The sequence below is a fragment of the Aquarana catesbeiana genome, linkage group LG12, assembly GCF_042186555.1.
Source record: "Aquarana catesbeiana isolate 2022-GZ linkage group LG12, ASM4218655v1, whole genome shotgun sequence".
Lineage (NCBI taxonomy): Eukaryota > Metazoa > Chordata > Amphibia > Anura > Ranidae > Aquarana > Aquarana catesbeiana.
In genome coordinates, this window is record NC_133335.1 from 28,865,036 (window position 1) to 28,986,931 (window position 121,896).

The 121,896-nt window shown below is 43.3% G+C and overlaps 1 protein-coding gene across 3 annotated transcripts; it reads left to right on the forward strand.

The window, feature by feature from the left end:
* The first annotated feature begins 50,771 nt into the window (after positions 1 to 50,771).
* Positions 50,772 to 121,583, forward strand: RBBP8NL (RBBP8 N-terminal like). Of its 3 annotated transcripts, none has more exons than XM_073607504.1 (14): positions 50,772 to 51,008; positions 77,017 to 77,133; positions 94,806 to 94,848; positions 99,498 to 99,593; positions 101,407 to 101,519; positions 105,866 to 105,938; positions 106,097 to 106,266; positions 108,120 to 108,247; positions 108,572 to 108,729; positions 109,539 to 110,340; positions 112,545 to 112,632; positions 114,324 to 114,406; positions 117,570 to 117,669; positions 120,436 to 121,583. In XM_073607504.1, the coding sequence occupies exons 2-14, from the start codon at positions 77,067 to 77,069 to the stop codon at positions 120,549 to 120,551; spliced, it is 2,037 nt and encodes a 678-aa protein (XP_073463605.1). In that variant the 5' UTR covers positions 50,772 to 51,008; positions 77,017 to 77,066; the 3' UTR covers positions 120,552 to 121,583. The 3 variants fall into 3 exon arrangements, with proteins under 3 accessions (XP_073463605.1, XP_073463606.1, XP_073463607.1); XM_073607505.1 differs by having other exon boundaries at positions 50,772 to 50,949; XM_073607506.1 differs by having other exon boundaries at positions 50,773 to 51,008; positions 108,120 to 108,202.
* The last annotated feature ends 313 nt before the right edge of the window (positions 121,584 to 121,896 follow it).

Genomic DNA, 121,896 nt, shown 5'->3' on the forward strand with positions numbered 1-121,896 from the left:
GGCCAGGACACCCTTAGGCAGATACAATTGTAATTGCCAGCCTCCGAGACAAATTATTAGGCAGATAAAGGTTAAGGGCCTTCCAGATGGATATGGCCACTGTATTTGTAGAACTGCTGTCTCCTTTGGCAACTGAACTTGCAACAGTCAATAGAGATCCTTACACGTAACTCACAGTAACTCGGTATTGATCATCTCTTACATCTACAGTGTCCCACTGTAGATATTCACTCACTGAGCCCCCAGTCTCTCACTAGACTTCAAGATCCCAGACGTCACTGGATCCTCTGAGCTCTTCCATAGCTAACCCGCTGTATACTCCTCGAGTGTCACCCCCCGCTAACCTGCTGGGTCCCTGGCTTGACACTTGCTGAAGCTTTCCCACTTCTTCACCATCCCCGGTTAGTGAAAAAGGCTGCTCTGGTACTTCTTTCAGGCTTCCAAAAACTGTCATCTGATAACAGGAGGCATGGTCCCTTAGTGGCAACTGCTTCCCTTTTACCTCTGGCCATAGGCGTGCGCAGGGGGTGTGCCGGGTGTGCCTGGGCACACCCTAATCACCCTGCGCAGATTCCCCCTGCTGATATTTCACCAAAACCCTCCCAATAGGGGTCCTAAAAAAAATTGTAAAAAAAAAAAAATGATAGAAATAAAAAACGACTGACACTGTCCACTAACACCAATCAATGTTTTAATACATTTGGGGTGTACACCCTAATGCAATAGGCTGCGCACACCTATGCACTCTAAGGTCCCTAACACACATTCATACATACTAGGGACAATTTAGACAGGATCCAACTAACCTACCAGCAGGACTTTGGAGTGTGGGAGGAAACCCGCGCAGGCACAGGGAGAACATGCAAACTCCAGGCAGGTAGTGTCATGGTTGGGATTCGAACCAGCGACCCTTCTTACTGCTAGGTGAGAGTGCTACCTATATATATATATATATATATATATGTATGTATATATATATATATATATATATATATATATATATATATATATATATATATATATATATATATATATATATATATATATATATATATATATATTAATTTATGCAGCTATAGATGCTATACTGTAATGGAGGTGATCAGCGACTTATAGTGTGACTGTGATATGGTGGCGGCCAATCTGGCGCTAACAGACACTGGGTGGGAGGGTCACTAACTGACACTGATGTCGCTAGTGAAACTAATACAGTGATCAGTGTCAATACTGTATACTGACACTGGACTAATGACACTGACTGGGAAGGGGTTAACATCTATGAGCAATCAAGGGGTTAACTGTGTGCCGAACAATGTGTAATGTGTGCTGCTTTTCCTTCTGATCTGGCTGATTATTTACCACTCTGAGCTATGAAGATGCAGTTAAACATATGGAGGCTTGGTGATTACCTGAAGTCATACTGAAGGGAGTTTCAAAGGATAGGGGCAGCAAAGGAGGCGTCCAGTAGGTATAACTAAGAAACATTATTAGGAGTGGGGTACAGAATAGGGAATATACCCATACATAGCAGGTAAAATAAGTATTGAACACGTCACCATTTTTCTAGGTAAATATTAGGGGTGAGCCAAACACCCCCCGGTTCGGTTCGCACCAGAACATGCAAACAGACAAAAAATTTGTGCGAACATGTGAACACCGTTAAAGTCTATGGGAAACGAACGTGAAAAATCAAAAGTGTTTATTGTAAAGGCCTATATTCAAGTCATTGCCATAAAAAGTGTTTGGGGACCCGGGTCCTGCCCCAGGGACTATGTATCAATGCAAAAAAAAAAAGTTTAAAAAGGCTGTTTTTTTTAGGAGCAGTGATTTTAATAATGCTTAAAATGAAATATTAAATATCATGACTGGGGGTCCCCTTAATCTGCCTGTAAAGTAGCGCCTCTTTCCCATGTTTATAACAGTATCGCAGCAAAATTACATTCCTAAAGGAAAAAATGTCATTCAAAATTGCTTGTGGCTGTAATGTATTGTTGGATCCCGGCAATATACATAAAAAATCTTTGAAAAAAACAGCATGTGTTCCCCCCCCCGTCCATTATCAGGCCCTTCGGGTCTGGTATGGGTATTAAGGGAAACTCCACACCAAAATAAAAAAAATGGCGTGGGGGTCCCCCCAAAATCGATACCAGACCCTTATCCGAGCATGCAACCTGGCAGGCCACAGAAAAAGGGGGGGGGGCAAGAGAGCCCCCCCTCCAGAACCGTACCAGGCCACATGTCCTCAACATGGGGGTTCCCCCCAAAGCACATTACCCCCATGTTGATGGGGACAAGGGCCTCATCCTCACAACCCTTGCTCGGTGGTTGTGGGTGTCTGGGGGTGGGGGGCTTATTGGAATCTGGAACCTCCCCTTAACAAGGGGGCCCCCAGATCTGGCCCCCCTATGTGAATGCGTATGGGGTGTCCTGCGATGTCCATCCATCTTTAATCACGGCTCCGACGGTCCCGAGAAAACAAAAGGAAAAACTTTGCATTACATGACGTCAGAAGGGGACACGTTACGTCACCGGGTGGCCCCGCCCTTGGCTATACAACAGTTGTCACCGCGAAAAGGCTGCAGTCGGCGGGAAGCATCCCATGGAGGTGGGGTTTTTCAGGGTTTTTTTTTTCTGTACCGTTGGCGCCGTGATTAAAAATGGATAGACATCGCGGGACACTTTTTTTTTTCTTTTGATATAGGAATTGTCAAAAACTGTCTGCTGTCGTTTTTACTTTTTTGACACTTTTTTGGTGAATGGGTAGGGGTACAATGTACCCCATACCCATTCACATAGGTGGGGGGCAGAATCTGGGAACCCCCTTGTTAAAGGGGGCTTCCAGATTCTGATAAGCCCCCCACCTGCAGAACCCCACAACCACCAGGCAAGGGTTGTATATAGACTGTATATATATATCAAATACACTGCCTGCACTGACTTGAATATAGAGTCTACACTGAATATCTAGTCTATGCTAAATGCAGAGTATATACACATATATACTAGACTGTATATATATATATCAAATACACTGCCACTATCTAACCTGCCTGCCTAATCTAGCTCAAACTATCTCCGTCCACACACTATACATGACCGCTATGTAAGCAGCCTTATATAGTGTGGGGCGTGAACCTAGTCTCCCTGAGCCATGATTGGCCAAAAGCACCCTGTCTTTGGCCAATTATGGCTCTCTCAGCAGAGCGCCCTGTGATTGGGCAAAGCAAGCAGGTCAGGTGCCAATTATACAGCAATGCACTGCGATCTCGCAGTGCATTATTGGGCACTCTGCGGCACTCAAATTTCCCGCAAACACCCCATATGTTCGGTTCACCTTGGATCAAACGAACACTCGATGTTCGAATCGACTCAAACCGCGGGCTCATCCCTAGTAAATATACAGTATCTCACAAAAGTGAGTACACACCTCACATTTTTGTAAATATTTTATTATATCTTTTCATGTGACAAGAAATTACACTCTGTTACAATGTAAAGTAGTGAGTGTACAGCTTGTATAACAGTGTAAATTTGATGTTCCCTCAAAATAACTCAGCACACCAATTAATGTCTAAAACGCTGGCAACAAAAGTGAGTACACCCCTGAGTGAAAATGTTCAAATTGGGCCCAATTAGCCATTTTCCCTCCCCGGTGTCATGTGACTCATTAATGTTACAAGGTCTCAGGTGGGAATGAGGAGCAGGTGTGTTAAATTTGGTGTTATTGCTCTCATACTGGTCACTGGAAGTTCAACATGGCACCTCATGGCAAAGAACTCTGTGAAGATCTGAAAAAAAGAATTGTCTCTATACAAAGAGCACGGTAGCCAAGACCATGCAGCGGTTTAACAGGACAGGTTCCACTCAGAACAGGCCTTGTCATGGTCGACCAAAGAAGTAGGGTGCACATGCTCAGCGTCATATCCAGAGGTTGTCTTTGGGAAATAGATGTTTTAGTGCTGCCAGCATTGCTGCAGAGGTTGAAGGGGTGGGGGGGGGTGAGCCTGTCAGTGCTCAGACCATACGCCACACACTGCATTAAATTGGTCTGCATGGCTGTCGTCCCAGAAGGAAGCCTCTTCTAAAGATGATGCACAAGAAAGCCCGTAAACAGTTTGCTGAAGACAAGCAAACTAAGGACATGGATTACTGGAACCATGTCCTGTGGTCTGATGAGACCAAGATAAACTTATTTGGTTCAGATGGTGTCAAGCGTGTGTGGCGGCAACCAGGTGAGGAGTTCAAAGTCAAGTGTGTCTTGCCTACAGTCAAGCATGGTGGTGGGAGTGTCATGGTCTGGGGCTGCTGGCACTGGGGAGCTACAGTTTATTGAGGGAGATACAGTTTATCGAACCATGAATGCCAGCATGAACTGACATACTTAAGCAGAGCATGATCCCCTCCCTTTGGAGACTGGGCCACAGGGCAGTATTCCAACACGATAATGACCCCCAAACACACCTCCAAGACGACCACTGCCTTGCTAAAGAAGCTGAGGGTAAAGGTATTGGACTGGCCAAGCATGTCTCCAGACCTAAACCCTATTGAGCATCTGTGGGGCATCCTTAAACGGAGGGTGGAGGAACGCAAGGTCTCTAACATCCACCAGCTCTGTGATGTCGTCATGGAGGAGTGGAAGAGGACTCCAGTGGCAACCTGTGAAGGTCTGATGAACTCCATGCCCAAGAGGGTTAAGGCAGTGCTGGAAAATAATGGCGGCCACACAAAATATTGACACTTTTGGGCCCAATTTGGCATTTTCACTTAGGGGTGTACTCACTTTTGTTGCCAGCGGTTTAGACAATAATGGTGTCCTGAGTTATTTTGAGGGGACAGCAAATTTACACTGTTATACAAGCTGTACACTCACTACTTTACATTGTAGCAAAGTGTCATTTCTTCAGTGTTGTCACATGAAAAGTTATAATAAAATATTTACAAAAATTACTTTTGTGAGATACTGTATTTCTATTGATAGGAAATTTTCACCACATGTCGGTAACAACCCATGCAATCCATACATACAAAGAAACCAAAACAAATAAGTTCAGAAATGAAGTTATGTGTAATAAGATAGAATGACACAGGGAAAAAGTATTGAACGCGCTAACTGAAACTTAATTAATACTTTGTACAAAATCCTTTGTTGGTAATGACATCTTCAAGATGCAGGCTCCTGTATGGAGAACTTAGCCGCATGCATTGCTCAGGTGTGATTTTGGCCCATTCTTCCACACAAAGTCTTCAAATCTTGAAGGTTCCGTGGGCCTCTTCTATGAACTCTGATCTTTAGTTCATTCCATAGATTTTCTATTGGATTCACGTCAGGTGATTGGCTGGGTGCTGGGCCATTCTAGCAGCTTTATTTTCTTTATTTGAAACCAGTTGAGAGTTTCCTTTGCTTTGTGTTTGGGATCATTGTCTTGCCGAAATATCCAACCTCATTTCATTTTCATCATCCTGGTAGATGGCAACAGATTTTCACCAAGAATGTGTTGGTACATTTTTTCAGTCATCCTTCCTTCAACGACATGAAGTTTGCCAGTACCGTATGCTAAAAAACAGCCCCACACCATGATGTTCCCACCTCCAAACTTCACTGTTGGTAGGGGGGTGTTTTTGGGGTGATGTGCAGTACCATTTGACCTCCAAACATGGTGTGTAGTATGACATTCAAACAGTTCAGTTTTGGTCTCATCTGACCAGACTATATTCTCCCAGTATTTCACAGGCTTGTCTAAATGTTGTGAAGCAAACTTTAAACGAGCTTCAACATGCTTTTTCTTCAGCAATGGAGTCTTGAGTGATGAGCTTGCATACAGGCAATGGCCGTTGAGTGCATTACTTATTGTTTTCTTTGAAACAATTCTACCTGCTAATTCCAGGTCTTTCTGAAGCTCTCCACAAGTGGTCCTTGGCTTTTGGACAACTCTTCTGATAATTCTTTTCACACCTCTGTCAGAAATCCTGCTAGGGAATCTTCTGGATTATGGCCCCAACAATGCTCACTGGAACATTCTAAACATGAAGTTTAGAGATCTTTCTGTAACCAATGCCGTCAGTATGTTTTGCAACAATAAGGTTGCGAAGGTCTTGAGAGAGCTCTTTGCTTTTACCCATAATGAGATGTTTCATGTGTGACACCTTGGTAATGAGACACCTTTTTATAGGCCATCAGTTGAGACTGAACCAGCTGATATTAATGACACTGACAAGGGGCAGGATTGCTTTCTAAATACTGATAGATTTCAGCTGGTGTCTTGGCTTTCCATGCCTTTTTGCACCTTCCTTTCTTGATGTGTTCAATACTTTTTCCTGTGTCATTTCATTTTATTACACATAACTTACTTTCTGAACTTATTTGCTTTGGTTTTTTTGTATGTATGGATTGCATGGGTTGTTACCGACATGTGGTGAGCAATTCATGTCAATAGCACTTTTAGAAATATATTTACCTACAAAAATGGTGGCGTGTTTAACCACTTCCCTACCAACCTACTGCGGAATGACATCGCAAAGTGGCTCAGTTATCCTGAATGAGGCGTAATATGACGTCCAGCAGGATGAGCCACTGGTGTACGCCCCTGGGGCGCGCCGCGGCAATCGGTGGTGCGGTGTGTCGCTCCGACACACGTCTCCGATCGTGGTAAAGAGCCTATGACATAAGCTCTTGACCACGTGATCAGCTGTGACCAATCACAGTGGTAACCAGGAAGTGCTTTCCTTCCTAATCTGCTTTCCTTGGTTCGCGCTGATAGGGAGAACCGATCGGCGGCTCTCATGACAGGAGGGGTGTGTCTGCGCTGATATTCAGTGCATTAATTATCAGCGCAGCCCCCACAGATGCTAATCAGTGCCCATCAGATGCCAATCAGTGCCCATCAAAATGCCAATCAGTGCCCATTAGTTACGCCTGTCAGTGCCCATCACAGATACCAATCAGTGCCTCCTCATCAGTGCCCATCATTGCCGCCTATCAGTGCCCATCAGTGCCACCTATTAGTGCCACCTATCAGTGCTATCAGTGTTGCATATCAGTGCTGCATATCAGTGCCGCCTATCCGTGCTGCATATTAGTGCCTCCTCATCAGTGCCACCTTATCAGTGCCGCCTCATTAGTGCCCATCAGTGCACCCTCATCAGTGCCTGTCAGTGAAGGAGAAAACAACATTTTATAACAAACGAAAAACCTTTATTTTTTTTTTCAAAATGTGGGTCTTTTTTAATTTGTTTAGCAAAAAATAAAAAAAACAGTGGTGATCAAATACCACCAAAAGAAAGCTCTATTTTGGGGAAGAAAATGATAAAAATGTAGTTTGGGTACAGTGTTGCATAATCGCACAATTGTCATTCAAAGTGTGACAACGCTGAAAGCTGAAAATTGGCATGGGCAGGAAGGGGTTAATACTTATTTTACCCACTGTATATTAAAGGTTCGTTATTTTTATTTAAAACCACCATAATGCTGGGAAACAGTTAGGCCCCTTTCACACTGGAGCGGTTTTCAGGCGGTATTGCGCTAAAAATACCGCCTGAAAACCGCCCCTAAACAGCCTCCGCTGTTTGTTCAGTGTGAAAGCCCGAGGGCTTTCACACTGAAGCGGTGCGCAGGCAGGGCGGTGAAAAAAGTCCTGCAAACCGCTTTTTTGGAGCGGGGAAGGAGCGGTGTATTCACCGCTCCTTCCCCGCTCCTGCCCATTGAAATCAACGGGACAGCGCGGCTATACCGCGGCAATACCGCGGCTATAGCTGCGCTGTACGAGGGATTTTAACCCTTTTTCAGCCGCCAGCGGGGGCAAGAACGACGGTACAGCAGCGCTAAAAATAGCGCTGTTGTACCGCCGCCGCCCCCACCGCCCCAGTGTGAAAGGGGCCTTAAAGGAGTTTTTTGGTCACACCATACTCTTTTATTTTATAACATCAGGAATGTAATAGCAATACAAAAATTAGGTAAATTTCACAATCCTATATAAGCTTACTTAAAAAATCTTCTTTCATGTTGTGAGTTCTACCTGTCTGCAGGCTGTCTCTTTCCACAATTTCCTGGATTTCCTGCATGCCTTAAAGTGGAACTACACTACATCTGAACAAAACAAACCGAAAACATTATTTAATTCACTTCTAATATCCAAAGTAAACTCACCATCTGTGTGTCCATGCTTTTTTTTTCTGAGAAATCCTTTTGAAAAACACCCTCCTACAATTTATAGCTGTGGCCATCTTGAATTGGCCAATTTATCTTTTTATGCTGCAACATTCGTATTTGTTTTCAACTATTTAAATAAATACTAAACTACATTAGTATCATTTGGGTTGTCGGTGGTGAGCTTTTTTATACAGCATACAGTCTCACTGGATACCTTTTATCCATTTGGTAAACAAGGCCTGGGATACTCGTCCGCTCCAGTGGAGCAGTTAAAGGCATATCTGTGCTGGATTTCTGATGAGTGTACAGATTGGTGGAGGCTCACGAGTGATGAGACAACTTTCACTACAACGGGTGGAATGTAATGATATTTCAAGGCTTTAAATGTATTTGTTTCTAGTGGTTTAGTGGTTAGACACACTACTTCATATCACTGGATGATCTTCTAAATAAATATGTAGCACCCTGGTGCTTAGGCAGGGTTGCTCACAAACTTAGTCTGTCAGGTAGTAAGTGTCCTGGCTAATTGTTAGAAGATCCACTAACTTTTCCCCAAATCTGGGTTTGGTGCACTTCTCTCTTTTGTCACTGGTTGGCACTGTTGCCGGTGACTTTGGATTGACAAGGGCATAGGGAAGCCAGACTATGAGTGGATGGGTTGTCTTGGCCAATTGGCAGGGGTCTTTAGCCCCTTGGCCTGCTGGCAGAGCCTATTTATTTGGGCGGAGTCAGGTGATCGCTGTTCTGTGCCACCCGGGCGGCTGTCTTGGTGGGCGTGTGTTAAAATGCGCCGGGGTGCTAGACCAGAAGACTGAGACCTATCCCGGGAGTACCTGGCTGCTAGGCTGCCTGAGGCCTTTCCAGGAGTAGGAGAAGCAGCGCGGGGTTGGGACTTCAGGCCTGGAGTCCAACCAAGTTGCAGAGGTTCACCCGGACGGGGAACCAAGTTGTTGCTATCAGGAACGATCATTCCGGTTGCCAGCGACAATCAGGGATCAAGGCCAGAGGCATAGGTGTGCGCAGCCTATTGCATTAGGGTGTGCACCCCAAATGTATTAAAACATGGTTGGTGTTACTAGGCAGTGGACAGTGTCAGTTGTTTTTTATTTCTATTATTTTATTTTTTTACAATTTTTTTTAGGACCCCTATTGGGGGGTTTTGGTGAAATATCAGCAGGGGGAATCTGCGCCGCACAGGGTGATTAGGGTGTGCCCAGGCACACCCGGCACACCCCCTGCGCACGCCTATGTTAGAGTGTAAGCTCCTTGAGGGCAGGGACTGATGTGAATGTACAATGTATATGTAAAGCGCTGCGTAAATTGACCGCGCTATATAAGTACCAGAAATAAATAAAATAAAATAAATAAATATATATTAATAAATAAATATATATATATATATATATACATATATATATATATATATATATATATATATATATATATATATATATATATATATATATACACCATAGTTTGTAGACGATGTAGCACTCAAACAAAGCACTAATTAACCACTTCACACAAAATGACGTCACTTTGAGGAAGTGTTTGTACCAGGGTGAAGCCTGCAGCTGCAGGCTTTACCCCGGTACCATTTTTTAGAGCTGGCGGTCGGCTTTCTGGTGATAACAACTGATGCAGCTCAGCAGCTCTGCCCGTGTCTCCCATCCCTCCGATATCCGCCAGCTGTCTGGATTTTGGAACAAAGCTGGAATCGGCTTTGATCGGATCTCCGAAGTAGTAACCCAGAAGCGATGTCACTACGTCACTTTCGGTTTACTTGGCTGCCAATGGCGGCGATTTTTAAAAATCCAAGGTATTCAAAAACGCTGATTTTGGCGTTTTGAATACTTTTAGGTGCAAAGGAGGGATTTGGGGTCTTTAAACCCCCAGATCCCTCCATAAAGAGTACCTGTCACTGCCTATTACTGTCACAAGGGATGTTTACAAAGGGACAGTGTAAAAAAAAAAAAAAAAAAAAAAAAAAGCGCCCCCGTCCCTGCGCTCTCAAAGAAAACGTTAACATTGGTTGCACAAATGTAAGCGGTGTTCAAATCACACATGTGAGGTATCGCCATGAGAGCAATAATTCTAGCAAAAGACCTCCTCTATACCGTGTGATATAAAATATTGCAACAATCACCATTTTATTATCCAGTGTCTTTGCTAAAAAAAAATCTATAGAATGTTTGGGGGTTCTAAGTCATTTTCTAGCAAAAAATACTGAATTTAACTTGTAAGCAACAAGTGTCAGAAACAGGCCTGGTCCTTAAATGGTTAAGATTTTTTTTTACTAAAGACATGTAGCAGAATATGTTTGGCCTAAATTTATGAAGAAATTAGTTTTTTTTTTTTTGTTTTTTAATTGGATATAATTTATAACAGAAAGTATAAAATATCAGGGTTTTTTCCCCAAATTTTCAGTCTATACAATACAAAATAAAAAACCGCAGTGATGATCAAATACTGCCAAAAGAAAGCTCTAGTTGAGTGAAAGAAATAATATAAATGTAATTTGCGTACAGTGTTGCATGACCGTTGTCCATTTCAGGGACAAATTAGGGACCAATCCTTGCCTGAATTCGGCCCTAAAACGGAGCCAAAGACGCACAGCATTTCTGTGCAGTGCGCTCTGCAGCCGCAAAGGTAATATGTGAACCGGCTCCATAGGGAGCCAGTCACATTCTCCTGCTATGCGAATTGGATGCCGAGAAAACCACATCCAATTCGCATAGGTGTGAACCCGGCCTTAAAGTGTGCATTCTTTTTTTTTTTAGATCTATACATCAGGTGAAAAAGGTAGGGACACCGGGGAATCAAAGAGGGACAGAGGGTTTAGTTCCAAAAGATGGGCAGTCCCTCAAGTGAGGGATAGTTGGCATTGTGTAAGCAGCTGTGTACAATTATTTGATAGTGTAGGGTCACCCCTTCAACTTTAATTCGTTTACCCCTTATTAGAAATGCTTATATTTTTCAAGAAAGTGGGAATTAACTGTGACTTTTCCACTTATTCACTCTATATGCTGGTGGACGTGAAGCCAGGATAGCCCAACGTCCAGCATGGCTGTCTACTTTTTTTTAAAGGGGCCATCTTTAAAACTTTTAGGGCCCATTTATATCTTTCTGTTAACAAAGCTCCTGATTCACTCCCTGGTTATCTCTCGCCTCGACTACTGCAACTCCCTCCTCGTTGGCTTACCTGTAAATAGACTATCCCCCCTTCAGTCCATCAGGAATGCTGCTGCCAGACTCATCCACCTTCCAAACCGCTCAGTGTCTGCTACCCCTCTCTACCAATTCCTCCATTGGCTACCACTCACCCAACGAATTAAATTCAAAATACTAACAATAAGTTACAAAGCCATCCACAACTCTGCCCCCAGCTACATCACTAACCTAGTCTCAAAATACCAACCTAATCGTACTCTCCGTTCCTCCCAAGACCTCCTGCTCTCTAGCTCCCTCATCACCTCCTCCCATATTCGCCTCCAGGATTTCTCCCGAGCCTCGCCCATCCTCTGGAATTCCCTACCCCAATCTGTCAGACTGTCTCCAAATTTATCCACTTTTAGGCGATCCCTGAAAACTTTCCTCTTCAGAGAAGCCTATCCTGCCTCCATCTAACAACTGCACTATTTTCTCCATTAGCTCATCCCCCACAGCTATTACCCTTTTGTATAACTTGACCCTCCCTCCTAGATTGTAAGCTCTAACGAGCAGGGCCCTCTGATTCCCCCTGTATTTAAATTGTATTGTACTTGTACTGTCTGCCCTACTGTATTGTACTTGTACTGTTGTAAAGCGCTGCGTAAACTGTCAGCGCTATATAAATCCTGTATAATAATAATAATAATTATTATTATTAATGTAGATTGTAGCACCTTACATTCATTGGTGTGATGAATGGCACCCCAACGCACCTTGCTGATGGATGTATATTGCAGCACAGCTAATGCCGCGTACACACGGTCGGACTTTTCGTCTACAAAAGTCCAACGGACGCTGACGGACTAAAGCTGGCTGGTAATCCGATCGTGTGTGGGCTTCTCCGGACTTTCAACGGACTTTTTTAGCCTAAAATCCGACGGACTTTAGATTTGAAGCATGCTTCAAATCTTTACGTCGTAAGTACGACGGACCCCGAAGTCCGCTCGTCTGTATGCTAGTCCGACGGACAAAAACCCATGCTAGGGCAGCTATTGGCTACCGGCTATGAACTTCCTTATTTTAGTCCGGTGTACGTCATCACGTACGAATCCGTCGGACTTTTGTGTGGTCGTGTGTAGGCAAGTCCGTTCGTTAGAAAGTCTGCTGCAAGTCCGCTGAAAGTCCGCCGGAAGTCTGTCGGACAGGCTGTCGGACTTTTGTAGACGAAAAGTCCGACCGTGTGTACGCGGCATTACTAATGTGCATTGCAGTATGCTGCGTTTTGGTGCGTTGACAAATCCTTCATTTTGAATGGGCTGCCTTAACCTAAAGCACTGCAAAAGATGGAAATGAGTCCTAATGTGCTGGTCTGTCATTGGAAAGATAGACAGCCAGACCAATGTGCGTGTCTGCAGACTCATAGATCTGACAACGCTGATAAGTAATGTGTCCCTTCTAACTGTGTTATTGCTCCACCCTGTGGTCACTCAGCTCTTAACCTGCTTTTTGAGCCAAGATATCTTCACCATACAAAACATTTGCTTTATTGAATTATCCAAACAAAAGAATTTCCAAAGTTCAATGAGTTTGGAGGATGCCCAAGCTCATCGCTCTCCCGTAATAAAGCAGCGCTTTCCACGTCATACATTTTTGCATAGACAGAAACAAATGAGTGTAAATATTCAAAGAAAAAATTCAGAAAATGCAAATGCAAAGTCCCATAAAGTGAGTATAAGAAAAAGTCAAAGTGTGACATCTACAAACAACTGAGTGCAATGCTTCCTACAGTCCTTTTGTGTATCTTCACAGGTGAAGCAATCAACCACCACCCAATGATAAGTTCAAGTCACCTAAAGCTATGTTCACACTTGTGCGACTTTGGACACATAAAAGTCACATGACGAGTTGCATACTATTGATTTCAATGGAACTTGTTTAAGGCTGGGTTCACACTATCTTCACATGCAGCTCACAGCAGGGGTCCGATGCGTCCCTGTTCATCGTTTTAGGTCCGATTTCAGCCTGAATTCGGACCTGAAATGGACCAAAAGACGCATAGCGCTCCTGTACAAATTCGCACCGGAGCCGCATCGGAGATATGTGAACCGGCTCCATAGAGACCTGGTAAAAACCTCCTGCTTTCGCGAATTGGATGCGGGGATAGCATTGAATATCTCACTGGCGGGTCCATTTCACCCTTTCTTTTTCTTCTTTTTTTTCCCCTTTCTTTCTTTTTTTTTCTTTCCTTTCATTTTTTTTCTTGAGCCCTTGCAGTGTTCTTTTGGGTATACATTTTCCTGCACTCCTTGCCTGACCAACACTGAGCACTGGAGTTTGTTACCATTACCTCTTGACATCACTGGGAAAGTAAATGGGGTGAAAAGAAAAGAAAAAAAAAAAGTGCTGTCTTAAAGTAATAAACAATAGCTGCCAGCACAACAAAAATCTGTGAATATGTGAACAAATGGGAAAGTGGTAAAGTGCAGCGCTAAAAGTGAAGGTGAGATTCCCCTGACGGGATCAAACTAGTAACAAACCATTACTGATGTGCATAAAGCATGATAAAATACATACAATATTACTCTAATATACAAACAACAATAATGATGATGTTTACATAAACCAACAGTGCATATATATATATTAGAATGAAAGTCCATAAAGTGACTCTAATATATAAAGTGACTTGCAAGATAAATCTCTGTGAACTAGTTGTCTGTTAATAATCCACCACCAAAAGGAAAGAGGCTTACCAGACAAGTTGAACCCAACTAGGCATACGCCTGATGAGTCAACAGAGCTTGTGGTGTAACACACCCAGGAAAGAAAATTAGCATACACGGTTTCCTATGTAGACCAATCAGGCAGGGGTCCGTCACAATGTATAACATCAATGGGTATCCACCAAGGGAACAGTGACCAAAGATCAAGAATGGATCCTCCCAGTACCGCTGTGACTGGCCGGAGCCACGATGACGTCACTTCCGCGCATGCCACCAACGGCATGATCGCCGTTAGAAACGGCACGCTCAGTGCGCTCAGTGCGCCTGCGCCCGATGTCTACAGCGCATGCGCCATAGGCATCGGTGCCGCTATTTCTGCAAATATCTCCTAAACCTTTTAGGTTTGGGAGATATTTCTTGCACCTACAGTTAAGCCTTAATCTAGGTTTACCTGTAGGTTAAAGTGGTTGTAATGGGTTTACAACCACTTTAAGGCAGCTGGTCCTAGCTCTCAGGAAGAGTGTGTGTCTCTATGTGAGGAGGCATCTAGGAGCAGGGCTGCTAAAACCCTGACTTTGGATACAAGTATTTGCGTTTGTAAGGACACTTACTTCAAAACCAAGGACTGGTCAGACTAAGGCTCGGTAGAGCAGAAGTTTATTTTTGTTTGATTGATGGCAGGATGGCTTTTTTTCTTCTGTTTGGAAATATCCTGTGCATTAAACATGGTGTTTTCCCAAAGAGACTGTGAGTTTGTCCCTGGATTGAGTCGGATCCCCCACAAACTAAGAAAATATTTGTTTTTCTTTTTTTTTATTTATAAATTCACTGGTACCAGTAAACTGATAAGAGAAAGGAGGAACTAATCAAACAGCTGGTACAAGCACGCATAGACCAACAAGAAACCAAACGCTTGTTGATAACTGCTACCCAAGTGGCCATGCAGGAGAGTTCAATAAGCTCATACAGGCTCAGGTGCAGTCCCTGACTGACAAAGTCCTACATGTGGACAATGTTGCAGATTTACGCAAGCATGTGCAGGCTGCATTACAGAAAATGATGGCTGAGGATGATGTGGAAGCTTTTCTCACGGTTTTTGAGAGGGTGGCAGAGGGCTACCCCCGGAACAATGGGCTGAGGTTCTTGCCACCTTTTTGACCAGGGAACCATAGAAGGCCTATTTTGATCTAAATGCTGCTGAGGCCCGGCAATATGTGTAGCGCCCTGCTCCTGTTGACCAGGCGCTCGCAGGTAAATTTAGTTTTTGGCTGAGCTGTAGCTCAGATTGAATGTATATAGTTTATTGGATCTGTTCTGGAATTGACTTGGTTGTGCAGTTTCCACTGTTGCCAGTAGGTGTCACTGGTACCATGGGACAGTGTGCGAATAATAACTTAGTGAAATTTTAATGAATATTCTTCTTTCAGACACATCCCAGTGGGAGGTTCCTGCCGCTGTGCTTCTGGGGGAGAGTATTTATGGGACAGATACCATGTGCTTGGGAGTTCTTGTTACCTCGTGGCCCTCCGGGCTGGAGGCTACGTCACTGCAGCTGGGCAAGTAGGCCCAGAAGCCTGTCTGGGGCCTACTACCGCAGAGGTGGTCCTTGGGCTGTCTTTCCTGCTAGGAAGAAGCCAAACCAAGCGGAGGAGATCCAGGGGAGGACCCTTGCTGGAGAGAGCCAGGATGAATGCTGGTCTCTCGGAAGGGCCTGGTGACTTACTTGGAGGACGCACCTATCTCTAACCTACCCTTACAGTACTGCCGGGTTGGCTTAAAGGTTCTGGTACTGTGAAGAAGCTGCTCTACATTTCAATCAAGGTAACTAACTGTCTGGCTGATTTGTGAGAGAGACTTATCCAGGCGTACGCTGGCTGCTAAGCCGGTGAGAGAGGCTTGTCCAGACATCTTGCAGGTTACTAGATCTGTGGCAGAGATCTACCCAGCCATACAAGATTTACAGAGAGAAAATTGTGTTTTGTCCTTTATTCTGAAGAGTCTGTAGGTGATCTGCTACAAAAAGGTATCTGCAACTCCCCTTCAACCTCTTTACTGCTACTTCTTTCAAGTTGTCTTGTAATAAAGCATTGGAAAAAGAACTAAGTGACTGGTGCATACATTGATGGGCGCAAGGCCCAATATAGATTCTAGGTTCCTGATGTGGTGAAACTACAGGTGAGGGGTGACGGCAACAACCGAATTTAAATCAGCAGCTCCTTCGGGGGTCAGTGCTACATATGAAACTCTGAAAACTGAGATTCTGGCCCACCTTGGCGTAACAATGGCTGTGAGAGCTCAGCATGTCCATGCTTGGCAATTTAAGGTGGACTAACCTGCAAGGTCCCAGATGTACAACCCCATTCACTTCATACGGTTGTAGTTACAGCCAGAGGTCGTCACCCCAGCCCAAATCTTGGAGAGAGTCGTAGTAGACCGCTTTGTGAGAGCCCTTCCAACCCCTAAACAGCGGTTTGCCGGGAGAGCTGGTCCTAAAGATGCCAATGAATTGGTGGCCCTTGTGGAGCAGTACTTATGTACTGAGGATTTTCTTCGGGGTGTAGTACCCACAGAATCCTTCTCCAAGAGACAGAAGCCCACCAACCCAGGAAAAAGTGATCCCACCCTAAAGTGGGGGAAAAGGGAAGTAAATGCGATGGAGGTTCCTGAGATGCAAGGAGTGAAGAGGGAGACCCGCCAGGACCGGGGTCCTATAATGTGCTAGCATTGCCAAGAACCAGGGCACCTGGCCGCCAGTTGTCCGCTAAGCCAGGAATCTATGGATTAGAGTATGACCCAGATAAGCTCTTTTGTTACTACACCAGGAGACACCCCACAACAGCCAGGTGGCACTGAGAAACAAATTTGCGTTATTTAAGTGGATGGTTGCCAAATGACTGCCTTGCTGGATTCTGGCAGTTTAGTAACTTTAGTGCATGCCAGTCTCGTGAACCCCCAAAAATTGCAGCGACAGCTAATGGGTGTGGTTTGTATTCATGGGGATACCAAGTGCTACCCCAAGGCCATTGTATCTATCGAATCTCCCTGTGGCACTATGGACCATGAGGTTGGAGTAGTCCCAAATCTCATGTATAACACTGTCCTTGGATGAGACTTCCCTTTTTTCTGGGATTTATTGGATAACGCCAAGGGAGCAAGGCCCCCAGCGAGATCGAATTCCTACTGCCCAGAACCATTGGAGGAGCAGAATGAAGAGAAATAGTCTGCCCATTTTCCCTTGGAGGTCCTTGCAGGTGACACCGAGACCCCTATCCAGAGTTAGACCTGCCGGACCTGCCCACGACCTGGGAAAACTTTGGCACGGCCCAGCTTAGGGACCCCACTTTAGCTAGGGCAAGGGAACAGGTAAAAGTGATAAATGGGGTACCCCAAGAGCCAGGGGAGGAGGCCATATTCCCACATTTTGCTATGGAAAATGACCTGTTATACAGAGTCGTTGAAATTCGAGGAGACAGACTTGAACAATTGCTAGTACCGCGTGGTACTGGACCTGGCACATTCTCATGTTCTTGGGGGACATCTGGGAGTGGATAAAACTAAGGAAAGAGTATTGCAACATTTTATTGGCCAGGTTTACACAAAGAGGTAAAAGTGTACTGTGAATCTTGCCCAGTTTGTCAGCTCACTGCCCTGGTCTCACGTTTCCAGAGTATATTGGTACCTTTACCCATCATTGAGGTGCCCTTTGACAGGATTGCCACGGATATTGTAGGTCCCTTGGTTAAGTCTGCTAGGGGGCACCAGTATATCCTAGTTGTCTTGGACTATCCCACTCGGTACCCAGAGACTATTCCGTTAAGGAACCCCTCAGCTAAGAGTATTGCTAAAGAGCTTTCTCCTATATATTCAGATGTGGGTATTCCTCGGGAGCTGCTAACTGACCAGGGCACGCCCTTCATGTTGAAGGTTACTAAAGAGTTATGTAAATTGTTTAAAATTAATCACTTACTCACTTCTGTGTACCACCTACAAACGGATGGTCTAGTGGAAAGGTTCAACAAAACGCCGAAAGGAATGTTAAAGCGAGTAGTAGTGGCAGATGGTAAGAACTGGGATCTCATGTTTGCCTTACGGGAGGTACCCCAAGCCTCCACTGGCTTTTCCCCTTTCGAGTTGCTATATGGTAGACACCCGAGGGGCCTATTAGATATAGCAAAGGAGACCTGGGAACAAGAGGCAACCCCACTCAAAAGTCTAGTGGAACATATTGCTCAAATGCAAGACCGGATTGGAAAAGTCATGCCCATTGTTAAGTCCCACTTGCAACAGGCTCAGCAGGCTCAGGCTAGAATCTATAACCATTCGGCCAGGATCCAAACCTTTAACCCGGGTGACAGAGTTCTTGTGCTGGTACCTATGGTGGAGAGCAAATTTCTGGCGAAATGGCAAGGGCCATACGAGGTCGTAGAACAGGTGGGGGAAGTTAACTATAGAGTACATCAGCCTGGCAAAAGGAAACCCTACCAAATCTACCATGTCAATCTATTGAAGCCCTGGAAAGACAGAGAATCCCTTATGGTCCAAGCACCTTTGGCGATGACTACCACAGGTCCTTCTATCATGCCTGGGGTGGAGATCGTTGAGGCCTTGTCCGTAAGCCAAAAATAAGAAACCAAGGAATTTCTGCTAAGAAATAGGGAGTTCTTCTCTGATCTTCCAGGGGTAACTTCAGTAATAAAGCATGATATTGAGACTTAGCCAGGGGTGAACGTTAACTTAAAACCTTATCGCATCCCAGAAGCTCAATGCCAAGTAGTCTCAGAGGAAATAAGGAGGATGTTGGATCTTGAGGTAATAGAAGAATCCCATAGTAAGTGGTGTAGTCCAACTGTTCTTATTCCCAAGCCGGATGGAAGCATCCGGTTTTGTAATGATTTCCGAAAGTTAAATGAGGTGTCAAAATTTGATGCCTATCCAATGCCCAGGGTAGATGAATTAATTGAGCGTCTAGGACATGCTCGATATATCACCACCCTGGACCTTACGAAGGGGTATTGGCAAATACCACTTACAGAACGTGCAAAAGAAAAGACAGCCTTTTCCACTCCTGAGGGCCACTGGCAGTACAAGAGGATGCCATTTGGACTACATGGGGCCCCAGCCACTTTTCAGAGGATGATGGATCGCATCCTTAAACCCCACCAAGCCTATGCATCTGCGTATTTAGATGATGTGGTAATTTTTAGTGCAGACTGGGAGAGCCACTCATCTAAAGTACAGGCTGTTATTAACGCCCTCCATGGTGAGGGTCTGGCAGCCAATCCTAAGAAGTGTGCTGTGGGATTAGAGGAGGCCCAGTATCTAGGGTACATTATTGGCAGGGGGATAGTAAAACCCCAAGTCACAAAGATCCAAGCAATCCAAAGTTGGCCAAGACCCCTGAATAAAAAAACAGGTCAGGGCCTTTTTTGGGGTTAGTAGGCTATTACAGAAGGTTTGTCCCCAATTATGCTACATTGGCTGCTCCCCTTATGGATCTTACAAAAGGGGGGAAGTCCTTAGTGGTAACTTGGTCCTCAGAAGCTGAGAAAGCTTTCCATAACCTAAAGACTGCCCCTATGTAATAGCCCTGTCTTAATCACACAGGAATTAGTAGTGCAGACGGATGCTCCAGAAGTGGAGTTAGGTGCAGTGTTATCCTGAGTGCTGAATGGGGATGAACACCCCATAGCGTTCTTAAGAAGAAAATTGACCCCTGCTGAAATAAGGTACGCCGTTGTAGAACGGGAATGTCTAGCCATCAAATGGGCTCTTGAAAGTTTAAAATATTATCTGTTAGGGGGACAGTTTAGGCTCCTAACTGACCATGCCCCACTCAAATGAATGGCCCAAAATAAGAAGAAAAATGCAAGAGTTACCAGATAGTTCTTGTCTCTACAGAATTTTAAATTTTTAGAAGAACATAGACCAGGTAGCCAACAAGCTAACGCTGATGCCTTCTCCAGAGTTTACAGTCTGTTTGCCCAAGGTGCTCAACCCCCCCGATATTGAGCAGAGGGGGGTGATATGTAGCGGGGTGCCTGTGAAACAAGGTAAAATGACAGGAAAAGTAATTGATGGGATATATGTTCCTCCACGGATTCTTAGATTTACAATCTAAGGTAATACCAGCAAAGACTTCAGGGTAAAGAAGGATAGTTCTTTACCCTGTGTTGGTAAAGTCTGTTCCGGGGCTGGTTTTATTGGGAGTCTGATAGAGCTCTGGGTGGGACAGACCTCCCAAGTCTGTGGACCGCAGTTTAATGTTTTCCTTTCAGGTCTTGATTAAGGCAGCTGGTCCTAGCTCTCAGGAATGAGTGTGCGTCTCTATGTGAGGAGGCATCCAGGAGCAGGGCTACTAAAACCCTGACTTTGCATACAAGTGTTTGCGTTTGTAAGGACACTTACTACAAAACCAAGGACTGGTCAGACTACGGACTCAGTAAGGCTCGGCAGAGCAGAAGTTTATTTTTGTTTGATTGATGGCAAGATGGCTTTTTTTTTCTTCTGTTTGGAAATACCCTGTGCATTAAACATGGTGTTTTCCTAAAGAGACTGTGAGTTTGTCCCTGCATTGAGTCAGATCCCCTACAACATATTTGTTCTTCAATAGTGAATTACCTAGTAGTGAAGAAAAGATTACAACAGCAGCCCCAAAGCATGCAGCTTCAAAAATAAGTCAGCAGCACCAGCTCCTGTGCTTCTCTCCTGGTGGGTAACAGGTGAAGTCTAGAGTGTTCTATCCTTCTCTCTAGTTCCCTCTCTCTCCAGGTAAGGGCTAATTAAATACTCCAGCTGGTGTGTATACAAATGGAGATTAGCTGACAATTAGACATTATATTCTGATATGGTGTAATAAGTTAGCTATTTATCTGATAGGAAAAGCCACTTGGTCAGAATTCAGGGGGAACACAATGCAGTTGGACAATGCCCCCAGCCTTTATCTATAAATCACATAACAAACATTTATGAAACAACATTTTTTGAGGCTTTCAAGAGGTGTATTTAGGCTGTGTTTTGTTTGAAGTCTTATCTCAGGAGTGTTTCTGGCTTGATAAAGGCCTCATTTAGGTGGCTCAGAAAGGACAGCAAGAAAAACAATTTAATGCTACAGATTGCAACCGCGCAGAAAGTCACAAATGTGTCATACAGAGACGGTCATAATCGAGAATTGTTTCCCACACCTGCTGAGGATACAGGCACCTGATTGCATCCTGCTTACAAAATTTATTTTAAGGTGTAGCTGTAAGATGACTTTCATCTGATCCCCATTTTTTTCCCCAGATTGTGCAATGATCTATGTGAGGAAGTTGTTTACCAGTGGTGATCAACTTATTAGGAATAGGGGACCTCATTTGTGCCCCTCGATTTCACAAAGGGGCAAACATTATATTTAATACATGTAATGCCACGTACACACGAGCGGACTTTACGGCAGACTTTGCCCGGCGGACTTTTCAACTGACTTTCCGACGGACTTTCTGAATGAACGGACTTGCCTACACACAATCCACCAAATTCCGTCGAATTCGTACGTGAAGACGTACGACCGGACTAAAACAAGGAAGTTCATAGCCAGTAGCCAATAGCTGCCCTAGCATGGCTTTTTGTCCGTCGAACTAGCATACAGACGAGCGGACTTTTCGACCGGACTCCAGTTCAACGGTTAGATTTAAAACATGTTTCAAATCTAAGTCCATCCAACTTTTGAGAAAACAAAGTCCACTGGAGCCCACACACGATCGAATTGTCTGACGAAATCCCGTCCGCCGGGCAAAGTCTGCCATAAAGTCCGCTCGTGTGTACGCGGCATTAGACTAGTAAAAACTGTCAGACTACTGACATTCTTCAGGAGATGTCCAAGGGAAGGTGGAGGGTGAGGCACTGAGATCTCTTCAAAAGAAGTCATCGGTTGAGCCCAAGGTAAGGGGACCAGATTTGTAAAATGAAATCTGGGAATATTTTTTTTTATTTACTAGTAATGGCAGCAATCAGTGATTTATAGCGGGGCTGCGATATTGCGGCGAGAAAATCAGACACTAAGTGATACTTTTGACACTTTTTGGGGTCCAGTGGAACTAATACAGTGATCAGTGTTAAAAATATGCAATGTCACTGTACTAATGACACTGGCTGGTTAACAGCAGGGGCGATCAAAAGGTTAAATGTGTGCCTAACCAGTGTTTTCTCACTGTGTGGGAGGTGCTTTTACTAAGGGAAAGCATAGATCCCTGTCCCTGGAACACAGGATCAATGTCTTTCATACTGAAAGAACGGTGATCTTCCATGTTTACATCGGCAGACCGCTGTTTTGCCTGTGTACAGAATGATCGGCGGGTACCGGCCTACATCGAGTCCTGCTGCCTGTGAATTATGATTCCATCCGTGATGCCAGAGAGACACAGTGCAATGTAGTCTATTCACAATCACAGACACTCTCAAAGCACGCCTGTGTTGAAGCCTTGAAGGCACTGGCAGCCCCACGATCGGATCTGCTTCCCCTCTGTACCTGCTGCCGGACACTGTCAGCTGAGCTGCCTCTCTGCCTGTTGTCACTGTCGCCCGCCTGAGCCGCCTCACAGCCTCTCAAGTCTCACTCTCCGGCCCCCACTACTACTGGGTGGGGAGCGGAGGAAAATCACTCCGCCGGTGAAGGCAAGGAGATAAGCAGGCAGGAGGCTGGCTGGGACTTGAGCCAAGGCAGAAGAACATGTGAGCGGGAGCGGAATGGGCATGCACCCGAAACTGAAGAAATAGTTCCTCCACTGCTACCATGATTATCGGAGAGGGGCAAAGATAATGGATAAAAATACACCCCCCTAAGCTAGTAGGAGTGGCAGAGCGGGGGGGTGTAATTCAGTTTTGGTTTTTTTATTCTGCACTGACTGTCTTTGAAATTGCCTGGGCCCCTGTTCAAATCCAATCCGGGGACAAAACCGGGAACAGATTTGGTCCAGGGACTGTCCCCAGAAACCGGGGATGTCTGGTCACCCTAGCCTAAGGGCTTGGCTTTGGCTGCTGTTTACAAGACTGGGGGACCTCCAAAGACAAAAATGTCACCTAGATTGAGAAATCTCCTGTAAGTGAGCCAAAATGATCATCTCACGAGACCAAAAGTCCATTTTTAAAATCACAAGTATGACAGGAACACAAAAGGCAGCCAACACATTTTGGGGGCCAAAAATCCTCCTTCATTAGGGCTTAGACAATGTAGCAAAAGGTAACTATTGGACTCAAAGCATAGGCTCCTGGATACAAAACTCTGACAGGAGTGGAAGTTAATATAATGATTATGCCTGTATGCACAGCTCAGTGACATAGGGGGCCTCATCTGTTCTCCTTGACCTCCCAAAGGGGCGGCACAAAATATTCTGTAAATGTAACACTAAGGAACACTTTCAGAGACTGCTGGCATCTTTTAGGAGTTGGTCAGTAACTGTGGATGTACTACAGGAATGGTTGAAGACTGAGAGCATGCTTTCAGGAAACAGAGACTGGAAACCTGTTACCAGAGACTGCTGAAGATCACTGCCATGACAGTCCCTTTGAAAACCAGTACTTCTACCACCATTGCTGACTGCAGGGGCCTGAAGATGTCACAACAAGTAGCAAGGGACCAAATGCAACCCTTGGGCTGTACATTAGGCACCAGGGCTGTAGACATTAATCGTTACCATGCATGGTAAGATAAAGGGGTCGGACTAGTAATCACTACTGTTTTGCCCAATAGAACTTATCACTAGAGATCTGGGCCTTTCCCAGGTTATCAAAGCTCCCCCCCCTTTTTGTCATAATTATTTTTGTAAAAGACAAATGTGAAAGTACAAGCACACTTTTCCTATTATTGGGCTTTTAAAATAGTTCAGAGAAACCCACTACTGGGAGGAGGTACTCATCAACCTGGGGGGTTTGAAAGTACAACGTACAATACACTCCTCATCATTCTACATTGCTGTCAAAATGAATGGTCATGCTGAACGAAGATACATTTTATAAGTTTATTGTATCTGGTAAATGTACTTATTTTACTTTAGCTCTTCTTTACGCTTTTGTCACAATTTGCATGCAGAGCTTGCCAGGAACAGTAGCAAATCATCCACATGTCTGCATTGCTCGCTGATGACTGGTCTGTGCAGCCCCTAGCAGTGGAGGCGGCATCTGCAGGGATTTCTGGTGAAAAACGATTTGGAGTGTAATGGTAAGCACTTTTTTTATTGAAAAAAATTGCACATACAAATTATACTTGTCAAGCCAATACAGTGGAAAAGTACTATCCAACAAACAGTGTATACAAAAGGGAATTGCCTGAACACTGGAGTTTCAAAACCTGTAAACTCTGTATATACCAAAGCAACAAACAGGTACAGCTGTGTATATGCACAATCAGAAAAATCAAACAGGAAGAAAAAACTTACATTTACAAAAAAAAAAGAACCAGAGTAAGCAATCGGACATAGGAATACTGCACTCATACCCCAGCGTTAGGGTACTTACAGAAGATACACAATGAGAGCGGCCTCTATACATTGGATCTTTATGAGCAACAATCCATACTGTCTCAGTCCTTTGTATTTTGCTATCACTTGTTTATTGGCTCCTACTCTATTAATAAGCTGATTTTCCTAATGGCTGAGAATATCCATTCACATTTACTCAGGGAAGATATGCAGCGGCTGCATATAACGTGCTAGATCTTATTCCGAATTAACCTCTTGTATTTTGTTGATATTGTTATGCCATGGATTACTTGGCTTTGTATTTTATACCTACTTTTTTTTTAAATAAAAAATAATGATTGAAACCGAATACTACACTCATACTAATGCCCTTACACACGATCGGACATTCCGACAACAAAATCCATGTTTTTTTTCTGACAGATGTTACCTCAAAGCTGTCTTACATACACACGGTCACACAAATCTTGTCGGAAATTCCGAACGTCAAGAATGCGGTGACATACAACACATACGACGAGCCGAGAAAAATGAAGTTCAATAGCCAGTGCGGCTCTTCTGCTTGATTCCATTTAATTAAGAATGTTGGCAGTACCCTATACATTTCCAATTCTCATATTCCCTTTATAACATAAACAAAGAGAGCAACGGAAGAGTAGATTAGTTGTCATGAAGATGGTGAGCAAAAAACAACAAGCAAATTTAAAGAGAGATTCTCTCTGCAGATATTAAAGTGTTACTAAACCCAGTAACATGAAAATAGTTCATCTGCTCCCCCACAGTGCCCACAGCTTTTAAATCTTCTTTTTACATTAAAATAATGCCACTATATACCTTTTTGGCTGATCTGTATACCACGGTCAGTGATAAACTGCACAGTTTCTCCAGTGCTGAGAGTTCAGGTAGGAGGAGATTTCCACTGCAGCCTGTATACACATCCACATGTGTGATGCCAATATCATGTGACCTGGCTAGCTCTGAGAACAAGGAAATGTTCTCTCCAGCATAAAAGACACAACTGAGCATGTGCAGGTTGGCTACTGCCTGTGTGTTAGCTGGCCTTCCCAAGATAGACAATGCAAGAAGGGAAGGATCTGTTCATACAGGATAAAACAGCCTTTTTACACTATGCAGAGGATTAACCCCTTAAGTTCCACAGTGAGTATAACAAGCATGCTATTCTGCATATACAGACAGATTTTACTGTTGTGTGTTTAGTAACACTTTAAACATTAAGTAGTATGTATAAATGAGGAATGACTGATCTAAGCAACATTGGGATGTTTGATAATAAAATAGCAGACCGATATTGCGACATGCAGTTATTTTTCAAAAGACCCCCCCAACTGGGGAACTAAGGAGCGAGAAAAAATGTATGTTTTAATGCAGTCATCCATAAGACCAAACATCGGTACTGCTAATATGCCTAGACAAGTATACAGTTTTGAGGCAGAAAGAGTCGAAAAAGAGGTATAAGAAAGTGGAAAAGTAGAGTAGGGCCAGCCATAGAGTGAATTTCTTTCCTGCAACCATGGAAATTTGTTAGATTCCCCCCATCAACACTGTGGAGCCATTGTGTTCTCCCGGCGGGGGGCACCCATCCCCACCAGGAGAAAACAGTGATTATTGCTAGCGGCTATAACAGACCCATCCAAGATTCGAACCTTCTATGGCCGGCTGAAGACAGAGCAGAAGGAGGGGAAGAGAGGGAATGGGGAGAAGTGGAGGAGTCCATCTCCACCCCAGAGGCTCACTAAAGGTATATGAATACGCCACATTTGTTTCAATCCTAGGAAACATGTGAGCTGTTGTGTAGATGGGAAATGATCTAGCCAGGGTTGCCAAGTGCACAAGAATTTATCAATGTATCTATCATAAATCTATTTATTTATTTGTGTCATTTAGTATCACCGTCAGGTATTCATTCACCTGTGTGCCATGCACCCAACTTTTCACTTATGCAATAAAAAGAAGAATGGCAGCACATCCAAAATGAAGAAATTGTAGTTTAGTTCGAAATCCAGGAATAAAAAAGCATGACACACAACTGACAGGAAACTCAGCAGACGCGTTTCACATTAATCGTGTATTCACGATTAGTGTGAAACGTGTCTGCTGAGTATCCTGTCGGTTGTGTGTCATGCTTTTTTATTCATTGATTTCTAAATAAACTACAATTTCTTCATTTCATCTTCATTCATGCCGCCATTCTTCTTTTTATTGCATAGATTCTTTGGTCGCGGACCCAGTCTGGCACCCGACTCTCTACAGCAGTGTTTGAGACCTTTTATCAGCCTGGAGCGGTGTGTACCCTTTTGCTCTTTCAACCAACTTTTCATTTAGTTGAAACTGAGAATCGACGTCTTCCACGCTTATGCAGTTGTCTGTTTCATAGCCGAAAATATGTGGTCCACTAGAGTGCGCTCTCACTTGGTAATTGATTTATGCAGGATTGCCTCCCAGACATCCATTCACAAATTTAGATGTAGGACCAAATTGAACATGTTATAGACCCATATCCACAGCCGTTTAACTTTGGGGCATGTCCACCATATACTGTATGTTTCCTGTCACCTAGGTCTGAGTATCCCCTAAAGCACGCAGAGGGATAGGTAGGGAGGCATTTTGCAAATCTAGCTGGGTTGAAGTACCACCGGGACGGAACTTTGAAGGAGTTTTCCAGGGTTATTGGATCAGAAGAGTGCCTCTTACATTTTGTTTCAGATCTCAGGGGTTTGCGTGACCAACTGGAGCACATCTCCTGTGTTTTCATGTTTTTAGCCTTTGTCCTCTTATTTTAATACCCACTTTGTCTCCTAGTTTCATCACATATTAATAATAACAGGATGCTGCCCTATGTATTGAAATTTGTGATTTCAATGCAATTATAAGACCAATTGCTGTCATTTCGCCATTTGTCATGAACAGTGTTTATTTTTATACCACAGCTTTTGTTTTGTTTGATTTTATTAATACAAAATGTAATTAAAGGCATTGAACAGTTGCCAGCAGAGGGACAATATTACAACCACTGGAGCTCTGATGGCTTCAGTAAATACATTAAATGATAAGTACACTTTATTGTTAAAATTAAGTGTGCTGTAGGAAGATAATACAAAGTTACCAGGCACTTATGCATCGTACACACGGTCGGATTTTCCGATGGAAAATGTCCGATCGGAGCGTGTTGTTTGAAATTCCGACCGTGTGTGGGCTCCATCGGACATTTTCCATCGGATTTTCCGACACACAAAGTTGGAGAGCAGGAGATAAAATTTTCCCACAACAAAATCCGATCGCGTCAATTCCGACCGTGTGTGGCCTGTTCCGACGCACAAAGTGCCACGCATACTCAGAAGAAATTCCAAGACGGAACAGCTCGTTCTGGTAAACTTAGCGTTCGCAATGGATACAGCACTTTCGTCACGCTGCAATGTTAAAAATGGTTTAATACAGCGCACTCTCTTCTTCTTTATAATGTGACAAGAATTAAGTAGTTTTGCTGCTCATATTCACACACACTTCTCACAAAGTTTTATTTTTGTTTTTTTATTGGGATTCCCTGAATATATTGTTATTAGTTGTCACATCTGACAGATTTTTTTTTTTTATTAAATTTTTTTGGGGATTTTAAGCCTTTTTTTTTATTTAATGTTTGGATTTTTTCAAAGGCTGATCTTTGTTCAATGTTATTTTTATTTTTACTCCACAATATTTTTGTGTGTGTTTTGTGTGTCAAGTTACCCCAACACCATTGATATCTTTTATTATTTAATCTCCAGGAGATTGTTTGTTGTTGGTGTCCCTTGTTCATTTCACATTGTATATTTGAAATGTACCTGAATCCTCACAAACAAACTGTCATTTTTGAAGTAAAATACATAGGAGAGTATAGTTCAAAACAAAAATCCTTTATTAAGGGATCAGAACCAAACAAAGAGGAAGGCAACACTGGACCAACATAAGAAATTAGCGAAGCCTGGGACCCCCACGGCAGACATCAATTCTTGAACATCAAAATTGGTGGCCTGAGGAGTCCATATGTAAGGGAGGGCAGTCTGGTCCAGAATTCGCAGAGATCCGGATAGCAGCAGATGACATCTGTGTCCCCAGGCTGTGGTACCACAAGAGGCTGCATTTTTTGGCCGACCAGACTGGATCCAGGGTCCTCACTTTCTGGTCTTCCTTTCACGCTTCCTTCCTGGCTGTGGCTGTGCAGTTGGAGATGTGGCAGGAGGAGGAGTAGGACCTGGAGGAGGACTGGGAGGACCTGGAGGAGAGGGAGGACGAGGAGGAGGACCTGCAGGAGGAGGAGGACCATCGCAAAGGTGTGTCTGAGCTGTCATTTGGCCCCTCATACCTTTGTTAAGAGCCTCCAATATGAGCGCCTCACACATGACTTGTTGGCCCTCCTCCATCCTCTGCATTTTATATGCAATGACGGCAGCAATGTCCTCCTCCACGGTCTATCGTGCTCCTAGGACCTCTGTAGCCCTCCAAAAGAGTCCTCCGGTAGCCTCCTCTAGGGCACTCCTCCTACTGCCACTTTCTCTTTTCAGGGGGGGTGGAGGGACCTGCAGATCAGCCAGCCGGCTCGGCCCGGCCACCTCCTGGCTGAGACTTCCCTGTGTATGAAAAAGGGACATGGTTTAGTTGTTGCTTCATCAATCACAATCATAAATTAGTACTCCCAACTAACATCTAGTTAACATCATTGATTGGACAAGTAGAAATATTTAGAGGAATGCTATACCTGGCTCAATCTGGGCTCCTCCATGTGTTGCCTGGAAGGCCCAGGTTGGGCGTCAGAAGCCTCAGCCAGGGGGAAGGAAGCGTGGAAGGAAGACTGGAGAGGGATGGCCTGGGTTCAGTCTGGCCTGCCAGAAAATGCAGCCTGTCGTAGTACAATATCCTGGGGACATAGATGTCATCTGCTGCTCCGGATCTCTGTGAATCCAGGACTTTCTTGAGCTCCCTTAGATATGTGCTCCTCAGGCCACCAATGAAGATCTTTAAATAGGTGATGTCTGCCGTGGGGATCACCTGCTTCACAATTTCACACAATTGCACCAGTGCTGCCTTCCTCTTTGCTTGGTTCTTGAAATGGGGGTGGTTAATCTCCCACAGACAGGGCAGCTCCCTTAAGATATCTATGAATACTGACATGAAGTCATTGTCTTTCATTAAGATATCCATGTTCACTGCAAGACACAACACAAGACAAAGCCTAATGTCAGACAAAACTCTCCTAATCTTGTTACAATATAGGCTTCAATGTAGAAGCAGTATAGGCACAAGTTTGTCTCTTACCTTCGTTCTTACGATCAGCGCGTCCAATGCTCCTTCCTCCGCTCACAGATCGTACGTAATACGCACGCGTGTTACGCTTTATACACACTGCGCATGCGTGTAACTCCGCCCGCCCCTGATGTTCTTTCTAGTCTATTCCCCGCCCCTTTTCATTCGGCGCAGTGGGTGAAGAGCACATGGCGGAGTCAGAGCAGGTGCGTGCTAATTAGAGCAACGAGGAGGAGGAGGAGGAAAGCCCGGATCCGGACACGTCCCGATCCAGAAGGAGACCTTTTAAGGCCACAAATATATCCTTTGGGGAGATGTTGGAGATGGTCGACATCATGAAGAAGGCCGACTATGATGGAAAGTATGGGCCTTACCCCAACCCCAATATACGAAAGGCCAAGATCATGGCGAAAGTGATCAAAAGTCTGCACAGGAATTTCGGGGTACGACGATCAAAGGATCAGCTCAGGAAGCGGTGGTCGGACCTGAAATTGAGAGAGCCAGAGCAGTACCGAAAGATCCGGAGAGTGCTGCAAAAAAGTAAGTAGTTGTGCTGTGTTCCTATTCTTTCTGTCTTTATTGCGTTCGTGCTGCTCCATATGCTTTTATTAATTGTAATGTTTAAAAGGGCAACTTTAATGTTCATGGGCCCATTATTCGTTCGTATCAAACATTTTTCTTTCGGCCTCTAAAACACCATTGTTTAGGCCATATGCATTTTCCCACATTTTTTTTGGGCCTACTTGGATGCCAAATAGTTGTTTGGGTAGATGGGTTTGTTACTAGAATGAAATGCCAACTAGATTGCGTGTAAGGAGAGGACACTGAGCAGCTGTTTTCACATCTGGACACTGGAGCACTAGTGTGGGACACAAGAACACCATTTTTATTAGGGGGCCACAAAGGTGCTCCAGTGTATACTATAGGGGGGTCTCCATCTGTGAAGCTTGTACTAAACAGGTAAAGTATTGCAGCTTGACAAAGGGCAATAAAAAAAATACATCTTGGAACTCGGCTAAAATTGACAATTGTACCCCACTTCCAAGCAATGTTTCCTATTTCTAGTTCTGCCATCCAATATCTGTGTGCTCATGATACCATTTTTGTTTTACATAGGGGAGAAAAGACTCGGAGGACACCCCTCATCCGAGGAGACCAGAGACCCCCCACCTCTGGAAGAAGGTGAAATACCACCAACCCAAGCTGAGCAGGAGGAAGAAGAAGATGTGGTGGAGATTGGTACCACAACAGGTGAGTGTCTGCGACCACAGACTCAGGTAAAAGAGATGGATGGTGGCAGATTTTTGATACCTGTTTTTGTTTTGTTTCTCTCTTTTTAGGTGACCGTGATCCAGAACGTTTCACATCAGAAAGTGCCCAGATCCTGATCGGGGAGATCATGGGGTGTAATGTAGAACTGCAAAACATACAGCAAAAAATCAATGATGTTATTAAAAAAAATAATAACATCATTGATGTTTTGGGGCGAATTTAAAACCCCACAAAATCACTTTTTGTATTGTGGTCCAATCTTTTAAAACTTTTTGCAATGTTTTGAAAAGCCAAATTTGGAGGATGCACACAGTGTGTCAACATGTGCTATCTGCCATCACGGGAGATCAATGGATGCGTTTTGGGGGTGCAACCCCTTCCTCAATTATAAAGTAGCGTTGAGGAAGGGCTTGCTCCCCCAAAACACGTCCCTTGATCCCCCCTGATGGCAGATAGCACATGTTGACATTCGTAAATTGGTGTGCATCTTCCAAATTTGGCTTTTCCTGGGGTGATTTCCCTCCATCTGAACGCTATATCAAACCCAGTTCCTAAATACTGATGTCTGATATAGCCTTCAGGTTTTACCATATGTGAACTTTGTAAGTTCAAGTTTTTTGTCTTTGTTGGTTTTACACAGGCCTGTTTTATCTGCAATGGACATTTCGATTTTTGATAATGCTACTGCAAAAATTGTTATACAACAAACATGTTGGTTTGTTTTAAAAACCTTTGGTAAATGCACATGTGATTGTGCAGGTATAAAAAAGTTACTTACTCAGGAATGTGTGGATTATTGTCTCAACACTACAATACAACACTTTTGGGGTGATGCAATTGCTGTTTTCAGCAAAAATGGGGGTTATTTCCTAGGGGCAAATCCTCTTTGCACTACAAGTGCAGTTTCAGTGCAGTTGCAAGTGCACTTGTAGTGAAATGTGTTCTTGCATTTAGGAAATAACAGCCAACAGTGCTTTGTATAAGGTTACACAATCACGACATTTTCTGGACTCAACACTTTTCTGTCAGGGTCAGCTAAAACAAACACAAGCAGTAAATGTCCACCAAGAATTTCTTTTTTTTTTTATTATAAAAAGGCTTCACAGATTGTCTGGCATATTGATAGCCCCCCTACCCGCAAATAACTCCAGGTAGCGTAACCGGACATCACGGGCACTCAGGGAGGGCAAACCAGGACGGCCACTTTCAAGTGCCGTCAGTGTGGTTTGATGTAGGATTCCGGCCTCAGGCCCAACTGAGCCAGCATAGTTGGCCGAATGTTTCCTTAAAAAGTTATGGAGAACACAGCACGCCAGTATAATATGGTTCAGTTTATACTCCGCCATATGGATGGGTGTCAGAAATAGTCGGAACCGGCTGGCCAGGATTCCAAATGTGTTCTCCACCACTCTTCGGGCTCTGGCCAGCCGGTAATTAAAAACCCTCTGTTCCGGGGTGAGGGTCCTCATTGGGAATGGCCGCATCAGGTGGTCCCCCAGCGCAAACGCTTCATCAGCAACGAACACAAATGGGAGTCCTTTCACATTGTCCTCTGGAGCTGGCAAGTCCAAGCTGCCATTCTGGAGACGCCTGTAGAACTCCGTCTGGGCGATGACTCCACCATCGGACATCCGGCCATTCTTCCCCACGTCCACATACAAGAAGTCGTAATTAGCCGACACCACCGCCAACATCACTATACTATTAAACCCCTTGTAATTATAATAGTACGACCCCGAGTTGGGTGGTGGGACGATGTGGACATGTTTCCCATCAATTGCCCCTCCGCAGTTAGGAAAGTCCCACCGCTCGGCAAAGTGGGAAGCCACAGTCTGCCATTCCTGTGGCGTGGAAGGAAACTGTTGAGGAAAAAACAATAAACATTACTATTTTTACTCTGAAACATGGCAAGCAGATTATACACAAACATTATGGGGCAACCTCCAGATAGCATTTACTAAGGGGAATTTAACAACGCCAAAGTATAAGGTACACCTATCATATTCCCCCTCCCCCCCTCTCATGGGTCATTTCTAACATTATGGGGGGTGTGGAAATCTTGGACAGGTAACCCTCTTCACTTCATTAAGAGATGAATGCCTAAATAATGGGTATTACTTGGAACAGCCCCTCCTTAGTTACACTATTGGCAGTCCACTGGACAGGTAAGAAGTGTCATAATACAAAGATATAAATACACATTGTACACATTTGAGGACATTTGGACATTCTGCTATTACCTATCAAGATAATAATAGGATACAAAAACTTTAAACAGTACCATTGGAAAGTATACAGGCAGGCCCTTGCACTACATGCTTTGGGGAATTCATCCATAAATCAGAGCACGAAAGAGGTGGGTATAGTGTGTATGGGTTTGGCAAAGTCAGCAGATAGATGATTGAGGATAGATAGAGAATTGGGATCAGCTGACTTAGCAGTTGGGGGAGGGAGGGTTACTAAAAATTATTTGGGGACACCACAAAAAAAGCCTCTGGCACTCTGCCTGATTTTAAATCAAAAATAACATTTCCAAACATTTTAGGGGGTGTTTGGGGTAAAGCACTACTATGGAGCTGATCAAATACATTGTTAAGTGACTACATGAGGTGAATATAGGGCAGGAGACACCATGCTGGGGAGGTTAGTGAAGGGCAAATATGTATGAAGGACCTAAAATAATAATTACATAAAAATCCAGCATGCATGAGGACAAAGGGGACATTCACAGCATATTACAATCATGGTAATTAGGGAATGAGGAAAGAAATACAAGATATTAGCAAACATTAAATACAATAAAATGTGATATAAAAGGATAAAAATCTTACCTTCATATACTCCTTCTGTAGGACCTGGATGATGGCAGAACAGGTCTCTGGGATATGATCCCCAGAGCCTGGGGGGAAATGCCTGTCGAGAACTTCAAGTCCTGCAGACTTCTCCCTGTGGCCAAATACCGCAGGGTAGCGACCAACCTCTGCTCCGGAGTGATGGCTTGCCTCATGCAGGTATCCTGCCTGCTAATATAGGGGGTCAGCGAAGCCAACAAACGGTGAAATACGGGGTCTGTCATCCTGAGAAAGTTCCAGAAATCATCAGGATTATTCTCACGGATCTCACGGAGCAAAGGCATATGAGAGAACTGGTCACGCTGAAGCAACCAATTCTTGGTCCATGAACTCCTCCCCACCCTGTTCATGGACTGGACTTGTGTCAAGGTCAGGACCCCAACACCAAGCCCCCGCACAGCACGAACTCTATGAGGAGTACGCATACGCAACATGGCTAGAAAACGGTCGGCTGCTCAGAACGAAGTAACAGAACGCACTGAAGAACAGCAAGGCCTGTGAAGAGCGACCTGAAAAACAGTAACGAACGAACAAGAATACAATGACTAAAGTCACGCGGAAATTGCTGCACGCACTGAAGAGCAGATACAAACCCACAAGCACTGAACGGCAGAAAACGATCTGAAAGCCACGAGTCTGAAAAAGCGCGAATCGTCTCTCACCAAACTTTTACTAACACGAGATTAGCAAAAGGAGCCCAAAGGGTGCCGCGCTTGGTTCTGAACCGGCCTTTTCTAGTCTCGTCGTACGTGGTGTACGCGACCGCGTGGTTGGCGATCGGAAATTCCGACAACTTTGTGCGACCATGTGTAGACAAAAAAAGTTTGAGCCAACATCCGTCGGAAAAAATCCTAGGATTTTGTTGTCGGAATGTCCGAACAAAGTCCGACCGTGTGTACGCCCTATTATAATAGCAGTATTTTTTTTTTTTTTACGCCAAATATTTAACCGGATTTACGGATTTTGTTTACATTTGCCTGGGGTTCCATTTTTGTTTATACATTGTTTTAGATATTGTACTATTACTTTTATTGTTAAATTAGTTGTTTTCCAGATTCCTCTTGGAAATTAATAAATAGTTTTGCCTTTGACAACCATTTAGCTCTCATCTTATTGCAAGGCAGAATATTAAACCTGAGCTGTGCCTCTAAACAATCTGTTTCTGGTCTAATTATTCTGCAAATATTTTAAGTAAAGGTTTGCAAAATAAAGACGTTAAAACACACATTTGTCAGCAACAGGTCAAACCACTGCTTTTATTAATAGTTAATGCCGCATACACACGGTCGGAAAACAGGAAATGTTGGATGTGAGCTTTTTGGCTGAAAGTCTGACCGTGTGTATGCTCCATCCCACATTTTTTCCGCCAACAAAACTTTGTTGTCGGAAAGTCCGTCGCACAAAAGTCCGCGCATGCTCGGAATCAAGTACAAGCCGGAAGCGCTCAGTCTTGTAAAACTAGCGTTCGTAATGGAGATATCACATACGTCTTGTACATCTTGTACGTCTTGTATGTCACTACGTTCGTAATTGTTGGCCAACATTTGTGTGACCGTGTGTATGCAAGACAAGTTGGAGCCAACATCCTTCAAACAAAAATCCACGGTTTTGTTGTCGGAAAGTCCAATCGTGTGTATGGGGCATTAGAAAGCAAAATGCTGGTCCTGCCATAATATACAGTGCCTCCACAGGACAACTATTAGTCGTGGACTCCACAAATACAGCCTTTATGGAAAAGTCGCAAGAAGAAAGCCATTGTTGAAAGAAAGTCATAAGTTTGCAACTTGTGAGAAGCCATGTGGTGGACACAGCAAACATGTGGAAGAAGGTGCTCTGGTCAGATGAGACCAAAATTGAACTTTTTGGCCTAAAAGCAAAACACTATATTTGGCGGAAAAGTAACCCTGCACATCACCCTGAACACACCATCCCCACCGTGAAACATGGTGGTGGCAGCATCATGTTGTGGGGATGCTTTTCTTCAGCAGGGACAGGGAAGCTGGTCAGAGTTGATGGGAATAGGGATGGAGCCAAATACAGGGCAGTCTCAGAAGAAAACCTGTTAGAGTCTGCAAAAGACTTGAGACTGGCATGGAGGTTCACCTTCCAGCAGCTAAATGGCCCTGTGTTAGAATGGCCCAATCAAAGTCCAGACCTAAGTCCAATTGAGAATCTGTGACAAGACTTGAAAATTGCTGTTCACGGACGCTCTAGATCCAATCTGACAGAGCTTAAGAAATTTTGCAAAGAAGAATGGGCAAAAATGTCACTCTCCAGATGTGCAAAGCTAGTAGTAACTTGTGCCACTTTGTGTTGGTCTATCACATAAAATCCCAATAAAATACATTTAAATTTTTTGTTTTAACATGACAAAATGTGGAAAATTTCAAGGGGTGTGAATACTTTTTCAAGGCACCGTTGTTTATACACCATGGTGCTGGCATATCTGCAAACCTTAGGTCTTCAGTGTCTGGGGTAGTACATCCAAATAACAGGGCACTTTAGAATGTAAATATTAACCAGGCTTCCATGTTGAAAAGTGGGCTGTGGCCTTTTGGTTTCCACTTTCCACAATTAGCCAGACATAATGACAAGGAGTTGTAATGTGTCTAACAGGAATCCAGTAGCACACTTTAACCGCTTAAGGACTGCCCCAGGTACATGTACTGCGAAAGGGCAGCCCTTTAGCGCAAATTCACGTACCTGTACGTCATTGTTTCTTTTTATTAGCACAAATGCATTTTTATTAGCACTAATCACTGTATTGGTTTCACTGGTCCCCAAAAATTGTCACTTAGTATCAGATTTGTCCGCCGCAATGTCGCAGTACTGCTAAAAATTGCTGATCACCGCCATTACTAGTAAAAACAATAAAAAAAGAAAAGTTCATAAATCTATCCCATAGTTTGTAGACGCTATAACTTTTGCGCAAACCATTCAATATACACTTATTGGGATTTTTTAACAAAAACATGTAGCAGAATACATATTGGCCTAAATTGAGTGAAGAAATTCGATTTTTTTAATTTTTTTTTTTATTGGATATGTTTTATAGCGGAAAGTATATTTTTCAAAATTGTCTGCCTTTTTTTGATTATAGCGCAAAAAATAAAAACCGTAGCTGTGATCAAATACCACCAAAATAAAGCTCTATTTGTGGGGAAAAAAAGACATCAAATTTATTAGGGTAGAGCGTTGCACGACCAGCGCAAATGTCAGTTAAAGCAACACAGTGCCGTATTTCAAAAAATGGCCTGGTCAGGAAGGGGGTAAAACCTTCCGGAGCTGAAGTGGTTAAAGGGGAAATCACTACCTTCTGAAAATTCTAGGTGAATCCCCCAAGGGCACAGGTCCATGTAGCACTTATTTCCATTTTGAACTGTGCCCCCCCGCTTGTTAAAAAGTCTATTTTTCATTCTGCTTGTGCTGGCTGTAGCTCCACCCCAGGCAGAAGCCCGATTTGTGTCAGTGCTATGGGGGGAGTTACAGCCAGCACTGCAGTCAACATCCTCTCTACTGTGCTTCTCCTCGTTTTCCTCTGCTAAGGCAGATTAGTTTGCATAAAATTCCTCAGAAGCATCCAGGCAACAAAGGACACTGAGAAGGAAGTTATACAAACTATACTGCCACAGTAAGCATTGGCAAGCATTGGCATTGTCAGTTTATATTACTTCCCCTCAGGGAAGTAATATAAACTATTTGAACTCAGTCAGTGCTCTCTTATAAGTTGCCCCTTAGGTCGTTTTGGGAGAGGCGGGGTGGAGTTTGGTTCAATCTAAAATTGTCTGCAAGTTCTCCATCAGGTCCACCTATAATGGGAGGGGCAGGGTTTAGTGCAGCCAAGAATTGTCAGGGAGTTCCCCATCAAATCTACTTGTAGGAGCCTGATGAAGGCATAGTTCTGTCTCAGATGTTTTATTTACTTCCTGAAAGGCAGAGGAAGTTATACAAACTATTCTGCCAGTTAGCGCAACTTGGTGCAACAGTCGGTGGTTGAGACGGTGGGGGGGGTAAGGGGGATTGGGAGTGGGCAGCCAATCCAATCACACTGCTCTGCAACTACAGCACTGTACCGGACCAATTGCTACATGTACCTGGTCCCTGGGGATGTGGGATTTAAATCAGATTTTTAAAATGTAGTGATATTTCCTTTTTATTGTGGGAAAGCAATTGGTAAAAAAAAATAAAATGCCTTTAGCATATAATGCTCAGCTAGCAGAGAATGAGAAAGTGCCTAGGTGTTCTTCTAGCCTCACAGGTGCCTGTCAGGACTTTGCAGTCAAGCAGTACCCTATCCCACCCGCTCTTGCTTTTGATTTCTGGTTGACATCATCCTCATGTGTGATCAGGGGCAGGGCTAGGCACAGAAATAGCTGCCAAGTCATTGGTTGCACCTCTTTGCATCCAAACATTACTATCGACTGGATGACAAAGTGGGCCCAGACAAAGAGCAGCTACTTACTTCAAGTTCTATATCATTTACCACAAATTGTCTCACACTTTTTTAAAGGATGAATCTAGGTACCCTTTAAAGTGGTTGTAAACCCTCACACATACCTAATGATGTGAATAGGCTCAAATGATACACAGAGATGAAACAAATCTCCCTACATAAGTTTTACATGTATGTCTGAAGTCTTCTCCTCTCTACACCCTTTCAAAAGTGCAGATCGTGTTAAAAATCATTCTTCATCTGCCAGCAGCAGAGAAGAGACTGAAGTTACACTGTGTGAGAGCTGATTGGAGGAAAGGGACAAACCCCCTCCTCCGCATAGGCAGAGGAGCGAAGGAACATGCAGCGCTGTATTCTGAATAGACAAGCTCCATGCTGAGCTCCCTCCCCAACACAAATTTTATCTCATGTGTCGGAAAACTTGACTCGTGCTGATAACAGAGGAAGGAAGCACCAGAGAGAAAACACACTAATGCCGCGTACACACGGACGGAATTCCCGAGAAACAAATGTTGGATGTGAGCTTGTTGCCGGAAAAAATTCCGACCGTGTGTAGGCTCCATCGGACATTTGTTGTCGGAATTTCTGACAACAAAAATTTGAGAGCTGGTTCTCAAATTGTCCGACAACAAAATCCGTTGTCGGAAATTCCGATCGTGTGTACACAGTTCCAACACACAAAGTGCCACACATGCTCGGAATCAAGCAGAAGAGCCGCACTGGCTATTGAACTTCATTTTTCTCGGCCCGTCGTACGTGTTGTACCTCACCGCGTTCTTGACGTTCGGAATTTCCAACAAGATTTGTGCGACCGTGTATGCAAGACAAGTTTGAGCCAACATCCAGGATTTTGTTGACCGAATGTCCGATCGTGTGTACGCGGCATTAGAGCTGTGGAGAGAGACACATGAACACTACAGATTTATGTGCTTTGCTCAAATTCCATGACTGGGGTTTACAACCACTTTAAGTCTGTATACCCTTCTGATAACATTAATATTAGTTGCCTTGGGGCAACTTTACTTGCTTGCATTGAAATATGAAATCTTACATTTGTTTCTGTCCCATAATATTAACTTTGCTAGAAAAGGTGGAGTTGCATTTAAAAAGTAACTCCACTTTTTTTGAGGAAAAAACAAACAAACATTCCCCTCTGGGTGAGCTATGTACATTGCAGGGATTGTAGACAAAACAATAAAGGGCGCATCACTAGTGCAATACTTACAATAAATATCGTGTTACCTCAATCATGTAAATAAAGTGCATCAGTTTATTTAAGGTAAATAAAGCAAATAAATCATATATAACCAATAAAGTGAATATACTGCAAAAAAAAAGTTCAATATATCTTTTATCCGTTTATTTAAGGTAAATAAAGCAAATAAATCATATACTGTATAACCAATAAAGTGAATATACTGCAAAAAAAAAAGTTCAATATATCTTCTTATGAATATGAGAATCTTCTCAATAAATCCAATCACCTTATGATAGAGTGCAAATACTATCTAATTCGTGCTTCACCCGATGTGGTATATCAAAGCGCTCACCAGACAGTAGTGGCCACAGAGTGACCCTCAGGCATGAAAAAAGGCAAATATTTCATCAGAAGTGGCTATCCGGATATCCTGGCTTGAAATAATCAATGCAGAAGGACTCCAATCCCAGGACAGCAGGAGTGTGGAATATATAACTTCTTGAACCTGCGCCTTGGTGCCTCAATTCACCAACCAAATCTGAAAAGGGAATTGAGGCACCAAGGCGCAGGTTCAAGAAGTTATATATTCCACACTCCTGCTGTGGCACTGATGGGCACTGAAAGGCAGCACTTACTGGCATCACTGATGGGCACAGATTGGCATCACAGAGGGTCACTGACTGGCATCACAGATAGGCACTGTTGGGGATGCACTGATGATCAGTGCCCTGATTAACTGAGCTGGTCGCCTCTCCTTTCCTCACATTCTGTCAGTGAGCCGCTTCATCGGATCTTTACCTAGATCTGGGACACGGCGTGCCCGCGATCGCCACGTTGCGTGCCCATGGTGAGACTAGGCAACGTCATATGACGTCATCCCAGAACGAGGGGGGATGCCCCCCTCCGTCATTTTACTATACGATGGGTGGAAGGTGTTTGTTTAAATGTTCATTTTTTTTATATAACTTGGTGTGAATTTAGTTCTCAAGGACATATTTAAAATCCTGTTACCTTTTTGACTATTTGAGTACATCATTTATAATAACATTCAATTACAATATGATTTGTGTAGCAACTTTTTTTTTTTTTTGTGTGTGCTATTTTTTCCTACGAAAGTGGGGTTACACTTTAAATGTTTGGATTAAACAGGAGACTATGTCAGTGATTCAGGCAGCATCCACTAGGTGGCAGTAGGAATATTCAGCAGGCATCCATTATAGACAGAAGGCCACAGAAAGGCAATCTCAAAATACACTTGCCAAGCCTTGTTCAATATAGCAATTGTCAGAAAGAAGAACTGCAGCAAAAGGTGGCAATAAACATAAAATGTTGGTCAATAGTGCAGGTTCACGTACGCTTGGCTCAAGGCTACTCATCTACAACAAGCTGAGGACCACACAAAGGGATAAAAATACAGATGTCTTCAAGTTTTCTGAAGATACCATCAAATATTTTTTCCACAAATCACAATTTTTTTATATTGTGTGGTCAAACTCTAGGCCAGGGGTCTCAAACTGGTGGCCCTCCAGCTGTTGCTAAACTACAAGTCCCATCGTACCTCTGTCAGTCATGCTTGTAACTGTCAGCCTTGCAATGCCCCGTGGGACTTGTTTCACAACAGCTGGAGGGCCGCCAGTTTGAGACCCCTGCTCTAGGCTGAATGTGCCATTTTGGATAGAGCAGGGAAGGGTTAGAACCTCTGTCATTCTTTTCTAAGTTTCCCAGATCAACACAAAATATTAAAAATGGAAGGTATTGACGGCTGCTAGTGTTGTCTTCCGAACCTGTGGGATTCACGCATTTATTTCATCAAATTATTTGACAATAATTCATTATTTTCTCACACTCATCAATAATCATCACACACTGTATGGACGATGTTGCCTGCATCTTCGCAGTCTGTCTACGTATTGTGGTGGAAATGACTGTGGGTGGGTTCCCGGCTGGTCCTTGGGGTGCAGCTGGTATAGTGTATAAATGGGGGTTTTTTTTTTCTCGTTTTTTTTTTTTTTTGTTGTCATGAAAGGACTATATCGGACCAGTTCTTCCAAGCTGGGTGTGGACAGCTAAGTGTGTCGGCATATCACCTTACACACAGATCTTGAGCAGCTCCTTACAATGATGGTGAGACATACAGTGATTTCCTCCTTCAATGATCAGGCCACTCTGTGCAGTAATCCCATTATAATAGGATCACTGTTACACTCAGGTCTTTACTCATTCCTTCCCTGCTGCCCACAGCATAAAGCACATTAAAGACATAAAACACTGAAATCATACAGTGGTTCATTCATTAAAAAAATTCTGCAGAGGTGTCTGGGTTGCCTGTGTCAACCAATCACATGACAAAAGTAGGTTTTCTTTTCTTTCTTTTTTTTTTCAGATAGCATTTTTTATTGATTTTCAGAGATTTTCAACAGAAGTAAAAACTTAGTATGTAACCGTACAAGAACCGAAGCAAAATGTACACAAAAGAAATCCACTTGAGGAGCAAAATACAACAACCATAGTCAATGGCACTACAGAATATATCTAAACTGAAAAAATAACCTTGGTTACAGAGCAATACGATATAAAGTAAGTTGTCACTAAAAGTGATAATGTCATTTATAGCAATACTTGGATAGTAAAGGAAAAAGGAAGGAAAAGAAGAAGAGATAAGAAAAATAGATCATCACAGTAACTAGTTCACTGGTTCAGGGTGGGTCCTCCTGGAGATGCCATAACTCCCAGACGTGATTATGAACTTCCATTCTATCTTGTAATCTAGCAGTCATTCTCTCCATCAGTTCCACATCTTTAAATCTAGCGTATAGGGCCTCTGGGGAGGGAGGAGACTGCCGCTTACAGCTAAGAGCAATGAGGTATCGTGCAGCCGTAAGGACGTGATGAAGCAACTTCCCACGGACTTTGGGTATTTTTTCCGGGGAGAGACCTAGCAAGAAAGACTTCGGAGTCATAGGAACAGTAGTCCCGAAAAGGCTGCCGACCAGCTGCTGGACAGAGTGCCAGAACAGGACAATCAATGGGCAGCTCCAAAATATGTGAAGGAGGGTGCCAACAAAAGTAGGTTTTCTAATGGAGGTCACCACTCATTCATCATTCTGTGTTTTCTCTTATTTCAGAAGACAGTGTTGGGGATCCTCCATGCAGTGCCATGAGCCATAGGGTATACCTGGTACTCCTGTTAATGGAGGAGTATGTGACTAATGCTAGATGACAGCTGTCTATGGTGTTCAAGTGATACTAAACATACAATGTTTAATTGCCATTATGCCTTCTATTTATGTATAGAGATCATGCTGCTTTATTTAATTTAATAGTGCCTTATTTAAATTTTCTTTCTAAGATGACTGCAGATGATGATCCAGAGGCCTTTCTGCTAACATTTGAACGGACTGCTGAGAGCGAAGGTTGGCCTAAGACCCAGTGGGCAGGACTTTCTGGAGAATCGCAGAAGGCCTACTAGGCCTACTATGATTTGGAGTCAGGAGAAGTGGGAGACTATGAAAGGTCAGGAAAGCGGGAAATCCTGGTGCAACTTGGTGTCACCTTGGCAGTTCAAGCACAGCGGGTCCACAGCTGGTTCTTCCAAGACGAGAGGCACCCAAGATTGCAGATGTTCAACCTAATTCACCTGGTGAGGAAATGGCTACAGCCGGAGTCCCTGTCTGGGCCACAAATAGTGGAGCGTGTGGTCATGGACCGGTTCCTGAGGTCACTACCAATTCCCCTGCAGAAGTGGGTGAGTCAAGGAGACCCTAATTCGGCGGACAACCTGGTGGAATTAATTGAAAGGTACTTTGCTGCAGAGAGCCTGGTCACCACGCCTACACCTGCACGGACTTTCCACCCAAAGCCACGGTCTCCCCAGGCAACCGGTAAGACTGTTCCAGGGGAAGTGGGTGGTAAGCATGGCAAGGAAATGGGGGGGAGGATTTTTGGTGCCAGGACTGAAGTTTGGCGTCCCAAACAAGGGAAGCCACTGCCTGTCAGCAAACCAAACTGGGGAAACATCAGGTGTTTTCGTTGCCAAGAACTGGGACATGTTGCAGCAAACTGTCCATTGACAGATGAACCAATGCAGTGTGATCTATCTATTAGAAGGCAGTCTATGTTTGCGGCTGTTGCATGCGCTGCAGTGCCAAAAATGGGAAAACACATGTGCCAAATGACTGTTAATAATAAGTCTATTACGGCCTTGCTGGACTCTGGACGTCTAGTGACTTTGGTTACAGCTGAGATGGTGAAACTATGAATTTTCATGCTAAAAAAGTTGCTGTGATCTGTGTACATGGTGATACCCGGGAGTATCCTATAGCCACTGTTCAGTTTAAAACTGGCTTAGGTACGGTGACCCATCTGGTCGGACTTGTTCCCCACTTGGTGCATGAGGCCATCGTTGGTAGGGACTTCCCTAAGTTTTGGGAACTGTGGGATCGTCCCGACCCAGTCGCAGTAGCTTACTCAGTGGCAGAGCCAGAACTCTTGGCCCCTACTGACAATGTGGGTTCAGGGGACTCCTCTCAGGGCTCCCTGGGTTTTCCTTTCTCATTTATGGCAGGAATACTGGAGGAGCCTGAGGAAGTCCCCACAACCAGTAGAGCTGGACAGCCGTCTGCTGCGTACGTTGGAGTTTGCTGACCTTAATGTGCACAAGAAAAATGTTGGTACCGAGCAGAGAAAAGACCCTACCCTTGCCAGGGCCTGGGAAAATGTAATAGTGATTAATAATGTACCTTTCGAACCAGGGGACAGGCCCTGTTTTCCTTATTTCAGCAGCAATGAAGATTTACTGTATCGTGTATGTAAAAAGAATGATGAAGTGGTTGAACAGTTGGTGGTCCCTAAGCCATACAGACGGGTGGTGTTGGAACTTGCCCATGGGCACTTGCTAGGAGGCCATTTAGGGGTTGAGAAAACTACTGAAACGGTGTTGCGCAGATTTTACTGGCCCGGGCTACAGAAAGATATTGAGAATGATTGTCAATCCTGTCCTGTGTGTCAGATGTCAGCCCCACTACCCCACTTCCGAAGTTCTTTAGTGCCCTTGCCCATTATTGAAGTGCCCTTTGAGAGGATTGCCATGGACCTTGTGGGTCCACTCCCCAAGTCTGCCCGGGGTCATCAGCATATCCTTGTAATCATGGATTATGCTACCCGTTATCCCGAGGCAGTTCCCTTACGCACCGCGTCTGCTAAAAACATTGCCAAAGAGCTGTTTATGGTGTTCAGTCGTGTTGGCATCCCTAAAGATGTCCTTACAGACCAGGGCACCCCATTTATGTCACGAATAACTAGGGAGCTGTGCAAGTTATTTAAGGTGACGCAGTTTCCGAACCTCTGTGTACCATCCTCAAATGGATGGCTTGGTGGAACGCTTCAATAAGACATTAAAGAGCATGTTAAAAAAGGTTGTTGACAAGGATAAGAAAAACTGGGACTTCCTGATACCATACTTGATGTTTGCCATCAGGGAGGTTCCCCACTCCTTTACGGGGTACTCTCCATTTGAGTTGCTTTATGGGAAACACCCTCGGGGACTCTTAGCCAAAGAAACTTGGGAGGGGGAGCAGACATCCCATAAAAGTGTCATTGAGCATATCGCTCAAATGCAGGAGAGGATTGCAGCAATCATGCTGATGGTAAAAGAACATTTACTGCAGGCCCAAGCAGCCCAACAGAGGATAAACAACAGGGGGGCCCAACTCCATGTTTTCTCACCTGATGACAAGGTCCTGGTGTTAGTTCCCACTGTTGAGAGCAAGTTCCTGGCTAAGTGGTAGGGTCCCTTTGAAGTAATTGAAAGAGTTGGGGAGGTCAATTACAAGGTATATCGACCAGGAAAAAGAAAGCCCGAACAGATTTACCACATAAACCTGTTTAAAACCCTGGAAGGGTAGACTGGCGTTAACTGCGAGGTCCCTCCCGGTGACGCCTAAGGGTACTGAGTCCCTTCTGATCCCTGAGGTTACGATTCTAGACACCCTGTCATATTCCCAAAAACAGGAAGTTAGAGAGTTACTGATAAGGAATAGAGAGAAATTTTCGGAGTTACCTGGCATGACTGCAGCAGTTCAGCACGATATTGTTACTGAACCTGGGGTCCGTGTCAAGCTCAAACCGTACCGAATTCCTGAAGCAAGGAGAAAGGACATCAGCGATGAAGTTAAAAGAATGTTGGAGCTAGATGTCATTGAGGAATCCAATAGTGACTGGTCTAGCCCCATCGTGTTAGTCCCAAAACCGGATGGCACTTGGAGGTTCTGTAACGACTTCAGGAAGCTTAATGCAGTGACAAAGTTTGACACGTACCCAATGCCCAGAGTAGACAAACTTATAGACCGACTTGGCAAGGCTCCCTATCTGACCACTTTGGACTTGACAAAAGGTTATTGGCAAGAAGACTGCATTTGTGACCCCGGAGGGTTCCTTTCAATATAAAAAAATTGCCTTTTTGGTTGCAAAATGCCCCCGCGACATTTCAGAGGGCCATGGACAGGACCCTAAGACCCCACCGACGATATGCAGCAGCCTATCTAGATGACATAGTGGTACATAGCACTGACTGGGAGTCTCACTTGCCCCGTGTCCAGGCTGTCCTTGATTCCCTCTTCAAAGAAGGTTTTACGGCAAATCCAAAAAAATGTGCCATTGGTCTAGAGGAAGCCAAGAATTTGGGCTACACTATTGGCCGTGGTGTCATAAAACCTCAAGTGAGTAAAATAGAAGCCATCCAGGAGTGGCCACGTCCTGCAAACAAGAAGCAGGTCAGGGCCTTTCTTGGCACTGCAGGGTATTATAGAAGATTTATCCCAAATTTTGCAACTATACAAAAGGGAAAGACTCTGTAATGGTGAAATGGTCCTCAGTAGCAGAGGAATCTTTCTAAGTCGCTGAAGAAGGCTCTTTGTGCACAGCCAGTACTGTACTCCCCCGATTTCTCCAAAGATTTTTTGGTTCAGAGGGATGCATCTGATGTTGGTATCGGGGCAGTACTATCACAGGTATACAATGAGGAAGAACACCCTGTGATGTACCTAAGCAGAAAGCTCAATGACCATGAGAAAAAGTATGCAGTTATTAAAAAGGAATGTTTAGTCATAAAGTGGGCCGTGGACGCACTCAGGTACTATTTGTTAGGGCGCCAGTTTGAGTTAATAACTGACCATGCTCTCCTGAAATTGATGGCCCAAATAGAAGGAGACTAATAGATGGGTGAACCAGTGGTTTTTGGCTCTAGAGGATTACTCCTTCACTGTAAAACACAGGCCAGGTGTTGAGATGGGGAATGTAGATGCCCTGTCCTGTGTTCACTCCTGTTGGGCTACAGGTGTTCCAACCCTGGGGTTGAAACAAGGGGGGAGGATATGTAGCAGAGCGTCCCAGAGAGAGCCAGGAAAAGTCCTGTTCGGGGTTTATACATCTCCCAGGCTCCTCTCATATACGTTCAGGGATCTCTAATCCATGGTCCAGTTCGGGTCTTGGTCCTCTCCCCCAGGCCAATTTAAGCTCACTGAGCAGACAGCCTTTGCTCTCTGCCTGGGAAGCACAGACAACGCTGGTCTGTGAGAGCAAAAAGGTTGGAAAAAGCTGTTAAACAGTTTATGTGGAAACTGAAAAGCGGTAGGCTTGCTCAGCCTGGTAGTTGGGGCCTGCATAGTGTATAGTTAGAGCCGAGACATGGCTAGGTTTTTGTTTGGCTATTTTGTTCTGTTTGTTTCTCATCTGAACACTGTACAGCACCTCTATATAGACTTGTAAATATCACCATTAAACACTTCACTGTTTGTCACTACTTCACTTGTTCTGGTATCTGTGCCTGAAAGCCTGCTTATCCCAGGAAGTTTTTGTGCCTGCTACCTGTCCCCCAGGTTACTATATATATATATATATATATATATATATATATATATATATTTCAAAGCAAATGTTTTTGCAATAACATGGTGTAGGCAGAGTTTAAGTTGATTGACCATTGCTTTCAGAGGTGTCACACCTCTCCAGCCTGTGTCTATTGTGTGTATGTGCAGAGATTAACAGGGAGATGAGGTCTCCATCAATCACCATCTTATATCCCAACTCCATAGTGTTGCGCAATATGAGGACATGAAGGAGGAGGGAGGGATTATTTACAAAAAAGCAGCTTTTGCTACAATACTCACCTTCAGTCCAAAGCTGTCCCCTGCAGTAATACCTTTTCGCCACTAGATGCTACCAGTCTTCCAGGTTTAATGGCAACAGGCATCATGCATCATGCATCCCACTTCCTCCGAGCCCAGGAATTTGTTTGACCCACCTCCTAGAGTGGAGTGGCTAAATCATGCAGCCTGAGCTCAGGGTATTTCCTTATGTGGGTGTCTTTTAAAGTAGTTGTAAAAACCATCCACTCACTGCTGGCAGAGGAGAGGAGGAGCGAACTGTGATGTCTTTGGCCAGAAGATACTTGGAAAAAAAAAAAGGTTTGGAAGCAAAGGTGGGCTGTTCCCCTCTGAAACGTTAGAATGTATTAAACATTTTATATATAGTGCCTTGCAAAAGTATTCACCCCCCTTGGCATTTTGTTGCCTCACAACCTGGAATTAGCATGGATTGTTTAAGGATTTGCATCATTTAATTTACAGAACACGCCCACAACTTTGAAGATTTTTTTTTTTATTGTGAAGCAAAGAACAAATAGGACAAAATAACAGAAAAAGTCAATGTGCATAACTATTCACCCCCCTAAAGTCAATACTTTGTAGAGCCACCTTCTGCGGCTATCACAAGTCACTTTGAATAAGTTTCTATGAGCTTGCCACTTCTTACCACTGGGATTTTTGCCCATTCCTCCTTGCAAAACTGCTTCAGCCCTTCAAGTTGGATGGTTTGCACTTGTGAACATCAATCTATAAGTCTGACCACAGATTTTCTAATGGATTGAGGTCTGGGCTTTGACTAGGCCATTCCAACACATTTACATGTTTCCCCTTAAACCACTCAAGTGTTGCTTTAGCAGTGTGTTTGGGGTCATTGTCCTGCTGGAAGGTGAACCTCCGTCTCAGCCTCAAATCACACACAGAGTGGTACAGGTTTTGCTCAAGAATATCCCTGTATTTAGCACCATCCATCTTTCCCTCAACTCTGACCAGTTTCCCAGTCCCGACTGCTGAAAAACATCCCCACAGCATGATGCTGCCACCACCATGTTTTACTGTGGGGATGGTGTTCTATGGGTGATGTGATGTGTTGGGTTTGCACCAGACATAGCGTTTTCTTTGATGGCCAAAAAGTTCAATTTTAGTCTCATCAGACCAGAGCACCTTCCTCCATACATTTTGGGAGTCTCCCAAATTCCTTTTCACAAACTCAAAACGTGCCATTTTGTTTTTTACTGAAAGTAATGGCTTTCTTCTGGCCACTCTGCCATAAAGCCCAACTCTATGGAGCATACGGCTTATTGCCATCCTATGTATAGATACTCCAGTCTTTGCTGTGGAACTCTGCAGCTCCTCCAGGGCAATGGCGTCCTTAGGGGGGGCCAGAGGGGGCCCTGACCCCCCAACATTATGCTGTGCCCCACCATGTGCAGCCCCCCCCTCCCCCCAATAAAAAAAAAATTTATTTTTTTTTTTACAAAAAATCAATGTCTAAGAGGGAGAGAGTCCCCAGTCAGCTCCTGCGGGGGATTCCTCCCCCCTTCCTCTGCTTGCTGACACTGCATAATGCGAGCGCTCACACAACCACGGCCGCCCGATCTGCTCCTTCCCTTGCATCCTCATTGGCAGGGAGAAGAGCGAGTTGCAGGAAGTGACAGTAACAGAACACCAGGGCCCGGAGGCAAGACAACCTTTGCAAACCTGGTAGTTCTCCCACTGCTTTGGATCCTTATATTTTCTTGGTATGCTGGTGACATATATATCTTGTTTTCTGCCACCCTGGGGGACCCCAATACAGTAGGAAGGGAGCTCACTGCAGAACATGTGAAAGGGCCGTTGTGGGGTCGTAGTAAAGGGCCCCAGTATATATTTATATATCTATATATATCTATATATCTATATCTATATATCTATATATATGCATTTTATAGTTGCCCCCCTACTTTTGTCCCTGCCCCCCTAAATATGAAAGCTGGAGACGCCACTGCTCCAGGGTTACCTTAGGTCTCTTAGCTGCCTCTCTGATTAATGCCCTCCTTGCCCAGTCAAAGAGTTTTGGTGTGCGGCCGTCTCTTGGGAGGTTTGTTGTTGTGCCATGTTCTTTCCATTTGGTTATGATAGATTTGATGGTGCTCCTAGGGATCATCAAAGATTTGGATATTTTTTTATAACCTAACCCTGACTTGTACTTCTCAACAACATTGTCCCTAACTTGTTTGGAGAGTTCCCTGGTCTTCATAGCAGTGTTTGGTTAGTGGTGCCTCTTGCTTAGGTGTTGCAGCCTCTGGGACCTTTCAAAAAGGTGTGTATATGTAATGACAGATCATGTGACACTTAGATTGCACACAGGTGAACATCATTTTACTAATTATGTGACTTCTTAAGGTAATTGGTTGCACCAGAGCTTTTTATGGGCTTCATAACAAAGGGGGTGAATACATACGCACATGCCAATTATCAGTTTTTTATTTCTGAAAAATAGTTTTATCCATATATTTTTCTAATTTTACTTCACCAACTTATACTATTGTGTTCTGATCCATCACATATAATTCATATTAAAAAAAACATTGAACTAAAGGCTGTAATTTAACAAAATAGATAAAAAGCCAAGGGGGGTGAATACTTTTTGAAAGCACTGTATGTATCATTTATATTTATGTATTTTGTGTGTGCGGGCAAAGCAGAGTTCTGCTTAATTCACATAGATATCTCAGGAGTGAGTGTGTGCCTAAATGACACTTTAGAGACTCTCGCCTCTAAAATAAACATAGCTCTGGACGGAGTTCCCCTTAATCTGACCAGGAGTCAGCTTGCAAAGAGGCATGAAAAAAAATCAAGTCACATTGTCCTTTAAATCGATACCTTGCTACATGCACACAAATAGGTGTCACATTTTTTTCTCCCTAGCACAGCCTCCACCTCCTGCGCTCCTTCCTGGCTACAATCGTATCTCTATGTGATCCAGCACCATACAAGTTTTGCAGCTTTGTTGGGAAACAGCAGAACCGGTCTGTCTACTCCCAGTATGGTTTGCCTCGTTCCTGCTGCAAGGATGAAGGAACTTAAACCTGTCCAACGGGTTTGTCAAAAAGAAAAGAAAAAAAAAAAAAAAAGGAAGAGAAAAAAAAAAAAGACAAATTTATTTTATTTGTGTGTTTGGTGTCTGTGCGGACAGACTGTTGGCTCTTATCTGTCTTTCAGAAATCCCAATTTTCATGTGGATGCCGCAACGGGGGTTAAAGGAGCAGCCTAGGAGGCACACGTAAGTGCCATTTGTTATGCCTTTTGGAGTCACGGTCCTGACAGTGTCTACACATCAAGGTAGGGTAACTTAGTGCTATCCAGTGATCAAGGAACTACAATTGCCAAAATGTCCTGGTAGCTTGTTTCCTTAAAAGCTGTAGGGCCTACACTGTAACTACAGGGGGTGCAGAAAGTGCAGCTGCCCCTGGACCCCGTAAATCCGGGGGCCCAGAGATAACTGCTATTCTTCTTTCATTCAACTGCTGTTTATATGCTGTATAACACTCTATTAAAGCAACATTTCTCTTTTCCATTGACATAAAATAGATGCATACTTCAGCTGGTTACAGGCAGATTGGGACTTGAGTGTATGTCTATGAGCACTATGCAACTCCTTCAAACAGCCCGTGGCTAGCTGACCTCTCATTAAGAGCTATTAGGCACAAGCACACATGCTATTACAATCTTTATTCTCATGTTCCTGGGGAGATCTTTCACCAATCAGATTGTGCAACCGCGATACAAAGTTTATGGTTAGCTTTTAGAGTCGATGTAGATGGGCTTTGGGTGCAGTCAGCACAGCTGTAGAGGACTTTCTGAAGTGGGCCGTCCAGGTGAGCTTACTGCAGGCTGACGGTGACAGCAGGGAAGGTGGCAGCAGGGAAGGTGGCAGCATTGAAGGTGGCAGCAGGGAAGGTGGCAGCATGGAAGGTGGCAGCAGGGAAGGTGGCAGCAGGGAAGGTGGCAGCAGGGAAGGTGGCAGCATGGAAGGTGACAGCAAGGAAGGTGTACATAATTAGGGGATTTACAGGATTTGCAACGGAGCAAGGCAGCACAGAACAGGAGCAGTGATCGTTTTCAGAGTGCTTTTTTATATAAATGCCGAGCCTATTTAATGAATTCCCTCCAATATGCACATGTCCCAGCATCCAACATGACCTGACCCCTTATTAAAGTTAGAGTGATGCCGCGTACACACGGGCGGACTTTTCGACCGGACTGGTCCAATGGACTTTCCGACGGACTTTCGACGGACTTTTGACGGACTTCCGATGGACTTTTGAACGAACAGACTTGCCTACACACGATCACACCAAAGTCCGACGGATTTGTACGTGATGACGTACGACCGGACTAAAATAAGGAAGTTCATAGCCGGTAGCCAATAGCTGCCCTAGCGTGGGTTTTCGTCCATCGGACTAGCATACAGACGAGCGGATTTTTCGTCCGGACTCGAGTCAGTCGGGAAGATTTGAAGCATGTTTCAAATCTAACGTTCGTCAAATTTTCGACTGGAAAAGTCTGCTGAAGGTCCGATGGAGCCCACACACGGTCGGATTGTCCGCCGGACTCGGTCCTTCGGACCAGTCTGGTCGAAAAGTCCGCTAGTGTGTACGCGGCATTAGAGTTAGTATTTGGCATGTGCTTAATTTGTCAATATCCTGCATGTTTAATCTCATCTCCCCAACTATTTTTTTTACTTTTAATTAAGGCTTATGCGCATTGATTATTTCAGTGAATATTCCACTGTGTCTGGGGCCCACCAGAAACTTTGAATGCTGTTCTGTGAGATGTTAGGTGTCCTCTATAGATTAAATTATATCTAAAGCCAAAACTTTTTTTCCATTTTGGATAGAGTTTTAGGAAGGGCTAGAAGACCAGTAGTTTTCTTCCAGCATGTGTGCCCTATTGGGGAGATTTTCCTTCACTTCCTGTCCTGTAGACACAACAGGAAGTGAGAGGAATTCTCTCCAAAGTGAACTAGTTGTTACCGGAACAAGTGTTCCCATTGGAAGATTTTATTCTTTATTCTTGTTTTGGTGACAACATCTCTCAGCAATTTGGACAGTTTCTGTATGAGTTTTTCAGGAACAAAATATTAATGTTCAGAAAGAGTAGTTCCGCAAGCCAATGTATTGGATCTTGTTATAAATCTGTGTAACAGTCTAAAGCAGCCTTTCTCAACCTTTCCGTTGCTTCTCTATGATGGGAACTAAAGAGAAATCTCCATTGTCCTGTCTGGCATACAGACAAGAAAAATTAAACTGACCAGGTTCTATATATATATATATATATATATATATATATATATATATATACACAGTTGTGCTCAAAGGTTTACATATCCTGGCAGAATTTATGATTTCTTGGCCATTTTTCAGAGAATATGAGTGATAACACAAAAACATTTCTTTTACTCGTGGTTAGTGTTTGGCTGAAGCCATTTATTATCAGTCAAATGTGTTTACACTTTTTAAATCATAATGGCAACAGAAACTACCCAAATTACCCTGATCAAAAGTTTACATACCCTGGTGATTTTGGCCTGATGACATGCACACAAGGTGACACAAAGGGGTTTGAATGGCTATTAAAGGTAACCATCCTCACCTGTGATCTGTTAGCTTGTAAATAGTGTGTGTGTATAAAAAGTCAATGCGTTTCTGGCCTCCTGACAGACCCTTGCATCTTTTAATCCAGTGCTGCACTGATGTTTCTGGATTCTGAGTCATGGGGAAAGCAAAATAATTGTCAAAGGATCTGCGGGAAAAGGTAGTTGAACTGTATAAAACAGGAAAGGGATATAAAAAGATATCCAAGAAATTGAGTATACCAATCAGCAGTGTTCAAACTCTAATCAAGAAGTGGAAAATGAGGGGTTCTGTTGAAACCAAACCACAGTCAGGTAGACCAACTAAAATTTCAGCCACAACTGCCAGGAAAATTGTTCGGGATGCAAAGAAAAACCCACAAATAACTTCAGGTGAAATACAGGACTCTCTGAAAACATGTGGTGTGGCTGTTTCAAGATGCACAATAAGGAGGCACTTGAAGAAAGATGGGCTGCATGGTCGAGTCGCCAGAAGAAAGCCATTACTACGCAAATGCCACAAAGTATCCCGCTTACAATACGCCAAACAGCACAGAGACGAGTCTCAAAGCTTCTGGCACAAAGTCATTTGGAGTGATGAGACCAAAATATAGCTTTTTGGCCACAACCATAAACACTACATTTGGAGAGCAATCAACAAGGCCTATGATGAAAGGTACGGAGGTGCATCGCTGATGTTTTGGGGATGTGTGAGTTACAAAGGCACAGGAAATTTGGTCAAAATTGTTGGCAAGATGAATGCAGTATGTTATCAAAAAATACCGGAGGAACATTTGCATTCATCAGCCAGGAAGCTGCGCATGGGATGTACTTGGACATTCCAACATGACAATGATCCAAACACAAGGCCAAGTCAACCTGTCATTGGATACAGCAGAATAAAGTGAAGGTTCTGGAGTGGCCATCTCAGTCTCCTGACCTCAATATCATTGAGCCACTCTGGGGAGATCTCAAATGTGCCGTTCATGCAAGAACAGTCTAAGAATTTACAGGAACTGGAGGCATTTTGCCAAGAGGAATGGGCAGCTTTACCATCTGAGAAGATAAAGAGCCTCATCCACAAATACCACAAAAGACTTCAAGCTGTCATTGATGTTAAAGGGGGCAATACACGGTATTAACTGGGGTATGTAAACTTTTGATCAGGGTCATTTGGGTAGTTTCTGTTGTCATTATGATTCAAACAGAGTAAACACGATTGATAATAAATGGCTTCAGCCAAACACTAACTACGAGTGAAAGAAAAGTTTTTGTGTTATCATTCATATTCTCCGAAAAATGGCCAAGAAATCATAATTTCTGCCAGGGTATGTAAACTTATGAGCACAACTATATATATATATATATATATATATATATATATATATATATATATATATATATAGTGAGTAGTTATAGGATACTCCAGCAACCCTTAGTAACAAGGAGCCAAGTCCTTGCACAAATAAATGATGGACTGAACTTTGTAGTAGCAACATGAGGAGATTAATGATCCTCTTGGACATCCAAGAAAAGTCCTTTCACTAGGAATTAAAAAGACTGAGCTCTTCAGGACACCAGACACAATGCCCCTTTAACCAATTCCCAATCGCGCTATAGCCAAAAGACAGCTACACCGTGGTTGTCCAGTTCTGGGAGGGCATCCATAGATGTCCTCCCAGAACCCCGCCCCTTGCGAGCCTCCGGCAGCACACATTGGACGTGCTCTGACCGCAGTGTCCGAAGGTCACACAGATTGGGTAAAAGGGCAATCACAGCAGCCCTTTACAATGTGATTTGCTGTGTCCAATCACAGCTGATCACATGTAAACAGACTTGCCGGTTATCGGCTCTTCTTTCTTCCAGCGCTGCGTGAGAAAAGGAGAGCCATTAACCGGCAAGCCTGTCAGCACATTGTTTAAACTGATAATCAGGGCACTGATCATCAGTGCCATTATCATCAGTGCAGCCCCATCAATGCCGCCTATCAGTGCCGCATATCAGTGCAGATCGGTGCCACTTCATCAGTGCCCATCAGTGCAACCTATCAGTGCCCATCAGTGCAGCCTCATCAGCCCACATCAGTAAAGAAGAAAAATTACTTATTTGCAAAATTTTATAACAGAAACAAAGAAAAACATTTTTTATTTTCAAAATGTTTGGTCTTTTTTTGCTTGTTATAAAAATTTCATATGAGTATAGTGTTGCATAACTGCGCAATTGTCATTCAAAGTGCAACAGCACTGAAAGCTGAAAATTGGTCTGGGCAGGAAGGGGGTGAAACTGCCCTGTATTGAAGTGGTTAAACACACTGACTCTAGCATAAAAGGATCTCTCATACCAGTCTGTCCTTGGTCAATTAGTTGCCTCCTTCCAACATCCCCCAGACACTTTCTCCCAGTGATACTAGACTAGATCCTCAGATGACAGCCCCTCAATCAGCTTCGACAAACTCTCAGCACAGTACGCCTCCAGCTAGCCCAGCTGAGTGCACGTCGAAGCGCATGCACATGGCAGAAATTGCTTAGCTGTGATCTCTTCCTTTGGAAACAAAAAAACCCTCTGCTTCCAGCCTCAGAGTATTTATACACGCTCCCAGCCACCGTCTGGGCACCTCACCCCAGGAATTGGCCAGGGCTGCATAAATATTCAGCTGCTGACTAGACTCTTCTTGCCCACTATCTTCCAGATCATTTATAGACAAACAGGGGGAAGCAGTTAATCTTGCAGCCACTTAAACACAGACCAGAACTATCAAACACAGCTACACTTATTACAGTGAGCCAGAACTACATTTACCTAATCCCAGGAGGGTGCTACATTAGCAAGAACCTATATCCATACAGCATTCTATAAAGGATAAATCAATAATGGATTGGACCTGCTAGAAAAATAACATAGTCATTGTATATGTTACTGTCTGTAAGGGCATGTTGAATGCAGAAGTATTTACATGCATATTCTTGCCCTTCTGAGCACACCAAAATGCTTGGGCAAGGCAAAGTATATTGGGGGAAATTTATGAAAACTGGAGCAGATGGGCATGCCAACCATTCAGCTGCTATCTTCAGTTTGTTCAATTATGCTTTGAAAATAGGAAGTAGAAGTAGAAGCTGATTGATTGTCATGTATCTCTGCTCTAGATTCTGTCTGCTCCAGTTTTTTTTTTTTTTAATTCCCCCCATTGCCTTCAATGGGACTTGTTTATGTCAACACAGCCGCATGTTCTGAATTAAGTCTTTGTGATGCATTTTTGGTACGTTGTTCTTCATTTTGTCATTCGGGGCAATGGAAGTGACAATGCAACACAGCTGTAAGGGTTAACCAATGCATTTGACTGCACGTATCCCGATGACAGTGCTGTGACTCCCATGTTACTGCACAAAAATGCAGGAGATTTGGCCACCTTATAAGAGAAGCTTTTGTAGTCGACCTGCAAGCAGGAGAAGCCACCCAACAGGATCAAGAGCAGAACAATAAACATTCTATTCTCTTCACGTTATTACAACATAATCAAAGTAACATAATAAAGAAGCCTGCCACATATGATAACACAGATTCTTACCAGTAACTGGAAATCCTCTTATAGTGAACATTTCTCAGTAGCTCTGAACATGGTCTGTTTAATGTGAATTAAGGATATGGGTGTTAAAGAATTTCTAAAGTAAATACTTTTTTATTTTGGATAGAGCAGGGCCCTGGTGCCCAACCTTCATCCCAGGGGCCGTATGTGGCCCTTTGGCAATTTCTGTGTTGCCCTCAGGGCTCCTGAAGACACTAATATATGTACCCCGATTGCCCCATTATAACAGTGATCTCTAGCAGTCTCATGTAATATGTCTCCAGAAGCGTTTCACCAGTTCCCAGCAACTTCTATAGCATGTTCACAATCTCTGATGGTCTCCTATATCTTGTCTACAGTATCTGACCATCTCATGTATCATGTCTGCTGTCTTGACCATCTCTTGTATCATGTCTGCTGTCTCTGACCATCTCTTGTATCATGTCTGCAGTCTCTGACCATTTCTGATATCATTGTCTTCAGTCTCTGACTATCTCTTGTAGCATATCTGCAGTCTCTGACCATCTCTTGTATATGTCCACAGTTGCCTGAAGCATTTCCCAAGTTTCCAACAACTCCTATAGCATGTTCAGTCTCTGATAGTCTCCTGTAACATGTCTGCAGTCTCTGACCATCTCTTGTAATATGTCTGTAGTCTCTGACCATCTCTTGTATCATGTATGCAGTCTCTGACCATTTCTGATATCATTGTCTTCAGTCTCTGACCATCTCTTGTAGCATATCTGCAGTCTCTGACCATCTCTTGTATCATGTCCACAGTTGCCTGAAGCATTGTATGTTTGTAGTCTCTGACCATCTCTTATATCATGTCTGCAGTCTCTAACCATTTCTGATATCATTGTTTTCAGTCTCTGACTATCTCTTGTAATATGTCTGTCGTCTCTGACCATCTCTTGTATCATGTTTGCAGTCTCTGACCATTTCTGGTATCATTGTCTTCAGTCTCTGACCATCTCTTGTAGCATCTGCAGTCTCTGGTCATCTCTTGTATCCTGTCCACAGTCTCTGAACATCTCCTGAATTATCTCCACAACCTCTGAACATCTCCAGTACCATAGCCGCAGTCTCTGACCATCTCTTGGATCAAGCCCATAGTCTTTGGCTATACCCTGTTGTGTGTCTGCTGTCTCTGACATTGAATAGGTAATGAACTTTATGAGTGGCCCCTTCGTGATGCCAAGGGCCGTACTCGAGTCCCACCATATCAAGAAAGTTGAATACACTTTGACGTAAAAGTTAAAACCTATGTCCTTATTTTTTACTGTCATTGGGGATATTTCTCTTCACTTTCTGTCCTGGAGGCACAACAGGAAATTAGGGGATTTTTTTTTCAAATTGAAGGGACAGTTGTCACCAGAGCAGATGTCCCCACCTCCTGTTCTGATGAAACTGAAGTTTCAAATTTCCCTTCACATTTGGTTCTTTTGACAGTGGTCACCAGTGCAAACAAAGAGCGTGGAACTTCCCAGTGGGCCCACAGACAGCAATATAAGAGTTCTAACTCCCCCCCACTCCATTCAGAACTAAAATAAAAAAGGTTTAGCTTTATATATTCTATAATGGTTTTGTAAAAAGATAGATAGATAGACAGATGGAACGAACTAGAAATATAAGTCAGAAATTTCTATGGCTATATCTTGAGTTACAGCACTCATTCATTCACACAATATGAAATCCACCCAAAGAATTTTTTCTTCTTTCAAAGTCACGTTTGTCATATTGTAGTGAGATTTCATTGCAGCTTTTTGAGAAATTCTCTTGCTCTTCAGGTCTGGCAGGTTTGCAAACGTGCAACAGAAGAGCTATGGGGAGAAAAAAAAATACAGGAAGTGTCTGGAGGGTCCACAATGCACAGGGGAACGATATGGAAGTCTTCTAGATTTGTAGAATTGAGGTGAAAAGGACAACTGCAGACAAACATATAAAACACAATTTAGCTGATCTGTGTAGTTACCACAAATTTTGCATCATCAGATAATGGCTGGAAGCAAAAATCTGACTTATGGTGGGAGTGGCTGCTCTGTAATTTTCTAGGCATGAAGTATTTAGATGGTCTTATAAGAGCTTAGGATGGGAGTAGCTCACTAGTAATCCATAGAGCAGCAAGCAGGAAGGTGGCCATGCCATGCATTACTAAGTAGGGATATACCATCTACATATAGAACATGTTAATGTGACGAGCAGATATGTCTGCTCCCGTGCACATATAAACAGGTGATGGGGGGACTTAGCTGGCTCACCTGTACGTCTCAAAACAAAGTACAGATTCTCAATACATACAATGCATTGAGCTTAACCACTTGTATAACTTACATATATGGCTGCAAAGTGGCACTGCTGCACAGGATCACGTACCTAGTATGTAATCCGACACTTCCGAGTAGGGGGCGCCCATGACTATACACAGCGGGAGCTGATTGTCAGGCACCGTGGATTCGATGTCCACCGGCGTGCCGATCTTTCAGTACAGAGGGAGAACGGCGGTCTGCCTATGTAAACACGGCAGATCACCGTTCTGTCAGTAGGGAAGGGATAGATCCTGTGTTCCTGTTCGCTGTCCGTGGGCACACCCCGATCCTTCGGTACAGAGAGAGAACGGTGGTCTGTCTATGTAAACAAGGCAGATCGCCATTCTGTCAGTAGGGAAGGGATGGATCCTGTGTTCCTGTTCGCTGTCCGTGGGCACCCGCCGATCCTCCGGTACAGAGAGAGAACGGTGGTCTGCCTATGTAAACAAGGCAGATCGCCATTCTGTCTGTAGGGAAGGGATGGATCCTGTGTTCCTGTTCGCTGTCCGTGGGCACCCGCCAATCTTTCGGTACAGAGAGAGTACGGTGGTCTGCCTATGTAAACAAGGCAGATCGCCATTCTGTCAGTAAGGAAGGGATGGATCCTGTGTTCCTGTTTGCTGTCCGTGGGCACCCGCCGATCCTTCGGTACAGAGAGAGAGAGCGGTGGTCTGTCTATGTAAACAAGGCAGATCGCCGTTCTGTCAGTAGGGAATGAACGGATGCAAAGCAGGGACATGGATCCATGCCTTCCCATAGTAAAAGCACCACAGTACACAAAATCACTAGCTAGGCACACAGTTAACCCTTTGATCACCCCTGATGTTAACCCCTTCCCAGCCAGCATCATTAGTACAGTGACAGTGCATATTTTTACCAGTGATCACTGTTTTAGTGTCACTGGTCCCCAAAAAGTGTCAAAAGTGTCAGTTAGTGTCTGGCTGTCCACTGCACTCATCTCAGTACTGCTATAAATTGCTGATCGTCGCCATTACTAGTAAACAAAATAGAAAAAAAAAATATCCCATAGTTTGTAAACGCTATAACTTTTGCGCAAACCAATCAATATACGCTTATTGGGTCTTTTGTTTACCAAAAATATGTAGCAGAATACATTATGTCCTAAATTAATGAAGACATTTTTTTTCAATGTTTTTATTGGATATGCGTTATAGCAGAAAGTAAAAAAAATATTGTTTTTTTTTTTTTTTTTTTTTCAAAATTGTCGGCCTTTTTTGCAAAAAGAGGTGATCAAATACCACCAAAAGACAGCTCTATTTGTGGGGAAAAAAAATGACATATATATTTTATTTGGGTACAGCATCACACGATCACGTACTAGGTAGGACACTCCCGTGGGGGATATGCATGCGCATCACCGGTGGCCCGCTCCTGCTGTGATTATACATAGTGGGAGCTGATCTGCGGGTACCGCGGGCTTGATGTCCACCGACATCTGCCGATCATCCAGCACAGAGGCAGAACGGCAGCCTGTCAATGTAAACAAGACAGATGGCCGTTCTGACAGGAGGGAAGGCATGGATCCTGTGTCTCTGCAAAGCACCTAGTAAAAGCACCTCCAACAGTACACTTAGGCTTGGTTCACACCTAATGCCGATGCGACTCCCAGCAGGGGGTCCTGTGCGCTCTGGTTCACCGTTTCAGGTTCGATTTCAGGCCGAATTTTGGGCTGAATTCGGACCTGAAACAGACCAAAAGATGCACAAGGCCCTGTGCAAATTCGCACCAGAGATATGTGAACCGGCTCCATAGAGAGCTGGTCACATCCTCCTTCTATTGCAAATTTATTGTATGCGGGGATCCTGCATCCAATTCGCAATAGTGTGAACCCGGCCTAAAACACTGACTAGGAACACAGTTAACCCTTTGATCGCCCTAGATGTTTAACCCATTCCCAGGCAGTGTCATTAGTACAGTGACAGTGCATATTTTTAGCACTGATCACTGTATTGGTGTCACTGGTTCCCACAAAGTGTCAGTTATTGTGTGACTGTCCACCGCAATATCGCAGTCTCACTATATCCCAGAGTTTGTAGACGCTATAACTTTTACAGAAACCAATTGATATACGCTTATTGTGATTTTCTGTACCAAAACTATGCAGCAGAATACATATAGGCCTAAATTGATGAAGAAATTAGATTTTTATTGGATATGTTTTATAGCAGAAAGTAAAAAGTCTTTTTTTTTTTTTTTGCAAAAAAAAAAAAAAAAAATTGTTAACGCACAAAACAAAACAAAAAGAAAAAACAAATACCACCTAAAAGCTCGATTTGTGGGGAAAAAAAAGTATAAGCAATTTTTTGGGCACAATGTCGCACGACCGCGTGATTGTCAGTTAAAGTAACGCACTGCTGTATCGCAAAAAATAGCCTGGTCATGAAGGGGGTAAAATCTTCTGGAGGGCAATGAGCTTAAAGATTGACAAAATATTTTTAGTACCTTTTTATTGTTTTTGTTTTGCACATATATACATTTTCATATTTAACTTTTGGAGTGCGTATTGCAAAAACCACTACAATTGTTATACAGTATATCATCCTAACATAAAAAACACAATACGTATTCCCGCCCTACTCAACAGAATGACTTTCTAACTGCCGCAAAGCACTGGGAGGGTTAATCCATAACCACAAAAAGGAATAGGTATAGAGTAAGTAATGCTGCGCTGTTATATATATTGGCTAACTAATAGATAATAAATTAATAGATAGGTATTCAATAGGTAAGGCTACACTATTATATATAAGATATAATCAATAAGTGATAAATGAGTAAATACAACAGTGACTATGTGCTACATAATTCATACAAGGTGAAGGTAAATCGTTCATAAAGTGCTGAGTGCTAAAAGTAACAATGCGCACAAGATGCAATTCACATAAACAATTTTAGATAATAGTCTTGAAAGTGTATATGGAGGGGTAGTGAACCAAATGCTTGATTCTCTCCACAATATACCGTATAAACTCGAGTATAGGCCGACCCGAATATAAGCCGAAGCACTTAATTTTACCACAAAAAACTGGGAAAAACGTATTGACTCGAGTATAAGCCTAGGGTGGGAAATGCAGCAGCTACTGGGTAAACAATGCCTATCTGCAGCCTCACTGTGCCCATTTGCAGCCTCACTGTGCCCATCTGCAGCCTCACTGTGCCCACCTGTATCATCAGTGCCCATCTGCAGCCTCACTGTGCCCATTTGCAGCCTCACTGTGCCCATCTGCAGCCTTATTGTGCCCATCTGTAGCCTCACTGTTCCCATCTGCAGCTGTACCTTTGATAACTAAAACAGCGAGTGACTCTCACATGCAGTCTGTTCGGCGGCTGCTGTTTTAGTTATCAAAGGTACAGCTGCAGATGGGAACAGTTAGGCTGCACCCTCACTCGAGACCCTCACTCGAAACCCTCACTCGAGTATAAGCTGAGGGGGGGGGTTTTCAGTCTAAAAAATGTGCTGAAAAACTCAGCTTATACTCGAGTATATACGGTAATATATATGGTGACTTATCCTCTTCTGTGCAAAAAAACGTGCAAGTAAACGCAATGTACCGAGTGACTTTTCTTCTTCTGTGCAAGGAAATTATGCAAATAAATATAAAGCGCAAAGTGACTTGTCTTCTTCTGTGCGACACACTATGATGTACGGTGGCCTCTTACCTTACAGCTGTAAGGTAACAGCGTGTATATATATCATTAGAGATCACGGGTATTCACAGTATAGCCTGCTTGTAAATGAACATCCAGAGAATCCTCTTTAGCTTGATGTGACACTCTCAATATAGTAATGTGTATCCGCTCCCTTGGAGCCAGTAACGGCAAAGGTGTCCCTCTCTCAGTGGGTGTATATTAGGTACATAGGAAAGAAGTAGGGGGGGTTTCCAGATAGTGTGGTAAAGTTTTTTAAACGCTTTATTATTTAAAAACAGCTTCAGGTACTCACATTTCAAAGTAAAGTAAAAATCTAATCACCACGAGCGGCGAGCTCGCACGCTGACGTCACTTCCGGTGCCTGTCTGTCCCAACGCGTATTGTCAGTCACGTGACTTCATCAGGGAATCCTAACATGTTTCAGGCATTCATTGCTGAAGAGGGAGGTGCTTAGGCAGGGTCACATGGCACTAAGCAGGCTGGGGACAGGAGCGAGACAAAGGAAGCTGCAGGCTCTGAGGGTGGTCTTATCTTCCTGGCAACATAGTGTGGCAGTAGGGTTGCCACCTCACCCTTTTAAACCCGAACACGTATTAATTACACAGGTTCTGTGGCTGATAAAGGTGGTGATTAAACTCAATTGGTGCCTTACCTGCTTTACATTAACCTCAGAACCTGTGTAATTAATATGTGTTCGGGTTTAAAGGGATGAGGTGGCAACCCTATGTGGCAGGGATGTGTGTATTACCAGACCGCATATGCAGAATGGCAAATATTTTAGTAGCTAAAACAGTACAGATATGTGCATTTCAAGTGTATTGAAGCGTCAGGAGTTGCGCTTTAATGTCGTATAATTATGGATATATGATGGAGGAAAACTGTGGCATCATATTCCAAAGATTATGGCCTACAGGCTGTTCACCATTGTGTCGTGTTGGGTGTTTTCCTACAGCAAGGTTTTGAAAAGTCATCAGGTTTCCTGCTAATGAAACCAAGCAGACGGGTCACACCCTAATACTGGACAAATTTACTGTCTCTGCACCGCTTGTATATACAACAGCATTGATTCAGCTATGTTCTCTGCTGCAGGGAATCTGTTTATTTTCCGGGTGGTTATTCTGGCAGAATTACAAAATTGATCTGTGTGCAGGATGCCTTCTAGTAGCTATGCATTAATGATCTGAAGAACATTTGTGCTGGGCAAAACCTGAGCCCATTCCTGATGCTCTTAATAGCATGACGGCGTTCCTGGCTCTCCCAGAATGTCAGCTGGCAATTAAAAGGTTGTACGATCCTTCTGACATTGTTTGTCAGTGTGTCTTGGTTGGTAGTTTTAGAAGGACTTTTGGTATCTTTTTTCTGTTTATTTAAAGTTTATCTAAAGCCAACCTCTATGTTTGTCCTTGTCTAGCCATTAGCAGGACTGAAAGTAATGGATCATCAAAAATGTGATTTCCCCGTAACAGAAAAAGAAAGGACAACCTGACAGCGATCTAAACACTTACATATTCTATACAAAACAAAAAAAGTGTGAGGCTTTAGACATATATTAAAGGAACACTAAAATTGAGGTATTTAGATGTAGCCCCCTGGAGTTTAGGCAGGGATGCTCTTCACAAATTTACTTGCCAGAAGTAGTTATCCTGGTTAATTGTTAGAGATCTATTGATTTCTCCCTAAGTTTGGCCTTGTTGCACTTTTCTCTTCTACCACTAGGTGGCTAGGTACTTGGTGGTATTAGATATGAGAAGGGCATCTCAAGGTCAGGTTATGGGTATATGGGGTATCTCAGCCAATGGACAGGGGTTTTCTTAAATCCTTTGGCCTGCTGGGAGAGCCTATATATTCAGGTGGAGTCAGGTGATCTATGTTCTGTGCCACCTGGACGGGTGTCTGGGTGGACGTGTGTGTCGTATTGCCGCAGGCTTCTAGGCTGGAGATTGGTCCTATCCCGGGGGCATCTGGCTGCTAGGGTGTCTGAGGGCCTATCCAGAAGCAAGAGAGCAACGCAGGGTTGGGATTGAGGTTTGCAGTCCAACCAGAAGTGACGGTTCTGCTGGCCGGAGAACCTGTCAGTGGTCAGAGGTAGAGGGTAAGCTGTTGCCACTAAGGAACCAACCACATTATTACTAGGGACCACAGTGAGTAACTGAAGCAAGTACCAGAGCAGTATTCTCACCGAACGGGCATGGTGGAGAATCAGGAAACTTCAGGGACCCAGCTAGCGGAGGTGACGCTTGCAGAGCAGCGCTGTGTGTCAAGCCAGGAACCAGTAGGGGGAAGCTTGAGAAGTATCGGGAGTGCCAAGCTATGGACCCAGCAGAGAGGCGGGGGTGACGCTTGAGGAAGATACCACCGTGAAGATTAGAGGAGCTCAAGGGATTCAGTGGCTGTGAATCAGAGGGTTTAGTAAGGGACCGGGAGCTCAGTGGGCTAAAGAACTACAAGGATTAGTTGTGGTGAAGATGAAAGAACTGTTACGCTTTGTGTTAGGAACTGTTAAAGACTGTTGCCATAGGAGACAGCATTCCTGCTCGTGCAGATGTGGCTTCTTGGTTGAGGCTTTTCCCTGCACGGCTCTCTTCCTATTGAAGTCTCGGAGTCTGCTAATTGAACTTGCAACTACTCAAGGGTGTCCTGGCCCTAACCCTTTCCCCCCCAAAAAAGTTTGTAAGAGAAATAAATATCTCTTTTGCATTCAAGAAGTGTCTGGCACCCAATAACTTTATCCACCTTGCACCCACTATGCCTCACAACCCACTACATACAGAAGGATGTCAGCTATCTCTGGCCTTGGAGGTTCTCATTAGACTGAAGGAGGCCGGAGACCTTGCTACATAACAGAACATGTGTAGACCTCTTGAAGATAGAGGTTATGACAAATGGCCCTCCCTGAACAAGATATTGTGATAAACCTGTAGGTAAATAAGAGAACCAGAATCTTCGCTAAGTGGAAGAGTGGGTTTGATAATAAAGCTGGCAGTGCATCCACCCAGTACAGGGCTTCTGTGAATGGAGGGGACTCCCTACCTGGGAAATCAAACAGTAATCTAATCAAAGTAATTGGAAGCAGACTAACTGCTGCAACCAGCATATAACATTTTAGATGCACATCAGTATGGAAATAATACAAGTCTTATATAAGAAAAGATTAATAGTATACATCCAATGTACAAACAGGTATTATCAGCAAAGGGCACAACAAAAGTCCTGGTGGAATTGTGCACATATATCCTGGTATAAGCATATAGTTATTAATAAAGATACATCTAGATGAATATTGCAGCGAAGTTCAGTTGCAGGGGCTCTAAGGATGATCGCCATGCGGCATCTGTTCTCATGCCGGAGACCTGAAAAGAAGTGGTGATGGGGAGAACCTCCAACAATTGTCCAACCAGCCTGGAACACAGCAGCTCTTCACCAGCAGAAACCATGGTGGGGCACTGGAACTCAGAGTCAGTTTATCTACTCTGTGCCTTAAGCCCCATACACACAGGCCGAATGCCGGGCGATGTCGGCAGGTTCAAAAAGAAACAGCTGACATTCAGCCTGCGTGTATGCTGCCAGTCCGACAATGGCCGAGAGTGTTGATCAGAGTGTTCTGGCAGGGGGACGGGGAAGCATCCGTCCCCCGTCAGAACACAAGAGCTCAGCGGGGGAGATACGTTGGATCGTCAGTACATCGGCCCCGGCCGGAGCTGACAGTTGAAAAAGACTCATAGTGTGTACCAGGCTTAAGTCCTTAGTAGTTTCTAATCTGTCATGAAACATGACCTCTATCAAGTAGCCATCGGATGCCTAACATGGCTCTAGCCAATTCTGGTTATTGAGCCCTGAGGAGTATTTTTATTTACTGGATAGGGGATAGGTATTGATATTTTAAAGAGTAAGGCTGCCCATAAATGGGTTTGTTTATCTGATCTGCATTGCATTAGAAGTTTACTCCCTTTAGGTTATTGAATCAAAAATTAAATTTCTGTTGCAGAGGATGCCTAAAATCCTACTTGTATCTTACTGCAGACGTCTGGAAAAATCAGGGAGCCAATCACACAAGCAGGAAATTAAATTTTTTGAGGAGTTGTCATGTTGCATTACATTTTACAGAAAATTACTGCGCTGCAGATTGAAATAGAAAAATAATTGTTTAATATATATATATATATATATATATATATATATATATATATACAGTGGGGACGGAAAGTATTCAGACCCCCCCTTAAATGTTTCGCTCTTTGTTATATTGCAGCCATTTGCTAAAACCATTTAAGTTCATTTTTTTTCCTCATTAATGTACACACAGCACCCCATATTGACAGAAAAACACAGAATTGTTGACATTTTTGCAGATTTATTAAAAAAGAAAAACTGAAATATCACATGGTTCTAAGTATTCAGACCCTTTGCTCAGTATTTAGTAGAAGCACCATTTTGATCTAATACAGCCATGAGTCTTTTTGGGAAAGATGCAACAAGTTTTTCACACCTGGATTTGGGGATCCTCTGCCATTCCTCCTTGCAGATCCTCTCCAGTTCTGTCAGGTTGGATGGTAAACGTTGGTGGACAGCCATTTTTAGGTCTCTCCAGAGATGCTCAATCAGGTTTAAGTCAGGGCTCTGGCTGGGCCATTCAAGAACAGTCACAGAGTTGTTGTGAAGCCACTCCTTTGTTATTTTAGCTGTGTGCTTAGGGTCATTGTCTTGTTGGAAGGTAAACCTTCAGCCCAGTCTGAGGTCCTGAGCACTCTGGAGAAGGTTTTCGTCCAGGATATCCCTGTACTTGGCCACTTCATCTTTCCCTCAATTGCAACCAGTCGTCCTGTCCCTGCAGCTGAAAAACACCCCCACACCATGATGCTGCCACCACCATGCTTCACTGTTGTGACTTTATTGGACAGGTGATGAGCAGTGCCTGGTTTTCTCCACACATATTGCTTAGAATTAAGGCCAAAAAAATCTATCTTGGTTTCATTAGACCAAAGAATCTTATTTCTCACCATCTTGGAGTCCTTCAGGTGTTTTTTAGCAAACTCCATGCAGGCTTTCATGTGTCTTGCACTGAGGAGAGGCTTCCATCGGGCCACTCTGCCATAAAGCTCCGACTGGTGGAGGGCTGCAGTGATGGTTGACTTTCTACAACCTTCTCCCATCTCCCGACTGCATCTCTGGAGCTCAGCCACAGTGATCTTTGGGTTCTTCTTTACCTCTCTCACCAAGGCTCTTCTCCCCCGATAGCTGGACGGACGGCCAGCTCTAGGAAGGGTTCTGGTCATCCCAAACGTCTTCCATTTAAGGATTATGGAGGCCACTGTGCTCTTAGGAACCTTAAGTGCAGCAGAATTTTTTTGTAACCTTGGCCTTGCCACAATTCTGTCTCTGAGCTCTTCAGGCAGTTTCTTTGACCTCATGATTCTCATTTGCTCTGACATGCACTTTGAGCTGTAAGGCCTTTTATAGACAGGTGTGTGGCTTTCCTAATCAAGTCCAGTCAGTATAATCAAACACAGCTGGACTTACATGAAGTTGTAGAACCATCTCAAGGATGATCAGAAGAAATGGACAGCACCTGAGTTAAATATATGAGTGTCACAGCAAAGGGTCTGAATACTTAGGACCATGTGATATTTCAGTTTTTACTTTTTTAATACATCTGTACAAATGTCAACAATTCTGTGCTTTTCTGTCAATATGGGGTGCTGTGTGTACATTAATGAGGAAAAAAATGAACTTAAATGATTTTAGCAAATGGCTGCAATATAACAAAGAGTGAAAAATTTAGGGGGTCTGAATACTTTCCGCCCCCACTGTGTGTGTGTGTGTATGTATATATATATATATATATATATATATATATATATATATATATATATATATATATATATATATATATATATATATATTATATTATATAATATAATATTATATAATGTATATATATATATTTGCTTTATTTTTTCCCATGAAAGTGAGGTTTTACAGCAGGATTAGTAGTATGAAAAGGATGGAAGAGTGTAAAGGACAAAATTTTGAGAGGTAGGAAGAAAAAATGGGAAAAAGGGGTGGGCGGTAGGGAAAGGGGGTTAGGTAATAAAGACGTCTAGAATAGAAAGACACATCAGCCCTTTCGGGCAGCCTTTGCATTTTTGTGAGAAGATAAACTCATTCCAATAGAACCATGTAATGCGGAATCTGTCTCCTGTAAGTTTTAAGGAAGTATTCAACTTGAGTTCTTTATATTTTTAAACTATAGGTTAATGGAAGGTGGATTTGTTTAGTTCTAACACATTGCGATGTAAAGACGGGCAGCATTTAATAAATGTACATTTTTTTATATTTTAAGTGATATTTGGGAATGGGGGTTAAGGAGCGCTGCTGGGTTATCATAAAGAGCTACGCCCCTTAGTTTCTTAATTATACTAGTTACTTTGCCCCTGAACCCCCCATACCACGGGACATTCATTGAAGATTTGAAAAATCACGGCCTGATATTTTGTCTTGGCTACCATTTTAGGCTCAATGAGGCTTACAGGAGATATGTCACCAAGTACCTTTAGTAGGTCACTAATTATGTAGAGAGTCACTTTATCTGTGTGTGGATTAATATTACTGTAGCACCCTCTATCATAGGTAGGTGCTAGAGTGAGGATTTTGTAAAGGAAACTGTCAGCGCAGGTAAATTTGGGAAGGCCTATGCTTCAGGCTAGGTCTGCTTGTTTTGATCTGGGTGGGCATGGAGTGGTTAGTGCAGCAGTGGATGTGACCACCTGTGCATTAATTCTGAGGCGCTTCCCCTGCTTCCAGGAAGAATGATCTGGAAGAGGGGCAGGGCCTAGGACTGGAGTGGCAGGCAGCTCATGTGAGGAGCCCTGACCAATCCCCAACTGGAATTGGAAGGGGTCAGGCCTCCCATATAAGCTGGGGTAACAGCCCACTGGGGGGGGAGTTGTTGGCCGGGAGACGTGGAGAATGGAGTACTAGGCAGCAGCAGGGACCCCATCCCAATCGGGGGGGGGCGGGTGCGAGGCATAGCGGAGGAGCCCAGGAGAGCTGGAAGGGAGCTTCATCTTCATCTTTACACGGTTATGGGTGAAGTGTTCTGGAACAGAGAAGCTGGAGAAACTGCTGGAACGTATGTCCAGTTAAAACTCTCCATCATGGACTCAGGGCAGGAGAAGGTTGGTGAGTGGACCACAGTGGAGTTCTGGATGAGGCATGCCAGGGGAGCTGGGTGTGAGGCCAGAGGAGAGACTGTGGGGAGAGTGTCAAATCGCTGCGGCCTGAGGGCACAGGATTTGCAGGCCAGACTACCTGGGAGCAGTAGTCCACCAATCAGCACATGCTATTAAATTACTAGCCCGCCAGGGAGAGGTACTGTAGATCTCTGGCCTAGTAACAGTGCAGCCAATTCTAGCCAGCAACTGGGACTGTTCAGAGTGGTCTCTTTTGTCAAAAGAGGACGATGTGACAGGAAGAGTAATGATCTACAGTGGAAGTTTGTGCAAGAGGGTGGAAGTCCTAAGAGCAACAGTCTGCAGGAGATACGCAGAGGAGGAGAAATAGTCTGCATGGTGTTGTGCAGGGGAAGCGCCTATAGATATTATGTGTACATCAGTACTTTACGGCTCAACCTTTTGTTCTAATTCTTAAACATGATGGCAAAGCAATTGTTCCATGGGCATCTTATATTTCCTTTCCCCCAAACAAGTTATATTCCCCAATAAGCAAAACAAAAACAACGCAAAATGACTGTTCATTGTCTCAGAAGGGATAGATGGAGGTCTGGCAGCAGGGTGACATGGTGGATGTTAGTTACTAGTAGCAACCAAGCGCTACATTACATTTGATCAAGCCTAGCCACTTTTAATCTTCTGCACTGAAGCACAGACTAGTGTTCAGAGCTCCCAAGTCAATGCAGCTTATGCTTTAAGTCAAAGACCTCACTAGAAGGTGTCAAAAGCACCCCAGGGCTGTCATCTTCACCCTTGCTTTATAATGTACTCTAACCCAGAATAGGCATGAAGCCAGAGCCAAGTCAGACATAAATGTGTACGGGCACTGACATGGCACTTATTTAAGTATAGTTCTTGTATGCAACTTAAAAATGTGCCTACGTAGCCAACTGTGGGGTGTTCATACACTACCTCAATTCTGCAAACGACAAGCGAGCAAACCACGGAAATGCATGAAAAACTGTTAAATGTCTGTGACCAATACCAAGAACTCCCTACTCTCATGCATGCTTTGTTAGGTGTGTCCCTTCACTGCCCAGATATCTCGGGGCAACATTAGTCACCACACTTAGCTATGTCTGCAACACTGGCCATTCATGTCGGTGGAAGAATAAAGTTTGGCATAGTTTTGACAGAGGGGCTTTAGGAAATGAATGCTCACTCCAGGTGTGAAAACATGGAGAAAATCTGCCGATTGCGAAGCGTGGACCTTTGTTTTGGTGTTTATTGTGTCCATGCAAATGCCAGAGACCTTTCAAGGAGGAGATATCATTGGAGAATTAATATGTTAAAACAAATATTGGATAGAATGTCTATGGAGGCATCAACTACATGAAGCACGATGCTCACCTAAACATCTCCAGAATAAACTATTTGCCTGGCATCATAGAGAAAATCTCTATTGTACTAAATGTAACAGTGGCCCTACCACTTTGATCCACATGATGTGAAGATGTCCAAAACTTCATAGATACTGGCAAGGGGTTCTGACTACTATAAGATCCTTTTTTCAGGTTACTTTAGCAGAAGATCCATGGATATGTTTATTGAACATGTTGGACGAGGCTGCTTTACCAGAAAATACATATGTCCCTATTACTCGAGTATTATTTCAAGCCCGCAAATTATTTGCTAGTCGATGTTACCCCCAAAAGCAGATAGACATGTAACTGACCACATAGACAGTGATTTTGGCCAAGTCTACCATGTTGGATGACCGGCAACGCATTGCTATGGGCTGTTTAAGTTTAACACCACACAGCGGATTCATTGATTCAACGATAAAAGCACTAAAAAAGTTTTAGTAACAGACATCAGTGGCAGCTGATATATTTTTTGGGAGGGGAAGCAAACAATGCACCCACAGACACCCCCCCTTGTTGGTCGCCAGGCCACCTGGCCCCGCACCGCTTACCCCATTTGGGTCGCGGCGGCTTCCCCTGCATCTCCTCCTACCCTGCTGCATCACTCCCTCCTCTCCTCTGTGCGCTATATTTCTCCTCCCTCCTCTTCCTAGGCGGCCAATCACATAGCCTCTCCTTTTGGCCAATCGGGTGACGGGTCTCATGACCCCCTTCCTGATTGGCCGGGAGGAAAATCAGTGTGACAAAATAACTATTGTCACACAAGTGGGTGTGCTCGGGGCGCAGTGCTCTGCGCCCCCGAGCCCACCCTTTTTTGAAGCCTATTAGAGCCTCTGGCTCTAATCACGTGCTTAAAAAACAAAACAAAAAAACATTGAAATCCATGCGTCCGGGGCCCGCATATAGATTAGGGGGCCGGACGCATGGATAGGGAGGGGCGGCACCCCTGCGTCCCTTTTGGATGGGCTGCCACTGACAGACACTGTGAATAAATACAGATTGACATTTTAAGCATGTTTGTTATAATGAGGTGGAGTTAAAAGTCGGTGCTCACAAGTTCAACCAGACAGTCAACATGAACTGAAATAACACGTTTTCTGTATAATTGGTAAAGGGAAACGCTTTGCATACAGCTCCAAAACTGTCAGCTAAACACACCCTACAACCTAAGATCCCAGCTTGTACTGCTGCCGACCCTGCCCATTCACCCAGAAGATCTCCCACTTTTATAGATGGCTGGGCCTACACTTGCACATGAGCTAAATAGGCGCAAGCCAGCAGTATAAATCATTATATGATTTTCCAGCTACCATTCATGTCATTTATCTTAGTACGCTGCATTCCGTTGTCAGCTGCACACAAACACAATGCAACGGAGATTTTCCTTCCGGTTATAAAATCTTAAAAATTTGTGAAAAAGATAAACAAAGCGAGGATTTCACCATGTCAGGCAAGTGTGTTGTTGCCACATTCCTGTTATATAGCAAGAAAAGAAAAGAAAACCCTCCTTCATTGGGGCTTTGTAGGCAACAACCACACATGGATAGATTAGAAAATATATTTATTGTGTATACATAAAATCGTTCGACCATAAAATGATCATTGGTTTAAAAAGACATATCAGAGAATACACATATTACAAAATCAAAAAAGACAAAACACACCACAGGTTACATGGTTTGCATGACAAAATAAATTTTACTCTCCGGTACAGAGTGGTCTCCGGTACCCGACGCGTTTCTGGTTTAAGCACCTTCGTCAGGGGTATTTGGTAAGAGTATATGCAGTCATAGTTTTTGTCTTACATGCAAAATGTTCCATCATGCAACTTGAAAAAATAATGAATGAAGCACTGTCAGCGTGGGTGTCGATAGGTGCCCACCAAGAACACCAGTATCACACGTTAATGTCAAAAGGAAAAAGCTCGCCCATTTATTTCGCCTGGTGATCACAGGGAATCATACGTAGCAAATTGCCAACAAAGTCTGTGGGTTTGAGGAGTAACGCTATCCGAAGCCTCAATGTGGCTTCTTATCCATATATAGCATACTCTGAATCATTTAACATTAGACCTCCCTATGGGAAAGAGAACCATCTGAGCGTCACCCTGCTCTGCAGTGCTCCATGTCATGCAAATCATGTAACCTGTCGTGTGTTTTGTCTTTTTTCTTTTTTGATTTTGTAATATGTATATTCTCTGATATGTCTTTTTAAACCAATCATCATTTTACGATTGAACGATTTTATATATACACAATAAATATATTTTCTAATCTATCTATGTGCGGTTGTTGCCTACAAAGTCCCAACGAAGGGGGATTTTCTTTTCTTGCAAGATAAACAAATCAGTCCTGTGATGACCCCACTCAGACAAAGCTGGTTAACTGTAGCTTTAAGCTGATCAATATACTTTTTTAGCGCACTTACCACACTGTTAGATGTCAGCACAGAACTGACAATTCCAGTGCTGATAGGGTAGCTATGCCGAAACATTTTTATTTGTTTTTCACATAAAAAAATGACCACTCTAATGCAAGGGAACTTATTATGCCGTCATGGAAAAAGGCTGCAGCTCCAACATTAGCAGCTTGGAAGGTGTTGGTCAACAGGGCCCTTCCCTTTTTTAAGGCAACTTACTTGAATAGAGGTATACCTCATACAGTCAGGTCCATAAATATTGGGACATTTACACTATTCTAATCTTTTTGGCTCTATACACCACCACAATTGATTTGAAATGAAACGAATAAGATGTACTTTAACTGCAGACTTTCAGCTTTAATTTGAGGGTATTTACATCCAAATCAGGTGAACGGTGTAGGAATTACAACAGTTTGTATATGTGCCTCCCACTTTTTAAGGGACCAAAAGTAATGGGACAATTGGCTGATCAGCTGTTCCATGGCCAGGTGTGTGTTATTCCTTAATTATCCCATTTAAAAGGAGCAGATAAAAGGTCCAGAGTTAATTTCAAGTGTGCTATTTGCATTTGGAATCTGTTGCTGTCAACTCTCAATATGAGATCCAAAGAGCTGTCACTATCAGTGAAGCAAGCCATCATTAGGTTGAAAAAACAAAACAAACCCATCAGAGAGATAGCAAAAACATTAGGTGTGGCAAATCAACTGTTTGGAACATCCTTAAAAAGAAAGAACGCACCGGTGAGCTCAGCAACACCAAAAGATCCGGAAGACCACGGAAAACAACTGTCGTGGATGACCGAAGAATTCTTTCCCTGGTGAAGAAAACACCCTTCACAACAGTTGGCCAGTTCAAGAACACTCTCCAGGAGGTAGGTGTATGTGTGTCTAAGTCAACAATCAAGAGAAGACTTCACCAGAGTGAATACAGAGGGTTCACCACAAGATGTAAACCATTGGTGAGCCTCAAAAACAGGAAGGCCAGATTAGAGTTTGCCAAACAACATTTAAAAAAGCCTTTACAGTTCTGGAACAACATCCTATGAACAGATGAGACCAAGATCAACTTGTACCAGAGTGATGGGAAGAGAAGAGTATGGAGAAGGAAAGGAACTGCTCATGATCCAAAGCATACCACCTCATCAGTGAAGCATGGTGGTGGTAGTGTCATGGCGTGGGCATGCATGGCTGCCAATGGAACTGGTTCTCTTGTATTTATTGATGATGTGACTGCTGACAAAAGCAGCAGGATGAATTCTGAAGTGTTTCGGGCAATATTATCTGCTCATATTCAGCAAAATGCTTCAGAACTCATTGGACGGCGCTTCACAGTGCAGATGGACAATGACCCGAAGCATACTGCGAAAGCAACCAAAGAATTTTTTAAGGCAAAGAAGTGGAATGTTATGCAATGGCCAAGTCAATCACCTGACCTGAATCAGATTGAGCATGCATTTCACTTGCTGAAGACAAAACTGAAGGGAAAATGCCCCAAGAACAAGCAGGAACTGAAGACAGTTGCAGTAGAGGCCTGGCAGACCATCACCAGGGATGAAACCCAGCGTCTGGTGATGTCTATGTGTTCCAGACTTCAGGCTGTAATTGACTGCAAAGGATTTGCAACCAAGTATTAAAAAGTGAAAGTTTGATGGATGATTGTTAATCTGTCCCATTACGTTTGGTCCCTTAAAAAGTGGGAGGCACATATACAAACTGTTGTAATTCCTACACCGTTCACCTGATTTGGATGTAAATACCCTCAAATTAAAACGTAAAGTCTGCAGTTAAAGCACATCTTGTTCGTTTCATTTCAAATCCATTGTGGTTGTGTCAATGTCCCAATATTTATGGACCTGACTGTAAGTTTGATAAGGTGTGGGGAGGGTGGGTTGCGTTTCCTCTCACCGTCTCCGATTAAGGCTTCATGTACACTAGCCTACACTTGCAGCCCCTAAACCCGACTTTAGGATTTTTGGCATTTTTTTGCCAAAGCTCCTAAACTCAACCCCATAAAAGCTAATGTGTCAATGTACACATAGACATTTAGCAGAGTTTAGGAGATGCTGGATTTAGGTGAGCTTCAACCTTCCTTTCCTGAATGTGGAAGAATCGCGTTCAGGATAGGAACATTTTGACTGCTGGTGGCAAAATTGTTACACAGTTTTTCTGCGATTTTGCAGCGTTTTGCGTTTTTCCCATGGCCGTGGTAAATGTGGGCTAATGTACATGAAGCCTAACCATGGTCTTCTTATAATCTCTGTGGTTTATTGTTCATTTACTTGAACTCAGATATGAGCTATTCTGTGATTATCTAGATCACTGGTCTCCAAACGGTAGCACTTTGCTTGCCTTTATCTGGCCCTTGGGGCACCATGCCATGCACTGACACCAATGATGGGGCTACATTCCTCCCACAGACACCAATGATGGGGCACCGTTTCTCCCACAAACACCAATGATGGGGCACCATTCCTCCTACAGACATTAATAAGGGGCACCATTTCTCCTACAGACACCAATGATGGGGCACCATTCCTCCCACAGACATCAATGATGGGGCATCATTCCTCCCACAGAAAACCAATGATGGGGCATCGTTCCTCCCACAGACACCAATGATGGGGCACCATCCCTCCCATTGATACCAACAATAGGGCAGTATTCCTTCAACTAAAACCAATTATGGGGCACTATTCCTTCAACTAAAAGCAATTATGGGGTACTGTTTACTCTAAATGACACCAGGGCATTTTCTAAACCCACTGGCCACAGTCTGGTCCCCCTAACACTTCAAGGACAATAAACAGGTCCTTTTTTCAGAACGTTTGCAGACCCCTAATCTAGATTATTCAAATGTACTAGTTACGCTTTTCATCCTCCATTGTAGGAGCTAGTGTGTGGAATGTACCATCATGCTACCTCTTCTACATCCTGGACTCTCCTTAGTGTGTGGAGTATGCTATTAGTCACAGGCACTATTGTTTTGTTTACTGCTTTTTTTTTTTCTTTTTTGTTTCTTACCACCACTGCTTGTCACTGTGTTGTCATTTTCTATATGCAGCCACTGTTTTATATCTTTTATTGCTAAAACTAAATAAAAAAATGAAAAAAAAATACCACTCTGAGAATTGTTTTTTATTTATTTTATATTTTTTTCAGGGACAACAAGTAAATGATTGCTACAGATATTGGCTACTGCTGAAGGCAACATGGCAAATGAGAACTTTAGCGAAGCTCTACACAAACTGAAGGACATCCATGACAAGGAGGTGCTAGGTAAGGTGTTACTTCTTGCTGATTTAATCATCCACTTCCTGTTGTAGTGAAATACTGGAATTGCCAGTGCTGGCTAGCACAAAGTGCTACGCATGCTCGGAATCAAGCAGAAGAGCCGCACTGGCTATTGAACTTCATTTTTTCTCGGCTCGGCGTACGTGTTGTACGTCACCGCGTTCTTGACGTTCGGAATTTCCGACAAGATTTGTGTGACCGTGTGTATGCAAGACAAGTTTGAGCCAACATCCGTCGGAAAAAATCCATGGATTTTGTTGTCGGAATGTCCAAACGTGTGTACGGGGAATTAAACTGACGGAACTTTGCAACACAGCATTGCCTGACCGGCTCCTTGTCCTAGCCCTTCCTCTCCCTTTTTAAAGTTCAGTTCGGTTAATTATACCAACTGTGTTAAAAGAAATACATTTAGGGCCTTTGTCTATGGGATTTTGCTCATCTTAATGGTGGATTTTTCCCACACAAGTCAATGGGAAAGCAAAAGCATGAAGTAGGTAGATGCCTCTTTGAAGGTCAATTGCAGGTTAGAAGGAGGTCAATTGCGGGTTAAAGTCACCTGCGAATGATCTCAGAAGCATCTCAAACTGTTAAAGGGAAACTCCACTTTCGTGGGGAAAAAAAAATAGCAAATAAAGAAAAAATAATATACAGTAGCGTGTACAATTGCGATACAAGTCATATTGTAATTGAATGTTATTAAAAATGACCTTTCCTTTTCAATCTACAGCCGCTGTAATTTTCTATAAATGCATTGCAATATGGCTACCTGGAGGAGTTCTGTACACAGAATGTACTGACCACTCCCCAGAAACATCATTTCCTGCTTGTGTGATTGGCTCACTGATTTTCCCAGAAGTCTGCCTAAAATACAAGTCAGATTTCAGGCATCCCCTGCAACAAAAATGTAATTTTTGTAGAGATACTTTCAATAGAAACCCGTCTAAAGGGATGCAGGCCCAGTAGATATCCTCATTAGTGCTCTGCAGCTGCCGCAGCTGACTGATAATTATGAAACCACTCTTATTAGACCCACTGAGCCCAGAGAAACAGACAAACACACATGGATTTCTTCAGAATAACAAAAGGTAGGAATCTGCAACAAAGGTTGTTATAATCCTTGCAATGTACATAGATCACCCAGGGGGGAATGTTTTTTTCTCAACAAAAGTAGAGTTACTCTTTAATGCAAGCAGATTACACCTGTAAATGTAAACCTGAATGCAAGCTGCATTCGTCAAAAACCCTTAATGATTCGATTTTTAAAATTTTTTTTTTTTGTCTTGAACAAATAACAACTTTATTTGGTGTTTGAAACTCATATAAAAAATATGATTTTAAAGTTTTATATGGAGCAAAGCAGCTGCTTTTGCTCACCTTTGCATTCTTTTCTTTTCCACACCACTCTATTCAACCGCTCCATGTGCGAAGAAGCATGTGACTTATTCCCTTTCTGCTCACATGACGGTGCTAGCACACAGTGATTGGCTGCTCGGATGCTCATTGTTGTCACATGGCGGTGGGGAGAGAGTCCTCAGCCCTATGTAAGTCACAGTGGGCAAAGCACAGGTAAACACTGCAACAATAACTCAAATTATTTGCACACTGAGTATACTATACTTACTCTAACTTTCAGCTAAGACTCCTTTCACATTAGAGAACTGATCCGGTCTGCCTGTCAGTTTTTCTGGTGGACCCGATCAGACCCTCCAGTCTCTATGGAGCAGGGGGCGTCAACGGACATGTGTCCGTTGACCATACCTCCCAACATTTTGAGATGGGAATGAGGGACACCTACTAACAAACCTATATAGGCATAGGACACGCCCCCTGCCACACCCCCTTAAAGGAGAATTAACCAAAAAAAAGGTTAAAGCGGAGTTCCACCCTAAAGTGGAACTTCCGCTCATCGGATACCTCCCCCCCTCTGGTGCCACAATTGGCACCTTTCAGGGGGGAGGGGGGTGCAGATAACTGTCTAATACAGGTATCTGCAGCCACTTCCGGGCTTAAATATCTGCAGATGCCAGCCCCCCCCCCGTTGTGTTCTGGGAAACACACAGTTCCCAGAACACAACGGGGACCAGTGCAGAGGCGCAGCGCGACTCACGCATGCGCAGTAGGGAACCGGGCAGTGAAGCCACAACGCTTCACTTCCCGGTTCCCTGACCGAGGATGGCGGCGGGGGCAGCCGAGAGCTGATCGATTGATCGGCTTCGGCTGCCGACATCGCTGGACCCTGGGACAGTTAAGTGTCCGTTTATTAAAAGTCAGCAGCTGCAGTATTTGTAGCTGCTGGCTTTTAATAATTTTTTTAAGGTGGAGCTCCTCTTTAATTAAATCCACAAGGACTTTTTTTTAACCGCAACTATTCCTTTATATTGGCTTTTAAAATGTACAAATGCAGCAATTTAGAAATTGGATGAAAGGTTTAGCACTGGGGAAACACTTTTTGAAAGATAAAAATAGCATTTTATATACTATATAGATCTGACCAAAATGAGGGACAAATGAGGGGCAAAGAGGGACAGAAGGACTGTTCCAAATCAGGGACAGTCCTTCGATAAATGGGACAGTTGGGAGCTATGCCGTTGACACCCGCCGACACCCGAACTGGTGGATCGGATCAGATGGCGGTCGGGTGTAAATGCACAGGCGGTCTGTTTACATCTGACCACCCATAGAGGACAGCGGGTTATGTCTGTTCTGCAAAAGCAGAGTGGACATGGACCAGCCATCCGCTCAGCAGGGATTAATGGACAGATTCCCCGCTCCAACAAAGCCCCCCGAATAATAGGCTGCATGGCAAATATAAAAAAATTGTCAGATATCTTATTATCTGTAAAAAAAAAAAATGTGAAGCTTTACAAATGTAGTGTATTTGTGGAAAAATAGAGTGTCAGTTTGGGATTGTTGGTCCTTTATTCTTTGTCGTGTAATGTACTGAGGTACAGGACGAGGCATGCTTTGAAAAGACTCGTGAGAAAAACGTCCTGGGAAAGAGCAAGTGAATTGGGCTGTGTTGGTTAAACTAGTAGAGCTGGTGGTAAGACTGCATTGTTTCGTGTCTCGTTCAGACAGGCCGCAAGACAACGGCTCTTGAACAGACTTGTCCTACTCCTCAGTCAGTCGCTCTTTATGATTCTGTGTCATATCAAGGCAAGAAAAACCGACTGGCCAAATCATGGTAGGGAAAGATTGATGTGCCACAATGATTGTTGGCCTTGGTCATTGGGCATTTTCCTAAAGAAAATTCTTTATTGTACACACACACATCTTTTATTCTATAAAACTATAAAAACTGAGAAGGGTTGATTTGTAAACAATGGAACAGTTAGGGCCTGGGTCCACAGGGATTGTTTACTGTAGAATTGCTTCTCTCCTCGTACAAGTCTATGGGAATGCAAAAGCAACTGCGGGTCAGCAGCATCTGCTGTGAATTCTCAAAAAAAGGTATCAGTAATCAGTCGAAAATATGAATTACTGCCATTTAAATAGAAACAAATAGACACTCTGTGATGTGCAGCCACACCAGTATTTCTCATAGTCATCCACCAGCAGACCCTGCCAGCACCCTTATACAGTGCCTTGAAAAAGTATTCATACCCCTTGAAATTTTCCACATTTTTGTCATGTTACAATCAAAAACGTAAATGTATTTTATTGGGATTTTATGTGATAGACCAACACAAAGTGGCACATAATTGTGAAGTGGAAGGAAAATGATAAATGGTTTTTAATATTTTTTACAAATAAATATGTGAAAAGTGTGGGGTACATTTGTATGGTGCCCCCCTGAGTCAATACTTTGTAGAACCACTTTTTTCTGCAATCACAGTTGCAAGTCTTTTTGGGGATGTCTCTACCAGCTTTGCACATCTAGAGAGTGACATTTTTGCCCATTCTTCTTTGTAAAATAGCTCAAGCTCTGTCAGATTGGATGGAGAGCGTCTGTGAACAGCAATTTTCAAGTCTCGCCACATATTCTCAATTGTATTTAGGTCTGGACTTTGGGCCATTCTAACATATGAATATCCTTTTATCTAAACCATTCCATTGTAGCTCTGGCTGTATGTTTAGGGTCGTTGTCCTGCTGGAAGGTGAACCTCCACCCCAGTCTCAAGTCTTTTGCAGACTCTAACAGGTGTTCTTCTAAGTTTGCTCTGTATTTGGCTCCATCCATCTTCCTATCAACTCTGACCAGCTTCCCTGTCCCTGCTGAAGAAAAGCATCCCCACAACATGATGCTGCCACCACCATGTTTCACGGTGGGGATGGTGTGTTCAGGCTGATGTGTTGTGTTAGTTTTCCACCACACATATCGTTTTGATTTTAGGCCAAAAAGTTCAATTTTAGTCTCATCTGACCAGAGCACCTTCTTCCACATGTTGGCTGTGTCCTTCACATGGCTTCTCACAAACTGTAAACGGGACTTCTTATAGACTTCTTTTAGCGATGGCTTTCTTTTGCCACTCTTCCATAAAGGTCAGATTTGTGGAGTGCACGACTAATAGTTGTCCTGTGGACAGATTCTCCCATCTGAGCTGTGGATCTCTGCAGCTCCTCCAGAGTTCCCATGGGCCTCTTGGCTCCTTCTCTGATTAATGCTCTCCTTGCCCGGCCTGTCAGTTTAGGTGGACGGCCATGTCTTGGTAGATTTGTAGTTGTGCCATACTCTTTCCATTTTCGGATGATGGATTGAACAGTGCTCCGTGAGATGTTCAAAGCTTGGGATATTTTTTATAACCTAACCCTGCTTTAAACTTCTCCACAACGTTATCCCTGACCTGTCTGGTGTGTTCCTTGGGGTTCGTAATGCTGTTTGTTCACTTAGGTTTCTCTAACAAACCTCTGAGGGCGTCAGATCAGCTGTATTTATACTGAGATGAAATTACACACAGGTGGACTCTATTTACTAATTAGGTGACTTCTGAAGGCAATTGGTTCCACCAGTATTTAGTTCGGGATAGCAGAGTAAAGGGGGCTGAATACAAATGCACGCCACATTGTTCAGGTATTTATTTGTAAAAAAATTGAAAACCATTTATCATTTTCCTTCCACTTCACACTTATGTGCCACTTTGTGTTGGTCTATCACATAAAATTCCAATAAAATAAATTTACGTTTTTGGTTGTAACATGACAAAATGTGGAAAACTGCAAGGGGTATGAATACTTTTCCAAGGCATTGTATGCATCCATTGCAACACCCCCCTTCCTGTGTTCCCCTTATTTTTTATAATCAGATTTTATGTTTGAAAGTTTTATAACAGATTAAAAAAATAAAGAGAGAGAAACATAACATAAATTTACACAACAAAAAAAAAAAGTTTTCCATTAAGCAAATAAATCAGAATCATCAACAGTATTTTTAGTTTGCTTATCGTCCAGCCCTTCAAAAAGTATTCAAGAGACAGGGAAGGGAAGAGAAAGAAACAAGCAGAAGAAAAAAATAAGTGAATCTCTCTCTCTCTCTTTCTCTCTCCCCCCCCCAATGTACAGCCATCTAATACTTGTCCATCAGCAGACTCTACATGTCATTTATCTCTATTCCTCAATATGCAGCCATCCCCTCTTTAAATATCCTTAAGCTGGCCATGCACAACCAGTTCCTGATTAACCTGCTGAAATTTGAGCCATGGGTGGCCTTGTTGACGCCACTTCTCTCAACATCTTCCAAAAATTGGGCAAGGCAGAAAATTGTTAGCTGAACATTGACTGTCAGTGGGTGCAGGTTGTTAGATAACAATAGCTGGAAGCAGGACATCTGTTCCTTGCAGTTATCCAGATGCCAGAGGGAAACATTTTTAGGAAGCTTGCAGAAGAGAAACCCTGTAAGGTGAAACCAATTCTTTCCCTCCTCATAAGGTACCCATTCCTATCACTATACCTACTCTATCCAGTGGGGCTCTGCCAGGAGCCTGCATAATCCCAGGAGCCTGCATAATCCCAGGAGCCTGCATAATCCCAGGAGCCTGCATAATCCCAGGAGCCTGCATAATCCTAGGAGCCTGCATAATCCTAGGAGCCTGGATTTACTATATCTAGTCTCCCACAGTACACAGAACATGGAAATGCAGTTATTTTTAGTTTAAAATATAAACTGCTAGATACCTTTTCTCATCAGCAGTATATAGCAGTCTTGTGACTTCTATCAGTGTCCGGCTGAGCACTGGTTAAAGCTTGTAGGAGGAGTTTTCATTCTCCTCTGACTGTCCTATGAGGCTGCATGACCCCTGACCCTCTGTCTAGACAGAGGGTCAGGGGTCTGATTTGCTTTGTGCTGATCATATTGACCCTCCCCCCAAAAAAGAAAAAAACTCTCTTGGAATACATACCAAACTGAGCATGTGCAGAGTGCCTCCAAGGCTCCGTACTATCAGCAGATGGATTGGGGACAGTGGAAGAAGGGGAGGATCAGAGAAGACAGGATCACACAGCCTTTTTACACAATGCATAGGATTAATCCCTTAGGTTCCACAGTGAGTATGACAAGCATGCTTTACTGCATATACAGATTGATTATACGGTTGTGGATTTAGTAACACTTTAAAGAGGAAGTAAACCCTGATGGGTTTTACTTCCTCTTTATTTCCCTGCAAAGGTAAAGCATAATGGGCTAGTATGCATCGCATACTAGCCCATTATGTGTCACTTACCTGAAACCGAAGCCTGCAATGTCACCAATGTCCCCACTGAGTTCTCGGCCCCGGAAGGAAGAGGGGTGAATGTGGACGCTTGCTGCTAGTGGGGACATTGGTGACATTGCAGGCTTCGGTTTCAGGTAAGTGACAAATAATGGGCTACTATGCGATGCATACTAGCCCATTATGCTTTACCTTTGCAGGGAAATAAAGAGGAAGTAAAACCCATCAGGCCTGACCTTATTGACCACGCACTAGTAACACATGCTGTGCCCCAGCTACTGGGAGTGCAAAACAATAGCAAATAACACATTCTGATAGAAGACACAATTGCTGGGCTCCTTTATTTAATACTGTTATGCACAGCATTGAGGACGTTGTGTACTATCAGTATTCTTGGCTTTTGACAGGGCTGCCAATCAAGTCAGTCTAAGCAACCGACGTTAAATACAGCGGCCAATATTATTTATGAGTAAGTCTGTACAGTTATAATAATTTGAGAGTTATTACTTAAATTCCTGCGTGAGATTCTCTGCAGATATGTATCTTATCCTCCCATTTTTTAATAAGAAAAAGAAACAATCCTTCATAGTGCATGGGGAAGTGACAGAAGTACCCAGAGGAGTATAATTGATTTGAGATCTGGACAGAACTTGCAGCCAGCTGTCTTAGGTTTATAGCTGACCTTGAGCAAAGTGCCAGGGGATTTTTGCTTTGCAGTCTGAACAATGCATATTATCTCAAATATTGCAGTGTATGGCGGCACCAGCTAAAATGGTTGTGTTTTTTTTTTTTTCTTGGGTACCTGGTTAAAGAACTCAGCTATTCATCCAGAAAAATTATTATAGTAACCCTGACCTGACCTAAAACATACAAAAAGAACAAAGCACACTAAAGTGCAGCTACCTTATTATGCTGCCTATAAATAGCTGTTCTAGTGTTCAGATCGATCCCAGTGAACCTACAGAGCCCCCTGGATCCTAATATTAGAATGCATATGGAGCAATGACTTCTCTATGAGAAAAAAAACGTCTACCTTCTGGCTCATGTTACACTGTCTATATGGTAATGGGTGCGCAAGGAGGAAAGCAGTAAAAGCAGAACATATAAAGTCCAAATGTTATTTTATACCAACTCTTATATCCAAAAAAAGCCAACACAATTAGGGTGTTTCAAAGGGTCTTCCTTCATCAGGGCTTGATACTGTTGAACAAAGTGTGTGCTGGACTGATAAAATTGGAGGGATCCTGGAAAAATTGCTAATCCTAAATTTAAATCCCTGAAATGTTTTGGATTTTAATTACGGTATATAAGATAGAAAATTAAATCTGGATTTTTTTTTACGTTCCTCTTTTGGCACTTTGCTCCTTGGACAGCCAATCCCTACTCAAACTCTTCTGGGACCTGTGACGTATCCCAGATGATTGCCGAGAGGGAGGGGGGAGAGGTGAAATGACTTCCGGCGCCGCGGTGCCCCGGGAGGAAGTGGGAGCTGGATCCCTCTAAAAAGAGGGTTTCCGCTCCCCTCCTTAAAAAAATGACATGCCAAATGTGGCATGTCAGGGGGTCACCTTCCTTTAAAGTGGAAATTAAATTCTTGGGTGGAACTCCGCTTTAAATATGTTTTATAGCAGAAAGTAAAAAATATATATATATTTTTTTAAATTGTCGTTCTCTTTTTGTTTATAGTGCAACAAACAAAAAATGCAGAGGTGATCCAATACTACCAAAATAAAGCTCTATTTGTGGGAGAAAAAAACAACGTAAATTTTATTTGGGTACTTGTCAGTTAAATTAACGCAGTGCCGTATCACATAAAATGGCCTGGTCATGAAGGGGGGGAAATCTACCGAAAGGTCAAGTGGTTAATGGCGATTACCCCCTCACTGGTCAGAAAAAAACCGGATGGATGTAATGGCACCTAACTGGTTTGGGCAGCAACAAAGCCACACCACAGGTTCTCACCAGCTATAGAATCACTAGAATGACATGTCCATAATTCCACCCCCTGTCATTCAGCTGTCACATGACAAAACCTTTACCAACTAGTAAGGTTCTGGTCTTTGATATATGAATGACAGAAGGTGGGTTCAAAGGCTTAAACTTCACTAAGACTGCAGTTGAGACCCCATGTTTGACCTAGCCTTGGATCCAAGGGGGCTCGACAGCAACACAGGTATCCAAAGGCTGACATAAGGCAGCACAAGGTCCCTGTATTTTAACGTTGTTGTTTATCATAGGAAACTTTTAGGCCAGGTCAGGTTCCTTTTTTTTAAAACCTATTTTACACAAGGCAACTTGTGACTTGCATGTAGTGACCTTTTAAATTACCCCTGGTAAAATGAGGTTGTGAGTCTATTACCAGCTGATGGTATATGGAATTTAACAGGCATTTTGGACCTCCCTGAATGTCACCTTTACTTATAACACAAACACAGTTTAAGTTGAAGTGCAAATACCTGTTTGAGTTGAAACTTGCAAGACGGGTTTGTCACGTGGGCCTGAATTGATACCGCACTGAATATTTTATACTCAATGAACCTGAGCAGGCGTTTAACAATGCATTTGGCATAGAGTTAAACAAATTGCGATATTGCAAGCTGTTTTCATTCAATACAACCACACTGAGCTTCAGATTGGGAAACAGCCTAATAAGCTGTTATGATCAACACATTAGGATGCAGGCCTGCTTTGCCAGTTTCCAGGAAAAATGTAACATAAAACACATATTTCAAGGCAAAATATTCATTTTTTAAGTGATGTGGGTACATTTGTTCTGGTCTCACCAATAAAATGGTCCACCTCCTGCTTATATATTTACCTGTTATTTCTGGTCGATGTCCCTCTTGCCTTTCTCCTGTCCTGTGCTTCTGTCCTGTGCTCTCTTTAATTAAAGTGTGTAGCACCCTGATGTTTAGGCAGGGTTGCTAGTAAATTTATTTGCCAAGTGATAGTTGCCTTGGCCAATTGATAGGAGGTCAATTGATTTCACCCTAATTATGGAGATTCTGCACTTCTCTCTTCTGTCACTAGATGGTCGGGTATCTGGTGGCATTAGATAAGACAAGGGCATTGCAAGGACAGATTAGGAATGATTGGGGTGTCTGAGCCAATGGGCAGGGATTTTCTTGGGTCCCTTGGCCTGCTGGGAGAGTCTATTTATTTGTATGGAGTCAGATGATCTGGGTTCTGTGCCTCCTGGACGGCTGTCTAAGGGCCTATCCAGAAGCAAGAGAACAGCGTAGGGTTGTGACTGTGGGTTGCAGTCCAACCAGACGTAAAGGTTCTGCCGGCCGGGGAACCTGTTGTGGTTGGAGGTGGAAGGGAAGCTGTTGCCACTAAGGGACCATCCACCTTATTACTGGGGACCACTGTGAGTAGCTGAAGCAGGTACTAGAGCAGTATTCTCACCAAGCTTCAGCAAATGTCAAGCCAGGGACCCAGCCAGTGGAGGTGGCACTTGACTTGAAGAGTATCTGTGAGTGCCAAGCAAGGGACCCAGCAGGGACGTGGGGGTGACGCTTGAGGAAGATATTGAGTAAGAAGATTGGAAGAGCTCAGGGGATCCAGTGGCAGTGGATCAGCAAGTCTAAGTGATAGACTGGGAGCTCAGTTGAGTGAAGATCTACAATAGGAGATTACAGAAGAAGATTGCAGAAGAAGTGAAGGAGTTCATGAAAAACTTTGTTAGAAACTATTTCAAGATTGTTGCCATAGGAGACAGCGGTCCTACTCATGCAGATGTGGTGTCTAGATGGATACTTTTCCCTGCAAGGCTGTCTGCCTATAGAAGTCTCGGAGTCTGCCAATTAACATTTCATCTACTTAAGGGTGTCCTGACCCAACCCTCTCTCCCACAGTTATGTTTAAGAGACAATAAATCTCTTTGCATTCAAGAAGTGTCTGGCGCCCATCAATCTACTTTGCATTACACCCATCATGCCTTGTAACCCACTCTACACATAAGGATGTCAGCTGTCCCTAAGCCTGGAGGTCACCATTAGTCCTCAGGGGCCCCAGGAATGAGCTACATGTAAAAGAAAAGATGTCTATATTTACCTATTCTGGAGCCACTCCAGTCCGGTCATATGACCGACGTCCAGTGCGGGCTTCAGTGGAGGGGAGGGACAGCCGACAACGGCTGCCCCATAGTAAGCCTATGGGTGATGTCATCGTCCAGGCTCTGCAGCCTGGAAATTTTTTTTTTTTTGCAAAATTGTCAGTCTTTGCTGGATGATCGGTTCTTTGTACAGGTGGAATCTTTTTTTCTCTGGAATGGCAATGAACCTCTTATAGCCAAGTCCTCATTGCAGGCGGCTAAAGCCATGGGAGTGTTGGCGTGCCCAAATCTAAGGAATTACTTTATTGCTTCCCAACTCACCTACATTCATGCTTGGTTACACTCTGATCCTCAGACTCCCTCCACTGCGCTTTTGTCGGCTTTCTTTGGACTCTCCACCTCTCTCAAGGACGGGCTACATAGGTCAAAATGATCTGGGGGCTCACAATTTTCTCCTGTTGATGTTGGTTTTATAGCTTGGAGGGAGAGGGGGACATTCTGACACAGTCCTCTTTGGGTATGTCGTCACAGACCCCTTTGTGGAGGAATCCTAATCTCCCTGAGCTCTTTGGTCACCCAGACTCACCCTAGTGGGGTCGGGTTGGTGTTACTCACCTCTCTCATATAGTTGAGGATAATAATTTAGTGACCTTAGACACACTTAGACGTAAACATGGCATTGAAAATAAGTTCTCTTATTGCCGCATGCCATTCGGACGCAGTTTGGTTTATTGACCATTGAGCTCAGGGAATCTTCCATTGAAGATCTCCTGTCCTATCCATAAATCTCCAAACTTGTGACAACCTTTTATGGTCGCCTCCAGTTGATGGGGGCTGATCCTTTCCAGAACTCTCATCGCAAACGGCTATTGCTGATGCCCGAGCTTTCTGAGGAGGATTGGGAAGAGGCTACTGAGATAGGCTTTCAGGACATAATCAGCACTGCTGATCAGTTGATTCAATTTAAGTTTGTACATCACTTACACTACACCCCAGCCAGGTAGGTTTGGATGGGATTGGCTTTGGATATTGCTTGTTCTAGATGTGACTTGATTGCTGCAAATTTTTTTCATATGTTTTGGAACTGTCCTGTCCTTGTCCTTTTGGAAGGATTTATTTGCCTTTTTCGAACACAAACTTCACCTGCCAATACCTTACACTCTGGAAGTTGGACTCTTAGGTGTTCTCAATGATTATGTTCCTTGTACACATGCTAGGAATCTGTTACGTATACTGTTATTTTATGCTCGTAAAACTATTTTATTGCATTGGAAGGATGCTGGCCCCCTTTCGGCTCATGCTTTCTTTCGTATTGTTCATGGTGTTCTACCCAAATTTAAGTTGATATATAAAAGTAGGGCATGCCCTAAGAAATTTACCAAAATATGGCAGCCATGGTTGGATGTCTCTGAGGCCTTCTGGGGGGATGTCCTATCACTGCAGCTTACTCAATAAATTTTTTTCCACTAATGTAATTTAGGAATACTGGTCCGATGGATGGCAGCAAATTGGCAAGGTATTGTTCCATGCAGAACTTTCCGTCAAATAGGGGGCCTATGGGAATGTGGCGCTGCTATGGGGTCGTATGTGGTGCTGGTTTGAATGTGTATGTGTGAATGTTGGTTGGGGCTTTCTGTTTTCCGGCACGAGAAAAGTATTTGTATTCCCTTATGTGCCTTAAGCGCCAGTATTGTGTTTTCTTTCTCTGTGTATCTTATATTGTGAAAACTAAATAAATACCTTTTTTTTTTTTTAGTTTACGGGTCTTTTAAAACAATGATAGACTATCTTTTAACTATCTCTAAAGCTCCCACTTATAAGTGTGAGTGTATGACATCACATTCAGTTATTTTAACCACAAACACTGTTTAAAAGCTGAAATCTCTTTCTTGCTTGCAGCAATTGTGCTGTTAGAATAATTATTAACCACTCCTTTGATAAACATGTAAAAGTATATGAAATAAGCCTCCACCTTTACCTGTTCTCCTGCACTAGAGGCATTTGGATATGTACCGCCTGAACCAGAACATGTGACCTGCTTAAAGGAAAGCCCTAGCTTTAAAGCTATATTTATGAACCCATTCTGATAACTTCTAACGTCAGATCATTCTTCAGAATGTTGGATGCATAGGCGTGGATGCACGTGTAGCACACCCCCTAAGGAGCCACAGATATACTGGGATTCCTCACCCTGCACAGCCAGGCACACCACATTTTCACAAGCACTCCAGAGACAGAGAACAGTCTGTGACTTTGTTTTTGTGGTTTATTGAGTGATAATAACTTGGATGGGGATGGGAGGTTATGGGATGCCCACTTGACTTCAGCAACTTTAGGGACATCTTCCAATATACAGTCTGTATACAGACTCCTTGGCACTCCTCCTGCACACACTTGCTTGCAGACTCCAGCTGGATCACTGTAAATGGATCTGACAGGCGCAGTCAGATTTAGCAATGGCCCCTTGCAGGCAGGAACTCAAAGTCTCTTGTTGTGTAGCAGAACCCAGTGATCAGCATATACTTCCCCTCCTGTGGCTACTGGTTCCAGTACCACCTCTTCAGGCACTGCCAACCCACCTGGCTGCAGCTGCCCCTTTTCCTAACCCTCCAGGCTACCTTTCCTCCACAGTCCTCCAGACTGACTCTTACCAGCCCACCCAGCTGACTCTGCAGAAGATCTCCCAGGGAAGGGATGAAGACTTGGCACACCATGGTCTTCAGGGAGAACTGACTACATGTGGCAGTCTCCCCCCCTTGTAAGTCCGCAGTAGGGCTGCTCTACTCACACTGTCCTTCCACTTGCTCCTGTACCTCCAGGAAAGGCTTCCTCCATGTGTTGTGGCAGGATCCTCCCAGCACCGGAGCCCCAGCCTAAGGTCACCCCCCACCCCAGACTAGGGGGTACCCCAGAGGGCCACCGACAACCTCCACAGCACTATATCGCCATCTTTCACAGTACTGCCCTGCTGGCATGGCTCATGCCTATTTATGGGGTAAGCCTTGCCACCTGCCAGCCCTTTACTGGGGATTTGCTGAGGCCCTCATAAATATTTCATACAGCTCCTCCTAACCTCCACCCACTACTTCAGGAAGTTTCTACAACCTTCTAGACCAGGGGGGGGCACCAGAGGAGCTGTCAAGAGGAGTCATGCAGCCCCGACTCACTGAACCCTGACCTGACCTAGATTCACAGCTCAGGCCTAGCCCTGAACTAATTTTACCCACACTAACAAACCCAGAGTAACAAACCTGCCCTACATCTACACACCTATTGGTTATCTCAGCGCATTTTCAGTGTCACTTACAACTCCATCTCCTCTGCTCCTCTTCCTCTCTCTGTTGGGGTACCCCAAGGCTCTGTCCTTGGGCCCCTTATATTCTCTCTCTATACCTCTTCCCTTGGCCAGTTGATAACCTCCCATGGCTTCCAATACCACCTCTACGCCGATGACACCCAGATCTATCTCTCCACTCCTCTACTCACCCCCTCGATCTCCTCACGGATCTCAAACTTACTGAATGACATATCGGTATGGATGTCACGCCACTATCTCAAACTCAATCTTTCTAAAACTGAGCTTGTAATATTTCCTCCTTCCCGGTCCCCCCCCCCATGACTGCCAGGGTGCTGGGTGTAATCCTTAACTCTGACCTCTCCTTCAGCCCCCAGATCCAATCACTGGCTAAATCCTGCCGTCTTAACCTCCGCAACATCTCCAGAATTCGACCCTTCCTGACTAATGACACCACAAAGCAACTTATTCACTCCTTGATTATTTCCCGCCTTGATTACTGCAACTCTCTCCTTAAGGGCCTATCCTTACGAAGGCTATCCCCCCTTCAGTCTATTATGAATGCTGTTGCTAGACTAATACACCTCACTAATCGATCTGTGACTGCTGCCCCCCTCTGCCAATCCCTTCACTGGCTTCCCCTACCCCACCGTATAAAATTCAAAATGCTAACCACAACATACAAGACCATCCACAACATCGCCCCCAGCTACAACACCAACCTCATCTGCAGATATCACCCAAATCGTCCCCTCCGCTCCTCCCAGGACCTCCTGCTCTCTAGCTCCCTTGTTACCTCCTCCCATGCTCACCTTCAGGACTTCTCCCGAGCCTCTCCCATCCTCTGGAATTCCCTGCCCCGGTATATCCCATCAGCCCCTAACCTGTCCACCTTTATGAGATCCCTGAAAACTCACTTATTCAGGGAAGCCTATCCTACACCCACCTAACAACTGTCCCCGAGCCCCCCCCCCCCCATCAAATCATTCCCCGCATCTATTACCTTTTGTACTACCACCCCCTCCCTTTAGAATGTAAGCTCTACGGGCAAGGCCCTCCTGTCCCTTCTGTATTGAACTGTACTGTAATTGTGCTGTCCCCCTCTACATTGTAAAGCGCTGCGTAAACTGTTATATCTGTTATATATAGTTACATAGTTACATAGTAGGTGAGGTTGAAAAAAGACACAAGTCCATCAAGTCCAACCTATGTGTGTGATTATGTGTCAGTATTTCATTACATATCCCTGTATGTTGCGGTCATTCAGGTGATTATCTAATAGTTTCTTGAAGCTATCAATGCTCCCCGCTGAGACCACCGCCTGTGGAAGGGAATTCCACATCCTTGCCGCTCTTACAGTAAAGAACCCTCTACGTAGTTTAAGGTTAAACCTCTTTTCTTCTAATTGTAATGAGTGGCCACGAGTCTTATTAAACTCTCTTCTGCGAAAAAGTTTTATCCTTATTGTGGGGTCACCAGTACAGTATTTGTAAATTGAAATCATATCCCCTCTCAAGCGTCTCTTCTCCAGAGAGAATAAGTTCAGTGCTCGCAACCTTTCCTCATAACTAAGATCCTCCAGACCCTTTATTAGCTTTGTTGCCCTTCTTTGTACTCGCTCCATTTCCAGTACATCCCTCCTGAGGACTGGTGCCCAGAACTGGACAGCATACTCCAGGTGCGGCCGAACCAGAGTCTTGTAGAGCGGGAGAATTATCGTTTTATCTCTGGAGTTGATCCCCCTTTTAATGCATGCCAATATTCTGTTTGCTTTATTAGCAGCAGCTTGGCATTGCATGCGATTGCTGAGCCTATCATCTACTAGGACCCCCAGGTCCTTTTCCATCCTAGATTCCCCCAGAGGTTCTCCCCCCAGTGTATATATTGCATTCATATTTTTGCCACCCAAATGCATTATTTTACATTTTTCTACATTGAACCTCATTTGCCATGTAGTCGCCCACCCCATTAATTTGTTCAGGTCTTTTTGCAAGATTTCCACATCCTGCGGAGAAGTTATTGCCCTGCTTAGCTTAGTATCGTCCGCAAATACAGAGATTGAACTGTTTATCCCATCCTCCAGATCGTTTATGAACAAATTAAATAGGATTGGTCCCAGCACAGAACCCTGGGGAACCCCACTACCCACCCCTGACCATTCTGAGTACTCCCCATTTATCACCACCCTCTGAACACGCCCTTGTAGCCAGTTTTCAATCCATGTACTCACCCTATGGTCCATGCCAAGGCACCTTATTTTGTACAGTAAACGTTTATGGGGAACTGTGTCAAATGCTTTTGCAAAATCCAGATACACCACGTCTACGGGCCTTCCTTTATCTAGATGGCAACTCACCTCCTCATAGAAGGTTAATAGATTGGTTTGGCAAGAACGATTCTTCATGAATCCATGCTGATTACTGCTAATGATATCATTCCTATTACTAAAATCTTGTATATAGTCCCTTATCATCCCCTCCAAGAGTTTACATACTATTGATGTTAGGCTAACTGGTCTGTAATTCCCAGGGATGTTTTTTGGGCCCTTTTTAAATATTGGTGCAACATTGGCTTTTCTCCAATCAGCTGGTACCATTCCAGTCAATAGACTGTCTGTAAAATATAGGAACAACGGTCTGGCAATCACCTGACTGAGTTCCCTAAGTACCCTCGGATGCAAGCCATCTGGTCCCGGTGATTTATTAATGTTAAGTTTCTCAAGTCTAATTTTAATCCTCTGTTAACCATGTAGGTGCTTCCTGTGTTGTGTCATGAGGATAAACACTGCAGTTTTGGTTACTGAAGGCCCCCGATTCACTCGTGAATACTGAGGAGAAGAATAAATTCAATACCTTTGCCATCTCCCCATCCTTTGTAACCAGATGTCCTTCCTCATTCTTTATGGGGCCAATATGGTCTGTCCTCCCTTTTTTACTGTTTACATACTTAAAGAATTTCTTGGGATTTTTTTTGCTCTCCTCCGCTATGTGTCTTTCATGTTCTATCTTAGCCGTCCTAATTGCACCCTTACATTTCTTATTGCATTCTTTATAAAGTCTGAATGCTGAGGATGATCCCTCAACCGTGTATTTTTTGAAGGCCTTCTCCTTTGCTTTTATATGCATTTTTACATTGGAGTTAAGCCATCCAGGATGTTTGTTCGCTCTTTTAAATTTATTACCCAATGGGATACATTGGCTAATGCCCTTATTTAATATGCTCTTAAAGCAAACCCATCTCTCCTCCGTATTCTTTGTTCCTAATATTTTATCCCAATTTATGCCTTTTAGCAAGGTTTGTAGTTTAGGGAAGTTGGCTCTTTTGAAATTCAGTGTCTTTGTGTTCCCTTCATGTTTCCTATTTGTGTGATTTATACTGAAACTAATTGAAATTGTGAATAATAATAAGTCTGTCTTTTATGGGTACTAGCAAGATAATCTTAACTTGCAAACCTTCTCTAGTATAATACATCCTAGAGCTGTACCCCTTCAGTACCAGCACTAAGTAGAGCCGTGACTGAAGCATGCATTATGTTTTTTAAAGCCTTTGGTTTGTACATTCTCAGATAAGCTGCAAATCTTACACATCGGTTTTTAGCACCAGGACCCTAGCACTTGGAGATGAAGGACGAGTTAATGGACTTTCTGTGTTTTTTTTGCAGGAATGCAGGCAAAGCTTTCAGAGTTGACAGTGGAGAGATGCAGGTGAGTGCAAGTTAAACAAGATGACAGATGGTCATTGTAGTAATAAACAACAATACTGCTCTCTGCTGCATGTACTTACAATCTGTTTACCTGCTTTTACTTCCACAAAATGGTTCTTTTTAAACTCTAATTACATAATTTAAAACATTCAATGTGAGAGTCATTGGTAATTGACAGCACTAATCATGCTATAAATCTCAGCTGTTCATAGAGCAGTGCTGGTCCTGGGCTATAATAATAATAATTGCAGAACAGAGGGGTCACAGCCCAACCCCACGGTTTTGTTATTCATTCCAATGACAAATGCGGAATAGTTAGTTACTTCTATCTACAGCAATATTCTCAGTGATAGCTCATGTTGTGACTCCTGAAGCAACGCTCTGGTTTGCAAGTAGGGTTGCCACTTTTTCTTCAAGCCAAACCCGAACACTTTAGCAGCACACAGCAATTTTTTTTTTAATATACACTACAGGACTATAACAGACCTGGGAGACCTTTGGGCACTCCAAAGAAAATAGTAATACCGGTCGAATAGTGCCCCCTTACCCTCCTGTCAGGCCCCTTTCTGAGTCACACTCCTGTCTGAATAATGTGTCCGGGTTTCAGGTGGACTGAAACCCGGACACATGATTCAAAAACCGGACTGTCCGGGTGAATCCCGGACAGGTGGAAACTCTATTTGCAAGTTCTTGACATTACATTTGCCTCCTCCTCAACATGCACACATAAAGCACAGTACCTTGTTCACCAGTAGAGTTTAAAGCCCCATATACACTATTAGATTTTCTGCAGATTTTTGTCTTCAGATTTACCAAAACCATGTAGTGCAAGGGCCTGCCTGATTGCATACAAATTGAAACTCTTAAGGTTTGACCTCATATTATATGGTTTTGGTAAATCTGAAGACAAAAATCTGCAGAAAATCTAATAGTGTGTATGGGGTCCTAGAGCCATCTAGGGGCCAGAGGGTGTGCTGAGATTCTGATCTTCTACTTAAAGCCCCACACACACTATTGGATTTTCTGCAGATTTTTGTCTTCAGATTTACCAAAACCATATAATATGAGGTCAAACCTTAAGAGTTTCAATTTGTATGCAATCAGGCAGGCCCTTGCACTACATGGTTTTGGTAAATCTGAAGACAAAAATCTGCAGAAAATCTAATAGTGTGTATGAGGTCTAAAGGGTACCACATGAATAAAGTAGGTAGGTAGGGATAGCTTTGATTATTAGAACAGAGCATACAAAAGAACAGAGCGCACCAGCCCAGTGCATTATCTTTACACATGGTTTATTAAGAAAGGGGAAATAGGTGATTATATTCACAAACCAAAAAAAGGAACATGTCATCACCTCGATACTATTTTTTAAAACGGGCGATTGGCTCTTTGGTGATAACAACCGATGCGGCTAAAAGCCGCTTGGCTGTTATTATAAAAGAGTGGGAGGGGACATTCCTCCTCCTGTCGCCTTCCGCCGCTCTTCAATGGCCTCCCGTGAGGCTGGAGTCCCCTTATGTAAAAACACGGAAGCGACGTCACAACGTCACTTCCGGTTTACTTAGCTGCCAATGGTGCCGATTTTAAAAAAAAATGACAGTATTCAGAGTTACCGTTTTTGGCGATCTGAATACTTTGAAGTGCAAAGAGGGATTTGGGGTCTTTTAGACTCCTGATCCCTCTATAAGAAGTACCTGTCACCACTTATTACTGTCACAAGGGATGTTTACATTCCGTGTGACAGCAATAAGAGTGATCAGAATTTGTTTTTTTTAAAGGGACAATGTAAAAATAAATAAATAAATAAGAAAAAAAAATTTTTTTTAAAGCGCCCCTGCCCCCCGCGTGCTTGCACAGCAAAGAAAACGCATATGTAAGTCGTGCCCGCATATGTAAATGGTGTTCAAATCACACATAGGAGGTTTTTTCGTGATCGTCAGAGTGAGAGCAATAATTCTAGCAAAAGACCTTCTCTGTAACTCTAACTTAGTAACCGTTACATTTTTTTTAAAGCGGCGCCTATGGAGATTTTAAGGTACCATAGTTTGTCGCCATTCCACGAGTGTGCGCAATTTCAAAGCATGACATGTTCGGTATATATTTACTCGACGTAACATCTTCTTTCACATTATACAAAAAAATTGGGCTAACTTTACTGTTTAGTTTTTTTTTTAATTCATGAAAGTGTCTTTTTTTCCCAAAAAATTGCGTTTGAAAGGCCGCTGTGCAAATACTGCGTGACATAAAATATTGCAACATTCACCAGTTTATTCTCTAGGGTCTCTGCTAAATATATATATATATATATATATATATATATATATATATACAGTATCTCACAAAAGTGAGTACACCGCTCACATTTTTGTAAATATTTTATTCTATCTTTTCATGTGACAACACTGAAGAAATGACACTTTGCTACAATGTAAAGTAGTGAGTGTACAGCTTGTATAACAGTGTAAATTTGCTGTCCCCTCAAAATAATTCAACACACAGGACACAGCCAATAATGTCTAAACCGCTGGCAACAAAAGTGAGTACACCCCTAAGTGAAAATGTACAAATTGAGCCCAAAGTGTCAATATTTTGTGTGGCCACTATTATTTTCCAGCACTGCCTTAACCCTCTTGGCATGGAGTTCACCAGAGCTTCACAGGTTGCCACATTGTAGCAAAGTGTAATTTCTTGTGTAATTTCAGTGTTGTAACATGAAAAGATATAATAAAATATTTACAAAAATGTGAGGGGTGTACTCACTTTTGTGAGATACTGTATATAATGTTTGGTGGGTTCTGAGTAATTTTCTAGCAAAAAATATGGATTTTAACTTGTAAGCAACAAATGTCAGAAATAGGCTTAGGCATGAAAGGGTTAAACTAGAGCACCACTCCTGAGCGCAGGAAGTTATATTCTGCTATTAGAACAGAGCGGCCTGGTGCCCATGCTGGAGGGGAAAGCTTGCAAGTGCAGAACGTTTTAAAAAAGTAAACATCACAATTTAAAGGCGCCCCTTACCTGCACAGGCACTTTTTTGGTAAAGGTGAACTAATCCTTTAAACTGATTTAGGAGTCACAACCCTCAGAGCTGAAGCCAGCTGTTTCATTGGTCTTCTACAACTTGCTGTCTTTTTGCTAAATCCATCTGGCAGATAATACATTTACCTTGATCAGGTCGTGAGAAGCAGCGGGCTCACCAAGAAGCATGTTTGACAGGACTGCTTAATCTACAGAGGAGTATGTAAAATTCAAAGATAGAATGGTGTGGAATGATTTGTCCGCCATCCATTTTTCTGCTGTAGAAGTTGTAGCAGTGGTTCACAATATACTGTACAAGGTAGAAAAATGCACATGGATGCCAGTGTAAGCTGAAAGAAATAGTTGGCGGCCTAATGTCTAATCAGCATTTCCTACCACTAATAACCATTCCTCCTGCATTGAGAACAATATCTGTTGACACTTTTAAGCTCCGTACACACGATCAGATTTTCCGTCAAGAAATGTGTGATGACAGGCTGTTGGCGGAAAATCCGACCGTGTGTACGCTCCATCGGACAATTGTTGTCGGACTTTCCGTGGACAAATGTTGGATGGCAGGTTTTAAAATTTTCCGCGTACAAATGTCTGTTGTCGGATTTTTCAAGCGTGTGTACACAAGTCTGTCGGACAAAAGTCCAAAGTACAAACACGCATGCTCGGGAGCAAGGACGAGCCAGAAGCGGTCGGTTTTGTAAACTAGCGTTCGTAATGGAGAATTAACATTCGTGACGTGGCAAATTATGAAATCTCGAAATACAGCGCACAATTCTCTTCTTCTTTAATGGGATAATAATGAAGCTGCTTTGCTGGTGATACTGATGGAGTTATTGCAAACAAATTTTCAAATGCTTTTTTTTTCTAGTGATATCAAGAATAATATTATTATGCTTTTTTTTTTACCACAACACCATTATCCCGTAGTTTTTAAGATCAAAGATACAACCATGTTGGTGTCCCTTGTTAATTTTACATTGTATTTTTTTAAATGTAACTCCCTACTCCCAAACTGTCATTTGAAGTAAAACACATAGCTAAGTTTTATTCTACACAATTGTTTTTATTGTGCATTAAAAAAAAAAAAAAAAAAAATTAGACATGCCATTTGCCAGTAGAACTTAACCAAAAAGTGCATTCTATATATCTAAAAATATAGAAACTATACCAAATCAAATCATTATTATTCAACCAAAAAAATAATGTCAAAGCAATAACTCCAAGGCCAATAATAAATAACACGTCATCTCCTCCGATTCTGCAACATGTCTGGTTGACGAACAGCCATTCAGAAACGAACTGAACAGCGCAAAATGAAAAGCGCAAAATGAAAAGTGCGAATCAACGCTCACCAAACTTCTACTAACATGAAGTTAGCAGAAGGAGCCCAAAGGGTGGCGCTAAAGAGCTGAAAAACAACGTAGTACGTCACTACGTTTGTATTTGTTGGCTGACGTTTGTATGCAAGACAAGTTTGGGCCAATGCCCTTCGGACAAAAGTCCACGGTTTTGTTGGCCAACAATCCAATCGTGTGTATGAGGCTTTACTTGTATAGGTGGAAAATGTTTTAGCTGTTCCCAATGTCATATCTTTTTGTCTTCTCTCTATACCTTTAGGGACACCCAGAGGCTTGAGGAGCTGTTCTCCAAGAATCACATACTGCGGGAGCAGCACAAAATCCTCAATGAAAACATTAAAGTTCTTGAGAACAGGTGAGAACTGTGTCTGATTCGGGTCTTGCCTACATTTCATGTCACCCCAGGAATGAAGAGAAAATTAGCTAGATGTATCAGGAGTTGTTTGGGTTCATAACACTCAGTTCGATCTTAGAACTTTCAGTACAGGTTTTCATTAATAAAAATAGATGTGTTTAATAAGAACTCCACCAAGCAAAGCTCATCTCTATTGTTCCAGAAACATTACCCATTCCCCAGGTATTCAACAAATACTACAGAGCAGAGCTTCCTCCTTAAGTGTTTTTTCTTCTTTTGAATAACATAGGAAAGGGTCAGTATATTTTTGCTGTCAGTGTTCCATTGGGGAGATTCCTCTTCACTTCCTTTCTTAGTGATGCAACAGAGAGTGAAAGAAAATGTCTCCAAATAAGCAAATCAGCCTCCTACACAGTTGTCACTGAAAAAGTTATCCCCATTAGTCAGAGACGTAACTAGAACCTTCGGGGCCACGGTGCAAGAAACCTTGAAGGGCCTCCCTGACCCCCGTCCAGGACCCTCCCCCCCCGAGTCCGAACGCAAATTTTGCGACCCTGGTAGTTCCGCCACTGGTGTCAGTAGTCTTTACTTTTATTATTTTATTTTTTTTATTTATTTTTACCATTTTATTTTTTTTTTGTTTTGTTTTTTACGATATTGTTTTTTACTATGTTTTACAATTTTTAGGAGCCCCGTTGGGGGGCTTTGGTGATATATCAGGGGTCTAAACAGACCTCTGATGTTTCACCTTTGAGACAGAGAAAGGAGACTGAGGACACAGCCCTCAATCTCCATCTCTGGAGCCTCAGCTGTACAGAATGAATGGACAGGAATAACACTGTACAGAGCTTCCCGTTCATTCACAAATAGAAACATAGTAAACACAGTTTACTGTGCGGTACGGATCACTGACAAGAAAGGGGCTGGTAAATTACAGATTTACTGGCCCCTTCCCCTCTCCCCATCCTGACAGCCACCCCAGGGGAAAAGGGGGGCCCAAGTGGAGCATTAAGAAGCTGGATAGGAGGGGCGGTGGCATATTGAGGAGCCATTCCCCTCCCTCCTGCAGCTGCTGAATGCCTGCAGGAGGGTGAGGAGGAGAAGCAAGTATTCAGTGGCTGTAAGAGGGAGGGGATCCATTCCTCTATATGCAGCCGCCCCTCCTATCCAGGTGTACAGGGGACCACATGGGCCCCCGGACCATGGGGCTGGGTCGCAAATATGACCCCTGCGACTCCTGTAGGTACACTCCTGCCATTAGTAGTATTTCCCTCAGCTCATGTTCAGGTGACAGCAGTAAAATTTTGGATTTTCCCTCACTTTGTATTTTGGTGACAATATCCACCAGGACAAATAGAGGGGTGACTCTTCCTACCAGGGACACAGACAGCAATAAAAACCAGACAGAGATTCTAATCCTTACTCTCACAAAAAAATAAACATTTTGGCTATACATGCACTTAAAGCAGTACTAAAGGCACAAATAATCTATGCTCCAACAGTCCAATGCCTGCATGGTCCCTTGCAAGTGTCGGCATCTCCTCCCCAGCTTCTTCAGGGTGCTGGCCTTTGGCTGCTTTGATTGGCAGGCGTGGGATGATGTCACTCCCGCACATGAGCAGCTAAGTGTAAATTCTAGAGGGGCCTGCTATCAGGTTGGTAATTGTATTGTATTTTGAAGGAGACCATTCATGTCTCCTCTGCAAGAAAAAGCCTGTCTGTTCACATTTCTGAACTTTTTGCCTTTAGTTCCGCTTTAAATATTATTCATGGCAAGTTAGTTAATTATGGTTCCTTTTGTTTTGTTGTTTAGGTTGAGAGCCGGACTGTGTGACAGGTGTACGGTGACCCAAGAACTGGCCAAGAAGAAGCAGCAAGAATATGAGAACTGTCACTTCCACAATCTGCAGCAGATTTCCTCTCTCAGTAAGTATACTCACAGGGCCACAGTATCCCCACAGGGCCCTGAGTACCCCACTGACACAGTTACCATCATTTTAAAGTGTCAGTCCACCCAAATGGGCTGTTTTAGTAATAGCTGGAATTTGGTCATTTTTGACAGCCATTGTTTTCTTATATGTCTTTACTCTAACAGTGAAATCTCCCTGCCATAAATCCCGATTGTGTTCCTGTGCACATGGGAGTTTGAAGTGTTCCCACTCACTCCAGCGCCACCTGTTACATTCTCCAAAATATAAAAACAATAAAAATCCAGCAGGGATGGTGGGATCCCCTCATAATGGTCACGTGGAGTGGGCAGACCAGGGGACCCAAGACAGAAATCTCCCCAGTAGAGTTCCCAAGACATAGAAAAGTCAAGAGATAGGAGGTTTATCTCTCTAGTATCTACCAAATGTTTATTTTGAAAGGGCTGACCCTTTAGGGTGGAACCTAGAGACACTTTACTACTGAGCCATTGAATTTAGACACTGTGCAGTATGGACCACAAATCACTAAATGAATGTGACATGAACAGAATACTTGAACAGAGTCACATGATAGTTGTTAAAGCATTAACCTTATGACTATAAATTCAATCACTATAAACCTATAACTGAAACACTTCAGAATTTCCTCAAAACACCTTAAGTCCTTTGGTCATCACTGACAAAAAACAGTGGGAAGGAAAATGGCATTGCCTATCCTAGCCAGTTAGGTTCCATATCTGATTTTTTAGGAAGTTAGGAATTTGAAAACAACATCTGATTTGTTACCCTGAATTCCTGTTTGATACACTTTGGTAAGTGAGGCCCAAGTCCAAAGCTGGTCATAGATGAATCCGTTTTCTACATTCGCTGGCCATAGATGAGTCAGTTTTCTTCATTCATTGGTCATAGATGAGTCAGTTTTCTTCATTCACTGGCCGTAGATGAGTCAGTTTTCTTCATTCACTGGCCATAGATGAGTCAGTTTTCTTCATTCACTGGCCATAGATGAGTCAGTTTTCTTCATTCACTGGCCGTAGATGAGTCAGTTTTCTTCATTCACTGGCCATAGATGAGTCCGTTTTCTTCATTCACTGGCCATAGATGAATCAGTTTTCTACATTCGCTGGCCATAGATGAGTCCGTTTTCTTCATTCACTGGCCATAGATGAGTCAGTTTTCTTCATTCCCTAGTGATAGATGAGTCAGTTTTCTTCATTCGCTGGCCATAGATCAGTCAGTTTTCTTCATTTCCTGGCCATAGATAAGTCAGTTTTCTTCATTCGCTGGCCAAAGGTGCATCAGTTTTCTTCATTCACTGGTCATAGATGCGCCAGTTTTCTTCATTCCCTGGTGATAGATTAGTCAGTTTTCTTCATACGCTGGCCATAGATGAGTCAGTTTTCTTCATACGCTGGCCATAGATGAGTCAGTTTTCTTCATTCGTCGACCATGGATGAGTCCGTTTTCTTCATTCACTGGCCATAGATGAGTCAGTTTTCTTCATTCGCTGGCCATAGATGAGTCAGTTTTTTCATTCAACCAGCGGGTTGAACAAAAAAAAAAAATTGACCCGATTCCCCCTTCCACATTTGATGTGGATGGGGGAATCCAACCCACTTTGGGGTCAATTCGCTAAGAGATATATACTGTATTAATTTTTTTGAGTTAAAATAACTCAGCCTTTTTTATCTCAAAAGTAGTCAATTCACAAAAAAACATACATTATTTTACAAATGCGTTAAATATTTATGTTTTGCGTCATTTAGCACCTAAATTTTGAGTTATTTTTGGTGGTTTGTTTCGCTTTTTTTTTTTTTTTTGCAGGCTAACGCTGCACCAGAAGGCACACAGCAATATTGTGAAACTATCAAAACATTGTAGAGTGCATTCATTCACAAAACAGTCTCCCTCTGATGAAATGTTGCAATTTATTTTCATTCCTGAGCTCAGAGGAGAACATTTTTCAAACTGATACATTGTATAGTTGTAATTGTTATTTTGTACTTTTCTAAAATACCGCCAGCAAACACCAGGTGATAAATAACAAATGTGTGTGTTTATTAGTGAATTGACTTCAATGATTTATCTAATGTTTTTTTGTGGTAGTTACCTCACTATTTTAACAAATGTGTGGTATTTACCTCACATACAATATTTTACTTTGATGAATTGACTCTTTTATTATCTCATGCGATATTTCCAATAGATGAGTCATGTGACCTTCATATCGCATGTGAATTGACTTTGTGCTCTGACAGTGGAGGGACTTCCCAACCGTTAAAATACACAGATCGAGCAAGAAAAATCAAAAAAGGTGGTTAAATAGAAGATGATTTGTAGATAGTCAAAATTCGGCGGGTTCAGAAGGGACCGGAAATTTTGATCCATTTATGGCCAGCTGCAGTGCGTACAGAAGTCTTGTGTGGAGCACTATAATAAAAGTACAGTGATATCTTACACTAAGACCCCTTTCACACTGGGGCGGTTTGCAGGCGTTATTGGGCTAAAATTACCGGCTGCAAACCGACCCAAAACAGCCTCTACTGTTTGTTCAGTGTGAAAGCCCGAGGGCTTTCACACCGAAGCGGTGCACTGGCAGGAGAAGAAAAAAACTCCTGCAAGCCGCATCTTTGGAGCGGTGAAGGAGCGGTGTATTCACCGCTCCTAAACCGCTCCTGCCCATTGAAATCAATGGGGCAGCGCGGCCATACCGCAGCAATACCGCGGCTATAGCGGCACTATGCGAGCAGTTTTAACCCTTTTTCAGCCGCCAGCGGGGGTTAAAACCGCACCGCTAGCGGCCGAATACCGCCGCAAAAACGACGGTAAAACAGCGCTAAAAATAGCGCTGCTTTACCGCCGACGCCCCCACCGCCCCAGTGTGAAAGGGGCCAAAGGAGTGTTGTGATCACAGGAGAATAACTCTGTGTCACAAGATTTCTTTATTCCCTGTTTTTGCATTAAATTCCAGACTCTGAAGGAAGAATGTCTCCCGATGACTCCATGGAAGCTCTCAGTGGCGGCCCGTCCATAAGGGACTCATGGGCGCCGCCCCCCCATACATGCGTCCGGCCCACTAATCTACATGCAGGGTGCCGGATGCATGGATTCCAATGGGGGGAGTGTTTTTTTTTTGGAAGCACGTGATTAGAGCTAGAGGCTCTAATAGGCTTTAAAATAGAGTGCACTGCGCTCCGAGCCCACCCAGTATTCGCTATTGTCCTACACTAATTCTCCTCCCAGCCAATCAGGAAGTGGGTCAGAGACCCATTTCCCAAATGGCCGAAAGAAGACGCGAGGAGAGTAGACGCACAGGAAGCTAGCCGGCCACCCAAAGGGAAGCCCAAGGAGAAGCTATGCTGGACCCTGGGAGGAGAAGAGAGGAGACGCGAGGAGAGGAGACACAGGGAAAGCCGGTCGCCCGGAGGGAAGTAAGGGTAAGTGTTGCAGCCGGGTGACCGACCGGGGGGGATGATGGGGGTGACCCATCCAAAGGGGTGTGGCTGGCTTTGCACTGTTTGCCGCCCCCCCCCCCCCCCCAAATAAATACCACTGGCTGCCACTGGAAGCTCTTTACTGCTGCTATAAAATTCAGCAATTGTATTGCTGGGAAGTGAAGTGTCCAGTGCATCAAATTACACCTCCAAATGTCCCATGCATGTGTGTGAAAAAACTCTATTAATGTGATGTACTTACCACCATTAGACAATCTAATAACTCACCAGAGGTTTAACACTGGCGGCACAAGCCCCAGTATAATAGTGCTTTAGTTATTTGTTTAAGTACAGGAACCCCACTTTTTAACCTGCTATCTCCAGAGGAAGCTTTCACTCCCTGATCGGTAATACCAGTACCTGCTTGTACTGCTCATCCAAAACAGATAAAAAGATAAAGAGAGATCTCTATCATGTGCAAACTTTGACATTTATTGATAAAATCCACAACAATGCACTTACAAAGAAGTGTGTTGCCACCGACACTAAGATACAGGAGTATTCTCTTTAAAGCCATGGTGGCTCCAGTGGCAATGACCTGGGTGTGAGCACAGACCTTGGCATGCTTGCTGTCATCACATCCAGACAAGCCCCACCCTACGCGTGTCGTCTCCCGATATCTGGGTGTCTATATGCGTCTTCATTATCCAAACACAGGTTGGGGGCAGGAAGGTGACCAAGCTGTAAAGCTTAACTACAGCAGAGAAAAGTCAGGTCACCAGGTTGGCTGTGCTATGTGACAAAAATAATAATCTTACCGGGTAAAACAGCTTTCATGTATTTATTGCATCTCTGGATTTAGCTGTTTGCCTGGAGTTCTTTAACACACTTTCATTTGCTTTTATTTCAGCCAATCAATTTAATTTGTTAAAGGAAGAAAACAAGTCTCTTCTTGAGGAGCTGAGAAAACACAGGCGTTTAGAGTAAGTGATAGATGCTCATTATTTCAGGATGGTTGCGGCCATTTGTAGGAATCGACATTCTGTCTCTCTTCTTTGGGTTTCCTTCTATAGCTCTCATGTCACTCTGACCAGAGTGTGCTGAAACTCTCATAATACACATGGCTTGTGCTTGTTTGCAGTGAGAAGAACAGATCTAGAAGCCATAGCCCTGAAAGTAATGCCACGTCACAATCACCGCACTCAGAGGTCCCTGCTGCCAACCCCAAAAACAACCCAGAACAACACATAACCCAGACAAGTAAAGATGGCGAGGCCCAAGAAAATGTTTCTGATCACAAAGCTTCAGAAGGTCAGTTATACCCTGCATAGGGCCTCCCTAAGTGTGACTTGAGTAGCATTATATGCATTCTCATCATAGCTGGTTCAAGGTATGATTACTCTGTCATCAACAACAAATAGTAGCCACTAGAGGGAGCACACTGATTTAAAAGTAATCCCTGCTGTGGGACAAACATGGAGGCTGCCATTGGTGACCTTTGCTTCTGAAAATGCTGGTTACCCAGTTGTAATATTCATCCTCTTGCTTAATTAATTTGGATCAATGAACAGCTATGTAGATAAGGACTTACCTCCAACTTTTCTAATATGCACACTTGATTAGTGATTCAGAAAGTACTAACGTTGGTGCATCAGCTTCATAGCCAGGCAACTAGCATTTTCAGAAGGACGTTAGTAATCAACGACCTTTATATTTCTTTCATGAGCGATTTACTGGAAAGAAGACCTTTTTTTTAATGTAACAATATTGCTGGAATAGATAAATGAAAAGTAATAGAAGGGCAGGAATACTTAAAGGGTAACTCCACTTTCATGTGAAAAAAATTGCAAATAAAAAAAATTGCAAATAAAAAAAAATTGCAAATAAAAAATAAAATGATGTAGCATATACAGTTATGACACAAGTCATATTGTAATTAAGTGTTATTAAAAATTATATTTCTTTTTCAATCTGCAGCGCTGCAATTTTATGTAAAATGCAATGCAATATGGCTACCTGGAGGTGTTCTGTGTACACAGAACACCCCCCCAGAAACATAATTTCCTGCTTGTGTGATTGGCTCACTGATTTTCCCAGAAGTCTGCACTAAGATACAAGTCAGGTATCAGGCATCCCCGCAACAAAAATATCATTTTTGGTGAGATAATCCCAATAGGAAATCACGTCTAAAGGGATGCAGACCCTACAATTTTCCTCATTAGAGCCCTGCAGGTGCAGCAGCTCGTTGATAATTAGGAAACTACCCCCATTAGATTACCTTACAACATGGACACAGACCAACAAACAAGGATTTCTTGAGAATAACAAAAGGTAGGAATTTGCAACAAAATTTGTTAAAATCCCTGAAATGTACATAGATCACCCAGAGGGGAATGTTTTTTTCTCAACAAAAGTGGAGTAATGCCGTGTACATACAAGCGGACTTCTAGTCGGACTGAACTCCGAAGGACTTTTCAACGGAGTTCCGACTAAACGGACTTGCCTACACACGATCCCACCAAAGTCCGATCGTTTCAAACGTGATGACGTACGACTGGACTAGAAAAGGAAATTCAATAGCTAGTAGCCAATAGCTGCCCTTGCGTCGTTTTCGGTCAGTCGGACTAGCATACAGACGAACGTTTTTTTTCGATAGTCGAGTCCGACGGAAAGATTTAAAACATGTTCTATTTCTAAGGTCCGTCAGATTTTTCGTCAGAAAAGGTCCGATGAAGCCCACACACGATCGGAATGTCCGACGGATTAGTTCCGTCGGACCATTTCTGCTGGAAAGTCCGCTCGTGTGTACACGGCATTACTCTTTAACTTTTCTAGAGAAATTTTTCCTCAAAGTTCCTGTTGGTGCTGATCACATATCCAAAGGCATGGGCATTGTCACGTGACCTCTGTTGAAAGGGAGGGTTCAGAAGAACTGTGCCTTCCCTTCAGCAAAGGTTTTGTAACCATAAGCCTAGCCTTTTAATTTAAACCCCAATATGGAGTCTGGAGCCACACAGAGATGAGATTTGCTAGAAAAAAGGGCAGTTGAAATCTGGTTGGATGCTGTGGCAAACGCAGATGCTTTTCCCTGGGTTCATCAGCGTCTGTGTCACTGTATTCATTGTAAAAATGCAGTCGCTGACATTCCATTTATCTCATTTCAGAAACAAGTCCTACTGTCCTAACTTTGTCACCCGTGCTCAAGAACGTCCAGATGATGAACAATGAAACTCGGCATATTGACTTGGTACGTGATGTATCACAACATTTATCTCTGGCACCTCGTTTGAAGGTGAGCTTTACACCTATGAATGAATGATTATGAAGTTTATCAGTCATTACCCACCAAGGGGAGCACAAAACAAAATGCAGAATGAGTCAAACTTTACTGTGTGCGCACCATGCAGGACTAATGCTCAACCACCTGGATCTAATAGCATTTATGATCCTCTGCAGTGCTTCCCAACCCCTCCAGCTATCTGAAATGTCAACTGATTAGAAGTGTGGAGTGAATTGCTCTTGCTAGATCTTGGAAGTACACAACCCAACACACCTAAAGAAATTATTGAGAATATCCTTTAAGATATATGGTTCAACCTTGTCTGTTCTATTGTAGACTATGTCTGGGGTGCAGAAGATCCTTCTGACCACTCATAACCAGCAGAGAATCTCCAACCAGCTTCATGGAACCATTGCTGTAATGAGATCAGGAGTTAAGTGCGGACAGAGCGGCACATCGTCACCCATCCACAGACACAGCTCTGCCAATGATGTGTAAGCGATATCTACCTTCTTTGTGTTCACTGCATGCCTCCGCTCATTGTTTCCTGTATCCTCATGAGAAATGTGTCTCCTTGTCCTTTGCCTATACTGTAGGTATTTTTTATAAATACACAGCAGTTGCAACTCAAAATTAGGCCTGGGAATGCAGATTAAGGGCCCAGCCTATCCAAGTTTATTGTTATGCCGCGTACACATGACCGGTTTTTCCGTCGGAGTGAACTCTGAAGGTTTTTCTGGTGGAGTTCCGCTGAAACAGTCTTGCGTATACACGATCACACCAAAGTCCGACCGTCTAGAACGCGGTGACGTACAACACGTACGACGGGACTAGAAAAAGGAAGTTCAATAGCAAGCAGCCAATAGCTGCTGTCTCCTACTTGCTTCAGAGCATGCGTCGTGTTTGGTCCGTCGGAACAGCATACAGACAAGCGGTTTTCCCGATAGGAGCTGATTCCATTGGAAAGATTTGAAACATGATCTATTTCTAGGTCCGTCAGAATTTTCGAAAAAAAAAAAGTCCCACACATGTTCAGAATGTCCGCTGAAAAGATTCCGTCCGACTTTTCCTTCCGGAAAGTCCGGCCGTGTGTACGTGGCATCAGGGTGGACATACAGCGCCTTGATAAAAGTATTCATACCCCTTGACATTTTCCACATTTTGTCATGTTACAACCAAAAACATAAATGTTATTTTATTGGGATTTTATGTGATAGACCAACACAAAGTGGCACATGATTGTGAAGTTATTGAGTAATTAGGAAAGAGCATTTCATTCTTACTGATCTAGTCTAATTTGCAGACATCCAAAGGAAAACAGAACAGATTTGCCTGAAGCACCTTCCCCTCTGGATGCTCTGAAACATGTCATCCCTGAAGAACAACTGAACCTTCTGCGCCACCACTTCGTACAAAAGCGCCTTGCACAGCGCAATCACGGCATGCCCAGTGACGGGCCAGTTGGATATGTTATGGCCAAGAATCGTGAGTCGCCAGTGGAGAGGAAGCGTTCTGATGATGACTGGGAGGAAAAAGCTGCAATGGCAGAGCTACAGGGTGCCATGTTATACATGAGGGAGCAAGGATACAAAAACAGAATGAGTCTAACCAACCAAAGAGACAAGCTTCAATATGTAATAGCCAAGCAGAACCAAGGACTCAGATCACCCAGTTCACCAACGGACGTGCCTAAATATCTATTGAGGGAAAGCTCTGCTGAGAAGGAGCTGTCGCTGATACAAGCCTTAAGCACACATAGGAAGAATAACAGACATCAAGACAGCCAGGAGGAAGGGAAGGATTGGTCACATAAAGAGGAAAAGTGTGCAGAGCCAGAGAAGAGAGTCCATTCTGAAGAAGATGTCATGACAGATAAGCCACTTGATCTGTCTGATACCAGGAAAGGGTACTACAGCTCTCAGAGTGATATCAGCAGAGAACCAAAGGGCCATTATGAAAGCCATATGGCAAATCTATCTTCCAGAAATAATGATTCACCTCCGAACAGGGCATCAGTATTCGATCATGTACATGGAGTCCGCACAGAAGATTTCATGTTGGTGGCTAATAGTGAACGCGAGAGAGTCACAGAGCAGGACCTGATGGTGGGTACAACTATAAAATGTAAGGCCTGTTTCACATGGGCTTCAGCTTATATAAGAGCGGTGTGAACAACAAGCTTTAACAAAGCATTTGCAGAGTTTTTAGAAAGCTTTGTTGAAGTGTTTAAAGTACCATTCAACTCAAGTTTCTAAATGTTGAACACAGATCATAATGGGAGTGCTGGTTGCCACTTTAAGCAAGCTGCTAGCAGTCTTTCAATAAGCTTCAAGAAGTGATGAAGCCTGCTAGCAGCTTGTTTAACCGCTTCAATACCGGGCACTTTCACCCCCTTCCTGCCCAGGCCAATTTTCATCTTTCAGCGCTGTCACACTTTGAATGACAATTCATGCAACGCTGTACCCAAACGATTTTTTTTTCACACAAATAGTTATTTTTTTGGTGGTATTCAATCACTGCTGGGTTTTTGTATTTTTTGCTAAAAAAACAAAAAAGTTTGAAAAAAAAAGTACATTTTGTAAATAAGTAATTTTTCTCCTTCACTGATGTGCGCTGATGAGGTTGCACTGATGGGCACTGATGAGGTGGCACTAAAGGGCAATGATTAGGTGGCACTGATGAGGAGGCAGTATTATACAGCACTGATGGGCACTGATAGGTGGCACTGGTATGCGGCACTGATGAGCACTGATAGGCAGCAATGATGGGTGGCACTGATGGGCACTGATAGCCACTTATGGGCAATGATAGGTGGCACAAATAGACGGCACTGATGGGTGGCACTGATAGGCAGCACTGATGGGCACTGATAGTTGGCACTAATGAGCAGGCACTCATGTGCACTGAAAGGCAGCACTAAATGACATTACTGATGGGCACTGATTGGTGTCACTGATGGGCACTGCTGGGGCTGCTCTGATCATCAGGACACTGATTCAACCTGTACAGGTATCCCCTGTGAGGAAATGCTGCTTATTGCTTGAGGCGAGGAGAGACGATAAATGGCACTTCCCTGTTTACATCTGATTGGCTGTGATTGGACACAGCCGATCACAAGGGTAAAGACCTGCATTATCATCTCTATACCGAGATTGGGGTCGCTCTGTGTCCGAGATCACGGGTGTGTAGGAGCAAAGACACTGGGGCGACGTCATATGACCTTGTCCCAGAACAAGAGGGGATTAAAGGGGAGTTAAAGCATCAATCACCATTAGAATCTGTTTTCAACATTTAGAAACCGGAGCTGAATGGTACTTTAATAGCTTCAACAAAGCTTGCTGTTCACATTGCTCTTTTACAAGCTGAAACCCGTGCCAAACAGGCCTAGCTTTTCTCTTCAATAATTTTTATTGAGATTTTGAGCATACATTGAGGCAATATAGTGCAAAATAGTAACATGGGGTTCAAGACATTGTAATAAGAACTTTACATATACACCCTACTCCAGAACTAAGACAGTTGTTAATGACCCTCAAATTCATTGAGATACAGTATACCATAGTTCCAAGGAGACAGTGGAATGCCTTTCAGTGGTCATTAAATGGCTAAAAATATGAAAGGAGAGGAAGTAAGCCTTGAATTTTTTTTTTTTGCCTCCAATGTAAACCATAACTTATATTCAGAAAGTAGCAATGTCACTCTGTAGAGCAGAACTTACATTGGAGATTAGTCATTATCCCATAATAATTACAGTATACCTGGATACTGATGATATCAGTCTGTGAAATGGAACTTGCATTCAGAAGGCAACGGGGTATGTCTTCTAATATCCAACTTATATTTAAAGAAAACTGAGGTCAACCCAGTAAAACATATTGTACATTTAGAAAGTAATGATGTTACCCCCGTCAAAAATAATTATACCAAAGGGACGCTGTCATCTGCCCATTCAGGGCAAATTAACAATATCTGTTGATAGCCCGACCACCACCCCATCCACAGCAAAGTAGACTTACCTGTCCAGGCTCCCTCGTAGCCTCCCAACTGTCTCTCCCCACATCACAGTGTTAGGGCCTTGGGGTTTGGCCAGTCAGGCTGAAGCATTGTCACACGAGGGATGTGAAATGCTCCCCCATGTCTTTAAGCTCCACTCTGTTATATAGAATCCTGCCACATTCTAGTTTTTAAGCTAAATTAATTTTAAAAGTCTTTCCTAACTTTTGTCATCAGGAGTTTTAGGAAAATCAGTTGCAAACATAACCTGTAAAAAAAATGATTCCAATTCTTAAATAAAGTTCTTCTCTTTCAGAAACACAACATGGGCACAGAGGTGACCAGAGAGTTGATTCCCATCATGAAAAGACCAGGAAAGGGAAACAAGAGACATCGGGAATCAGGTGACTAAAGGAAGACCGCTTAAAAAGTTCTGCAAATCAATGAAAAGTATCTGTAGGCTGCTCAGCATTCTAGGGTTGCTAGAAAGAACAGGGTGGTGCACAGAAAAATATATAGTTTCTCTTGAAGAAATTCCCAATTCATGGGGGTGTTTTGCGACCCCCATCCTAAAGCACAGGGGCGTAGGGAGGAGGTGGCTAGGGGGGGCTGAAGCCCCGAATGTGACCCTGAAAAGCCTGAGTCTATGGAATGCTGCATTCCATTGTTACCCCCGAGCGCCGGCCGCCGGGACTGATCTGATTGCGAGTGCGGGCGAAAGTAGCTGAGTGCCATAGCGGCCGAGTGCGGCCGAAAGTGGCCGAGTGCTGCAGGTCCCACCTTCTGGAGCCTGCAGCGTCAATGCCAGGACCGCGGGACGTGTGACGTGACGTCCATCTTAGCCTGCAGGCTCCAGAAGGCGGGAACGCTACATCCCCGCTCGGGCGGGCGGCTCTCTTCTCCTCTCCTCCTCGACTCGGCTCCTCTCTGATGGTGACGAGTGACTGACTGACTGCCTGCTGTGACCGCACACCACGGCTGAGCTGAGGTAGGTCAGGCACACAGTGTGTGTATGTATGTCATTGTCAGTGTATGTAGGTAAGGCAGGTCAGTGGTCAGTGTATGTAGGTCAAGCAGGTCAGTGTATGTAGGTCAGTGTATGTAGGTCAGGCAGGTCAGTGGTCGGTGTATGTAAGTCAGTGTATGTAGGTCAGGCAGGTCAGTGTATGTAGGTCAGACAGGTCAGTGGTCGGTGTATGTAAGTCAGTGTATGTAGGTCAGGCAGGTCAGTGTATGTAGGTCAGTGTATGTAGGTCAGGCAGGTCAGTGGTCGGTGTATGTAAGTCAGTGTATGTAGGTCAGGCAGGTCAGTGTATGTAGGTCAGACAGGTCAGTGTCAGGCAGGTGTGTTTACTGGTCAGCATTGATGGGCACTGGTAAGTCACACAACCCCACCACCCAGCCCCCCAAAAAAAAAAAAAGCAGCGCCACCCCCCACCACCCTGGGCTGTAGTTGTCGGGGTCTTCAGGTGGGTGGCTTATCGGAATCTGCCAGTGTTCAGAGGAGAAAAGCAAATACCTGGTGTGCATAAAGCCTTACATTGCATTTTTCACCATTTGTTCCCATTTTGTTTTGACCTTGTCTACATTTAAGAAGTTGTGAAATTGCTATTCAAGCTTACTGGATTTTTTTTTTTTTTTTACTAGCTAACAAAACACTTTTAATTGTATATTTAACAGATCCTAAGAGAAGCTTATTGTTAGGTTTATTTACACTTTAATACCGGCTTATCTCTGCTGCTTTTAAAGCTTAGAGGGAGCAGTGACATAACCCTCTTGGCCATGTGCCAGTGCTCAGGTCTAGTGATTGGCTGGCAGGCCTCAGCACTGTATCATGGGAGGAGGTCACATGCTTCCCCATTTCTGGAAGTACAGGGTATTTTGGCAGTAGCTGCAGCAGGGGATAAAGTGGGGTAAAGTGATGTTGCCTCTTATCTATCATGAGCGGTCAACAGTGGCAGTCCTTATACTCATAACAGGTATACTTTAATCCTATGTTCTTTTAACTCATAGCAGCCATGTGTTTTGTACATGTGGACAGTCAGTAAAATAAATTGGGGGTGAACTGTATAACATGACTGTCCTGTACCAACAGATGAGGAGGAAGAAGGACGAGCAACAGATGGGAATTCACCACATCGAGACATGGATGAAGATTTAGATACGTCCGATAGTGAGGTATGTAGTGTTCCTAAAAAAAAGAATCCTAATAACTACTTCGCCCCTACATGTAAAAATCTACTTTTTTTTTGCTAGAATATTGCCTAGAACCCCCAAATATTATATATATATATATCAGTTTTTTTTTTAGCAGAGACCCTATAGAATAAAATGGTTGGTGTTGCAATATTTTTTGTCACATGGTATTTGCGCATCGGTTTTTCAAACGCAATTTATTTGGTAAAAAAACACTTTCATGAATTAAAAAAACAAACAAAAAAAACACTAAATTTAGCCCATTTTTTTTGTATAAAGTGAAAGATGATGTTACACGAGTAAATAGTTACCTAAGATGTCACGCTTTAAAATTGCATCTGCCCGTGGAATGGCAGCAAACTACAGTGCTTAAAATTCTCCACAGGTGACGCTTTAAACGTCTTTACAGGTTACCAGTTTAGAGTTGCACAGGAGGTGTGGTGCTATAATTATTGCTCTTGCTCTGACGTTTGCGACATTACCTCACATGTGTGGTGCGATCACCGTTTACATATGTGTGCGGGAGTAACGTATGTGTTCGCATTTGCGTGTAAGGGGTGCTTTAATTTTTTTTTTATTTCATACAAGATTTCTTTTGTTTTTCTTTACAGTTTCTTTTTTTTTTGTACTAACTTTATTGCTATCAAGGAATGAATAACATCCCTTGTGACAGCATGGGCCATGACAGGTCCTATTTATCTCTCCTCTGGCCTCCCATGCAGCCGATCAGACACAGATCGGCTTCTTTCTTGGTCGCTGGTGACCAAGTAAACAAAGGGGCGGAACCAGAACCGGGGTTGCAGAGAGAGTGGAACGATGTACAGGGCAGACCTCCTTCCGCCACCCACAGAAGTGATCGAGTGGCTACTTAGCTACTCATATCACTTCTGCATGAAAGAGAATCGCCAGCTGAAAAGAATGATACCGGGATGATGATTGCAGGTGCAGGCATCATCCCGGTATAAGTACTGAAACCGGAGGATGTCTAATTACTGTCTATGCTGACCCAGCTCCATCTGCCTCCCCCTTCACCTCCCTGCATACTGTAACTTATTATGTAGTTGTTAGGGACAAAGGTGATACTATAAAGTGACAGCTCTGAGTCTCCTGGGGCTGCTGACATTACATCCAAAATTACAACACCCAGCAGCAGTCTTGGAGCTTCTGGATGTCTAGGGGGCTTTTACAGGTAAATAATATGAATAAAATATGTTAAATGCACATTGTAATTTTATGTTGTTTAAATGAATGATCTGACAACAGGGTCTCTGTATTCTGTATGTTTTAAAATTGATTGTATTATAAGAAATCATAACTACATCTTTTAAATGAGAATATTGGATATCTTTTTAAAGCTGAATTAAAGTGCAAAATACTTACCTTTACTTCAACAGTTTGACACCCACGAAGTCCCTTGCCGGCACCAGAATCTTTCTTCTGGCTTTTTTCTGGTGCCACTATTTGGCCTTTTTGATTGGCCGGTGTGCTATGACGTCACTCCTGTGCAGCTGCAGCAGTGCAGTCATCCTGGCACACAGACACTGTGCCGAAATGTAAACTGAGCTGCGCAAACGCAGCTCAGTGTATATTGTACAGAAGACTGTGTGCAGGCAGGTAGGTATGTTTTTGTTTTTTTTGTTAAGTATCACATGATCTGTCATTACATATACCCACCTTTTTGAAAGGCCCCAGAGGCTGCAACACCTAAGCAAGAGGCACAACTAACCAAACACTGCCATGAAGACCAAGGAACTCTCCAAACAAGTAAGGGACAATGTTGTTGAGAAGTACAAGTCAGGGTTAGGTTATAAAAAAATATCCAAATCTTTGATGATCCCTAGGAGCACCATCAAATCTATCATAACCAAATGGAAAGAACATGACACAACAGCAAACTTGCCAAGAGACGGCCTCACACCAAAACTCACGGACTGGGCAAGGAGGGCATTAATCAGAGAGGCAGCACAGAGACCTAAGGTAACCCTGGAGGAGCTGCAGAGTTCCACAGCAGAGACTGGAGTATCTGTACATAGGACGACAAAAAGCCGTACGCTCCATAGAGTTGGGCTTTATAGCAGAGTGGCCAGAAGAAAGCCATTACTTTCGGCAAAAAAACTAAATGGCAAGTTTTAAGTTTTCAAAAAGGCATGTGGGAGATTCCCAAAATGTATGGAGGAAGGTGCTCTGGTCTGATGAGACTAAAATTGAACTTTTTGGCCATCAAAGAAAACGCTATGTCTGGTCCAAACCCAACACATCACATCACCCAAAGAACACCATCCCCACTGTGAAACATGGTGGTGGCAGCATCATGCTGTGGGGATGTTTTTCAGCAGTTGGGACTGGGAAACTGGTCAGAGTTGAGGGAAAGATGGATGGTGCTAAATACAGGGATATTCTTGAGCAAAACCTGTACCACTCTGTATGTGATTTGAGGCTAGGACGGAGGTTCACCTTCCAGCAGGACAATGACCCCAAACACACTGCTAAAGCAACACTTGAGTGGTTTAAGGGGAAACGTGTAAATGTGTTGGAATGGCCTAGTCAAAGCCCAGACCTCAATCCAATAGAAAATCTGTGGTCAGACTTAAAGATTGCTGTTCACAAGCGCAAACCATCCAACTTGAAGGAGCTGGAGCAGTTTTGCAAGGAGGAATGGGCAAAAATCCCAGTGGTAAGATGTGGCAAGCTCATATACACTCAAGCTTAGAGATTTATCCAAAGCGACTTGGAGCTGTGATAGTTGCAAAAGGTGGCTCTACAAAGGGGGGTGAATAGTTATGCACATTGACTTTTTCTGTTATTTTGTCCTATTTGTTGTTTGCTTCACAATAAAAAAAAAAACATCCTCAAAGTTGTGGGCATGTTCTGTAAATTAAATGATGCAAATCCTCAAACAATCCATGTTAATTCCAGGTGTTGAGGCAACAAAACACGAAAAATGCCAACGGGGGTGAATACTTTTGCAAGGCACTGTATATGTAGTGTAAATATCTCCTAAACGTGCACGATGCATACTAGCACATTATGACATTACTTTGCACTGTAAATAAAAAACGTCCAGCGGTTTACAACCGCTTCAAGCTGGCAAAATTTGCTGAAATTCTTTGCAAGTCTCACCTTTATTCTAAATTCTGTTTTACAGGGGGAAATGGAACAATCCCAGCATTCCCAGGCAGAGACATCCAGAGGCAATTATTCTAAGGAAAGGAACCACAGCCGGTGGAAGAAGAGACTGTCTCAAGGTGGGTGCAGTAGAGCTTTCAAAGAACTAGAGCAAAGGTGTTACTACAGCTGTTCTATTAGCAGCCAGTATAACAGGGGAAACAATATACTGTATTGCATTGCACAGATAGAACAAAATGTTACCTATTATTTGGTTATAGAGAGCAGGTTTATCTAAAACAAATTATTTAGACTAAGTGGGTAAAAGAGGACATTAAAGCAGTAGTAAACGCCGCTTTCTGACGTTTACATACAGGTAAACCTATAATAAGGCTTACCTGTAGGTACAGTAATGTCCCCTAAACTTGCGTCTAGGATATATTCACGCTTGAAGCAGTGAGTGACGTCACCGGCGCACTGAGTGCACGGGACTGACGTCATCGAGACCCGGTCATTCAAACAGCTGGAGAGCGCTAACCTGGAAAGGAAGACCGAGTGATAATGGCAGCGCCAACAGCAGTGACAGTGCGCCGCTGGGGGGCTTTGTTTTAGGTTAAGTCTTTCATAATGTGCAAGTATGCTGTACATTCTAGCATATTATGGCATAAACTAGCCACATTTTTTTTTTTTTTTATAATTAACGAGTTTATTACTGCTTTAAAGTGTAACTAAAGGCAAAGCTTGCTTTCTGGTTTTGAATAGAGTAAATTGGGATTAGAATGATCAGGTTTTTTGTGCTCTCTATGCTCCTGTTAGAAAAGTTCACCCTCTATAATTTTCCTGGTGACCGTCATCAGCGAGAGAAAGTAAAAAAAAAATCACTAATTTTGGGTTGTCACCAAAATAGGTATAAAGGGTAAATTTTCCAATGGGGACACTATGGTGTCCATTTTTGAAGCAGTGAACAGCGGTGATCCCGAGGATCGCCACTGATCACAGTCCATAAACTGTTTATGAAACAGAGATAATTGGGGGAGAACATATTTGAACATGTTCTCCCACCGATGATCTCCGCACACTGAGAATCCTCATTGACTGACACAGAAACGGGCAGTTTATGAAGCTGCGATCTCAGCGATTCACTGGCGATCTGTGTCCGAATTCACACTCCCCGATTCACCAGAATCGGGGAGTGAAGAGGGAATCCTGGGAGATCTGAGGAGGAAGGAGGAAGATTATTAACTTCCTTCTACCTCAATCAGACTCCCCAAGACAGTAACCATGCCCCCTGTTATATTTATGTGTCTGTGTGTGTGTGTGTGTAAATATATATATATATATATATATATATATATATATATATATATATATATATAATTCACAGGCAGCATCACTAAGACCTCCCTCTTCTTTCTAGAACCTACTAGAAATAGAGGAGGAAAGGAGAGGTGGAGCTGCCTGGGTTGTTCTGATGAGCCCTGACCAAGGCCTCCTTAAATACCCAGGGTCAGCCCAGCTGGGGAAGAGTTTGAGTTGTTCAGAAGATGGAATGCTAGGCTATCGGGGCCTTTGAGGGAGCTCCCCAGTCTGGGGGGGGGGTGCGGACGAGGCCCTTCAAGAAACTATGAAGGCGTCTTGGACAGGAGGCACAGGAGGAGCAAAGAGGACAGCAGGAAAGGGGACAACTGGTCACAGCCAGGAGAGGACTGGTGAGTGACAATCAGGAGGACTGGGGAGGCACGCCTGAGAGGACTGGGAGCATGCAGTCTGGGATGGGTGCAAAGCCAGTGGAGTGGACTGTGTTGTCAAGGGCAGTGAAGAAGGGCAATTGAAGCCAGGAGGACTGGCATGGCCTGAAGATGGGTTACTGGGCTTAGTAACCAGAGACAGGACAGCTAGCACCACAAACTTTCTATCTGCTACACTATAGGGGTCCGCGGTCCCTGCCTGCAAAAGGCTGTTGCTAAAGGTCTGGCTGATTCAGAGTCAGGTATAACCCCATTGTGCTAGCTGTGCCTGGAACATTAGAGAGGAAGCGATGTGCAGGAGGAGAAATGGTGCAAACCTACTGAACTGTACCTAGTTGTCCCAAGCAAATTGCTTTTGTTTCTACTGGGCATCCCATATTTCCCCTACCCCATCCAAGTTCAATTCCCTCAATAAAAAACAAAAACAAAGCTGACAGACTGTTCATTGTCTTGGAGTGTCTGGAACTGAATCCCAGCTGGGTGGCAGGTGGGCCACATCACTAAGCAGCCCCTACGGGGGTACCCCTACACTCCCTTATGTTAGAGCTGCCCACCTGATGAATGATGGAGAAATAAGATGCATCAGGATTAGTGGAGGAAGCACAGATCCACAAAGTGAATAATGCAGAAGCAGGGAGATGCTTTCTAGCAGGTCCTCAGGCACAGCTTTCTTCTCAGCAAGCAGAACAGTGAGAAGCAGTAGTAACATCACCAACCTTCACTCCAAATCCGGTGAAGCTAGAAGTCAGAGGAAACATGATGTCATTGTGCCATAAACTGATAATGCTTGTCTAGTTCAGACAGTAACTTAGAAAGTATTGAAGCTGCACAGTACAGAAGAACAGGCAACTAGCAATTTCAGAAGATCAGCAATGATAGCCCACATACAGTATAGTTCTGTTAAATGCTTTCATTATTAGAAAACTTACTAATGAAAACACCCTTTCTGGAAATAATGGTACTGAGCTCTCCATGTGCTTCGTAGCTGTAGTATAGAATAGATTATAACATAGTATAATGTACTTATTTTTTTGCATAATAAAGGAGAGTATTCTGTAATTTTATAATCTTCGCATCTGAGAGAGATTTCCATGGTTCTCCTGACCGGCACCGCCTGGACTTTTATATATCACCCTCCCTTCTCTGTTTTTTTTATAGCCTCCAAGAAATGTTTGAGGAAGCAAAAGAAGGTTCTGGAGCACCCAGCAGAGAATGACATCTCCCAAGATGACAATGTAGCCTGCAGAGACCTTGATCGAGAAAGACCGGCATGAGTGATGGGATTGCATTATATAAATATGAATCTAGAGATGTGTATATACAAAGACATGAGAAACAGCACTTCTACACATATGACTTCTCACAATCCCACCATATACAAAGACTCATTTACTACAACTAGAGCAATGGTGAAACTAGGATGTTGTCTGTAGCAGCCAATCTCTATTTAATTTTCTGACCTACTGGATAAATATAAACCATGGACGATTACTGGCTGTGATGAAGACACTTCTTTCTTTGCTGATTTTTATATAAATCCGTTACGATTATTGGAACCCAGTGGCTGAATGCCCTAACATGCCTATGCTATGAGCAACACACTTTCCTTTAGAAAACTATTAGTTGTTACTAATATTAGGGCTTGGGCCGGGCAGAGTGGGTGTCCATAGGAAGAATTATCTCATAGAGTTGATCATTTAGCAGCCATTCCGATTCTCCGGTTGAAGCCAGTGTGCCGGAGTTTTGGTGGGTGTTATTTAGAACGTCTTGAGGAATGAACAGGTTCACTTTAACTTTGATGCAATGGATCATATGCAGTTGTACATATATAACGTTATCCCCATTTTATTTATTTTGGTAAAGTGATGTATTTAATAAAATACACTTAATATATGCCAAACCACGGCTGTTATTCCTAAAGGTGATTCATCTTTGTATTGGCTGATGGTGTCTGTACACTTTGTCCCATTTGATGGATTCACAAGGCACCCGGTTCTCTGTGCATCATAGCTCACTCACTTCATATGAGCCCAGCTACAATCAGGTACAGCAGGATGTACATCCCAGTACCTGGTGTGTGTATATAAACAGTATATATTCATACAATCGCATTATTTTGTTTGGCCCATATTTTTTCAATGTTATTCCTGTAAGAGGCCCATCTCATTTCCAGCAGTCAGAAAGGACAAAGTATCATGTCATGTTCCTATATACCTTCAATCGTTTGACAGCAGTGTCTGTGATTGTATAGTATATTATAATTATAAGAGATATTAAATGATGCAATAAATTTCTAATTAAACAAATGTTGTGTTTTATTATGTTGATTACAATGGTTTGGTATGTATTTAAATAATAAGTGCACTTGGCTACTTCAGTACATTTGGTCAAATCAGCTATTCCTATTTTACATTTTTATCCTTCCTCTTGCTGTCCCCTGGGAGTTATGCTAGAAACTCAGACAAAATGTTGCCATTTCATTTTTTTTTTTTTTTTGAAGACTCAAGGACTATGGATTTCTGTAGCTAAGACAGGGGGCTGAATTAAAGAAATCCAACAGATACCTCCATTTATGCTAAACAGCGCAGATGGATTAATCTCTCCCGCTGACTATTGTAT

Bases quoted from the DNA above. Each gene is read 5' to 3' on its own strand.
- RBBP8NL (XM_073607504.1), top strand. From the start codon at position 77,067: ATGGCAAATGAGAACTTTAGCGAAGCTCTACACAAACTGAAGGACATC. The intron at 77,134-94,805 runs GTAAGGTGTTAC...TTTTTTTTGCAG, and splicing joins CCATGACAAGGAGGTGCTAG to GAATGCAGGCAAAGCTTTCA. The intron at 101,520-105,865 runs GTAAGTATACTC...CTTTTATTTCAG, and splicing joins GCAGCAGATTTCCTCTCTCA to CCAATCAATTTAATTTGTTA.